We start from the raw sequence: 121,050 nt of genomic DNA, 5'->3' as shown, positions 1-121,050 counted from the left end.
GAACAGAATAATCATATATTATTGCTATGACAACATGGAATAGTACATTAGCAATCCAAATGACAATATTCTTCCTCCTGTTACACTGACATTGGTGAAAAAAAAATAATGCAGTTTTTAATATGTATTTTCAGAAGGGAAATATATGATCATATATTAAAACCCACTTTGAAGGCAGAAATCCTTGAAGACCATTTTCTTTACATCTTTAAGCAGCTAGTGAGTGAGTCTTGAACTCTGTGCATTAACGCTGAGGGGAAATGGTAATAACTGCTCTCCCTTTCACTCACTATGTGACCTACAGAAAATCATTTTAACCTCACTGCTTTCAGCATCAGCCCAAAGGGGAAGAAAGCTGAAGACTTCAGCTTTACCTGAGACCCTGAGGGCCTTGTTGTGTCCATTTTGATAGCAGGTGGCACACCTGGAGCAGCGAGTGACACCAGGGGATGTGCTGTGGTGCATCAGGTGACAGGGACAGAGCACTGGGGTTAAAGCATGAGGATCCTCCAGCACCATCCTGCAGCTTTGTACTGTGAAGGAACCCCACTTTGCTCTGACAGCAGCACCCGATCATATGCTGGTTAGGGTATGAAAAATAGATGCCAGACAATGAAAGCCAATTGCTTAGAGAGGGATTGGATGGGACTGGGATTGTAGAGGGGTAAGAAAGAACAACAGGTCATTATTTTAAACAGAAAACAAGTATCAGGCTATTAGGCATTCCCCAGCCTCTACTAACACAACAGCCTATCTCGAAGGGAACAAGTTCCCTTATCCTTACTGTTCCTACCTCATCTGAGTGTATGAATCCTGAGGGCACTGTGCAAGCCTGAAGTTATCCCTCAGTATTCACAGAGGAAAACACAAAACACTCCACATGTCTATAGCCATGTAGCCATCCTTGGCATAAGCCACACTCTACAGGAAAGCTTTAATATGGTGCCCAGGAATGTACTCATTCAGCTTCCCAGTAACAGCAAAAGGATACGTTTTTTTCTCCATTTTCAGTGTGCCTGGACAGTTTGCTCATGATGATTTCCTGACTGTGAAGTAGAAGGAGGATCTAAGTTGTTTTTAGGAGTTAGTTTGGGTTGGTCTTCCCTTTTCTGGCACATGGAATAAATATTAAAGCATGGCACCAAGGACCTCTATGGTGTGGTCAATGACATGCTCCAGATGAGGAGAAAATACAGACGAAAACCCTAGTATCAATAGCTTATGGCTTTAGTTGTTTTGCACTTCTGAAAAGACTGAAGCTGCTTACCATGAGACCAAGCCAAATTCATAGCCGGATGACAAGTGAAAAAGGATAAAACAGCAAACAAACTCATCCTGAAAAGTTTTCTGTACAGCTTTTTTGGGTTCAAAATGTTTGCAAAGAAAGTTCTGTTAGTTTAGAGCCGTGTTGGCCGAAATGGTTATATTTTCCAGGGAAGTCAGCCAGTTTTTAAAGGAGGCCAAATCTGTTTCCACATGGAAATTGGCTCATTTTTTGAGTATAGATGAATTCTGCATAAAAATATATTAAATTCCTTTCCCCGCCCCAAACTGTATACATTTTCACATATCCTGATGGGAGAAGCGCTGTTCCATCAGCAACAGAGAACTGCAATTCAAACAATTGCAGTATTATGTAATTAGAATGACAATCGTGTCAACATAGATGAGACAGGGAAAAAACTCTATAAAACAAAATGTACCCAATTCCAGTCAGCTCTTGGAAATGCCTTTTCAATCTATGCGCTCCTAGAAGCTGCACATGGGGTACAGATAGCTTCCAATTTTTGTTTTAAAAATAATGATCAAAGACTAATCAATAGAAAATAGAATTAAAAAACAAAAACAAAAAATAAAAACACAAACGTGACAGAACTATTAATTGGTAGATGATACATATTGACATTAATTAACAGGAGGTCAATTATACAGCTTTGACAGTTGTAATAGCTTTCATCCTGAGAGCATAGGGATAACAAAAAGGATTATGAAAGGACCAAAAAGGACCATTAAGCTCCACACCCTCTTCAAAAAGTGTTGTGGAAAAAAAAAAGAAAAAAAAAGAGAAATGTTTTTTAATACATAATGTACCGAAGAACCGAGATGTGTCAAAAAACACATGGCATGTACCGTTGCCTCTCTCTGAAGTGTCTGCCATTTGGAATACTGTAATTTAAATACTTTGCCTGTTTAGTCTATTTTGAATGGCTTCATTATAGAACCGGTGGGAAATTCTCCAATGAAACTGAAAAAAAAAAAATGTTTTGGAAATAATTTCAGATTCAAGATTGTTAGAATACCCCTTTTTAACCTTTCTGATGGAAGAAGAAAATGAAGCTCTACTTTCTAACACTGTTTCTTTCTGCAACTTGTGATTACTAAAATACACAGTAAGTACACAGAATATGTGTGAATATACATTCTGCAGCATGTATCCATCAGATATACGCAAATTAATTGAGATTCTTAGAAATAATAAAAGTAGAAGATTAAACCAGTGTGCTTTAAATGCTAGAGGAGGGATTCAAGTCAAAAAATATCAAAATCTTGGCAGTTTGCATGGGCTGGAAAGCCAAGCCTTGCCTTCCTGTAATCCTACACATCCCAGATCAGTGGTATCTTTAGTAAAGGACATCCTTGTGCTGTCCATAACTGATTGACAGAGGGGCTTTTACACCACAAGGATGTGTAACCATGGCTTTGTGACCAGTCTGGGTATCTGGAAGAAAGCTGTGCGCACATGTAGGAATCTTAGTTCAGTTGCCAGATCATCTCTTATAGTGAAAGGTCATCGTTTCATTCAGGTATTTGCTAAATATAGGAAATGCTCAGGAAGCTGAACGCTTTGATCTTGAAATACTTGTAAGCTTGGTGTGATGAAAGGATGAGGGAAACATTTAAAACGGATCGAGGGAAACAGATGTTTGGCTTCTTCCATCCACTACCACTAAATCAGTCACTGACCCAAACTTGTATTTAGCACAGGTGATTTTCCACAAAGCTAATCCTGCTTTCATTCAGGACATTCTTCTTCCATAAAAATCCATCTGCTTGCATAGCTTCAGAGATCAGGATAAATTGTAGCTCACCCAAATGGGTCTTGCAAGGGGATACCTGCACCAAATCTGAGAGCCACATGTTTCTTGGTGAGAAACAGTAGAGATCCTCTCAGCTTGGGCTTTCTGAGTAACCAGCTAATGAGAAAACTGATTTTTTTCTTGACTTTTCCTGCTCTTTTTAAAGCAAAGTTTAAAAAAAAAAACAAAAAACAAAAAAAACCCTAACCCTTCAGGCAAGCAAATATTTTCTTTCATTTCATAGGTACCCCCCCCAGTCATGGTTAAATACACCACAAAATCCATTTTCTACTGGATTCCTTTTTGTTTGTTTCCTGCCTGCTTCCTTCTGTATTTTTTTCCACTCACTTTAGCATCGTTTTCTTCTGGGTGGCCTGTGAGCTCATCCACTACAACACCCACAGCAAAGGACCACCAATCATTGCGTGCCTCAGCAGTTGCACCCACAGCCCCCTCACCAATGAGAACCCACAGCAAGGTGGCTTTTTCTAAAGGAGGGTGACAGCAGAAGGATTGGCTCATGAAGTTCCTGAGCAAAGGCAGGACTGGAAATTAAATCAACTAGGTCATAGAATCATAGAATCGTTTGAGTTAGAAGGGACCCTGAACAACCACCTTGTCCAACTCCCCTGCAATGAACAGGGACAGCTACAGCTCCATCAGGTGCTCAGAGCTCCATCCATCCTGATCTTGAGTGTCTCCAGGGACGTGTTAACATCTCTCTGGGTAACCTGTGCCTCACCACCCTTATCATAAGAAACTTTTTCCTTATATACAAGGCCTTCACTTTGAAACCTCACAGGGTGACCTCAGCCCTGAGTCAGGGCTCAGTGAAGCCTTCCTTGGTCAGCCCATGCTAAGTCCCATTTTCACAGCTTTCAGCAGCTTCATGTTTCTCAGTTTCTCAGCAGTTTTGCATCTGGCTGGTAAAGCCCAGCAAGCAGCAGAAGCAGATGTTTATGGACCAGTCAATAAGCACAGATAATTGCTTGAACCTCTTAACTCCGTGCAACTGTCCAGACAATTATCTGCTTATGTATTTACATCATTCTTATTAACATTATGTTTCATCAGCATCTTATCCTCTTCATTTTATCCTCTGAAAAGCCCTGCAAATGTCTACCATGACAGAACAATAAGTAATGCTTAAGTTAACATTTGATCCTCATTTTCTTATAAGTAAGTGCCAGGTTCTTCTGATCATCAGAATAGTTCTTATCTTGAAAATGCTGGGAAGTTTACAAGTTCAACAAAAGTAATTCTGCTGCTTAACAAAACTGTGATTGCAAAAGAACTCAAAACATTTATTCTGCCATGAGTGTAATTTAAGGCTATTTAGTTCTTGCTCAACCTTTTACAGACAAAATGTTGTTTCATCCCGTGCATCACATCAACCTTTACATTGCAAAATCTAATGAGGGATAAGCAGTCATGAACATTGAAGCTGCACTACAATACAGCAGTTTGACGAATGAATGAATGATTTTCATAGAGACAAACTTTTGTCATTTTTTTTTAGTCTTGTTTTTCATGAAGGTTGGTTTTAATACGTGTCAGCAAACATCTGAAAAAAGTAACTCTTTAAACCATGCAATTCACCTCTAAGTTTTTTAACCATATATCCTATGGTGACATATACTATGGCAAATTAAGCAGTAACAAAACAGAACCTTTCAGTTGGTGTTTCACTACACAGTTCGGAGTTAAACCCAGATCCTTTCTGTGGCAACTTAGAGAACTTCTTGTACATGAGGAATCAGTACAGAGTGTAAACTTCTGCAAGCTTGGTTTGTCCAAGCTTTGTCATGGTGAGAACCTTCAAGTGTGTTTCATTTCTATCCAATTCTGAGAGAAATGTTAGACTTAAGCCCCCCCACAGGTAAGAAAGCTCACATCCAACTCAGAGCTTTTCACAGCCCCCAGTTATCAAAAACATCAGAGGTCTATAAAATACTTACTTTTTAAATAAATGACAAAAAAAAAAACAAAAAATCCCAAGAGCATTATGATATATGACTGGAACCCAAATGCCTTCTTGGCTCCGGCTTTCCTTTAGGAAATTCTCTGTTATATGATCAGTGGCAAAATCAACTGAGATCTTTTCCTTTACCTTATAAATAATACGTGCTGTTCTGTTCCTGGCCTTATGGACTGAAATTGGTGGTGAAAGTTGTTTTGGGTAACAGGAGTGTAGGGCTGATGTATTGCTTCCATTTATTATTTGATCTCATTCTATTATGCATTTCCTTATGGCACACTCAATAGGCTGTAATCATGGGGAACAAGATAGAAAGGGTAGGGCAAGTATTTTATTTCCTGCCTTGGCTGCTGCATAATTTTCATTAGAGCTTATTTTGAATCGCAACTTTGAGTTAAGTATCAAACAAGAGGGATTATGGATACAGCATTCTGGGGTTAAACTTCCATGAGGTTTTTTTTGTGTGTGTTTGTAAGCAACAAGAGTTAATACACTGCATTTTTATAGCTGAAATATGTTGAGCTTTTGTTTAAAAAAATAAATAGGAAATGGTACAGTGGTGCTTTAAAAAAATTGTTTTTCCAGCTCCTTTGGTACAACAATTGTTTGATATAAACTTGCATGACACTGCGAGCTTCCTCTCTCTAATAGCCCAGGCGTTCTTTTTCCAGCAGGAGGAAAATGATCATGTCCAGGATGAGATCACATTGACTGCCCCATTGCAAGATGCCCCCCCATGGTGCCAAAGCAGGGCTGAAACACATGCGCAGTTGAGGGCTGATGGCAGAGACAGAGCCAGCAAAAGTGTGGGGACAAGCATTCCTGCTTCATTCCCAAGAAACACTGTTCCCACTGCAGAGAAGGACACCCCAAGACACAGACATCACACCTCTGGCCCTGGGGCTGGGCAAGGCAGAGGGCTACACACCCCAGCAATAGGTTCCCAGAGGCCAGAGGTAGGCTTTGATCAAGGTGTCTCTGCTGACTTTTGGGAATTAAGCCTGAGGAAGTGAAATAAAACTTTCAGTACAGCCGCATGGCTCTTGAAATAATAGAAACCACTTGAGAAGCTGCAGGTTAGGACAGGTCTGAAGATTTCAGAAGTTTTCAATGAAATCTTCAACTGCTTATTCAGGTACCTAGTTGAAGTGGAGATCTTGCCAGGCTGTTACTCACAAAAAGAGCTGAAAGGTCCCAGAAAAATTCTTGCCTAGAAAAGCAGGTTGCATAACCTCAGGCCACCTAACAACCTCACAGCTTCATCTAATGAGACTAGGGGGGTCTGTTACAAAGCCCCGGCTGCACCCTTTACATGCATAGCACCATAAAGTGTAGAACAGAATAATAGATCCAAATCCAAACAAGTCTCTCCAAGTACTGTGATCCAACAGTGCAAGTTCATGTGGAAACAGGTATCCTTCCCATCATGGGGACACTGGCAAGGACTTAGCCTCCAAGATCCTTTTCCCAACCTCAGACACTTAATGGCAACCCTGCAGCAGGTCCCTCAGGACCCAGAGTCACAGCCATGAGCTCCTTGGGACCAGTCCCCAGTTGGTCTCTGAAGGGTTCTGACGACGCAGGCCAAGGCTCCCTGCCTTCCTCCATGGATCTAGTAAATGTGTATGTTTGGTAGCCTTGCTAGGCAGGGGGGTTGGAACTACATGATCCTTGAGGTCCCTTCCAACCCGGGTCATTCTGTGTGATTCTGTGTATGGAGGCACACCAGTGCTTATCCTGACCCACAAATGTCCTACAACACCCTGATTTGCCTTCAGTTAGCCACCCCCTGGATTACTCTCTGTGGATGTTACCTAAGACATTTGAAATTCTGCACACTTTGTCTCAGACCTTTAGGTTCAGTAGCCCTCCATGGGCTTGTCAGAGCTGATGGGATGGCATAGATACTGCTAAAGTACCATGGCAAAACGTGCTGAAGCTCTTCCATGCCAGTGGTGCAGCAGTTAATTTAGATGGCGAGAAGCCCGCAGTGTCCTGTTCCTGTGTCCTGTCCAAGAGGCGATGACATTTTCTGATTGCAAACATGATCCTACGCACCTCAGAGTCAATTTTAGTCACAGACTAAATTGTATAAATCTGCTTTCATAGAAGATAAAATCTTCCTTTGTACTTTTTTTTTCCATTGCTCAATTAACTATTGTTTTGCTCAGCATGTTTTAATCATAAGTAAGTTCATTAATAGATGTGCTCTTTGGAGCCATGGGGGACTCGGTGATATGACGGCATTCATATTTTTGAATAACATCATTAATATCATTTACTCTAAAAGACATTCACAATGGCTGCCAGGCAATTATAAAACTTTGCTTCATGGTACTGAATGAGCTCATCCAACTAAAATGACTACAATGCATGTCTACATAATATTGCTGCTTGTTGCATCCTATTTATTTATGAGACTCATCAGCCGCTACTTGTTGTGGACATATTTGTCCTTCCACTGTAAAGTCACCATCTCATCTGGCTCCATCCACCTGGATCTCAGGAGAGCTGTCCTACAGAAGGGTCAATAAGGAACAAGAAGCTCCCTTAAGTTTGGAAGTTTTGGTGATGGTCTCCAGGGTGAGCTGGGGGTTGTTTTGCAGCTAATTCCTGGTCTGGTTGGAAAGCTTCCCACTGAGTTCAACAGGGATGGGGATGTTGTTGAACCCCACTGACATTCCTAACATCCTACTAAAACCAAGTCTCTGGGTGAACAGGCAATAGCTAGGAATGTGAAGATGCAGCATCTTCACTCCGTGAGAAGCCAGGCCATGTCTGTTAAAGATCCCATCTCTGTACATATATGAATACATATATTCATACTCTCCATTGAGCTTCATATATCCTTCCTTCCTGAAGTCAATATTCAGAGAATTTTAGTTTACTTTTTAATCATCTTACTTCCACATAAGTAAAAGAGTGACACAGCCCTTCTTTATGAAGCAGGCTGAGAACTACAGACAAAAGTTTCTATACAGAGGTGAGATACCTTGCTTTCTCCATGAGTGCTCTGGATAGCTGCTGCGTGCTTTGAGCAGAGCAGCAAAGTCTGTGGGCTTATTTTGTTTATTCCATCCATATTTGGATGGGAAGAGGCATAGGCAGGAGATGAAAATGTTTCATATAATAAAAGTGGGCTTGGATGAAGCTCAGTGGTGTATTACTGTTTCATTTTAGCACTCCTGAAATAGTAAGGCCTTGTCAGATTCAGTCCCAGGGAAGAACACCAGACAGATTTCAGTTTCAGCTTGTGCCATATAGTTACACTTGGCCATATTTGCTCACATTATGGCATATATGTGAGGAGGAAAAGGAGAAGAATTTCCCTGTTTCTAAGCTGCAAAACATCTTTCAACACCTCTGTTCCACACTGAAGCAGCAATATATCATCTCTGGACACAGTGCAAGGGCAATTACATGAGTACAGGTACTCTATCTGCAAACACGGCAACACAAAATGTGGATCCAGCTCAAATTTATGCAGGAGGAATTTTCTTCTTGAATTCCCACTTGTTTCTCAAGGGAGGGGAGAAGAGGGGAAGAGAAAGGGGAAGAGAAAAGGGAAGGGGGAGGGGAAGGGGAAAGCAGGAGATTTTCCTGGGAAAACCTCTGTGCTGCAAATGCCCCCTCTGTAAATAGGGAACATTTCCTTTCTCCCATACCAGGACTGTCCAAGCTAGTTAGCTGTTTGGGCTGGATTTCATCTGGCCGCAGCTCTGCAGATAAGTGCGCCCAGTGGGAGCTCTGACCTCAGCCAGGGCCTCCAGGCACAACAGCACGACCAAGCAGCAGCAGTGAGCTCACACCCTATGCTCCCAAACAGCTTTCCTAGAGGTAGCTACAGAGTGGTCAGAGTCAGGGATACTGCTGGACCAGCAAAAGGAGGATGAGATGGGGTTGCATCATGCCTCTTTCCTTGCACACTGCATGAAACACTATAGAAATAATCCCCCTGCTGTATCTCAGAGCAAACTGCTGAATGCAGACATATTGCAGAGAAAGTTGCCTCCTGGATCTTGGACAATATATCTGCTTTAAACATAAATTCTGTGCCATCACCCAAATCTTCCTGCCAAAGCATGGCTCGCTCCACATATCTGACTACTCTGTTCCCTCCATCTTTCTTCCTGCAGCCGTGGGAACAGGCTTCATCACTTGAGAAAAATGCCCCGCTCGTACCCCCCGCTGTTGCTTGAAGCCGACAAAAAAAATTAAAGTCTTTTGAGCAGAGAATCTTTGTCAGGACAAGAAATAATACTGACCTCAGTGAAGATGGCATGTGCCGCCAGAGAGGTGGTTCAGGCTGTGTTCCACAACCAGCTGTCTGCCGGACTACAATGCAGGGTAGAGTATATGGAATATAATTTCCCTCCCCATTTGCATTTAATACAATGGCTTTGGACCACACATTATTATTATTATTTAAAAAGGAGTCCAGGCACTTGTCTTTCACTAATGGCTTGTTACTCCTCAAGCACTGTCTCTTCAGTGCAGAATGACAGTGTGATTTGTGTCTCTCCCGAAGCTTCTATTTGCCTTCTTCCCTATCCTGCTTGAAATTCACTATTTTTAATAATAATAATACCTCTATGTAACAGGGCGAGGACTGGACTCATGTGGGTGGTCTCTTATAATGAAGATAAGGTATCTGGGAACAATATTTTAGTGTATTTTGTTTTTAATTGAGTTTTTCCAGTGTTTGGGATAATTATTCCTACCAATTAGCCCACTGGTATTGTTAGCTGGAGGCAACCAGTCCTCCTTCAGACCTCTGACAGAGGTTTACAGTATGCACAATGGTGCATAGTCCCATTTATGAGAAAAAAATTGCCCCTCTGCTCCCAAAACTATGGGAAAAGACTCCATTGTGAGACAAATATTTCCCATGGAAATTGTCCTGAGAAGCCTGACGAGGGTTCATGTTTCAGATAAAAGCAAGTGGTTGGGGATTCTAAAATGAGGCTTGGAATGAACACAGAATAGGGGAGGCAGAAGAAAACTAACCAGGCATCCGACAGCATTGGCCATATAGAGATGATAGGCGCCAAGCCTCCAAGACCAAGTCTACCCTGAACAATGAAGAAACAGATCAAATTTAGTGAGAGTAAATTCATCATTTGGAGTATACTTTAAGCCTTTCTTTGCAAACAGGATGGGTGTTAGATGTTTGGGTTTTGTTTATTACATCTGAATGGTGATGCAGCCACACAAGTGCTGGAGAGGTGGCCTTGGGCATGAGTATGCGGTGTGTTTGCCTTACATCAGCCTTGAGCAGGAAGGTTTCTAGCAGTGTGCAGCCGTTCTGTGGCACCATAATCTCTGCCTGGGCAAAATTCAGTGAATAGAAGCAAGGAACTTTTCAAGTCAAAGATGAATGAGGCCTTTACACAGCCTAAAATGCAAATAACTTGATGATGGTGGCCGTGTAAATATGAAATCTTACCTACATTTTAAAAAAAAATAAAATCTGCCCAGCTTTTTAAGAAAGTAGAACAGAAATTATGATTATAGATCAGGAATTTCTCAGTGAAATCCTTTCCACCAGAAAATGCTCATTCCTGTTTGCCACAGCAGATGAGCCTCAGTAAAAAAGGGTTCAGTGTTCAGGATGGAGCTTATGGGCTGCCCAAGGTGTTTCACCCTAGGACACCCTTGGTCTGCTGGAAACCTCTTGTTTTTAGACACATTTTTCCATTGCCATTCTATGAGAACCTAAAAAGCCCACTGCTGCATCTGTACAAAGTGGAGCTGCTTCTCTCCAGTGCAGCCCCAATGTGGGATGGAGCCAGCAGGGTGCTCAGTGGTGAACACTGCCAGATGGCATCCCAAAGGGACATTTTGCCAGCTTAGGATCTGTCACTAATCAAGCAACTGCAAACTAATAGTAACGTTTTACCAGTTTAGGATCATGGCCCCAGTCATGGAACTGCAGTCTAACAAAACTTACTGCAACATCTGCTGCTGATGGAGGAAATGTAGAGAGAACACTGACAGAAGCTTGTTGTGAAATCCAGTGATTGGGAAGATTTTTACAAACTTGAATGAAACACTAAATGCTCCTACACCGGAAAAGTAGGTACAGTACAGTGAAATGGGATTTTGAAGAGAAATCCTCCAGAGACAACTCATTTTATGAGCTTTTTTTAAAATATATATATATTTTTTCCCTTTTCATCCTCCCTTTTCCTCCCTTCCCAGCAAATCTTCTCTGTGCTGGGATGGTTTCTGAGTTGTTGGCAGCAATTTCAGAGCTTTAGCAAAGAAGCAGAGAATCTATTACTGAGATGAAAGTCCCAAACAACCTTTTTAGCATGTGCCAGAAGCCTTGGCAGCGAGGCCTGTACACAGTAAATACCTCCACACAGAGCTAGGAGGACTGAAACTTCAGCGAGGTCACTCACCTGATGGCTAGGGAGGTGAGGCACAGAGATTGCACTGATCTCCCTTAGGATTACACAGTTAATTCAAGATAATCAAGTTCTATTACGACTCCAGGTAAGAAAGGTTTTTACTTAGACCACACTGTAATAAATTGTCTTGTGTCTGTTCTAGCAGAGATTTAGTAACCTTGAAAGATGTAAAAAAGATTAAACCCCAACTACAAAATCTTGAAGCATTTCCTTAAGAAGAGAGGCCTGTCTCAAATTAGAAGGAAGCCCCACTGTGATTTTCCACAAGCTCCTACAGAGAGACTTAAAATAGTGAATCCAGCAGTAGCCAACAGGGACACCCTGGATCAATCCTAATGTACATCCATGCATGCAAGACATATTTTAACATATAAGCCAGCATCTGAAATCCATGCAGCTGTGGGATAATCTCCCTGCCAGGACAATTTCATCCTAAATCTTTATACTTAAAGACTTAAAACCTGAAGAATGAGTTTTGATAATATTTCCAAATCTCCAGTTTTGTTAGCTTTAGAATTATAGTTCCCTGTGCACTTACTATCAATTTAAAATGTCCTATTCCTATCTGAACCTTGCTAAATCCTTTGCTTCAAAGAGCCTTGGTTTCAACAGTCTATCTAGAATATGTCAGTAAAGGGAAGGAAAAGGAAAAAGCTTTGCAAGTGCCTTGGATATCAGAACCAGCTACAGGAGAATGTAACTCTGGGAAAGATAAAGAAGTATAACTTCAAAGGGTCAAAGAACAAATCATAGAATCATAGAATTAATTAAAATGAATGAAACAGTAGAAGAGAGGCCACCTCTCATCTCACTTAAGATAATCGGCAGAAGATTCCACCATGCAAAAGCAGGTTTCCATTGGTAAATATGTTAAACCAAAGCTGTTTAACACCATTTTTGCAACAGATGTTGCCTACATTTGCACACAGGAACTTCAGGAAATGCTTGAGGTGAATGCAAAAAGTCATGAACGTAGGTACCTGGAAACACTTTATAAAGTGCTGTAACTTTCCTGCATGCGATGGAGATCCAGTTGCACAAGACAAGGGTCTGTCTCATTCATTAAAGCTTTCAGATCTCCAGAAAAAGAGGTAAGTAGGTGTTTTGAGTTGGACTTTGTGGTTTATAATCCTAAGGAAACAGCAGCAGATGGAACAGCGCACGTGAAAATCCTCCAGATAACAACAGGTCATAGCTCAGAGACATTGCTATAATAACATTCAGTTCTATCAAGGATATCCTATAAATGGATCTTAATATTGCAAAGAAGGGCACTGCCAATGAGATACAGGAGCCCAGATTCTGCTGAAGATTTGAAATCAATCCTAAACATCTGGGTGCAGCAGAAGTTGGTCTAAAGTAGTTAAAATTTTATTTCAAGAAGTATTATGATATTTTTAGATTAAACTACATACAGTTATTCATTTCTATCTCTGCACAGAAAATTCTGGCAAAAATATGGAACAAGACTAAAGGAGACCACCATAAGCCAGGGCAGTGCCTCACTTGGCCCTAAGCTCATCAGTATCAGTGTCTTATGGGAAGAACATACAGCACATGCAGGGTAAAGTATTTCTATGATGTACCCTCCCAACCAGCAGTCATCCAGGGATTTACACAGATGAAGAACATTACATTTAATAACTGTTTATGGACTCTTCATCCTTGAAAATGCCTTTTTGAACCCATTTTTGGCCTTCATATCATCCCTAGCAAAGATTTCAACAATTCCACTGGGTGAAAAATTAGTGCTTTGGTATAATTTATTTTAAAACCTGACAGTTTGGCTGAGTGCCCTTGAGTTTTTGGGTTGTATTCACCTTCTCTTCACTGCTCAAGTTTTCTATGTCCTTTCTGTACTACCATCAGTCTTCTCCCTTCTAAGCTGAAAGATCACAGCTTATGCATGGAAGTTGTTCCATTCTTCTCCGTCCCCTTTGCCTTCCTTTTTCTTCTTTTTTTCCTGAACACAAGGGTGGCTAGGATTACACTCTGTATCCAAACTAGAAAGACACATAATTGTGTAAATATTCTCTCTCTTCCTGAGAAAAAAATGCCTTCTAAAACAAGATAATACAGGATTTGCTGAGATCTCTGTAAAGCCTCATTAATTTTACTGTTTCTTCTCATGTGCTCGCCACACTATACCAATTTTTCAAGAGCGTATCCTTAGATCCTATACACTTGTCTCTTTTTCTAATAAACTTCAAATCAAAGCCCTCACTTTAGCAGGCCCTCTTGCTTTTGCACTCGAGTTGTATAATTGTTCAGCCTAAATATCCTGCCTCAATGATGCCAGGCACTTTAAAATGAAAATACACAGAAACTTGGGACAGCTATACAACTTATTCCCGTTATTGTTGGCCTGCCATGCTGTTTGATACAGTTCTGTATTGCAGTGAACATCTGGTGTGCTTCTGAATAACTTAGTGCTTTGGAAGGTGCTTTGATTTTGGGCTTTGTAGCAGATACTGGAGCTGATTGTGACTTGAGATAAAGCTCCCAGGAAATCGGCATTCTGGAGTTACTACTGGAACAGGATTTGCCAGGAAAGATGTTATATGGAGGCACATTTTTCACAGCATTCCTTCCAATGCATTCTCAATGACAAAAGGTCATGTTGGCTCTGAGTTAGTCCATAGAATCATAGAATCATAGAATCATGAAGGTTGGAAACAACCTCCAAAATCATCTAGTCCAGGCATCCACCTACCACCAATATTTCACCTCTAACCATGTCCCTCAATGCCAGATCTTGAACAGCTCCAGGGACAGTGACTCAGAAGTTTCTCCTAATATTCAACCTCATATCCAGCCCATTTCATTCCTAATCTGCCTCATTTCTCCTCGTGTTGTGCCTTTGGGTTTCAGCATGTAAAGTCTCATGCTGTGACACACAGCCTTGCTGAATTATGGTGGGTGACATTCCCTTCTTCCCTTCCTGTATCCCACTGGGCTGCTCTGGGCAGATGACTACTTTGTAGTTGTGCTGGGAGCCACTGAAGAAGGACCCAACCACCTGTCTAAGAGATGCTCTGAAACAGGAAACACACACCCCAAGGTCCTTTGTTAGAGACTTTACAACTGATGCAAAGCTGTGAAGATGATTTTGCACAGTCAAAGGTCTGTAGTGTCAACTGTTTTCAACAAAATGGATGGATTGCATCTGTTCTGCTCCTCTTTATGTGCTCAGCCTCAGGGACTGTGGGGTGAATCCTAGGAGATCCCTTAGGCAACCTCACCATTCAGAATGATAATTAAGAATTAATTACTGGATATTTACTAACACATCAAGTTGCCATGTTCAACATAGTTGGCAAACAACCACCTTCAATTTATGCAGGATCAAACCTGCTTAATCCATTAATCCTCACAACATGTTGAAGCAGTCAGGTTTTATTGTCTTTATTCTGCAGAAGTGAAGAGCTTGTGAAACAAAGCTGGATGACTTTCTTCAGTCACAGAGAAGACTCGTCTTTTGGCTCTTCTTCCTGTTGCCAAAAATCCCACCTTTTCTAAAATAAAGGGCTTAGTTGGAAATGCACTTAAATCAATGGGAAGACAGGCTGCCTTTGCATCTGTCTGTGTTGAGGAAATGGGGATTTACACCACGGGCTGTGCTGGGATGCCTCTCTGCACCTCTCACATGACAGTCAGTTCTCACGCTCACACCCTTGTTTCATGTCTTTCAGGCAGATTCAACTCCCTCCAAATAACTCTTGGATTAAAAGTGCAAGCTCATGCTCATCCAGTGCTAAATGCTTGTTGTTCCTGCTGCAAGAGGAATGAAGAGTACTCAGCTCAATAAACTGCATAAATTTAGTACAATCCAAAATAGTATTATTCAAAAATAGGTTCAGAGTAATGAGAACCAGCATTTCTTGTAACTGTAATGGCATGTGTGCACTTCAGAACACCTTTCTTTATAACATCCAGACTGTAGAACTTTCTGTTTTGAAGAAAGCTTATATTTTCGGAAAACGAGAGATCAATAGAAGGCATTAAACATGGTTCATGGTAACAAGAAACCAATGAAAGTTTATGACCAATCAATCCATTTAATTCTGCCAAAGCAATAAACCATCGGTAGAGTTATAAATTGTTAAGCTGAGTTTGCAGTTTTAAAATGTCATCCAAAATCAATTGCTCCCCAATTAGACCATTAGTTGTCAACAACTTAGTTAAATAACAAGCCAGTGGTTCACATCTGCTTGGGAACAGAGTCAGGGTTCTGCTGTTTCCCTGGCTACTTGAGCTGAATACATGTCTGTTGGCATTAACATGAGTGTGGGTAGGAAAGCAAAACTATGCTGGAAATGAAATCAAGTTCTCCTCCCACTGCCCAAAGAACATAAATCTTCTAAGTTAATGGTGCCACAGAATAGGTCTGATTGATTTCAGTGGGGGTTGGGGTGCACAAGGAATGTGAGGTCAAGCCCCATGTACCACTGACCTCTCTGAGGTGGTGTGTGTTATTGCAGCCTCCACCAAAACTGCTTCCCAATGCCCATCTGACATCATTAGTGTCTATGTATATACAGTGCTGACAGCTCCTATAGACCCCCTGCTTTGCTTCATCTCTATGCAAGTAGCAATGGGAAGAGCTGTGCTGTTAAGAGGGCCTAGAAGGATGTGAAACCAGGGCTCCTGCCCTTAGCTTTTGGGGTCAGTGGACACCAAACATCAGAGTGGAAATGGCTCCTATGTGGGATCAGCTTCATCCTTTCCCTTTAATGGAGTGAAGTCAGAAACACCACATGGAAGTGGGAAGATGAGACTTATGAAGTAGGCTTTTGTGGTGATTATGAAGTTAGGCTGTGGTTGGACTCGATGATCTTAAGGTATTTTCCAACCTGAGTGATTCTAATTACAGAATCATAGAATCATTAAGGTCGCAGGAGACCATTAAGATCATTTAGTCCAACCATCAACTCATCACCACCACGCCCACTAAACCATGTCACTCAGTGTGACATCTATCCTTTCCTTGAAAACCTCCAGGGATGATGACTACACCAACTCTCTAGGTGGTGAGGTATAGCTAAACAGAAGAAAAATACAAAGAACAGAGTATTTGGGGGACATCAATCCTATGACACTGGGCCACCACCAAGCATGGCCCACACCAAAGAGGGCCCAATCTACTGGCCATCTTCCTGCAGTGTTAGTACCAATGCTACATCATTTTGTTGCGGCTTGCAACATACTTGGCAACCCACTGCAGTGTCCATTTTCACTGGCGGTGGAAAGACCAGAGGACAGACACTGCTATAACCTGATGTTAACCCATGTCATCTTGTTTCTTCCAGGGGAATCAATAGGAACTGGAGTTTTGACAGAAGGTAAACTTTTAAAATTAAAACTAATAAATACAATCACCAAGCCTAATGGAATTTATTTGCACGCCAGTTTTACATCCTACCTTTCCACTGCTTTTTCCTATGAAGCACATCCTGTCCTCCTGTATGCAGTTATTTATATTTCTTAATGCTGTCCTTTCCGGCAGGCTGTTCTACTTAGCATCCTCCTGAGAGAATAATTCCCAGCAGGACCTCTCTGCAGCAACACTGGTTTTAACCCTACTATTATAATGACCATAATTTAGTGCCATTGTGTTTCTCCTCCCTTCAATGTTAAACATTAACCTTGGGCCCGCCACGGACTGCTGAAGGCATCTGCTGCAATCGTATAGGAAATATTGGGCACTATTTGGATCCTCAGGAGATGAATGCACAGTTTGGTTTGTGCACTGCTGGTTCAGGAAGAGCAGAAAGCATCTCTGCAGAATTAGTTTTAAAACCAGCCTTTAAATTGGGCTTTCATAACTTCTGGTTGGCTCAATGAAGCACTAAATCTTTTTCACAGCCCTGAGATTCAGAAAGCACAGAGCTCTCCTTGATGATCAGCCTTGTTAGATCCAAGGACCCATTCTTTTGCAGCCCTTATTGTGTGGCAAGAAGAAAGAAAAAAAATGAGTTCTTGGAAGTGAAGACCCTCCTTCTGTTCATGTTTAAATAAAGAAAGGGTCACTGCCCTTGGAGGCTTGCCTCTTTCTTTTCCCTTTCATAGACCACATAAACAGTAAAGGAACACCAGCCCATAAGCTGAATACATCAGGTTGTGATCAGTACACCAAAGCTTTTACGACATGTGAAACTCATATATGCTGTCATGTGCACAGTGTGTCACGAGCACTTCAATTCTACATAGGATTCAATGAGTAGAATCTTGTCTTTCTGTGGTGCATAATCTCTGAACAGCACCACGTCTCTGGTATAAAATCTGAGAACGTTTCAAATATTTGTAAGATCTGAATGGAAGGCTGATGGTAGCATTAGTAGCACAGGTGGAGAAAGGACTAGGATTGCAGGTGGGAATTCTAAAGCACATGTCCTTTTCCTTTATTATTTCCTTTATTATCAGAGCTACCTCTCTCCCTTGTTCCTTCTCCCTTCATATTGCCTACAAAGTGCCACTCACCAAGTCAGCTGTGGCTTTCAGCATTCCTTTACTTTTTCAGTATTTTGAAAAATCACCATGCTTGGAAACAAGACAAATCCAACCTAGCTGTCCTCTGCTACTCCCTTGCACAGCTTGCAGCAGACCAGAAGCACCCCACAACAGGGTCCTTCATGTGGGTGCATCCAGCACTTGCTACGTGGGGATGCTCATCTCCAGATGCAGTTGGGCACATCTAAGGATCTAATGATGGTCCTGGTTGCAGACACATACATAGCACAGGGCAGCCCAGGACTCAAGCTGTTTACAGGCAGAGGAGACAAAACCTCATTGTTCTCTGATGCAAAGCGGGATGCCTAATGCTTATATTCACTCCGTGGTAAATTCAGGTGGGTTATCACCATATTGACCTCCAGGTAGGTACATACACAAACACACACACATATATATATTTCTTCTTTATTTCATTGCCTTTGCCATAGGGTGCTGAGGATGACTGCTCTACATAACCCCAGTTACACCCTTCTCTGTTCTCTGAAGACAGAGATATTATCTGCACTCCTGCACCCTGTCTTTCTTTGTACTCTGTGGAATATATTCAGTTTAAGCATGTTTAAACCCTTGCCTGTTGTTTTCTTCTTTAGTCTTGTGTCATACAAAACACAAAAGAATCACAAAGAAATCTTTTCTTCTTCTTCTTCTTCTTTTTTGTTGAAAAAAAAATTAAAGCCAAAAGTCATTAAATATGTCGGTCTTCTCTAGGTCATCTGTACCTCTCCTGTTCCTCATTAGGTAATGGGTTTATGCCCGCTGCTGTCTTTACTGTATTTATAGCACCTTTCTCCTTGTTTCCTAACACTCCTCAGTGGTTGTAATTCATTTAGCACAGCAACCTTTCTGCCCTACATGCTTATTTTATTCCTTGATCTCATCCTCAGTAATGTGACCTCATTCTCTTTTTTTAAATGATTCTTTTGGGACTCTCCTATCCTTATCCTACCCCCTAGCTATCCAAAGAGGGTAGAGGTGGCTCTTCTACCATGGGCTTTGTAGCCTGGCTCAAGCACTTACCACCCATGAATGCAGCTCTTTCTTTCTACCCATTCTAAACAAACGTTCCAAGATGTGGAATCTTGCTCAAACTGGGGCAGCAAAAGTCTTCATCAGTAACATAGCATCTACATCACCCACAGGTAGGGCTGTGCTCCAAATTTAGGCCATACCAGGATATGACAGATGAAACTCTCTCATCCACATCCTATGTATCTGACATGCTGTGACAGCAATGGGTGGGAAATTGTGGGCTCTTCCTTTCCCATTCCTCATTTCTACCAGCACCCATAGGAAGGCAAACAGGGCACTACAGAAACATCTCATCCCCCTGTTAGTGAGAGGAAGTCATGGCAATCTGCCCTCCATTTCGAAGTCTGTTGGTCACCTTAGAGTCAGTTAGAGCCTTATTTAGTCTTATTCCTTAGCAGAGATGAGCATTTGCATTTGCAGAACCACTGTGGCAAGTTTAAAAAGGAAGTGGTCTGTTCTCCCCGCTTCCTGCTGAACACAGGAACTGGCACCTCCCAAAACCACCTCTAGAAGGTCTACAGTGAATCAATGTGGCCTTGGTAAAATTAAAGCTCCTTTGGCAAAAACATCTGTCAGAAAAAGCAAAAGCAATTGCGTGGTAAGGATAACCTGAACAGAAGCACAGGGAGTGTTGAGTCTATCCCACCAGTCCCTGACAAAAAGAAGGTCATGCACATTTGAAGATGAAGATAACAAATGAATACAACAGGAGGTGGTCAGAGCCTTACCTGTTCCTTTCATGATGCACAACACTGCACCTCCTGCAAGAAAATCCATTTGTTCTCCTGTACCAGCAATGGGCGGAAATATCTGCGGAATGAAGGGGAGTCCAGTCCCAGTTCCTGTCACCCTACCCAAAACAAATCAGACAAAGAGCTGATCTCAACACCCGTCCAGTTATGACACCAAGAAACGTTAATCACCATCCCAATACGAGTAGGACATCAATGACTTCCTGTGTCCAGGTGAAAATAAGAGTGAATCTGCTAAAACCTGACTTGATCGCACCAGGTAACTTTTCTTATTGGCACTGGATTCCAAATAATTTACAACATTCTTGCAATTGCATTGGTACAGACTGTCTCCACTGGCTGAGCATTTTCTGTGTGTGCATTACCTAAGTCGCAGAATATGCCTCCCCAGAATCTTTCCTTTCTGAGATAACAAGGTCTTAGCATTATGAAGCTGTAGAAATGGAAAGCCGTTGTGATTTTGGAACCGACAGGCCAGGGTGTTTCATTTCAGTGTACCTGGAGGGCTGCATAGAATCATAGAACTACTTGAGTTGAAAGGAACCCTTGAAGGCCATTTAGTCCAACTCCCCTGCAATGAACAGGAACACCTACAGCTCAATCAGGTGCTCAGAGCCCCATCCAACCTGACCTGCTTTGTTTTCCAGGCCTGTCTCACCCCCCGTGGCCCCAGCTGAACCAGCAGGACACAGCAGCTTCATATCAGGCTGTGTGAATGCACACTAAAAGCAGCCCTAATTTGTGTTCTTCATGTTTATTTGAGTCACCAAAGATACACGTCAATCTAAATAGTAAATTTCATCATTGCATAGGGACTATAGGGCTCAGTTAATTCCCAAATGTGTCCTGGATAGAGCCCAAGATATCTAATACTGTGGGGAAAACACATATTGAATGTCAAATTAAAGCAACAGCAGCTCTGCTACAAACGGCAACTTCCTTCTGGAGGAGTCAAAGATGGCTGTACGTGCTGCTGCTTTTAAATGTACTTTCAGAGTATTAATAGAGCTGATTTGTTTAGAATAGTTCCTCTCACTCCAGTTCCTGCTTTAACTCATACCCAACTGCTAAGCAGTCTGTGGCTGTTCCTTGGGTAATGCACTCCCTCACAAATCCCAGCCATACACAGGTCCTCTCTCAGTATTTTCAGTTTAATGGTTGACAAATGTGTCTGTTTTGCTGACTGCTTAATGAGTCTTAGAGACTTTCCAGGCGTGCAAAAAGATGCTGCTTATTAGAGCTGCTTATACACTGTTGTATTTGCTTACAGGCTGGTGCAAGTCTAACATGTGCATCAGTATATTAGGTAAAAAAAAATAGAAACTTCAGTGGGAGTATTCCCATTTACACTTGACAAGAGTCAGAAACCAGCACATCAAACTGACAAGATATATACGTAAACAACTACTTCACTTGCGTGGTTATAGGGCAGCTATTGCTCTCTGGATTCACATTGTGAGCCTCCTCTAGAAACATCAAGGCTCCAATCCTGCCAACTTCAGATCTGCTTAATTTCACGCACTTGGGGTTTATTAATGGCTATACATAGAGACTTCTTGTTTTGGTGGCCATTCAAAGGGAATATATCTTTGTGGACTTGTACACCCATTTTGGGGTTGTATATATTTATTATTTAATTACTTATAGGGGAACAACACCAACAGCTACCACCAGCACATAAATATGGATATTATCACATGCCTTTCCACCTGCTCTTTGTCACTGGACCAGTGGTGGAAAGCGTGGATTGAGGGACAAGTGGGGATGCAATAGGGGAGCCCAGGGCAAGGATGCTTGAGGAAGGAGAGCAGCTGGAGGAGATGAGGGACAGTTGGGGATGGATGCATGGGTGGGAGTGGGGGCTGTAAAAATATAGTAGAATTTTGTCTATGGTGTGAGCAGGTTTTCACTGGCAAATCTACTGCCGCCTCTCTCTCCATTTCTTCACAAAGGGATGTGTGGGGTGCTGGGATTTGTATGAGCTGTGGGTACGTGGCCGTGCAAAGCACTTTGAGCAACAAAGAGCCAGATGCGGTGAGTTGTACCAGTCAGATGGGGTTTGGGGAAATAAAACACCCCAAAATAGATGGTCACTGGAATAGAAACAGAAAGAGAAATTGTACATTGACCCTGAGCTCATCTGACCGAGAAAAAGAATAAATCCCTCATTTTTCCAGCATAAAAACCTATGTCATTTTCTAGAGACTCAGAGGCCTTAGATCTCACTGCTTTGTCTTTCCTACTGCTAGTTGGGCATTCAACCTTAAGAAAACCATTAAGAATATGTTTTCCCAGGGTATCCCGGGCTTTTTACTATTCAATAGCAGGGGGAAAAAATGAATTAATATTATCCTGTTGGTTTCACAGACTGAGAGAGGACTGAAGGATTTTCCCTTATTAGAAAAGTCTTATTTTGCAAGTCTCGACTGTACTGATATTAAGCCACGTTTGCTGCAGAATGACCCCGTTAGAGTTTAGCGTGGGCTTGAAACCCACGAGCACGCCAGATGAAAACCGTCAGTCTGAAATGAGTGCATCAAGAGAGAAAAGCACTAATCTGAGGGTCTGACCCGATCTTCTTGGGCTGGCCACCGTGTGTGCGTGCTCTCCGCTTTACTCGCGGTGCCCTTGATTTCTCAGGCTGTTTTGAAAGACAAAAAGAAAGTTGGTAATCATACACCAACAGATGGTTCCTGGTTAGCTGCTCTTTATTTAGAGGGAAGCAACTGCGATTCATCAGCTTGTTGTTTTTTTTTTTTTATATAGCTACATGATGATGAACTTCCAACTCCAAATCTATTTCTAAGAAATACTGAGCAGCAAAAGATCTATTAATAACAAATGCTGGGCTGACTGGAGATTTATGTTTTCAACACACATATCCCATTGTTCATAATGTTCCTAAAGTTTTCCAGTTGATACCGTATTAAATATATTGCTTTCACGCCTATAATTAGAAATTAAATATTTCTTAATTTTCTTTAACTTCACCTTAATTGGAAATTGTTAGCAAGTGAGCTATTCTCTGTTTATTTTGATTCTAACAATTTTAGGGGTAATCACTGTTTTCATAGCACCCCACATATGTCAAAGTTAAGAATGCACTGAAAGTTAAGAATGTCCTGAATTGATGGTGGTTTGAACTGCAAATTTGGCCCGCTGCCTTGAAGATCTCTATGTACTGATACAGAAATCCTTGCTCAGCTCAGACCTGCAAGAAGAGCAGTTTTTCCAATATATTTTAATTAGAGGTAAAATTTAAAGAAAGCAAATAGATGCTTTTTGGGGGGCTTCATGTTTCATGTTTCATATTCATAACTCAGCAGACACCAGCACAGGCCAGCACCAGAATTTGTGAGTGGAAACAAGTGCCCAGATGGAGCACTGTCCAAGTTTTCTTTTAGAGATATGAAGGATGCTTTCACCGATACATATGTTTTCCAACAGCACAAACTCTGAATTGAAATCAGAGCTACTCACTGTTTCATGTAATGAAGTGTGTTGAAATAAAAAGAAAGGTTATTATCTTGATATTTTTAATAATTTATTTTAAAGAGAGCATTTGAGACCTGTAAAATAGGGGACTATCTCTATAATTAGTTACCTTATAATACAGTTGTCATGATTTATCTTAAAGAATTCCTCTGAATTCTGTGAGGAATAATACCAAAGAGCTCTAATAGTCAAATGCATTTCTTTTGTTCTAAAAAATCCCCATCCAAGCCTTCTCAAATATATAAATTCGGGCTTGAAGTTTAAAGTCAGTTCCTTACATATCTGTGAAATTCACTTACCTACAAACCAGACTCTAGCTGGAAGAATTGGGCCTCAGTTCAATACTATTTCCAGGTCTCTGAATTGTGCAAGTTTGAAATTGATTGGAAATGCTTCACCTTTTTCCCAGGTTATTACCACTACCAAATATCTTGAATTTCCTAAAAGGGAAAACAAGAGGAAGAGTCCATCTCTTACAGGTGTTTATGGACATACCACATTCCTGGTCTTCTCACCATGAGTCCTACCAGTTTCCTCTGAGGAACACTACGTTGCCAGTAGACAAGATCACTGATATGAATGACTCGCTGCTTTGCAAACTGTTGCCTTCTTCACTTTCCCCTTGTAAAAAGCTCTCTTTATTCTTTTTTTTTATATTTTTATTTTTTCCTTCTGTAAATCAGCAGACAGCTGGACATTTCTTCTGTTGTTGTGCTCCCAGTTCATCAGCCAGGATGTGAGCATGTTCAGGCGTTGCTGAAAGGCACCAGGATGATGCCATGTGTTAAGATGCCACAAGGAGACACAATGGCAGGTCCCTTAGACACATTCATCCAAAGGCCTGAACCAGTGATTCCAAAGATTCTTTCTGGGGACTTCCTCCCTTCAGGAGAGCTCAAGGTAGACCCTTTGGCTCACCCAGGGACAGAGTCCATTCCTGCACTGCTGCTGTGAAGTTAGGCCCACCCTCAGCACCTGGCTGAGGGTCACTGGGGACACCTCCATCTCCTGCCCTGGCTCTTTGGATGCCCAGCTGCTGCTGTGCCCATCCTCCTCCTGTCTTTGGCACTGACCTGAAACCCCCACAGGTCACACAGTGGGCAATGAGATTAGGAGTGGGATTTGTAAAGATGATGCTTTTTTAGACAGATTAACAAACCAGATGCTCAGCTGAGGATCAGGCCATCTGCTCAAGCCCTACCTGTACCCAACAGGTTATTGACAGCAGTGCAGCCAGGAGGGGGAGATGATCACAAAACCCAAACCCAGACACCCAGGTATGCAGAAAGACCTCTTGACACGGAGCACGTGAAAGAAAAAAGTGGGAGATGACACTCATGACTGATATAGCAAAAGGGAGACGATCCCAGCTGCACATATGCTGAAGGACTTCTTCCTTCTTTCAGCACATATAAAGGAGCCCGAGTGTCAGTAAAAAGCATGATTATAATAACTTTGAAACACTGTTGGAGTAGTGTGAACTGAGCCTCCCCTATAAATGAGAGTCAGGGCTGGTCTCCAAAGCCAGCTGTTCCTTTAGTGCAGTGATCTGTCTCCATGCTCACTGATAAGCAGTCTGTGCCCCGTGACTTATAATAAAAGGGAACGATGGTCCCCGAACAAACCCAGAGAAGAGGTATTGATTTGCAAATAGTTTAAAAGAATATTCAAGGGTCATGAGTTGACCCTTTTTCAGTGCTGACATTTTATATCAGGGAGGATCCTATTGAGATGGGAATTCATATTCTAGACATTGTTTTGTCTTGTTTCATAAATAAGTTGAATAGCTTAATTGATTGACACCCGCTGCACTTTCCCAGCTTCCTCAAGCTCAAAAGTACACTGCTGTTTTCTGCCATAAATAATATGAACTTTCAATCAGCTGCCAGACACAAAAAGGAACTGAAAATTCTTCATACAATAGCTGCAGTCTGGCATGTGAGGCACTGCAAGTTTAAAAAGGAGAGCAGTATTTGATATCACCAGGTATTCGTTTTCTTCTTCTGGCAGCAATAGCATTTTTCAACCCAAATGACCTAAAGCCTAAACAAGAAATACCTAGGGGCCCCTGTAGTGAAGAAGACCATTTTGTCTCAGCACTTGTGTGTGCCCAGAGTGTCTGGGGAGCTGATTTGCAATTCTGTGAATACAACACAGGGATGGACATACAGATCACCAAATCCATTCCAGAGGTGCTGGTGCAGCTTCCATCCTCTCTGCCCTCCTGGACTCTGCTCCCACTCCATCTCAACTCAAGTAATGGAATTTGTCCTCAGAATCCATACTCATTTCTCTCCAAATTTCAGTCCTATAAACTGAATTTCCAATCCATGCTAATTCATGGTAAACTGAGATCAAAATGTTCTCCTCTCAGGTTTATTTTTTTAATTACATGTATCTTTTTCTCCCTGAGTAATTATCCTCCATTATGGATTTTGTCTTCATTTCCTCTGCTCAGCCTCGGTTGCACAAAGGGAAATAAAAAAGCCTTTTTTAAGGCAACTAAATGATCATGTCAGCAATCCTGGTGACTTTTGCCAAGCTCATAGGAAAGCTAAAAGCTTCAGTTTTCAAAAACTTGGTGCAAAAGTGACTTCAAAAGTATCAAAGACTTCATCTTAAGGGAGAAGAACACAGATGTAAGACCTTACCTTCAGCTGTCTAACTTGGATGGAGTTGGCTTCTAACCTCCCTGTGCTTTAATTTCCTCAGCTGTAAAACAGGACAACACAGACCTCAAAGGGTAGTAATTAAGGTTTCTAAAGTGCTTCAAGATCTTCAAGTGAAAGATTCAGCTCTAAATGCAAAATTTTTTAGTCTGTCATTCTTTCCTTGCTACTTCTTAAGGGCTGCAAACCATGGAGACGTGGCAGAAAGCCAGACTAAAGCCAGCGGAATTCCTCCCTATTGATTACAGTGGAAATCTTCTGTGCAAGGAGTTTCAGATTGAGTAACTGTTATTGGTTGCTAAGACAGAGCAATAAAAACTGGGAGAGAAAGAATACCGGTGGAAACTATTGCAAAGCCAAATGCTAATGTTAGTATTTTTCTTCTTTGGAAGCAGCAGCAAAGAGTTAAGCCTGTTTTCCTTGCTTTCAGATGAAATGTCTCCAAGGACGACCACCATACGCATCCTCATCTGCAATTAATAAATGTTTGGAAGGACACTTTCCCACTCAACATATGAAATTATAGATGATCCCTTAATTCCCTAGACATTTGCAAGCCTTCTCTTGTCAGAATTGAATTTACTACAGCTGATTACCCTGAGAATGCACTGACCTTCTTAGCTCCTGCTGTGGTCTTTATTTTTTCCATGGCACATAATATGGGGACCAGAAACCAGGGACTTGGTAGTAGGGATTATGTGATACTAATGAGACAAAGCTTATTGTTGATGTTAACTGTTATTACCACTAAAAAAAAGTACACAGCTCCAGACAGATGGACTTCACTTTGTTACACCACGAGGGAGCGAATGAATGTTGACAGTAGCAGCATCTATTTAAAATCTGGATCACATCTGGTGCCTCTTCGAGGCAGACCATAACTGATCAATCAGAATTATGGCTCTTTGCTCTCCAGACGAGTTAGGAGAAATTCATTATCTGTTTTGAAGCCTGCTTCTCTTTCATCTATTAAAAATGAAATAAGATTCATTGTCATTGGATCCATTTAGCTACTGATAGGGAAAAAAAAGAAAAAAAGGATGGTAATTAAACTAACTAGTGGCTCCACATCTGAAGACATGATTAATACTTTGAAACACTGTGCATGTAGGTAGTTGGCCTGCACCAGCCTTCAGTTTCTTAGCTGACAAAATAAATAGCCTAGGATTGTATTTCAGTATCTGAAATTCACCCCCAAGTGAATTTCTTCAGGCTCTGTCAGAGGTTGATATCTGCCTTTCAGTCACATTTGGCCCTCGCACTGAGCACGGCACATGCAAGATGTCACCCTGTGGACAGCAATGTCCCCATGGGGCCTCCTACCCTGTGAATGTCCTGGTCATTCTGTGCAACCTCTCCTAGGCCAGCAGTTCTGAATGATGAAAATTGACACTGAAATGCTGAGAATTCTTCCATACACGTGAGGTCTGTTGAATTAGTACATTCAAAAAGATAGTGAGAGCCTTGGCTTACAAATGTCTAAAAGTACAACATAAAAAGATTTGGTCTGGACCACTTAAATTTCTTCATGCGATTTTTCTGATTACAGAGGGAGTTTTTTCTTGGTGCTGATGATTATGAAAGTCACATAATCATGAATTAACATCTGAAAATCTTGTTAATGATTCCTTCTTTACCGTGTGTTTTCGCTGAGGTTTGCCAAAGCACACCTCGGAGAGTGGCATTCAAAAGCCAGTGAAGTTTTATTTCTCTCATGCACACCATTTAGAAAAACATATACTGAAAAAATAAGGCATCATATAGTCATTACACTTGGAGTTGGTAAAAGAATAAAATAGTATTTAGGGGACAGTAAAACTCAGAGTTCAGGTTCCAAACTATTACTTGTTAAGAACAGCTTAAAATCCTCATCCATAATTGTGAAATACCTCTCAAAACTCATATTCAGTTTGCTATTTTTTATCTATTTGTGCTAATGAAACCCATAGGAAACACCTACATTCCTCTGTGGAGTGGAAGCAGTGACCATAAGCTTTCAACGGGGGATCAGGTGTGCAACAGAGACCAGCACTGTGGTTTCCTGTCCAAATACACATTAGTTTCTTCTGTAGCAGAGGCAGCTTAAAAGCAAATGTTTATGGATCACATCCAAATGGGTAAAGTGCAAAGGTAAATTATAATAGCTGCCCACCCCAAACTGTTCAACTACTCTTGAAATCAGGTGGGGCAGATTAAAAACCATCTACCCACCACGTACATGAGAATGTTGTGGAAACTTCACTCTGAATGACGTCAGTAGTGTTCTTCCAGCAGTACTAACTTATCTGGAACTGCTATGAGTTGTGGATGACAATTTTTTAATCAAGAAGTAAAGGTTAGTGGTGATGAAGGTGGAGATTCCCATACAAGTAAGTTAAAAACACAAAGTATTTCAAGACAGCTAGTAACTAGAAGCTGTATCAAGTACAAGCAAGCTATAAGGAAGGACTGAAGACTAAAAAGAAGTTGTTTGCATTAGGAACAATCTATATTGTTCCTATCTATATTATTAGCCCATCAACAATAAGAATATCAGAAGAGTCAAAAATAATGAAGAAATTGGAATTGTTCATCAGATATATTCATTCTTTGTCAGGCAAAAAAACACAGGAGTTATTCACATCACAAGGAATGCTTTTGACTCTAGTCATAATCAACCAATGTAAAACAGTCAGAGTAACGCTTTAATATCAGTACATCCAGATACCTTCCAGCAGGGTTGCTAAAAGAGCAGATTAGGAAGCTCTTCTGGAGGCTGATTTTAATAACTCAGAAAATACATATTTGGGGGCTTGGAAGAAGTGACACAAAATTCAGTATTATGCTCCTTGAAAAAAGCATTTCTTATCAAATTTTGAAGGATGGAGGATGTCTATGAAAGATAACCAGCTCTAATCAGTAAATTTGTGGTTGGTTTTGGTGATGCAGTAACAGTTTTTTATCAGTACTGTAGTGGGATAAAGCTGTGAAGCAAAGTGGTCCAGAGCAGCTGCAGAAACCCATAGTTGATATGAGATGCTCTTCTCCCCTCTATTTTTATGCACGCTTAGGTAATTAACCTCCAAAATTAAAAAATATAAAGTTTCTGTGAAAAAGTAGAAAAGAAGTAGCCAACCTCATCTAATCTTTACCCAAGTCAGGAACAGCCATAAAGCACGGGCTCTGTAAATCACTGAAATATCTTTTTTTCCCCCTCCTTTTGTTTTAATCTGTAATTTCTTTGCTGAAATAAAGGGCGTTGAAATCCTTGAGGTGAAGAGACAAATCCCTATTTTGCCCTGAACTTTCTGAAATACTCAGCACACACTTCCAAGCTCCAAACCACTAGTCCTGCTTTAAAACTGTCCCTGTTGGGTTGGGTGGGGTTGAACTCACAGATCAGGACATGGGAATGTAGAGAGGTATCCAAGTCCCCGCTGCAGTCACTGGAAACATAGTCAACACCATCAGTGAAATCTGACCTCCCCACTTTTAAGATGTGTCTCTTGACTCTTTTTAAAAAGGAAGGAAAATGAGAGCGTTCCCCCAAATGCTGCACGTGCTTTTCTAGCTCCAGACAGGAAATAGCATTGCATCTCAGCCAGGTTAGCAGGGGATACGGAGCATGACTTTTCTCCCCAGAAATCCATATTATAGCTATCTTTACCTTGAAGCATGGAACTAAGAAATGATCAGCAGGTTTGCTCAATCTAAGCCTTAACCTTTGGCGGAAATTCCCCCACCTCACAAACAGAGTAGGAAGCACATGCACAGCTTGAGAACCAAAGGCATAAAAGTACATTTTCATCAGATCTTAGAGGATCAAGATATGCTGCCAAGTGACTATTTATAGGTACTTGGTTGTTGCACATGCTTTGCAGTATTCCAGAATGCACTAAAAACAGACCCCAAATGGAAGCAATACCCTGCAGCACCACCTCCGATGACAGAAATACTTTCCAACCTGCCAATTTCACACCCAAACCAGTGCCTGTTAAATAAACACCATGAGGAGAAACAAAGAACCGGCCCTAGAGTTTTATCCACAGTTAAAGAAAACCTGCCAATTTCTCAGCAATCAGCTATTTCTGTTGGAGGTCCGTCAGACACTTTGTGGATGATATGTTTCTCAGCTGTTCTCATTTGGAACAAGGGTATAATGCAGGTGTATTGTAATTTTAAAAAGCAATTGGAGAACCTGAGATGTTGGCTGAACTAGGAGGAATCCCACGGTGGAACTCAGACTCAAGATTATCTAATTTGCACTCATAGTCTAAGCACATTTCCATCCCAGTTTGTGCTTGCTTGGATTTTAGCGCAAATTGCATATGGTTAGACAAGACAAGGAGATTTTTCAATGTGTTGACAGTCTTTTTCCTTTGCAAGCCATGCCCGTTGTCAGTTATGCACCTCATAATCTTCAGATCTTTACTCCTGACATTTTTTCTTCAAAGCCTTTTCTTTCACATTCCTTGGGTATCCCTCAGAGCCCTGCCCCATCCTCCCGCTTGAACGTCACTCACACACCTTCCCCACACGCCAAGCATTACACCGCTTGTTGACTTACTTAACATTACAGCCTTGCAAGATCCCAAGATGCTTGTCATCACAACGTTTAGTAACGTAAATACTCTCTGTAAGAAAAATGAAAGTTTTTGTAAATTATATTTTCTATTCCCTTTTCTATTGCACTCTTACTGACATTTTTCCCCAATAAAATTATTAAAACTGAAATTTTAGAATCATAGAATTACCCAGGTTGGAAAAGACCTTGAAGATCATCAAGTCCAACCGCAGCCTAACCATAGTACCCTAACTCTAAAACCCTCCACTAAATCATATCCCTGAGTACCACATCCAAATGGCTTTGGATCCAGGGATGTGTTAGCACTTTTATGACTTTCAAAAGAAGCTACCAAGCTGAAATGTATTAAAAAAATACACTGAGCTAGACAGAGAGTGCAAAAAGCCAGTCAAAAATGAGGGTCTTGGCAGGAGTCAAGGTTCCTCCAGATGAATTGTAGAAAACTGAGAACTTTTACAAAGCTAGACTGAAATATTCAGCAGCAAAATCATCCTCGCAAAGTAGAGCCCTTTCCCCAGGGTCCTCCTTGCAGCACTGTTTGCTGTCAGCTGAAGATGCTTCCTGCTCCATCCCAGCCCATCTGGGAGGTTGTTTGCTTTCTCCCAGCCAGCCAAGTCCACTTGCATTTCCATGCTGGCTGCCCAGGGCCATCCCCTTTTAGCCCATGTGCCCACTTGGCATGCCCCCAGCCCCTTCCCCCAGCCTATGTTTGCGTTACTACTGTCTACACATATACAGATTGCAGCCCGATCGCCACGTTGGCACTTCAAATGCTCAGCACCTGTTTTGAAGGTTAACAGATAGTGACAAGTATAATCACAGCCTCTGCTGAGTTTTAGCCTGCCAGCCAGTCAATTATTTTAGTATTTCTGGTAGTTTGTTTCTCCCCGCACACACATACCCCCTCACTCTGTAAGCCAGCTCTGCAGGCAGTTGCAACACACTCCATTTTGGGAAGATGCCACCTTTTCTTTCTCCCCTTCCTGGTGGTTGACAGCTTTCGATGCTGTATTTCACCATGCCAAAGCACTACACCCTGACACAGCTCCTAGGTTGATGCTCCTAGGATTTGTCCACCTGTTGTTGGTAGGTATCACCTCATGAAGAGAGGTTTCCCCTGAGGCACCAGCCTCACTTTTCACCTCCTTGGGCTCTGAGCTCTGTGGCCAAAAGGATTAACGAGACACACAACTCATGGTTGCACGTTGTAGGCTTGGAAATTTGAGCTCGGGTCACTGAAGGCAGGAGAGGGAGAGATGAGCCACAATGCCAGCTCACATACCCTCATCTACATGTGCCTGTGACCAGAAAATTCCTCCAAAGCCCAGTGTGAAGGGTTTTCATTTGTAAGAGGAAGTGCTTTGACAGAGGTCTTTGTCCCAGGCAACCTAGGCGAAAGTGTTGTGCAGGGAAGAAAACAGGGAAAAGCACGCTGTTTCACTTTCATTTTAGAACAGATAGGACAAACGCCCTCTCCCTTCCCTCCAAAGGTGTCAGCAGGACTATGGTTGCTTGAAGTCCATCTCTGTTACCAAACCTAATGACCCAAGCTAAGCAGCACTGACGCCAAATGACAGTCCTCTCTTCAGGGTGCACCGCACTGCAATTGATTACTGAGGTTAGAAAGCAAACATCAAACTTGGTGGACACAAACTCAATGGGCAGAGGCAAAAAACGCCAGGTCATTGCTCCATGAAGCAGACAGACAACTTTTTAAAAGATGATACATTATTTTTACCCCTCTTAAACTGGGGGGAAAAAAGAAGAAAAAAAAAAAAAGCAGCTGGAAATGATAAATTAAAGGGTCAACATGTCTGCTGCCCAAAATAAAGCAAATATAGTAGCACTGGAAAGAGCTGTTAGGAGATGACAGTCTTCAGTTCTTGTTGACAGTGACATCCATTGCTTACTTCCCATGCAGTGAGTATGCATCCTAAGGTCACACAAGAGCCAATTGAAGGCAGTACATTCCTGCAGATGAGTGGTAGGGTTTGATGTGAGAGGGACAAGCTTGGGAGTGATGCCAAGATGAGAACAGACAGAGAACAAGCCTAGATCCCACCTGCCCTGTCCATGGAGAGGGCTGGCAGAGACCAAAATGAAGGCGAAGGTAGGACTGGCTCCTGTGTATCACAGAGTGCCTTTGTACCATCTGAAGGTACTGGTTTAGCAGAAGGCAGATCAACCCAGCTGGTTTCAACTGTTACCTGGACCATGGAGTGTAAAGGCACAAATGCAGATGATTACAGTTCAGCCAGGGCAGCTCACACAGGTTCATCATCCACTTTGTGGTACAGAGTCTCCTCCATTGCTCTAGAGCACTGGTACATAAAAGCTGCTCTGGATGCTAAGAAATGACTTACCAAAACAGTTTACAGAACTAAAAATGTTATTTAAAGGGTGCTTGCTCAGGCTACACACCAGCAGTTCTCTGTTGGAGGCCAACAACCCTTCTGCGGCGGGAGACAGTGTGAGGTGTGCAGGTGGGTGCCAAGTTCTCATCAGCCATTTTGAGGCACAACACTGCTGCTAAATTTAAATGAAATCATTTTGCACGCTGTGCTCTTCCCAGTCACACCAAGCAACCTGAACCCCATCCACAACCCAGACTTATTTCTGTTCACCTGGTGACCACACATCCCTCCAGAATATCCCATGACTTCAAGGTCTCCTGGGGCACCCAGCCATCATTGCATGGGAAAGGCCAGAAAAATGCATGGAGGTTGCTAATGTGGCAAATCCAACATTCCCAGGAAGAGCTGGGATTTGCATGCTGTCTAATTATTGCATAACACAAGGTAATGTAACTCCTCCAGTACAGATAAAGGCCATGTTAACAACAAAGTTGTTCCCAAAGAGACCTAACTTCACAAGCACTTTTTAATTATTTTTTCTTTTCCTGAGAGAAAGCAAATGTTTTTCCCTTCTTGAGACAGGGAAGGAGGAAATAGCTGCTCTCAGCTCCAGTGTCCTCAACTATACAACAGATTGGTAAAGAGCAATGAAGCAGCCCATTGACCAAGCTTGTACTATTAAATTCAAACTAGTGATGCCACAAGAGCTTTCCCAGTATCATATAATCAAATGAAACCAAAATTTCCATTCCAACTGCACTAATGCTATTGGAATGATGAGTCGGGAAACACCAGGAAAGGTCATGCTGTAAAATAAGCACTTGGCGCTTAGTTTGCAGATGAGCTTGGGTTTCTACATGGCATGGATTGGGGGTTATTATTCATCTTGATATACTTTTTGTTGTTGTATTTTAGAAGCAGAGCTTTTAGAAGCCTAAGAAACAATATGTCTGCATAACGCCTGTAAAAAACACCAATAATTAAAATACTCTGCAGTATATTGTTAATCTGATATCAAAAATATCCCAAAAGAGAACAACACCATTAGCAAAAAATCATAGGATATGTCCTCAGAAAAAGGAAGCGACACAACACACCTATATTCCACAATGACATCCACAAAGTTTCCCATTTATCAAAGCCAAAATATTGTCATGAGCACGGCATGTCTGAATGAGATCCAAGATGGGTGGGTGAGTGGGAAAAAGCCAGATCCTTTTATTTCTTTTCCTCAAAAATTTATGAAAGGAAATAGTAATTTCATGTACAAAGGCTTTCTCTTTGGAAACATCTATTTTAAAAAGGGAAAAGGAGAAAACACCAACAGCCAATTCTAGCTACATATGATCTTGCCAAAGCAGTCTTTGTAATTATTACTCAAGAGAGATCTGGGCTGAGACTTGAGTTCCCCAGTGTTTATGTAATTAAATGCATAACAACATGAAAGAATTTGTTGTTTTTGCCACGGTCAGTTGTGGCCTGGGCTGAAAGCTGTGGCCAAACTATCAGCGTCAGGCCCTGTGACTTTGCTTTTCCATAAGTAATTCTGTATGGACTGCATGTGGTCTCCAAACAAAGGCATGGCTGATAGCACCCAGTGTCACTAAGCACAAGCCACCCCAAAAGCTCCTAGGCATGCATCTTGTACAGTTTGTTCCCACTGATGATTTCATCACAGGATTCATCAGTTTCAGCTGCTATGTAAAAACAGATACAGAAGAGATTAAATTTATTGACTTAACATGTTAATGCTGAATTCCTCTCTGTGAATCAGCAAAATAATATAAAGCAACTATACAAGACACTTGACCAAAGCCTTTAACCCCAAATAGTTTGGAAGAAGGCTCAGATTTCTGTTTCAATATCTGTTTTTACCATGGAGGATAAGTGATTTTTGTCATACAGACTTGGAGACATCTCTGTTTATGATAACTTGTCAATGGGAAAGAAGAGAGCCAAATAAATTAGTCTTTCAGTCCCTGTGTATGAAAATGGGGATGGACATCTGGGCTGTGGATTTTTAACCTAAATATCAGCTCAGCATCACGTACATTTAGGACTCTAGAAAATAAAACCATCTATATCACTTGTGCATAACAGAAAACAGTGGACAACAGGAAAAACCTCCTTCGAATTTCATTTGAAGGTCTTATTTGATCTACAAGCAAAGATCTACTCCCTGACACGTGGCTGAGTGGAGTTTCATGCTACTGAGTCATTCCTCATCATCAGCAAAGCTCCATCCAGACTTGGTCACCGGGGCTGAAAAAAAGCTGACCCCAGCATAGGAGGCAAAACAGGGAGACCATCTTCTATCTCAACTCATACCAACATAGCACTTCACATCTTGATCACCGTAGAGTATGATCACCGTAGAGTAACAGCATAGGAGAGCCCAGCCTTGTTCATCTTCCTTGGTTTTCAGCCATGACTCAGCAGTTGGCAGCACGAGGCACCCCTGCTCTCCCATCCCAAGGACATCACATATATGTTCACTTTAAATATAGGGAGGTGATCCACTCCTCTAGCACTGATGCTTAGCCAATTAGATTGGTCTGAGTGTCCTCAGCATTTAAGCAGATCACTGACAAAAATAGAAAATCAGAAGGACTTGGGAGCTATTTTGGTCTAGGCTTTGACTGTAAAAGGTATGGCTGATAATTGAGACCACTGGCTCCATTACAAATAAACACTCCATTTAGAGTAGACGGATGAATTGAATCAAATAGAAGAGCTTCTGTTTTTACATCTTGGTAAGTGTTTTGCTATGAGAAATACTCTTCACTGCTTTATCCCAATGTCCCTTACAAAGAAAGCAGTTATCCCCTACTGTCCCCAGATATCTCCTCTCTTTCATAGATATCCAACTACCACTGTACACAAATATTTTCAGATACTGTCTTTTGATTTGAAGCACCACTATCCATACATGAAAATGTAGCTCATATCTTACAGCAATATGAGAGGACTTCAGTTTCAAGTCGATAAGATTGCTGCACTAAACCATTCCTTGGAATGCAATATCCAGCTTCTGATCTCTGTGTGACCCAATATTTTCCTCCCACTATAGCATGTGAGAAATGTTAATGGTCTTTTTTTCCCAGCCAACACCTGTGAGAGGGAGGGAAGTATCATTATCTCAGTTCTATACAGGATCACCATTAGCAGAAACAAGCTAAGGTCAAGGTTATCTGAAACGTCTACAACCCAGCCAGAAATAGTTCTTCTGGGTCCTTCTGAGGGTTTGACCACACACTGAAAAAGGTAGGAAAGCTGGTCAAAATTGCTCTTGGAAGCCAAGCTTCCTGATAGTAGAAAAGCACATAATTCAGCAAAAAGCATCACAAATGCCAGTGGACGAAGGCTGAAACAAAGCACTGAAATAGACTGTATTTTTCATAACTGTCAGGATAACTAATTTTACCATCATCTCCCAAAGACAGAGTGGAATCTTCGTCACTGTCAGTACTTCAGTCAAGAGTGGATGCCTTTTTCAAGCTCATTTGGAAGATAAGAGCTTGATGTGAAATGATATCTTATGGTCTGAATTATGTAGGAGGTTAGAGTGAAAGATCATCATAATCCCTTCTAGCTTTAAAGTCTATGACAGATTAGTGTCTTTTATATGGATGGTTCTTGCTCTCAGCAGATGCTGAATTATTTCAGCATTTAAGTGTTTTGCTTCTGGTTCTGATAGGATTCACTGTTCCTACCATGCTGCCTTCCAGCTCTCTACCCTTCAACCTTCTCTGCTTTCAACGTCTTCGTTGGTAACCTGGTAAGGGTTGACACGAGCTTTGTTTTCCAGTCACCATTTTGTTCTAACAAACACTGAATCCAAAAATGGACTAACAATAAGACAGTGGCAGAATATCAGTTTACAACCCCTTCCTTAAGACAGGCGTGTCAACTGAACACATGGAGGAAATGCTTGAAAAGCACTTCCTGTGTTGTTTTGCTCACTTTGCTCCAGTATGCCAAGGGTATTCAAGAATACACGTCTTGGCAATTTTGAAACTATATCTGGAGTGCCAAGATATAGTAGATGATACCTCCTAACACATCACCTTGGACTATCCTTGAGGAGAATCTTACTACTAGAGTCCAGCCTGACTATAAAATTAAGGAATAATTCATGTTGAGCTATTATTCATATGGGAGCTATTAGTAATAGGTGAACGGTTGGACTGAATGATCTTTTAGGTCTTTTCCAACTTTGGTGATTCTATGATTCTATGTTGGAAGGGGCTTCTGGAGACCCCTACTCTAACCTCTGCTCAGAACAGAGGACTCAACTTCAAAGCAGTCTACTCCAGTTGTCAATATTGTCAAGGATGGAGAGTCAAGCCAACTAGGTGAAGAAGAGGAATAAGTAATGGAATCAAATTCTTCTTGGCAGTGGTGAAAAGTCAAATGAAGAACAGTAATGAAGGGTAGAAGAAGAGACTGCTAGATTGCACTCATATATAACATATATAATAAGCTTCTAGAAAGTCTCCTGAGAATTCATGCTGAATTTCTTCTGTTTAGTACCACAGTGATCTGGAAAAGGGATGAGCAATGAAATGATCAAGTGATCGGCTGCTGTAAGTTCTCCGGGATTTTCAGATCTAAGTCTGAATATGAGTAACTGTGACAGGACGCTGAGTGACCAGGCAATGAAACCACTGGTAAAATGCAGTGTCAATGAGCACAGGTTAATCTATGTGGGAGAAATCATATTAGCCATACATAGAAAGGAAAAGGACTGGAGTCATTGAGAGTAATCATCTGACAATTCCACCTCAGTTGCTTTGAAATTGACAGGAATAACCAGAGCAGGGCAAAGAAAACAAAAAGGAGAATGGAAATTTTAAACAGCCCTAGTCAGTTTTCTCAATAAGGAGATAGCAAAAGGCTTGAAAGGGCACCCAGCTGGCGAGTAACTGAATCAGCTCTTCAGCTTGAAAAAAAAAGCTAAGAGAGGGATGGGTCCCTGCTTGCCGTGGCTCCAGAAATATATTCTTCTATCTGTAGATTTAATTTCCTCCAGATCTGGCTGAGGTTCTTTGCAAAAAGCATGACTGTTCACAACTCATAGCAATGTACCCAGATGTCACCCATAACAAGTGAAGAGGAGAGGGCAATTAGTAGCCTAAGTTCGTTTAGGTATTTCATTCTGAAATGGTCAAATTACATACAAGTGACAAGATCTACCAGAAACCCACCATTTTAGTCTGCAAATGTAGACTGAGAAGAAAGCCAGAGACAGACCTCTGACTCACAGGTGTTCAAGTGTGATAAGAATAAACAAGAAATGGTTCAAAATGAGCTGCAACTTTCACACCCACCAGGCCCATAATGGGACAGTAACAACCATGTATTCTTTGAGCAGCATCAGGAACAGCAGGGATTCTGGTTTAATGCTGTTACTACTTGCTTATTAATAGTATCAGTGGGTGGAAACTCATTTCCAGTTTTCTATGGGAACAAATCATTCGAGAAGCCTCGAGTTTCTCCTAAAATATCAGCATCAGGAGGACGTGACAGGTTCAATAGATTGGAGAACAAATTCTGGGCCCCGAGAACAGCAGACAGCAAACTGTATTGCATGTGTCATGCTGGGTGTGGTGCACAAAATCTATCTCACCTGTTACTGTCCTCAGGTAATGAATCCAATGAGGTAAAAGCAGCCCACTTCTCTGACCTAGAAGAGATTCCTCCAGTCTTTGACCACACATGGCTGTAAAGAATAACTGAATCATTTAGGTTGGATAAGATCACTGAGGCAATCTACTCCAACCATCAACCCATCCCCACCATGGCCACTAACCACACCATTCAATGCCATATTTACGTGTGTCATGGTTTGAAACTTTCTTGAGAGACTTTCACACAAGCTGCTAAATGCACTATAAGAGTTACAATGTAGGACATGGAAAACCAGGATGTCAAAATGGCCTATTTAGTAGTTCCTACACATACTCAAGCTCAGCTTTCCAGACACCATATACAGACCATAGACCTTCGCCATAGAGGTCTTTGATGAGCATCATCTAAATGGATGGATCCTGGCATAATCAGTGTTTAAGTTACAAATTGGTACTTCTTAGCAGAAGTAGGTTGATTTTCAGAGTTCTAGAACACTGTTATTCACAATGATGAATCCAAGCAAGCTCTGCAATCATACTAAAAAACTTTCAGCTTTTGACTTTCAGTTGTACCTGATGGATTTCAAGAAACAAAACTCCATCACACAAAGCTTTGCAAACAGAGAGTGACAGGAAAATTGGCCAGCACCCAAACCCATCCTGACATGGGAAACTGGCACAGCTGTTTCTGAAAACACCTACAGTTCACCCATGCACAGAGCAGCTTTACAAGTCAGTCATTAACCACTTCACACCCACTGAGGAGCACACAGGCTATAATAACTTTGTGATGAGGCTCTTGAGCTGAGCTGAGTGCCTTGTAGGCATGTAACAAATCTAAATCCTCACGCACCTCTGTTAGGGTCATGGCGAGGTGTGGGAGGAAGGAGGTTTCCATACTGTTTTCACTGGTATTTTAGCTGCCAAGAAGGAATGAGGAATCTCTGCTGGTGCATCCCCACATGCCAAAGATAAGTTACAAGAAGTCAGCTGAGGCATTACAGTACCTGAAAATAGCCACTAGAAGCTGCATTGCACAGTAATGCTCGCTGGCAGCAGCTCACCGCATGATATGAGTCACAAAAGTTCCTTCTCTACCTGGAAAGGATTCAACTCCCCATGTTGCAGGAAGGTAACTTAAACAGGGAGACACTGATGGTATTGTGTCCAGGCTTGTCCTATTGAGGACAACCCAACAGACAGTCACAAAAGCAAAACTCATGGAGCTAAAAAGAAGTGGAGAAAAATGAGTCTCAGTAATCTGGGAATTCAGCAGAGACCTGACTCCTACTTCTTGCTCCAGCTGGGTGTCCTTATCACTAGGCCATGCCTCCTGTTAAATCTTGAAGTACAAGGAATGAGCTATGCAGAAGAGAACTAACTCTTTCATTCTGAAGAGATCTGCTCTGAGAGAGCAGCTTCCTGCCATGGAGCCCATCACCCTCCAGAGCAGGACAAGTCTCAATAACAGCAGGGACTATTTCCCAATCACCTTCAGGCACTTGAAGAAGCTACTAGCAGGCACAGGGGACTGCAGAAACAAAACAAAGCAACAACAACAAAGCAACAACCAGAGAGGACAATTGGAAAGCAATTGTCCCCTCCCTTCATTGCAGTGACATTACAGAAGGAAATCAAATAACAAGTGGTCACAGGGCTGAGATAACACCCTACACACTGTCTGATGCCCCAGTAAGGAAGGCTTCTTCCCCTCTTCTGAGCTGGAAAGTGTGGGGAAGAGAACACAACCCAGGCAAAGAGCCCAAGGTCCTTGTCACTTGTTAGCATCTCTAGGACCTCCCTTCCAGCATGCAGCCGTCTTCAAGCACAGCGGCTGCAGGCTGGGAGCAGGCCCAGTAGGTGGCATTTCCACAGCTGCAGTCAGGATGAGGCCATGACTGCCCCACTGAGGACTGCCACCCTCTTGAAGGACAGTTTTACTTCCATCTGGCAGCTGTCCGTGCAACAAATCAAGCAAGGCATTGTTAGCCTTAAGACAAAAGAGGAGGGGAAGAACAAAAGACAGAGCAGAACTGATTGGTGTCTTGTCATCCTCCCCATAGTGTTCTTTCCTGTTTATGAGAAGTTTGCTGAGGGCTACAAATGAATCTCAGGTCCAACCTCTTCTCCAGACAGCCTTGAGCACCAAGGGGAGGAAATGAATCTGGGTTTGGTAACACCAGGCCTGACTTTGCTTGCACATCCTGCCACAAACATCAAACATGCTGCTGAAGAATCACAGGAAGACACGAGCTCTGTCCCTTAGGAGCTCTGCTACAAGACTCTGAGTCTGGCAAGAGGGAGAGACTACATATTGACCAAAACATTCAGCCATGGTGTGTCTCCATTTTCTCCTCCAATGACCAAAAATGACCAGCTAAAATGTGCTCATTGCCATGCCCTGGAAATGATCTTCCAAGGTGTAAATGTGAACATACAACTTCCCCATGGCACAATAAGGAGAACATCTGTGAGCATTAGTGGTGTTCAGTTGACCAACAAGATAATGTTTTCCTCCTGGTTGCCCTACAAATGCAGGCTGTGGTCTGAAATCCCCTGTGTGGGCACCTGGTATGTGTTTGGTGCCATTTCAGCTGTAGCTGTGACCTATGCAGGCCGTAGTCCTCCAGTACCCTGCTCCATCTGTTAATGGACACCATGACTGACGGAACAGAAAGGAGAAAGCTCAGCTTTTTAGTTACTGACATTCCTCCAAGGTTGGCAGTAAGTGACCCACAGCAAACAGAGTGCACCACAAAGACAGTAAGGCAGGAGAGGGCTGGAGGATTTTGCAAGTCAGTGGTGATTTGTGCAGAGATGGCTCCAGGTTTGCACATAAGCCAAACACAAGTAGCCTTGTTGGACACATGCAGGATGTTATACAAGCTAAGATGAGGAAACGGAAGAGAAGGAATTGGGGGCTGCATACACAAAGGAACTTGCAAAGGGTAGGACCACATGCTAGCTTGCACCCCTGGTACAGGCTTGTCCCTCAGAAAGGGACAGTCACAGTTCTATCTCATGAAAGATGACTTTTCCCTTTGCTGCTTTTCAGGCTGTTTAAATTAATCTCTTCCCAGCCAGGGGAGTCCAGGGGCTGTTGCTGTGCAGGTTTCTCAAGATCATCCATGCTTGGGTCCCACTCTGGCGACTGCAGCAGCCTCCAGATCAGCCACGTGTGGAGTGCTCTTCATCCCAGTGTTAGGCTGTCAGCCACAGAAGGGCTGTTTTCCATAGCAAAGCTCATACACGTCCCCTAAGGGCAATCTGTACCAAAGGACATGCTTGAGCAGGGGTGACACGTCCCACACCGTCAGTGGCCTATACCCCTGCCAGTGCACTGCAGGTGGCCACAACAACTGCAGGCTGTCCTGAAATTGGAGCCTTTTTGACTTGTTAGATAACATAGATGGTCCATTAGTTTGGCAGGCCGACAGGCCCTGTTGCCAAAAAGCCCATCTTTACTCAAAAGGGACACTGTTAACGGTAACTCAAGAGGATGCAACAGAAGAAAATAAACAACAGTTGAGGCAGTTGGTGTAATTGGCCCACAGACAAAAATAAATGTGTGCCAGCTTGTGAATACGGCTGCTGAGCATGATTCAGTGCATAAATCATGTGGCATGGAGTACAGGGCAGGCAGGAATAATATTAAGTAAATGACAAAGGCCAGGCTGCCTCTTGGAGAATATTGCAGCCCCAGCCGCCTGGCTTTTCCCTTTTAGGCCTGTTTCACTCACATGTGTCTCCTGATGTCACCAATGTGTGGGTTTCCCAGCCAGCCATAATATATTTCAGCTCCTGGGTCACAAACACCAAAACCCCCCCAAAACCCAAGAAGAATTAAATAAAAAAAGAAAGAAAGAAAAGAAAATGTCCGCCGAAAATCCCAACCATTTCAAGTGCTCTTTGAGTGCCATACATGAATAACAAAGAGGCGCCTGCCATTTATTCCTTTGCGGATCACTTTTAAGATCAGCTTTTGTTCTGTGCTTTTTAGAGCAGCTCAAGTCCAATGGGCAAAAATTCCATTCCCAGGAGCACACAAGAAAGAACCCGGAGCCCTGGGCTGCACATTTCACCTTTACTATTTCATTCTATGCTACAAATGTTCAGCGTGGTCTTAAAACGCCGAGCCAGCGTCTGCCTTTGTGCAGTCAGCCCAACAGCTTGGAAACTGGGACTCTGCAAGGAGAAAAGTAGGATGAAGGCTATAGTTGATGTGAAAAAGGCAGACCTCAGCCAGGCCAGATGGGACCCTACTGAATATGAACATAACCCGTGCTTTGCAGATGCTGCCTCTGGACCTTATAAGCATCAGAGGAGAAAATCTCTCTCCTTTTCCTATCCTGACCTGGATACGCATAAAACAATTCAGACACCTACTCATTTCCCAGTTTAGCTGCAAACCATACACTCTCATCTCTGCTAAGCACCGACCTACCTTTGCAGGACAGCTCCAGTTCTTGCTCACACAAAGGTGGTTTCAAAGGCAGAGGAGCCCCAACGCTCTGATTCTCTCCCACCTTCACAAGGACGTTCTGACTCGATGCCAGCTCACACCCATCCTTCACAGAGAGCCAAGGGTCTCCTTCCTACAGAAAGAGCACAGAAACATCAACAAGCTGTCAGCAAGATCTGGTTTTCATGCCTCTTTTTTTTTTTTTTTTGCTCTGGAATGGGTGAGCTGTTTGTTTCCCTCACAAATCCTGATTTGTATCACTCTATGTTTGTCAAAAAACAGGCAGCTAAGTCACGTTGCGAAGCAGCGAGGTCACTATAAACTCTGCAGAAGATCTTATCGCCGCAGTCCTAAAACTTCCCCCATCATCTTTGCTTTGACTGCCTTGTTTTCCTGAGCCATATGGAATGATGCTCTCTCTGCTTCTCAGCAGAATCGACGTGAGAATTCTCAAGGGCTGTGTCTCAGATAAAAAAGACACCAGAGCTTACTCTAAGAGTTGGAATTTTTCCTTTCTTCCGATGACAGAAGAAATATTGGGGCCAGATTTTCAAGGATTAGTTCAAATCTCATTTAGGCACAGCAAATAAATGGCGCATTTTCCCCCCCAGAACTTAGAAGCAGAGTGCTGAGCTCTTTGAAAACATCAGGTCATGAAAGTCACAAGGGGAGACGCCAAAGGCAGAGTCCTCCTACCAAACCTTGCTCCAAACAACTTCCCCTGCATACAGCATTACTCCTTTGTGAAGAATCCAGTAGAGCCTGGCCAACATTACACTGTCATCTTGAGACAGCTGGAGGAGGTAGGGCCCTCTGACGATAGTGTTGTTGGGTATAGCTGGTGTATTTTAGCAAACACATTTCCAAGCTGTGATGGGATGCACAGATTCACTGAAACTAAGGCCAAGAAGATTCACAGTAGTCATCTACCATGATATCTCATAGCCAATTACAGACATCATTTCCTTGTTCAAATATGACAAACGCATCCACAGCATGAACATATCTCTTAGGCATAAGGCAGTTCAGTGTAAGGTTAACTAACTATTCATGAATTGTCTTTCTTTCCTATTTGAAACCATGCTGTTCATTCGAGAAAGCTGCTTGTGACCATGTGTGGTCATAATTCAATTCATCCCAAGACCTCCAACTGCCTTGTAAATACCAATTAATGATTCACATGCCGGAGACATGGATAAATATCAACTACCCTATTTAATGGACAGGTCAACTGTTGTATGATGAAGGTCAATTTCATTCAGAAACTGAAACCAAAAGGTCATACAGTCATTTTCTGTTTTAAGTGCTATGCCCCATTCCCTGTCTTGCATAATGCTACTTCATGTTATGCAACATTTTTTCCCCAGTATTTAGCATATTGCTATCTTAAGTTCTGCTGGCTTCTCTGACTGCTTATTCTGCAGCCATAGATAAGTACTCTGCTTCTTTATCAGAGATCTCCCTTACACACAGGCTCATGTTTTGAGGCCTCCAAAAGCTCACATTCCTACAGAACAGCATTAATACACAGGTACTAGTAGGGATCAAACCTCGAGACAGCATCACTTGGACAAGCTGTGAACCAGACACAGACTGCTAGTGATTGATCAGACACACCTGAAGACCCGCATCAAGCCTAGGTGGCTGGCATGACTGTTCAGGTAACAGCTGGCAAACCTAAGCCATCACTTGAGGTCCATTTTCAGTATTTGACACACAACATCCTCTTTTGTTTGGAGAAGCATCATTGATTTTTAACTCATATTATCCTGGGGCAGGGAGCGTGTTAAATCACACCTCACACAGTGTGAAAGAAACGGTGTGATCTCAGGACAGACTGTCACTGGAGTGTGACACAATGGCTGTGGCACATATCTCAGCTACAAGAGAATTTCTGCTCTTATTTTAGGGACTTTCTGCTGCTGCCACACGTAGTTCCAGATTTCTTATCTCCATGTTCATCTTCTGTTTGCTTTTCTCTTTTTGGCCAAACCTATGGTAGAGCTGTGCTTGGGATGACAACACTGACTTTAAAAGGCTGGGCAGATAGGCACCAGGAAATGCATTACTCTAATGGATAAAAATTAAATACCAAGATATTAAAATCAAGCATAACGTGCAGTTTTTTTTCTAGTGAGTTCTTTCCCTTCCTTTTTTTTTTCTCTTCTTTTGTGAAACAATGGAGCTTTTCTTGTCACAGCTACAACGTAGTAGTGGTGCTACAGGCCGTCCCTTGGCTCTCCTCACTCTGCTCCAATGTCCTGGGGAAAGGAAGCAGATTTGACAAGACTGAGACAAAACATATGACCCAGGAAGACCACCGCAGGAGCAGCCAGAAGCAAGTTTTGGCACCAGCACAGGGAAAGCAATGGTTGGCCACAATTCAACCATCCACCTGCTTGTCTTACTCCTTTTGGATATGGGACAGCCCTCACGTTGCCTATGTGTCCACAATGCACAAGCACAAGCTGGCCTTTCAAATAGCAAGACAAGATACCAAGCAATCTTTAAAAACACATAATCTTAGCATCTGTTGTGAAAGCACCATGTTCATGATAGCAATAACTGCATTTTGACCCCTATCTATCAGTCCAACAGCCATGCTGCTGCTTGTTGCTCAAACAATATTTTTAGGCAGCTTACCTGGAGCTTCAAACTGGTTCCCTTCCCTGTGTCTGTCTCAGGTCTCCTTTCTAACCCAGTGATGATGGAGGACTTGACCTAGGAAAAACCACACTTCAGTTTCACAGAGTCACAGAATCGCAGGGGTTGGAAGGAACCTCAAGAGATCATTGAGTCCAACATCCTTGCTAAAGCAGGTAGGTCGCACAGGTAGGCATCCATCCAGTATCTCCACAGAAGGAGACTCTACAACCTCTCTGGGCAACCTGTTTCAGTCACCCTTACTATAAAGAAGTTCTGCCTCCCTTTAGATATTTATAAATGTTTATCAGATCCCCTCTTGGTCTTCTTTTCCCCAGGCTGAACAAACCCAGGTTACTTGGTCTTTCCTCACATGGGAGATGCATCCAGGAACCACTTTGGATTAGAGGGGTAAAGAGTAAACCTCACTTTCTGAAGAATCAGAATATCCTGAGTTGGAAGGGACCCACAATGATCATTGAGTCCAACTCCCGGCTCCATACAGGACCACTCAAAATCCAAACCCTATGACAGAGATCACCATCCAAACACTTCTTGAACTTCGGCATGCTTGGTGCTGTGACCACTGCCCTTGGGAGCCTGTTCCAGGCCTGCCTCCAGGTCTGAAGTTAAAATGCATCTTCCAGGTTCTCAAAACTTCTTACTTTTAGGCAGGCTCTTTAACTTTCTTTCTCTTTTTGCAGCACAGAAGGGGAAATGCTGGCCTTGCTGATTGAGAACTTTGTTTCATGGAGTGAAAATCAACAGTACAGGGGCAGAATAGAAGCTTGAGAAAGAACCATGCTCAAACGAATGCCCTATTGTGAAATAAGTTTTTCTTTCAGTGACGAATCAACATAATAATCCATCTGTAACGTTAGATGCATCTGTCTGTATTACAGTGAGGGACCATCTGCCCATCTGCATATAAGTTCAAAACACTGCTGGGATGACGACGATGGTCTCTTAACGAAAGGCATTCAGCAATTAGTACTTAAGTAAAATAATACCCATGTGCTTCTGAGCCCTCATTTGTCCTTTTAACGCAACAAGTGTCGGTAACTTCTTGTTTGTTTGTTTTGATTCCAGCAATTTCTTTTGAGAGCAGGTGGGCAGGAGTAAGCAAGTTCCGATTGCTGTGACAGCAGGAAACAAGCAGAGCTGTTATTGACATATGTCCAGTGTGAGCCTGCATGGCTGCTAACTAAGGGGGTAAAACCGCTCATCACTTCCAAAATACCCACCTGCTCAGAGGCCATGCTGCAGCAAAGCCATTCACTGCGTGGCTCCATCTGTCCCACAAACAGGCTGTGGTTTTGCTGAGAGCTGAATCGTTTTGCCTCTGTTTACTTCCCTCTCTCTTCCTCTCTCTCCTCTCCCCCCTCTTCTAATTGGAGCTTGCTTGAAAGGTGCAGACACCCACAAAAACAATGCAGCACAATGGGGCCGTTAAGAGGCTTCAACTGAAATCCATGGCAAGCTCTGTTGCAGGCTCCATTAGTGACTTCAAGGCAAAGCCCTAATGGTTAGAGGTGGAGCAAGGGGCTCCAACGCTGACCCTGGGGTGGGAATTGAACATCAGAGCAAAGCATAAGCTGTGGAAACTGTGTGCATTGCATGGTACCCAGACAGCAATTAACAGGAAACACATCATCTTGGAGGAGGTCTTCCATTGCCATCCACAGCCCAGAACCATGCTGGGAGTCCTGTCATTGGAAAAATGGATATTCCTATCCCATGTGCAATAAAATGATGGCCAGGAGACTGGATTACTCCCAGACTGGGAAGTACAGACTGCTGCATGGAGGGTCATTATTGATTTCCTTCATCTAGTTGCTTAATTTCATTAGGAAAATACCAGATTTCACCTCTAATGAGACCCCCCATTTTACTATCAAAGGTGAGGGAAAAAAAGAAAGAACTAATTGAGAAGATGTGAAAGATGCATCCAGTTAAGTGTCTAGGATGGGAAGGAGATGGAGGAATACACTGCACACCTGCCAATACATCCCACCAGTTCTACTGCTGCCAAATGGGGTAAATTCCTTCACAGGTTACACAGCTCAAACTTGTCACAATGTCTTAAAGAACAGTTCTCTTTTCATTCACGTTTATCCATGATCTGCTGTTTTCTTTTGCCACTGGAAATCCATCTAGCAACCTGCCCATCCAATACCACTCCCTCCCCAACAAGCAGCTCACCACCACAAGTACAACTCCCATGAACCCACACCTCTTTTCTCTGTTCTCCACCTCTCCAAACCGCACAAATAAAGATCTGAGCTCCACAATTAATACACGTGCTCACAGTTCAAGGTCTACAAGATTTCAACACCCCAGCTCCAGGAACAGCTTCAGGAATGGTCTTCAACTGGATGCGTTGCCAGTCATACTCCTCCTACAAAAAACCTCGAGGAAAGGCTGTTTTTTGCCATTGGCTCCAAAGTGCCAAAGGACACCAGCAGCTGTCTGGGGAGGATAAGAAACTCAACGGGTGTCCCAGCAGTGTTAGGCAGGGAGCCAGCGAGCAGCAGCTCCAGGGCCCACAGGCACAGCCAAGGGATGAGCAGCGCTATCAAAGAGCTGCAGGTGCTGCTCTTACCCATCTTCCCTTACAGCACACCATGCTCCCTCCTGGCCCTTCATTTTATCATGGTCACTCCTGCTGCTGCCCTACCTCTCTCTCTGCACAGTCGAGGAAGCTATGGGAACAGGTGTGAAGACTTTGTAAGAAGTCTATGGGGCATCTCAAGGAGGTGGTGGAGTCACCATCCCCGGAGGCATTCAAGAAAAGAGTGGATGTCACACTGAACAGCATGGTCTAGAGTAGTCAGAGGCATAGGTCGATGGCTGGACTAGAAGATCCTATTGGCGCTTCCAACCTTAATGATTCTATGACTCTGTGAAAAGCCTTCAAATTGAATGCTCTGCCTCGATGGCCCTGAGCAGCTCATCAAGCAGCCTGGCTAACGAGCCAGCCCCAGTTACAAAGCCCAGCTCACTGCTTGGCTGGGGGCCCAGCTGCCCTGCTGTAGCCCCCCTCCTTGCATAAGCATCCATGGGGAGAGCAGGGCAGCCCAACAGCTGGCCAGTTACAAAATGGATTAAGAAACCTTTTGTCCCCAGGCTTGCTCCACTTGCATATTCAAGCTTTTCCTTAGCCCTGGTGCCTCCTTTGCTTGAGAGCCGTACTTCAGGCTCCAGTAATGCAATGTCAAAGCTGCAAAAGACTGGGTAGAAAAGCTGTATCAGGGAAGAACTTTTTTGAGTGAGAGGAGTTAACCTGAATGTGCAAAACTGAGGTTTGATGCCATGACGGCAACTGACTTCGGAATAGATGTAGGTCTGGATGCTGGAATACATGAAAACACAGCATCAGATAAATCAGTCCAGAAAAAACAATCATGTAAAGAGTGGCTCCTTTCCTATCTGAGAGGTGTCAGAGTCACTGCCACCGCTTTAATAGCTCCCACTGTGCAGTAAAGGCATGAGCCTGAAGGAGTTCAAGATCTAGGTAGGGCTGTGCATGCACAAACAAGTCTTGTATCCCCAGACCTTTCCTGCTTATGGATTAAAATCACATTATTTTCTCAAGTTTTTGGAAACTCTCCTTGGCAAATAGGATACAAAGACTCACAGCAGTTCCCAATAGCCCTAAGGTGAACTGATAGAAATGCTTTCCTTTAGAAGGAATATCACAGAATCACAGACATGTATGTTTCAGACAAAAATACATGCAGAGCAGGACAGCTTGCATTTGCTCCAGTTCTGACACCGTGCCATTAACTCTATGGTTTAAAAGATGATGTGTATTGAATTTCCTTTTTCCTATTGAAATTCATTTCTGAGATTTCCATGTTGTTTAACAACACTGCACCGCAATGTTGTTAAAAATGTATGCTAAAAGGAGATGAAAATTGTGAAGTCTGAATTAGCAAATAGCAGCTGCCTGCAGAATTATAGCTTGCTCTCATGCACTATTCAAGATTATCCATTTACGTAACCACGTACTCTGTCTTCCACAGGAATGCGCCTTGTTTAGTGAATGGAAAGAACCACCGGGAGGATGAAGCAAGGTCATGCAGCAAAATGGGGTCGTTGTGGAGACTGCAGTCTCAAGAGCTGCAGAAAAGCAAAAATGGGCATTGCTGGAGCTGTTAACCACGAGCCAGAGCTCTGCCACTTTGGGAAATCCATTTGGGCTGTGTCTTAGAATCCCCACCTGACATACAGCGGTAGCGAGTTGAATCAAGGTGAAGAGGAAAGGCAAAAGAAGGCAGCTAGGACAGCCAGGTGACACCTCAGCCCATCGCTGTTCTGGGGTTACTTTCTTCCTCCACGTTACTGCAAGAAGGAGCTCAGCCTCATCTGTATGGGACACAGGTGTTCATGGCCCGACAGAACGGCCCTCACTCTAAATTCCCATCTTCGCTCCCATCATATGGGCTTACACGAATCAGGGCACTGAGTTTCTTTGCCCAAACGGAGACATCGTGAAACATTTAATCGTATAGCTTGGGCTTTGTTTAAATAGTTTAAAAAGCAAAATGCTGCTTTAAGGAAAGTTTTCAGCTCATCTCCACAGAGTTCACGTGGTATTCCTACAGCTCAAATCAGTCTCAGTGCAGATCTCTAAGCTACTGTCAGTAGTAAAATTCCTATGTGAAAAGGCCAAGCTGGCAAGATAAGGGTTGATCTTCTGGCAAGGGGCAGCTCCAAATAGGATCTACATATTATAGGTTGACCATGCACTGGGAGCTCCCATTTCTGCTCCAGAGTACTTTCCTTACCACGTTACTCTCAGCCCCTCTTCCTCCTGTAGTTATTTACTTCCAACTTTTAGCCTTGCTTGGAAATACAAGTTGTACAGCTCCAAAGGAAGAAAGGATAGGAAAGGGCTGTGGGAAGCCAGCCAGCTTAATCATCTCACTTGGAAGAAAGGAAAACATAGCCATCGCTCCTGACAGATGCTCTTTACACATCTGTATTTGTGGAAGAGCAGACATCTCTTCACAGATCTGCCCCTTAATTCCCTACCTTATTTCTTATACTGGGTGCCATTTAAGCCCAGCCTACCGAAAGATTTCAAACTCCATTCTTTCAGCGCTCCCTCAAGTGCATTTTCCCATGTCTCAATACATCACTCACACAGTTCTCTACTGGACTCTGCACTAAGTGCAGCATCTCAAGTTGTGTACTCAATCCTGTGCTTCCCAGGAACACCTGCAGCTCGTGAGCCTTGTGAAATAAATCGCCGTTTGTGAACCTTAGCCTGAAGCTCATTTTTCTTCTACTAACAGGAGCAACTCCCAGCTCCCTTATCAGAAGGGCTGCTAACTACGTGGCCCAACGCCGAGCTTAACCCTGTCTAAATTTAGTGCCTTGCTGAAAAGGATCTTGTCTTCCCTCCTCCCCCAACCCCCCCCCAACCTCCTCCCTGTTGCAACCATTTCTACAAGTTGCCAAGACTATTTTAAATTCTAATGCTATCTTATCGTTCACATCTGTCCAACATCCTGTTGACTGCAAGTTTAACACGCGTACTACTTTGTTAGCCTGGCTGCTAATAAAAATGAGAGATAAGTGACCTAGAACAACTCTCACAGTGCCATGCAGCTCAGCCTTCTGTTCTGACATCGGCTGCAAGACGGAAGGAAACCACTCCCAGCTCAACACAGCCACTACCAAATACAATTCACCCTCTGAAAGCATGTTTCTCTTTTGCAAACTTGCCCCAAAACAGCCACCAGAGATTTTATTCTACGACCCAGAGTAACAGAAGTGACAAATTCATCACCCGTGAATTTCTTTTAGAGCACATCTGCAATATCTTGCGCGTGATGCAAGGCCAAAGCCTGTCCCAGCTGCAATAACCTCACACCAGTAATTCCTTTTACTCTGGGTTCCCATGTGGGATTACGTGAGAGTCTGTAGACAAAGTGCACGGATTCCTTTCAGCCGATTTCTTCATTCACTGTGTCACCGCACAGCTGTTCAACCACTCATTTTCCTGTCACCAACTAATAAGACTCTGAACTAGATAATTACTACTTCCTACTTTCACGAAGCTTGCTCTTCAGTATCTAAAACCACTCCTGTCTGTCTGCGTCTATGAAAGGGCTATTTAGAGTTTTAACAGCTGGCTGCCATGGGGCTGGAGTCCTGAGTTACCATAAGCAAACATCTGTACCGCAACTTGGGAAACCTCTTCCTACCCCAAGTATGTGGGTAGGAATGTGACTTTGTGTTGAGTCTAAACAATGCCTCTACAGAAGGAAACTGCAGAACCCTTTGAGACCTGAGAAGTAAATTTAAAATCACAGCCAGCTCATACTTCAGAGCTGGAATATTACCTGCTCTGTTCTTGCCTTTTCCCTATTGCTCATTAATAGTTGGTGTTCCATCTGAAGTTTTTTCTTGATAAAACACATTTACCTCTTTTTATTCACATCCTCTGAGGTATTTTCTTCTTTCACTTCTTCCAGAAGCTTGTCTTCCTTGGGGGAGGAAGAGTCAAATGAATTGCCACATTAGCCTTCTCATTCCATGCCATTATAGTTCTAATCAGAGTGCTTTCAAATAGGCAAGTTGCCCTTTAAGTGATCCCAGTTGTACTATTGGTCTCTGCTACAATTCTACATTAAAGCTGATTCAATTTTACTTACCTCTATTACTCAGTTAAAAAAGTACACAAAGAGAAATGTGGTTCTACAACTAGTAATTACAGTCCAGGAGGCAGCTTTGTTGTCCCATTATCCATGATGACTGATCGCCACGCTACAGAGCAATTCCCATGTAACCACAAGGAAAAATGGCTATAACTCACTTGATATTCCTTGAAACTTAATTTTTGGTGCAAAAATAGTGACTTTCAGTCACAGAAAATTATTTCCAATAGCTTGTGCATCTATGTGGAACCACCTGCAAGCTCTTTGCTACATAGGGGCAAATACAGAACGGTTTGGGTTGGAGGGGACCTTTAAAATCATCCAGTTTTAACCCCCCACCATGGGCATAGTTGCCAGCCACTAAAACATGTTGCCCAGGGCCCCATCCAACGAGGTTTTGAGCACCTGCAGGGATAGGGCACCTACAACCAACCTAGGCAGTCTGTGCCAGTGCCTCACCACTCTCTGAGTAAAAAATTCCTTCCTAACTTCAAACCTAAATCTCCCCTATTTAGTTCATAGCCATCCCCCCTTCTCCTGTCACTATGAGACAGTGTAAAAAGTCAGCCCCTCTCCTGTTGTTAAAGCTCCCCTCAAGAACTGGAAGGCTGCAATCACTTAGAGGCACGTAACACTTAGAGCTTTTTACTGGCTATCTCAAAGTACAAGTTTTGTATAGACAGTAAGCCATGCAAGCTAGTTCAGTAATTAAAAGCCAGTTCTTATGCCCAAAGGCTGACCCAAACCACAAGGCTGCAGCCCAAGTCATACCTTGTTCAGTCTTTTGTCATATGATTCAAGGTATTCACTCCTCACTTTAATCACATCCCATTAGGTGACTTGGAATGATACTGGATTATGGTTTTATAGCACAGGCTACCATACTAGTTGGTTCATTTAAGACTAACGTGACGCAATGAAACACCATAATCTGAGCCTCTCCAGTTCTATCCAATTCAAAATCTCTATTTTGAGATTATTTTTCCTTCTTGATCAGTCAAATCCCCATTCCAGCTGAACTAACAAAACAAGTACGTGTTGCAATAGTCTGCACTGAATAGACTATTATATTAGAGATTATAATGGTATAAGTAATCACTGAGACACTTCTGGGATCTAGCAGGAATTACTCCCCAGCTCCTTAGACTAATCTGACTTTCTTTTTAGATAACCACAAGTCTGCCCTCCACCCAACTCAGCACATAAATTCCATATTACAGAACATGACCCAGACTCTACTTTTTCCTCTGACAAAATTCAGGAGCAGACACGAGTGCAAAGCAAAATGTCATTTTATTTAATTCAAGGACTATTTTCCTTCTAGTATTGCTGAAGGGATCACCTCCTGGGGAACTGATCATTACAAAGTCCCTGTCTAAAAGTTCAAGTGCTCTTGTTGTACATTCTTTTGAACCACAGAAAACATAATGACCAAGTAGGTGGGCAGCTACTTGCAGTTTTATCCCACCTAAATTAGCACTGCTTCAGGCTAGAAAACAATTCAAGTAGTAAAATCATGGAAAACGTTAACCTTTAAGGTCACTACCATATTCTGATCAAAAAGTCCTGAATGTATGAAAAGAACATTTGTACATGTTATGAAGTTGGTTTTTGTTTGCTTCTTTTTTTTTTTATCCAGACACTGTCAGAGATGGCAGTTATGTATTTTGGACCAGTTGTCAACCAGGTATTTAAGAGTTCTATCCGAAGGTTTATTACCAATTTCATTATGCAATTCACTTTTCACATTAAGCTCTTTAAACAAAAGCAACATATACCCGCACCAGAATCACTGTAGACAGATTTAGTTTTACAGAATGCCCTTCTGAAAATTCATTTCAAAATAGAGATGCTTTTTCTCCAGAACTGTAAAAGCCATAAAAATGCAAAATATCTGTTAGGAAATTTTTATTTTTTTTTTTAATCAAAATTATTCCTTAATGTTCAAAATAACATTTAACCTCCTACTTTTTTGTTGTTGTTGTTATCGTCATCCACATACTGATCAATAGACTAAACAGGTAACAATGGTTCACATTTTTCCCCCACCTGAAACATTTCTTCTAACACAGGCCCAAGATAGGCAATACAGAGATTCAGGGACATGGATTATGCATGGCAAAGGTAATCCTCTATCATTTTAATTTAGAACAACTCTGATTCTAGCACACAGCTTTGAGACTCAGTTGTTTTCAATCTGCTCTAGGTCCAAGTCCCCACAGTCTAGAGGAAAGATGCCCTCTTCAGTGCTCTCACAATCACTTGTGTCCTCATCGCTTTCACATACTGCAGCTGCTTTCTTATAATCCCTTGTTTTGAAGCTACCTTGGCATGACCCGTGATGCCTTACTTCATCCAGCTGTTCTTTCATTGGACTGGAACCAGGGGTGATGATGTTCATAAGATCATTTGAGTCACATGGGGATGACACAATTGTCTTCATTTGCGTGTCATCATCATCGTCTTCATAATCAAGGGAGCAAAGACTTTTGGAATTTTTTAAAGTCTGTAATTGAAAAAAGAAAAAAAATACATGAATACATTAATGATGAATGTACAGGAGGAGCCGAATTTATTCCCATAAGTTTTTCAATGAGGTGAGGATACACACTCGAGTTTAGAGAAGCATATATCTAAAGTACTGCTGGAAACAACATGGGACACAAGGGGAAAGGAATAAGGGCATTTCTTTACTACTCAACCTGATTTTTTTGCCTATGTAGATTCCAGTTAGTAACAAAAATCCAGCAGGCTCCTTTTGTATGCAGAGAAGTCTAAACAAACCACTAGCTTAACTCAATAGGGAACTACAATCATCTAGGCTGATATATTCACCTTCTGGCAAACCCAGAGCACAGCAGCTAATAACATCAACATTTAGGTTACACAGTAGCACTGCAGCATAGTCAACAACTAATTTCTCCAAGTTCCTGAGCAGGTAGATAATAAGCTCTCCAGTCCCACAGGCGTCTGCAGCAAGACAACTGGCACACTTGGGTAACCTCAAAGCAGCAAGCAGCCAAGCTTCTGTTGGAAGTATCTTTCTCCAGAGCCAGCTTAGTTTGTCTTACTTTCGGTACCACTTAAAACACGAGCTCAGGAACTTCAGAGCTATTTAAATGAAAAGTATATCAAAAGGAGAGGGGTGCTAACCTTTATTCAAACAAAAAAGAAATCCTCGTACAGCTATAAGGGATCCTTGACTAAAACCCAAAGGCAGCATCTAACGACAGGGCCACATAGACAACGGAAGCTGGATTTTGATAAATGTGAAACTTAATCTCTCACTGCAGCCTCAACACATACACGGCAGAACAGTTTGGGTTGGAAGGGAGCTTTAACAACATCTAGTTCCAACTCCCTGCTATAGGCAGGCACACCTCCCTCTAGACCAGGTTGCTCACAGCCCCATCCAGCCTGGCCTTGAATGCCTCCATGGAGGACCCATCCACAATCTCTGTGGGCAACCTGTTCCAGCGTCTCACCACCCTCACTGAAAAGCATTTCTTCCTAATATCTAGTGTAAATCTACCCACTTGTAGTTTAAAAGCCATTTCCCCTTGCCCTGTCACTATATGCCCCTACAGAAGTCCCTCCCCTCAGCTTTTCTGTAGGCCCCTTCAGGTACCAGGAGGCAACTATATGGTTCCCCTGAAGCATTATTCTCTTTTCCAAGTTGAAGAGCTCAGCTCCCTCAGCCTGTCCTTGTAAGGGAGATGCTCCAGCCCCTCTGATCAGCTTCATCGCCCTCCTCTGGATCCACACCAACTGGATGCATTACTCCAATACTCATGAGAGCAGAGCAGAGAGGCAGAATCACCTCCCTCGACCTGCTGGTCACACTGCTCTTAATGCAATCCAAGTCACAGTTGACCTTCTGGGCTGCAAGCACACATTGCTGGCTCATGTTGAATCTTTCATCAACTGACACTCCCAAATCCTTCTCCTTAGGGCTGTCTTCAAGCCATTCTCTGCCCTACCTGTATCTGTTAACACAGTTTGCCTGGACAGAAACAATAATTCATTTAGGAGATAATTTACAATCCCAAGAATAGTATTTGAAGATTAACTTTTAGAAGAGAAGCCCGTGACCACCATTTTATCACAAGGAATTCACCGAGATCTTTGTTAGCCTTGGTTAAAACCCACATCCTATTTTACACGTAACCAGCTTCAACAAAATTGATAACGTTGCATAATCAAAAAGCTTTCTACTACCAAGTTCCTCTCCCCGGTGAAGAACAGTTTGGGTATAAAATACGTTCCTGTTTTCAGAACACATTTCCACATAGCTCACTTACAGCTTTACACAAGCACAAACGTTTGAGCTCCTTTTTATGACTAAGAGGTGTGAATTTCTCATTTACTTAAAAGCAAATCAGCAGATTTTGAAGCAGAAAGTGTTAGAGGGTATTTTAATAGCATCTCTTTGCCTCAAAAAAAAGAAGCGTATATTTCCTGTCGTATACCCCCACATAGAGGACACTATTTCCAGTCCTTTAAATCTTACTGTAGACATTGGGAAGGCAAGGGATCAAATGAAAGAAAGCTTTGAAAGATCTGCTTTCACTGTTTAGAAAGGAATTCCCGAGACCCCCTTCAATTTTCTTTTATTCAATTTACTGCTAGAAATTAATCCAACCGCACAGCTGTCTTTCTAGAAGGTTTGTATACATAAATGGAAAATTGCCTGTTAGCTGTACTGTGCTGAAACTACTTGAATAGGAACTTTTAGCTGGTTTCAACACAACAGCAAGCGCATTCAACTGGTTCTTTGTTCGCCCACTTGTCGCAACTGCACCGAACTAAAAATAGGTGGATTTATTATCTCGCAGCACAATCCCACTTCTTTCACAAAGCAAAAAAAGGTAAAAAATTGCAATGCATTCAGGCCCTCCAAACTGCAGCTTTCCATGTTCGGCGGGTACAGTACCACACCTTGCACGCACAATTGTACTCAGCAGGGAGCCAACAAGTACTCGCTCAATGGTCCTCATTCTATAAAGGATGCTGGACAACAAGACAAAAGAGTCTGCAGTTGGCAATGGATAGAACTCAATCAGCTAAAAGTATTCTTTTGTGTGATGGGGGGAAAAAAGAAAGGAAAAAAAAGAAACTCGGGTTCTAAAAGAAGTGAGGCGATAAAATGTCTGAATATTAAGGGAAAAAAAAACTTTGTACTGAAAACAATGGTGGGGAAGGAAATAAAAGAAATCTCTCTAGACCCTTGCCATACAAAGCAAGCACGAAAGCCCAGAGTAGCCTGAAAGGAAGCTAATGCCTGTAGTTCACTAAACCTCAAGTTCAGAAACTGATAATATATTGCTTTCCAAATATAAAGAGCAATAGAAAGGTTGGTTTTGTTTTAGTAACAAAACTAGAGCATTTGCTACAGTAGTCAAAAGAAAACTACATCATTTATATGCTCTGAAACCCAGCATGTAACTGGAGCAGCAGTTCTCATGCTTCTTCCCATGTCCCAGTTCGACCCATTTCCCCCCAGTTTACATGGAGCGGAGGATGCAGCTGGCTCCCGTAGGTACAGCTGCAGCAGCTGGCACCAGGCAGAACCTTGGAACCACCAGAAACCCTGAGGCCACCCTACTGCTTCTCAGGAACGGCCCCTGAAGCCCCAGACCCTGGGAGAAAGGCAGTTTATCAGACTGATGGGACTAGTGACATGGTTTGCTTTCTGGCCCATCCTGAGACTTCTTCCTACGGCTGCATAATGCAAGAGGTGCTGCACTAAGAGAGATACTGGCACGGAGGGTTTTTCTTGTTGAGGTCTCCAACATGGAAAGATGTTGGGTGACATCAGTTCTCATGCTGAGTCAATCCTTGAATTTCCTGGAATACCAGCAACCAATCCAAGTATAGAGCACAGCAGAGACAGCCTGAGCACAGCAACACAGCTTTTTCTGCTGCTTCTCCATATCCTGCCAACTGATGAAGATGGAGATGAAGCTAGATTGGCTGCATGCTCTGAGGGCTATGCTCATTCTTGCTCCATTTCCTGGACTTGCAGCTCCTACAAGTTGCATCAGATTGGCTCAAAAGCAAATGCCCTGATTGCTGGCAAATCAGTTTGAGTTTTAGCTCAGAAGCACCACATATAGCTTTGTGTGTCAGGTGTGTTAGCACCTCAGATATCTGCCTAGCCCCCCAAAAGGCAACAGTCCAGCCCCGGCAATAATGAAATCCAGCCATAATTCATTACATTGAAGAGATTCAGGAAGTTAAGATGGTAGACTTAAAGACCTGAAATTACAGAAACCATCATAAAACACTGGTCTTAAACACTCCATTTTACCCCATTGAAAAGTGCCTTCTAAATATCACACCCTTTCACTAATAGGTACAAACAGAGGAGCATCCCTCTGTAAATAAAAACCTGCATTTACAGTTTATGCAATTATTTGTATAGATAGTGCTCCAGTCATAAGCACACACAGTGCTGTAAGCCACTGAATTTCAGTAAGAAACATCACTGTTCTCACCCCTTCATCACCTTGCACACAAAATGAAGACCAGTAAGAGCAATGTTGTGGTGACTTAAGAAACAATAAACCCTACTGTAGAGTAAACCTCTTGTGGTCTGACCAGCTCTTCTGTCTTGGATGGCACTGAGCATTTTGTCAATGCTTTGTGAATCTTTGAGAACCAGAAATAAGCCAAGCACATGAAATTAGAGCTAAGTGACCCAAACCGCTCTATGATTCCAAGAAAAACAAAGGTGACAGGGCAAAATTTCTTCCCTGTGCAAATGAGAAATCAAAGTGTAGAAATGCATTGTGTTTTTGAATTAAAGCATCTAAAAAGCATTTCAAGTGAAGAAAACACTGCATATACTTCTAAGCAAAACACTGGAAATAAGTTAGATGTAATATTTTTCCCCTCATCAAGCCATAAAACCCAGTAGTTAAAAATATGTCTATTTTCGTATTCCACTGAAACAGAAGGAAGATTCCTGACATTCTCATGGGCTAAATCTAATCCTTGACTGGATTCAATCCGAGGACCAAACATACTGTTCAGCTTTTTGTAGCTCTGCAGTTACTCCTCATTTTCTTGAAGATCTGATGTGTATTTGTATATCCCATTTTGAATATTTGGAATGCTCAGGATCACGATGCCTATTTCACTGTCTATACACAGGAAGTAGGAAAAACAACACTCAATATGAACAGGGAAGAGCAAACCACCTCTATCATTTTTCCATGCAAGCCAACAACTGAAATAACCATTCTTTACATCAAAAAGACTTACAGCTGCAGGTTTCTGTACTCAAAAAGCCAGGGACCTAGTTAAGAATCAATACAAGCCGACACACAGCAACGTGGCTATGACTCGTAAATGAAAGTTGTTCAGTACTTTGTCTCTGCTGTATCTTCAAAGGTAATTTTAATTTTTTAGATGTAGGTGCCCAGGAAGAGAAAGAAACCGACATCAAGTCATTTCACATCAGATGCTAAACAGCATTGTGAAGTAACAGGCTTTCATCTTCCCCTAGCCAGACTGTTCTAGATTTACACATGCTGCTTTCTGGTATAGTCTACCATGAAAGCTGATCTATTTATTGGCCTAGATTTTTATGCTTATTCTAAATTGTGCCATGGAATCCTGTAAATTTTGTTTATGAGCTGTAAGAACTTGTGATTTAATTCAGCCTTTTTCATTTAGTGCCATTAGTTGGAAAAATATTCTGTTCCAATGAAATAGAAATACTTCCCTGAAATGCCAAGTTTGTCTAGTTATACTCACATCTACAAGGATACAGGGCTACTCATCACATGAAATATCTTGCCCAGACCACTGGAAAGGTCTACAAAATGGACAAAGTCAGGGAGGAGACAAGTGTGCTCAATTAATTTCCAACAGATTAGAATTAACTTCCAACAGGAGACATGGTTTAGGGGTTTCCTGTAGGTATGGTAAAGGGAGGATGGTTGGACTAGATGATCTTAAAGGTCCTTTCCAACCTTGTGATTCTATGATTAAAGAATAGTTTGAGTATGTCAGCTTAAGGGTGTTTCTCTGTACGTGATTTAAGCACACAAAGCACCGCTGCCATTTTACACTGTGTTTTTTATATAAAGTTTTGGGTCAAATAAGGACAGTTCAGTGAAGAGCTAACAGACTCTTACAGGAAACTCAGGCACAAGAGATCTGTAGTTGCCATAAGTCCAAGACCAGTCATCACTGATCAACATTTGTTACCTTTTTAAAGGCAAACTGGAATCTGACCGAGTTAACGCAATGCTTAAACACGGTCAAGAATACAATCCAATAGCATTACTAACACGTAGGAGGTGAACGTATACGGCAATTTTCCTCCCATATAAGACCCAGGGCAACGTTAAATTGCATTTTTTAAAGTTTACTGTATGGAATTTTAATTAAGACATTGGAATCTTTCGTTTTCCAAGTCTGTGGATTTGTGAACTGCAACCTTTTACCTCTGCTCTTTCAGTAAGTATAAATCACGCAGTCTTTTATTATGAGAATGTGGAATTATGTTCTACAAACAGGCATACCTATTTCACCTGCTTGTAATTAAGTAAGAGGGGCTGAAACTTTTTTAGTACCAGACCAGCAAGAATAAATACCTACAGATGCTACAAATTATTCCATTAACTAGCATAGAAGAGGCTCACACAGTAGGTTTAACTGTTCTAAACTGGCTGATAGTCAATTTGGTGTCAAGCAAAGCGGAACATGACGACATTTACTTTGTTCAACTGAATAAAGCAGCACTAGACTTTGGCTGGGGAGAAAGAAGATCAAGCCAAACACGACAGCTACTAGATACAGCAGCAGTGTTCATCTGAAACACACCAATGCTTTAGAACAGAGGTTGCCTCAAAGGATAAGCTCAAAGGGCAGCTAAAGCAGCCAGAACAGGGTTCTAGCTTGTCTTGCAGAGCAGAGCTGCACTCTGGGCTCTCTCGCAGCCTCAAAGCAACAGCTCTGTATGAAGGGAAAGGCCCACCTTTGCACTTCTTTACTTACTTTCCTGCTCCCTGCATTGTGGGATTGGGCCTCAACCGTGTTCAAGCTGCACAAGCTGGAGAGGCCACAGGTTGGTCAATTCACATCAAAGTGCTTTAACAAGGAACAGGGTGAGGAACAAACAGCTGCACTGTTTGTATTCATATGAGGATGAACACATCTGGTTTTGTAGTAGAGTGGCACAGAGGGAAACATAACCACGTGCTCCCTCCATCAGACACGATGCATGTTTTGCCAAGGCTTTTCCAACTTTCCTGATTCAAACCTTTATTTTTCCTTCCACTAAAGAAGCACAGAAACAATTTACAGTGCATATCACCATCTTCGTTATTAAAACCAGGTACAAAGGGATTCTTTCATATTATCAGTAATGTCTAATTCATACACAGATTTCACAGAGATGCATTTCATTTTCTGTAGTATAAGGAAACATCCATTTATATAGACATGCATCTACACATTCACTGTTGTACTAGTCAGATATCAACATTTTGAACAAGAATGCTGCTTAACAAAGAGAACGATTGCTTGCATTATGTTCTCATTCAAGATCCAAACAACAAAGGACTGCCCCTGGCAGCCAAAGCCTTCCAAATTAGTCCTCTGACAGAGGAATTAAGGCTTCATAGCATCAGCTCAGAAACAGCAAATAGTCTCAAAAAGACAACAACAGCAGTTTTACTGAACATCAGGAATTCTAACTAAATACATACCAATGAGAAGATCAAAAGCTGTTTTATGGAAGCACAACTACTCAATCACGCAGTGAAGTTGCCTTGACCATGCCAAAGCATTCTCAAGTAACCGGGTTTAAGCTGACATAGTACAACAGTGTAACACAGGACATGATTTGACTCTCCCAGCCTCAAACTATGACCATATTGGCTTCATTTCCTGCCCTTTATGTGTCATCTATTTTTACAGAGACCTTCCATCCTAAGCACACCAGCCAAGCTCTCATTCCTTCATGTCTTTGCTATGAGCTGCAAACAATTACTCTCACAATTGAATCACACATGCACTAATTTTGAGTACACCCATGCACCTCCTCTCCAAGTTCTGGTACATTCATTTTTCATCCTCAAGTCAAATATTTAAGTTGATACGATGGGTCAAATTTTAAGAAATTAGAGAAGTAAACTTGAAGCCCTAATTCTAAAGCTGCCCTCATTAGTTACTGACAGATGTCAGCCTCACCTATATTATTGGGTTATGCTGGCACTCCATCATAACCAGCATTTTAAGGGATTCTATAATTGGGCCATAAAGCTCATTTCTGCCAGGGAGGAAGAGGGAAACACAAGCTCAGCTTGGGAACAGTTCCCCACTCTTCCAATCAGTTTTCCACTACAGAAGTACCTGTCCTAAACAAAGCTTTAAGATCTCATTATGCAAGAGCACACAGGGATACACACGCAGACAAAACACAAGTACTGCCATTAGGAATCTTTTACTTAAGGCAAATCCACAATTTGACATTAAATTCTCATAGCAACATTAGGTAGACTCCTGCCACTAATTATTTCCAGACATGAGTTAAGTTGAATACAATGCATTTGTTTAGAAATAACACAATTAGCGCTGCCCATCTTCAATTCCTAACACATACTGTAATCTTCCTGCTTAGCATCTGACTTTGAACACTTCGAACATTTCTGAAACTACATGGCCCAAGAGCTGCTCTTAATATCAAGTCACAAGTCCTCTATAGATTTTTAATACTGAGTCTTTAACACAAGTCTACTTGCTTGATAAAGAGTACATACAACTTGGACGTTCACCAGATCACGTACCATGTTGGAAACCACAGCACTTCAGCAATGGATGCTCAAGGGGTATTTTTTGTTCACATTTTTACAAATGTTGAATCAGAAAACTATGAGTTCCTTCATCTTTCAGCTGTACAGAAAGCAACAAAGTTTGTTTTCAAGTACACAGTTGCAAACTCAAGAGCATGAAAGCAACTCATGCAGGTGAATCACCATTCAAAAACCATTCACCTAAAGCATTGTGGTTATGCTAAATCTGAGCTCAACATCTTGTTTGATTTCAGAAGCATATGTCATCATCATAAAGAAATGTATACCTCCAAGGATGTGGAAAGCTATATATATATATATATATATGCATGCATGTATGTATGTGTATGTATATGTATGTATGTATATATGTGTATGTATGTATAAATATATATAAAAGCTATATATAGTTACTGCTTTAAAGATATAAAGATAAAGATATACTGCTTTATCTGCAGCTAACACCATACAGTCATCTCTCAGGTCACTTAGATAATATCCAACTGTAGTTTATGGGAAGTTGGTTTAATGGTGTTAAAAGCATTTCCCCAGTTGCATATACTTGAAAAAGAGAATGTTAACAAGTAAGGATTTCCTATCCTAAAAATCCAATGGAAGAATTGACATCATTAATTGATAGAGATAAATCAGTTTGTTTTCACGTGCATGAGACGTCTGTTGGTCACACCTATGTTCTATTATATACCCATAGCAGGAACCAACCTTTTTAATGAGAGAGTAACAAAAGACAAAGTGACAGTTAAACTCAAGAATTTCCAAAGTGATTTTGAGAAACGTCTCAGGTCCAACAATGAGTTTTCAGACCACTTTCAGGGGATGATACACCATGTCAGAAAGTGACTGTCAAGAGCAAGGGAAGCCTTACAATCATGTTTCACAACAGCCAGCATTCAGTATATGAAACCCAAAGCCCAGTTTCGGAATGAAGGGAGTCGTTTCATTCTGCTATTACAGAGATGCACCACGTTACCACACAAAAAACAACCCTGAAAATTAAGAGGACCAATCCCTTCTATAATTGAGTTACGCTCAGGGTTCTCTAATAGATTAAGTTAAAAAACCTGAGAAAAGTGCTCTTACCTCTTTACCCCCTCTGCAACTCTTGACTGTGAGTACCCTATACACAACACTGAACTCAATATTGTATTGTATTCCAAACACCGCCACCAATAGTTTTTAGCATAATCCAATTTTATGACAAGCTAAATAGTAATTAAAAAAGAAAGTATCCACAGCTGGCCAAAACTTCGCCTGTGCGTTAATAAGATGGCCCCTTTGCTCATGATGTCAAATGCAGCTGGTCTGGTACTCATTAGCTCTTTCAACAATGGATGCTTACTTGCACATACAGGAACTTGCCAGAAAGGAAAAGTAAATCTGCAGCACATATTGACCTGCATCCTCTTATTCACACATGGCTTACAGTGGAGCACTGTAAACACGTAAAGCTAGCTGCAGGTCTGATAAACAGCAACAGCATGGAACAGCTCTGGGAACAGCCAGCTTATGTTTAAGACATTTCTTACAGGGTGCCATTTACAAAAGAAAAGGAGAAAACCTTCATCCCTAACGAGATTCCCTTCCCTTCACTAACCCCAAGGCTTATACTCACTGTTAGTACAGGGAACCTCCAGTACAAGGGCTCACTTCGTAAAGGGCCATTTCAGGTCTGGTTTTGCATTGTGACCCATTCTGCTGATGCAAAATGCCAGATGCTCCCTGAGCCCGCTACCTCCACAGCATTTCATTCACAGCTCCCAAAACCTCCCAGCATCCATTCAATGCAAGTACCCCCAACCCAGGCTGTCCTGTCACAGCACAAAGTGCTGGCTTGTCTTCAGCTCACTTGATGCTTGACTATCATATCCCAGCCCAGCCTACTCCTATCTCCTTTCCTTCTTCCCAAGCCTGCTGGAATTTGAACTTTAAATGGATGCCCTTCCATAGCAACAATAGATAAAAAAGGACCCTTTGATTGTTCATGCGTTTCAGAAAAGAAAGGAGGAGATTCATCCTGGCTGTGACCTAGCAGGAACTCATCAAGCACGGCTCCCCTTCCATTGCAATGGGATGCCTTTGGCTGTAGCTACTCATTCAAGCTCCCTGCGTCTATGTTTCCATTCAAAGAGGATGAATTCTCAGGTTTTCCCCCCCCGTTAAGAAATTAAATGTTGATCCTATGAATGAAGGGCAACACCACGCTTGGGAAGCTGCCAAAGGGTTCTGTAACACTCCACAGTTTGGAGTTAATTCAATACTTATTGATATCCAGCAGGATTTATAGCTGCATTATTTATAAAGGGGGAAAAAAAAGAAAAATCACTGAGCTATACTTAGACCCTGGCAATAAACTATTTTTAGCACCATCTGTTTTTCTAGTTTTCTCCCTTGTTTAGGCAGGAACTTACTTTTACCCAGTTCCCTCCTCCTCACCATTTAAAAGAATCCACAGAGCCCAGACCGAAGCACAAGGAATGACTGTGCTGAACATTTACTGTGCTCTGATCCTTCTAATCACGTTTTTGGAAGCGAAAGTTGCTGACTAAGGACAGTGTTGAGCTGATGCAACAATATATGCTTTGTAACAAAACAGCAGGTTTTTTTCTTCTTATATATAATGCAAGGGGCAACGCTTCTCCCACAAAGGAGGTTAGTATCAGGAAAAGAAAAAACCACCCAACCTGAACATTAACCACATTAAACCATCTGAAAAACACTCCCACTCCTGGCACTGCTTTTTCTGGGCAGTAGTTGCCAAGTTTCACCCTCATTAAACCCACAGATAGTTTATCACAGGAACATTCAGCCAGGCCCCTGTTAGAGAGGGAAGCATGAAGTGCAAGCAGCTGCTGCCAGCACCTTGCCTCTGCAAGATGAGGTGTTTGAGCTGCAGCTGCCACCCAGTCACAGGCTGCCCCAGACCTCAAATTAACTCTTCAAGCTCACATTCTGCTCTGAGAGTGGCACACAACAGCAGTGGCCTCTGCAGCACAACTAAATGGACTTAGTAGAGGGATTCCTGGCTCCCTGAATGCTGAGCAAGACTGTGGATCCCCACATACCAGTTGAGTTCTCAGAAACATTTGATAGCAGCAATACATTCATCTTCATGTCCCACATAAGTCTGCTTTTTAGTTAAAATAGTAACTAATATTTGAAAGTTTTACTATGATACCAGGCTAAGAACTTATTTTTACTCTGGAATAAGGCACAAAACTCATCTGAAATATAAGCTCATGTAGTTCTCACCCTTTGCAAAGGGCAGTAAAGGCTACAAAGGCTGGTTTACTAGGCTTGCACCATGAGTCAGGCACTCCTAGCAGGTGGAAGAGATATAGAAAAAGCAGAAGTCCCAGAACATAGTGATGCATGATGACAAACACACAGGCACTTTAACAAGGAGCTCTGAGGACTCTGAAACAGTCAATATTAAGATAACATTTCGGCACTGTTATGATGTGATAATCCCAAGGTGTGAAGGGTTGAACAACCTAACAGTACCATCCAACTAGCTGCACTTGGGGATGCCTCCTTCCAATCTACTACTTTATTTCAATGGAGAAAATGGAGCACAGCACTTCCAACATACACATAGTGCCTGGCAGATGGGAGGGCTGTGTGGGTTTACATCTCACCTGGCAGACACTGCTCAGTTTTGCCTACCCTCTTCCAGAAGGATCTGTCCCCTTCCAGGGGAAGAGCTTCACATCTGAACTGTTTGGACAGGACACATTTCAAAGGGCAGCCTGCTTCAACTGAGAGGAGTTCAGTAAAACCTGCTCAAATAAAAGAATCAAGGTCTGCAGTACTTTCAGCAGCCATATAAAACACGTGGACAAAAGCCAACTTATACAGTAACTGTCGCAGTAAAATTAGGAGCCATTGCCAAGTATGTTTCAGAATAAAAACTGAGCTCTCAACTTGTAGTTGAATTCCCCAAGGCAGTTGCATAACCTGCAAATGTTACAACACGAGAACAAATTAACACTGGTGATGTACCAGGAATGTAATCACAGAGGGTCTGGAAGTCTTCAAAATGCAGCTTGCTGCAAGCATCATACCAGAGCAACCAAATTTCACATGGGCAAGGACACTCACTTGTGTGCACTCAGTATCCACCTCTTATATAACCATGAGCTTCTACAGACTTGGAAGGTAGGATTTATCTTACTTCTCCTATGGAGTTTATACCCTATTTAGCTAGCACTTGTGTGCTTAATACAGTTATTCAGTAAGATATGACTAGAGGGACTCATGAATTAGAGTTTCAGAAAGCAAGTGGTAAAGAAGATAACAAAAAGATTGTTAAAAACTACCCATCCACCCCACCCTTACAAGCCAGATGGCCTATGGAAAGAAAAATCATCCGCCCTTAAAACCCAGTTATCAGAAAGAAAGGACTTTGTGATTAGCTCTCAAGTCCATACTTAGTTGAGACACGGCCCAAGGGCAGAAAAATGAATGGTGTCAAGTCAGAAAAGTCTATACAAGTTCCATTTTATGCCCTAGTCCACACAGGGACCTCTCCCTTTCTTTATCCTTAACCAAATATATGCCTTTTAGAGTTGCATAAAGAGATTTTTTCTGGTAGTTTTTGTTGTTGTTTTGTGGTTAAAAAAAAAACAACCTTAATTGAACTTGTTATCCCACTTATCTTTAGAACAATATTACTCCAGTCTTCACAGTGATCACCATTCAGCAACGTGCCTCCACGTCAAGGTCTCCAACAGCAGAGCACAAGGAAATGGTACAGAAGTTGCATAACGTGTTAAATTCATACATAATGCTCTTTAAGCAGCCACAAACCACTGTTCCTCAATGTGTTCATCCTAGCTATTTTCAAATCTAGCCTAAAAGGTCACTTAGATTAACTTGTTCAGTGTTAGCTCCTAATTTGCAATTCTTAACCTCAACAAAATGCCTCTACTAGGAAAATGGTATCCATGCAAACACAGAGTTTCCAGTAGTTTCTCTTGTCCTACAATTGATTTTTAAGAACATCCTTCTTTACATCCATTCCAAAAGCATCTGCAGACTCTTTGAACAAGTCTGTATTATGTTTCAGCCAAGCTGTATGTAGAACTCAAAGTCTTTAATCGTTGAGATTTAACAAGTTGATGCAAACTTCAAGTATTTACATACTTACAATAAAGATATATCCCCCTCCTCAAACAGAGAAGAGTATAACTCTTAATAGATCTAAATCTACCTTAAAGTTGATTAAATTTGGTTGTTGAATCAGGCTGCTCCTGGGCCAGACACAACCAAATCCTTGTTTCATGTCCAGGTATCCTCTTCACTAAACGAAGTCAGTTCCACCTGTAAAAGTGAATTCTTTCTGCTGGCCACATTTCTAGGGCAAGGACTCTGCCTGCAGAGCTCAAGCAAAAAGCAAATGTGAATTGAGAGCATCTTTTTACCCCTCCAGAGAGGAGGCAGAAATGCATTACTTTGGATTTCAAAGACAAATTTAATAGCTCCTCAAAGAATGGGAATTGGCTAAGCTTTCCAGTTTACTCCACTTAGTGTTATTAATTGATCCTTGACTATTTGGGCCTATGCTATCTGCAGTTAAAAATAGTTTGGGTTTATTAACAGACAGGAAGGAAAATTCTCACTTATTCAGTAATGAAGGACAGGAGGTGCGTCCTCACTCTAGGAGATGAAGCAGAAAGAATTCAGTTACTTAAATACTACACTCTGCCTTTCATATTTTTCAGCAGTAAGCATACATACTCTTTAGTTATGTATTTGAGGTGAAACTGGAAGTTAAACAGTCCACTGCAAAGTTGATTATTTCTGTATCATTTTAAATCCAATTAATCCATTCCTACTCACTTGACCTAATACACCCCACACGTACTAAGCATTAAATTTAACAGGCTTAAGATCAATTTACCAATCCAACTGTTGGCTTGCATGACCTGAAAACACATCCTCCTATGTCAACCACATGAGCTTTGCAAGGCTTAAGGCAACAAGGTTTTTTGCTCTGTGTCATGAAATTTTCAAAAGCCTTGAAAATTTAAACTTTAAGAGACTTCTGGTTCTATAGTCACGCATGCACAAGTTAGAGGAGCTAGCCTATTCAAGCAGTATTTGTCTTTTAAATGTTTAACTCATGAGCACCATACCCTGAACACTTACAGCAGTACACAAATCACTTCAAGATCTTGCAGCTCATATTTTGGATTCAGGTTAGTACTTTATAACAAAAGTATAGTTAAGTACATTCTCAAAAAAAGAAAAACAACCTGCTTTGGTGAGCTTCCATGCAAAAACCAACTCTACCTAAAAACTGAAAGGACAAAGAGGGGAAAAAAGATTTTAGAGACTCAGACAACATCAGGAATCTGATTGATTTCTCTGGATTGATTTTATCATCATGCAGTAATGAAGAACTACCAGCATGGCTCTGTGTTGACTACACTTCAAACACAGCTGATCTCTGCCACTCCAAGCAGACAACACAGCAGTTAGGAGTAACCTTGAAGCACTACAAAATAGGACATGACAGTTAAGCCACAAGGCACCTGTCATATGTTCTATAAGAACTTAAGATCTTTCTTACTAGTTATCATAACACTACTTCCTACCCCTTATTTTTAACCTAGTAATTACATCTAAACCTTATAACATACATCATTTAAAAAAAAGGACAAGTTTAACACTAACTAAAAATTTATTTGCCCAGCATTACTCAATTCAGAATTAACCTCCAACTAAACAACAGCAGACACCACAATATTCTTTTTCAACTACTGCAGAGATGGCAAAGTCCTCCTGTTACTTACTTTCAACCTGCCTTGGTGGATACTGATGAATGTAAAACAGAACTGAAAGATGAGATGCTTAAAATATAACTAAAACAAAAAGGCAGCTCTGTACAATATCAAGAGTGAAAAATACTTGCAACCTGCAAAAGCATTTCCCAGAAGGAAAGTACATTTGTAGGGCTTAACCTGCTTGACCTGTCTTAAAGGCTTATTGTTTTCACAGAACATGGAATGGTATTACACGGCTAAGCAATCAAATATGGATTTCTTGAGTTAATTAAAAGAAGAAAAAGAAAGAGAGAAAAGGGACTATGTCCCTACTATGGCCCTTCAGTGAAAGGCAAAACAATTCCTTTAGCCAGTTGGAAGTTACAACAGCAATTGAGTGCACTACCAGAACCACCTGCTTATTTACACTCTTCTGGGTCAGGACAAGATTGAAGCAGGCAAAGAAGAGAATTCCAAGCGCAATCCATAGCAGATACCACCCCATAGAATCATTAAAGTTAGAGAAGACCACTAAGACCATCTAGTCCAAGCCATTACCACCATGCTCACTAACAATGTCCTCTCATTACAGACAATTACTCTGGCATTCAGCTGAGGACATAGCGAGCCATGCCCCAGTATCAGCAGGAACCTGAGTACCTGCTGTAGTGAGACCTACCTCTCCCCACTGCCATTTATGCCAACATATGCAGCTGGTTGTTCTGCTACCCCAAATCCTATGCAGGAAGCATCATGCCCTTACGGAAATAAACTAAAAGCAAATCCTTTCAGCTGATAAAGCAAGTGATGGCAACTTGAAGGTGTTGCTTCCTCTCCCTTATGGCTAGGGAGAGGCAGGTTTCAGAGACAGCAGTTTCTCCATGCGACAGAGAGAACCCATATCTACATCAAAAAATAAAGATGAATAGCTTCTTTAGTTGATCCTTCAAAATTTTCTAACATTGTTTCCTTCCATGTCTTAGACAATTCAGACTTCCCAAGCTTAAAAGTCTAGAAATACTAACATCTAGTTATGACACTGCTCTGGTAAGAACAGATCAGTCCTACAAAGTCTTATTATAAATAAATTTGGGAGGTCAATAGTTGTAGAATTTTGAGAAGTGAAAGAATAATAGTTACACAAAACCAGCACCTTGCAGACACAATTATCTCTTCCAAGTTCTTCTAGACTTCACTACTTGTAGAGACTTAAAGTCATCCTAAATTATTCATACTCGTGCAAAAGAGCCAACATGGGGAAATGTGTTTAAAGCCTCAACACCTTAATATTTCTAATCAAAACAAATAGTAATTTTGGTGTGCAACAGTAAAAATATAATGAAATGTTTTCAATAGGGCTCCAGAATTTACTCAGCATTACAGCAGACACAAACTGCTGTAACCATGAATAACCCTTGTTGTTTGAAACCCATAAGACACTAAGACATGACCCTTTGTAAGTTTGACAGGAAAATGTAAATTACTGAGAATTTGAACTTCTAGAAGAGCTGATTAAAATGGTCAAATGGGAAAATGGTACTAGGAACTGAGCATTGCATTCACTGTTATTCTACGATAGTCATTATGCTTCAAAACCCACAGCCTTCCTCACTAGGTAACTGTGCTATAGAGACAAGCCTTGACTTATTTGTACACATACAAGGCCTTGCTACAGCTTGTCCACTTAAAATAGTGGGTTGTCAAACTGACAGTATGATTACGGAAAAACAATTTTAAAGACCAAGTTTCCTTTGGCAATACTGCAAAATCATTCATGTGAAAGAATGTTAATGCTGTTTTTAAGCTAAAACTAGAGGGTGTTGCCCTTTTACAAGAGAGACATTTAACAGCGCAGAGTTATCCTTTATCAAGTTGTCCTGTGTACCCTGCACTAATTAATCACAACACAACTTAACACAAGCTTAAATGCTGAACTCCATGATCCCTGTAGGTCTCTTCCAACTCAGGATACTCTGCAATTGAGTTCACTAGCATTCAAGCACATAGAAGCTATGGTGCAAGGTCAGAGGAAAACATCTGTCTAAAAAGTTGCACAAAGTAAAATACCCTTCCTCTGCTTCTGAAGTTTTGCACCACACCATTCCTGATACAAGCCAGGATGCCATTGGCCTTCTTGGCCACCTGGGCATAATGCTGGCTCGTATTCAGTCCACTGTCCACCAGCACACCAAGGTCATGCAGTACTATATTTCTTGAGCTACTTAATTGCATATTTAAGCTAGATAGGCAATGCCTGATCAAAGTATATTGCTGAAAGTCATACATACAGCACAGCAAACGTGTTCATGTGACAAAGCAATGAAACTCGTGGCATGCTCCCTAGCGCTGGGAACAGTGCAGAGAAGTTCTATCCATGACAACAGCTGCTCACCTAGAAAAACCCACACCACCTCCTGGTACCAAAACAACACAAGACCCAACTTCAACCCGTGTTATCCAAAGATAAGCTGCCGCTTTCACTCCAAATGAGTATCTATGACACACAAGAATCAGATTACTGGTTCAAAAACTAAGCAAACTGAAGACTTCAGCACCTTGGGAAGAGCATTCTGATCTAACTCTGTTTCTGGCCTCAGTCTGCTCAGATAGGAAGAAAATACTCAATGTCTAGGTAGGAAGCAACTAGCAACATCCAAAAGAACTTCAGTCTCTTACTCATCTTGACTTTCTTTGACATTGACTTGTGTGGGAATAGCAAATATAAATTAAAAAAAAAAATCTATATTTTGATTGAAAATATACACTAAGAAATTCATTAATTTGACTACCTGATCAGTAGGAAATTCGAAGCAATGCAAGTCTTGTAATATGTATAAACATCATATTGAAGTCAAGAAGTCTTTCCAAACATCAAAAGCTTCATAAAAACAGTGAGCTTTCTGCACAGCTCCAGCTAAAACCTAAGACCCACCTCAGCTTCTCTTAAGTGTGAGCTGATCTCACAGGAAGTTTCTTGGGTGGGGACATGAAAACGTTTTAAAATGTCTGTGAACAGTTGAATTATAAGTGTTAGTTCAGTTTTCTGTACATGCCTATTTCTGCTGCCCAAAGCACCAGAGCTAGAGCAGAAAACAGCTCCAGAGAATAGCCACTCTCCGGGCACAACTTCAGCCCCTTTGAGCCCAGATGATCACACACAACACTTAACACTGCAATGAACTGCAACTCTGCACATACTTTATACCCTTGTAGACATAAAGCATATTAATACGCTTTTCCATGAGGAAGATATGCAAAGCAGCTAAACAACCAGACTTTGGTCCAGGAGGCTCAGAACTGCATGACTAGTCTTGGAAAAGATGCCTTATCCCAAAAGGAAAAGGGTAATTCTTCATGACCACACTGACTTGGTGCTTGGCAAAAAAACCTTAAGATATAACTTGTAATAAAAATGTTCATAGCAACTAATAACTTGCCTACAGAAGATAAACTGACCATTGAACCCTAATTGCTCACTGTACAAAAGAAGACGACAAACGTTTAGAGCCTAGTAACTATTTAAACATTCTCCTTAGCATCTTTCCAGTGGACAAAAGCATTAGCACGTTTATCTGCTCAACTCTTATATCATCTACCTCAATGACCCCTATGAAAAAGGCTGCTATGATCACCTAGTCCAATCATCAACCCATCCCCATCATATCTATTAACCACATCCCTTAGTGCCACCAATCCAATTCTTGAACACTAAGGACAATGATTCCACCACCTCGCTGGGCAGCCTGTTCCAATGCATTACCCACCCTTGCTGAGAATAAATTCTTCCTAACATCCAACCTGAAGCTCCTCTGGTAAAACTTGAGGCCATTCCCTCTCATCCTCAAAACATATCTTTTTTTTTCCCCCATATGTGTATACACACACACACTATAGAAAGACTAAGAATTTCATAAAGAAGTGAGGCCTGATAATAACTCACAATGAAAGCGAATACACAAATGATGTATCTGAAGACTAGTTAAAAGATGAGAGATTGCCCAAAAGAGTACATCATGTTAGCACAGTTCCTGAGCTGAGCAGCACCAGCCACATAAGGGAAGGCTGGAATATTCAAGAACTGGATTGAAATGATCTCATGGGCACATTTATAGAAAAGCACAAGGTCACGCTATCAAACTGCATTATGAGGAATTCATCAGTTGGAAGGGTCAGAGCAGGACAAAATACAAGTGACTACAGTCTGCAACACAATCCAGCCTTAAAAGGAGACAGAACAAAGCAAAAGCAGACCAAGGCAGAAGAAAACAGCAGTGTTTCGAGAGCAGAATTTGAAGTAGGAGAGGCTCATGGGAAGGCTGCTGCAGAAGAGCCCATTTACTTACTCCAGTGGACAAAGGGGCAACATAACTCTTCTGCTATATATGCAAACAGATAAGGGATCAATTGGAACTCTAGAGAATACGTTCATGTAACAGCAAGTGGTACAGAAAGTGCTATAACAACATGACTAAGTTTAAGGGATTTCTTTCCCCATCTGTTTTCAAAGAGTCGGCCACACTGGGATTGAACAATGAAATCCAAAGTCAGTTAAAGCCCACCATTAGCTGCCACTCACGTGCTGTCCTTAAAGAAAAATAGAAGGCATCAGCTTCTGCTTTATATGTGCCTCCTGCAATGCACTGAAGCCTAAAAAGTTGAAGCAACATATTTTTCTTTCAGCAACATAATTTGAGTAAGTTTGGCTATAAAGCAGCTCTTACTTTTATGGAGATTTTGCTGTTGCTACAGTATGCAAGTTTAACCCAGGAAGTTGCAGAACAGAAACTGTGGTGAGGGGAGAAAGAGTTACACAAGAACAACCTTATCACAGATTTCAAAATACATTTCAATTGATCACAAAACTGTTTTGAACACAAATTGGCCAGCGAAGGGTGAAAGCAGGCTACTACACAATAAAATATTCTGAGCGCTGCAGTTTAAATACAGTAAAATAAAAAGGAAGCAATATTCAAACAGCCTTTGTTGCAGACTAGCACCTCTAGGCAAGTATTATTTAAAGGGGAAAAAAAGATAAATGGAAACTTAAAAAGGAACCTGTCCAAAAGTTCTCAGAAGCTAAGCTTCAAGTGTCTGGAATTGAACAAAAAGAATAACAACTTAAATAGCTAGGAGTTTGTATGTTTTGTTGACAAATTAGCTTGCTGAAGAACAAGTGCACACTAAAACTAGAAAAAAAAACATGGGAGGGTGAAGCAAAGGTGTGTAACTGAATTCCTTCATTGGGAAAAAAAATTGCACCTATTGACATTCATTAACACTTGCTGGACATATACTGAGACCAAAACAGCAGACATGAGCACAGTGAGGCAGTGGGTGGTGCATTTCAGCAGTAGTAACAACAGCCACGTGAAAGATGAGCTACATTGCAGATGACCATGCACAACTGCCACAGCATGAAACGAAGAGCATCTTGACCAGCTCATACATGCTAATCAGATAACGACTGCTGAAAAATCATGTTTTGTTGCTGAGAACATGCTCTATCAAATAATGTTACTGCATTCTTTGTTGCCACTCCCATGGAAATAAATAGAAGGCATTACTTTCAGAGCAACCTACATACACACACTGCTTAGAAGGAGCAATAACAACAAAAAACACTGCAGGTACAAGTCACAAAACAACATTAACCCCTTCTACACATCAACCTCTACTTTAACACAAAAGGAATTACTAGAACTCATAGCTTGCTAACAGTTCCAACAGGGTTTGTTCTGACAGATCAGAGACTACAAATATGACTCTTTGCTAAAACAGCATTTCAACACCCTGCCATTCCTCTTCATTTCCTTTTCTCTGTCACCCTCAGTTTTAGTTTCCACGCATGGACTTCAAGGATGGTTATTCCTGCTGCACAAAAGATAACACTATTAAGATGTGTTACAAACTATTTTCATCACTGAATTGCGCTTGAGCCTTACTCTGAATGAATATAGATCAAATGATCCCCATGGAATGCATGATATGGGATCTGTTCTGTAATAAGGGAAAGGTTCAACAATGGAAGAAAAAACAACATGAAGATGAAGTAGTAGCTGCAAGTAGTAGCGTTTGCAATATCAAAGCAAAAAAAGTATCTTTTTAATAAACAAAGGAGAAATTCATAGCACATCCCAAGCCTGTCACTCGTTATGTTCTACAGACAATGAATCCATTTCCTGCTTAAGTCACAATTCCTGCTACTCTCTCTAGTTACAGTGTGGTGCTATGACGTGGGCAGAAAAATACCTCAAATTGCCCTTACTAGTTGGAGTAGATAAGGCAGTTTGTTGGATTTTGCTCAGCATGACTGACAACTGCTTTCATCACTGCTTAAGATAAGAGTCTGAACTGAAGTTACTTCACAAGTGTGCAAGGAATTCAAGGCAGATGACATAGCGCATATCGACACTCGCACCTGGAGAAGAAATACTACTCGTGTTTTGAAAGACATCTGAAACCAAAGGCTGCATCAAGAACATCAGTTTCACAAATAGCACGGACTTAAGTAGATGGATGTAAGTAGATTACAACTTAAAACAGTAACGTTAGAGATGGAGAAACCACATCATCCTGGAAAACATTTTTGCTCAAAAATGTAAGTACACAAACAACTGGTTCAATAAGAGATGAAAAATTATGTTGGACTTCTAATTTTATTATTTAATTGAAAAACAAGCGTAAGGAAGGAACACAATTGTCCAAAAATGTCTAGAAAAGTTCAAGCACATGCACTACTTTAAAATGACTAGGCAGAAGAACTGGCAAGAAAATGCAGAAAATGCTCTGCTATGATCAGAAAAAAACCACACCTGTTAACTAACTTTATGACACATACAGCTCTAATCTGGAGAACAGCTATCAGTTCTGTTTCACTGTAGAGAACTGAAAGCTGTTCTTGACAGCAAAAAAAGTGAAAGACTGAAAAACTTAAGTCTAATATTGCTCAATATATTGCTCTAATGTTTCTAACTAAGTTAAGAACTTGGTTAAGCAGCAATTCCAGCCTTAAGTAAAGGAGCTTTTTCTCATAATGAAAGAGAAAAACAATATGGATTATCCATGTTATGATGCTTCTAAAACGAAGCCTTGGAAGCACTGCATCCCTGCACTTCTCATGTATTTTTGTATCTAGGTCATTATTCTGCTTCACGGCTGGGAAAATCATGCATTATCACTGCATTATCACTGAAGGTATTGGGACAGCATCTCCTTGTTCTGCCCAGAGGCTACCATTGATACCAATGCTTGCTCCTGCAAGTCTGCGACTACGCAACAAGACTTGGATGAACCCTAAGGGTTCTCTTTGGAGATGTTTCCTGCTCTAGACTGTAGAAATGAATACCGTGCATTTGGAATGGCCTTCCTTCTAAGGAGGTCTGTTCCTTGGAAGGATACTGAAATTAACAGCTTCAATGACAAAATATCACCAGTAGCAAAAAGACACCAAGGAGTTCTTCCTCATTTTATACAGCTCTACATGAACAGCATGAGATGCTTTAGAACAGTACAGACTCAGAAGACCACTTATGTCTAAGCGCTGAGAGCAAGACTCTCCTATTTAAGCAGAGAGAAAAGGCACCGATTGTGTGCTGCAGGCTACTCAAAATAAGGCCAATGCTGCCAATTGAAGACCTCCAGCTTGCTGATGCAATTCTTTGTAATACTTTTAAATTAAGCAAAAGCTAATTCTCTCAAAAGTAATTAGGTGACCCTAACTCTACTTCAGCTTCAAAACAATCCTTAATATAAAGGATATTTTTCCTGCTCATCTAAATCAAATATGAAACGTGTGCTATATGGACAACAATAGGGTAGTTTAGACAAGTTTATCATTTTATAATATAATAATTATATAATAATAGCAATTTTTGCTACATTGTTAAACTTTAACCTCCTCTGTCTGAGAATAGCTTCAAGTTATTCTTTCAAGGTGAAAACACCCAACAGAACATGCAATGTGATAAGCAATTCCCATTGCTTTTCTATCAGTATATTAAAAGGTGACATTTAAGACATCATTTTAGATCGAATGGTGTATCAGGTGGTAAGAAGGTGTGTTCAACCATTCCATAAATGGCAAAATCCCTATCAGATGGTGAAGCTTAACACGAGTGAGAGGTTACTTACTTCTATTATTTAGCAATGTCACAAATCCATTATTGCCTCCTCATATGGAGGCAACTTCCCCGGGACTCTTCTGAGAGCTGGCAGCCCAAAAATGATTCACTTACTTTGAAACAAAATGTTTTTAGCAAAATATAGCGCCTGTTTCATGCAGACACTGAAATCACTATTGTATTTTCAAAAGGAAAACAAGGAAAAGGAATTCGGCTCCCTTCCTTTGTGTCATCCTCATACAAAACTCAAACCACAGGGGTGGCAAAGGGAAGGGAGCGAGGAAGAAAAACAAATACTGAAGTGGTTTCTATAACTAAAAAAACTCTTCATTTCAATGCAGACTGGATGGCTGTCTAACAGCAACATATGAAGTGACCACAAGGATGCACACCTTCAGAGAATATGACATATCACCAATGTCTGCTTAAGAAAGACTCTGAAAGAAACTACTGTTTCACCAACACCATCGCTATTAGAAATACAGCAACAAACATGCATAAAGAAAGCATCCCAAAGAGTTTTTATGGCCTCAGTGAAGTACTATCAAACATTTTACGTAGCATCCAAAACCTCCATGGCTGTTTGTCCACCAATAGAACGAATCCGAACATGCAGCAAAAGGCTTCAGATGAAAGCTGCTTTTTAGCTGTGAGCAAATCAACTTGCACAACAGCATTTGCTTAAGAACACCACTGAAATACCAACAGAAGAACTGGAAGGTTTGGAGAACCTAAACTAAGAATTACACAACAGTGGATGTGAAAGGAACAAAGTGTTTTACAGTTGACATCTTCATTTAAGCAACAGGACTGATCAACAGAACTAATGCTAATGATAAGGGAGGAGCTAAATTTCAGAGAATGGAAAAACGGTTCTACTGTACAGAACTTGACTGTTTTCCAAGCGAGTTCACAATATGAATTGCAGGGGATGAAAATTAATCTCACCCATAGCTGAAGCCCAAAGAGCATTGGAAAGGAAAGCTGACAAGAACTACAGTTTCACTACCTTTTGTTCTTGAAAAAGGATGAGCTTTCATATAACTGTCAGAAAGTTACAGAAATTGATAAAGACACACTGAGACGTTTTTACTTTGTGAAAGCAGTCACTTCGAAGGTAAAGAAATGCTCAAAGTCTCAAAATCCAGATGTGCTTCATAGTGCAATCGGGTGGACTTGACATACTGTCAAGCAGTGAGGATCCAATCTCAACATCTCAGTCTACCCTTGAACAAGGTCCCCTCTATCATGCTTAAGCAATAACCGCATGCTTCCACTAGCACTGCTCTAACAGGAAACCCTTACATCGGCTGCTACATTTATTGCAAGCATAAAGGTTCATGAAAACTGTTCAAAAGGAAAGTTAATTGTACAGGACAGAGCACTGCAGTCACTTCCACAGCATCTTTCCCCCTGTTTTGAGCTGAGCTACATAACTTACATGCAGTTGGATAAAGTCCTCAAGCTTGACATGAGGATTTCACTATGCAAGTCAGTTTCGTAGCTCCGCAAGATGCTAAAAGGTGTCATCATTATAAGGCTTATGAAAACCATTATAAGCCTTACGAAATTCATTGTCAAGATGAGTTATAACTTCACTTATCACTCTCATGGCCATGTTTGAGAATGGTTTCTACAGTGTTTTCCTTCCCCCTGAAAGGAATGATGTAATATAGCTTGCTTCATTTCAGGAACCTAAACTCCTTTCTCACTTCCACAAGAACTCAGCACAGCACAGTGAAGACCTAAAAATCACGCTTAAGCCAACAACCCTGCAGCTGCAGTAAAGCTCCCAGCATTTACTCCTCTCCTTCCAAGTTGGTCACAGCACAAAGGACTCAATGAGACTGTGCTACATAAGTTTAGGTGCTTTTGGTACAAGACTAATTTGCATTTCACCTGGTACAGTGCTTCAATGTAACGATTAGATTGTTGTGTTAGTTACTAAGCATATAACCAGACAAAACAAAACTCCATTGTTTTTAAGTGCTTCACTTAAAAGCCATCTGAAATGGGGCTGGGGAATCTTGTGTTATTCCTAACTTGACTATAAAATAACTTGATTACGGAGAACTTACAGCAGTATTCAAATACCAGAGTCATAAGAACTACATATAATTATAGATAAGCTGTTTCATTAATGTGTTAATAAAGTCACTCTAGAAATGGAAAACAGAGACCTTTCCTACAGTACTTACATGCAACATGTAGTTCACTTACATTGGATTAGAAGGATGAAAGAAAGACACACAACTATGCCCAAAATGACAAAACCCAAACTCACCCCTGAGCAAAGGATTGCCAGATAGTAACAAGGCCCAGTGGAACGCTTTCCTAACAATGTAAATAAGCTGCCTTTAAACTTCAGTGAGTTCCTCAGCTGAAGAGCGTGCATTTGTGGCTTTTAAAAACAGTTCAGTACCTCCCTCAAGTCCCATTGCTTAAACCATAGTTCCTGCTCGAGCGATAGATGCAGCAAGAGACATGCCCTAAATGTCACACATCACTACTAAAGAAGTTTAGAAGAACATTAACAAGTATATTTAAGCTACACGAATTCAACCTCAGGAATTAATTAATTCCACTGCTCTCAGATCCAGCCTTAGGAGTTTAAGCCCACTTATTAGTTACACCCTCAGTGCAAGCAACAGAAACTCAGGCTTTGTTATCCTGATGCAATACAGGTTAAGGAATGATTTTGCAGCTTTAAGGTTTGAAGACAGCAGAATTTGGGTGGTTGGTTTGTTGTGTTTTCTTAGGTGTTGCCTTTTGTTTGTTTGTTTTTTGCTTTTTACATAACTTCAACACAAAGCACCATCTGTGTAACACTTCACAAAGAAGAGTAAACAAAAAAAGACTGCAAATGTTCAAAATAAATATCTTGTGTAAAGTGATGATCAACCTATTTTCCTAGAGTGCTTTGAACAGCTTTAAATTATTAAGAGGCAGCTACTAGTGAAATAAATAAGTCTGTTTTTGACTAGAAACAGAGGACTACCTGGATATTACCCCATGTCCTCAGAAGACTCCAAGGACTCCCAATCTTTGACTGTGATTTCCTATTGCACAAACTATAGCTCTCATGAGAGCATACTCATACCTGACATTATCACAGAACAGAAAGGGATAAATGGACATTGACTCCTACTCCCTAGATGCCATATTTAGTGTCTGCTATCCCGCCTCCTGCAGAAGTTGCTTTCAAATAGAGACAAAAGGAGCTCTCATGTTTTTTGTTAGCCAGAGGACCAGGCAACTTAATATTATTTCCATAAAAGATTATTTGTTATCACGACAGTAGGCGAGAGATCCAAAAATACACGCCATTATCTAAAATGAGTCAGATACATTTCAGGGCTTATGTAAAACTGCATTTGCTTCCCACAAAATAGCCTTTATTTGCTATGGAAATCACATCCCTAGAGGCACTTAAAATGCTACAGTGGACAGAATACCAGAAAAAGATACTGCAAGAAGTTACCATGCATCAACAGGGGATTATAAATGATGATTTAAGACATCTTTCCTCACCCATAATTTCCACATCTGCTTTCTACAGATTGATAGTAAGCCAAACATAAACACTCACCCACACAGACTCCAATTTAACTACTGTACATTACTTTCCATTTAATTTGAAAGCATGGGAGGCATAATCAAAATAGATTCATACTGCTCAACTTCAAAGGAGCCAAAGCAGCCTAGAATCCAACTCAAAATATTCAAAGTTTACCAGACATCTGTTATCCAGAGACAGATGCAAAGATTTCAATGAAGCTCTACTGTTTTACCAGTGGGATTGGTGCTATGACCATCGCTGATATTGCCTCAAGAAGGTTTTGTGTTTGTTTTTAGGAACCTGGAAGAACAGTTCCAACCTTTTGCATCCCTGTTCCTCTCCAAAGAGGTCTTCTCCATTTTAGTAATTCTCTAGCTTCCAAGCAATAAATTACATAGCTCACCAACCTCTAGCAGACTGAGGTTGGCTTGCATTTCATCATTCAAAACCCTGCAGGAATAGCAGTAGCCTTGTTTCTACTCTACTGAAACTTAGAAAACCTACAAGTATCTTATTGCATCTATTCCCATTCAGACCTTGGTCCTCCAAGTCATCAGGTTGCCCATAAGAACAAACACTTCAGAATTCTGAAAGCAATTTTGATCCCTTGAACTTAAGTGAATATCGTACATTCAAACAGTAAAATCACATTTTCCTTGATGTCCACTGCTGAGTATTTCTTTTCAGTTATAAATTAAGCTTACACATAGAATCACACAATGTGGATTTAACCTGATTTACTTAGCTGGACAATTTTAACAACTCACTTCTTTCTTTCTAAATAGGACTACTGACCTCTAAGCTTTAATTTCTTTATGCCTTTCGGAAAGTGACAGCTGTTTCCTTCTCTCAAATGCAAAGTTAAAGACACCTCTAGGAATGAGTTCCAAGTTTTCAAATGACAATCAATTGCATCCTTAGTTCAACTGTTTCATCCACAGCTGTTTTCAGGTCTTTAAAGATGCATTCCATACAGCACACCCATTTAGTATGGCCAGCAGTGTGCAGAGTGCTGTCAGCAGGAAGTACAAGTGAGACCTATATTCTGACCACAAGCACTGCATTACACACTCTTACAAGAACACTGCAAGAGCTTACACAAGGGCTGCACCATATTACACATCTTCCCTAAATCACGCTGCATGGATGCAGCAAACCAGGCAGAGAACAGCCACTGCTGACTTAGCTGTACCTACAAGTAGAAATTACACCTACCCCAAATAATTTCTGTTCCCATTTTGACAGGATGCTATAAGAGATGAACTTTATGCAAGCAATTCAAACTATTTAAAGCAACTCAGTTGCTATTTTACAAACACAATCTGAATGAACTTAGGTTAAGCCAATACTTAACCTACTTGAGCTGATGCAGGTTTGACTTAGTGGATAACCTGCTAGCTGTTACTATAGCACACTATTCATGAATAAGACACTGTATTTTCTACGTGTATTCTTGAACTCTACTTGTAGCTCCTCATGCAGCTTGAGAACACAGATTATGCTACAACAATATGAATTGAATGAGACCATTGTAAACATGCCAACAGCGCATACCTGAAAATTTTCTAGACAACAAAAAATAAAAGGATTAAAGAGAAAGCTTCATATCTTCCTTTTTTAATTCGTCGAAGGGTCAGAACATAGATAATTTATTGACCTGCTCATTTACTGACCATTAAGATGGCATTAAATTGCAATGGAAAACAAAACTAACACCTGGAAGTACTCAGTACCAACCAAAAGTACCTAAAGCAGAATTACAAGGATAAGTAAAATATTTAGTACCACACTTCACTCACGTACTTATTTGCAATGACTTTACAACAGCCCACAAGAAGTTCAAGTAGGTGGATACAATGGTTCCACAATAGATATTAAGAATTAAGGAAAAGCAGGGGTTACCTCCTATAGTCTACATTCGGCCTGATACATGTCATCCTTCTTAAAAATAGGTATCGTCTCCTCATCACTCCCCTTCAAGGAAAGTTATCCACCCCAGCCATTCACCCATACTACACCCACAGTTTTAAGTTGATATAGAAATCACTATCAACCAGTCCTTCTGCTCAGCCTCATATTTCTGCTATTCAAGTGATACTAGTCTTGTTACTTTGGCTAAAGTTGACACATCTTTATGACTCCTTTACTGCCTTCTGTGAGCCCTCCTTGCTTTGTACATCCACAAAGCCACTACATCACTATAGTATCAAGTGTGAATAACCATAAAATAGAAACAGTTCAACCTTTAAGAATAAGAATTTACCCAAGAGTTTTACAGATTCAAAATCATATATTCCAATGAAAAGAAAGGAAAACATCAAGTCCTGTCTATTCTAATCTTTCCTGACCTCCCAAAACAATACGGTTCCCTGTACAAGGAGCTGTGGAAGGGCAATGAAAAGGTATGGAAGCAGTATAGCTAAAATCAGTCTCCGAGCAGAACTTCCCTACTGCTACTAAAAGGAAGCACATAATTTCTTAAAAGTGAGAGTATAAATGTCTTTGTACTCCTAGCTTGCAGGGCCTGGATTAATTCATGCAATAAGGAGTGGTCTAAGTGTCATATCTTTTAAGAACAAAGCTTGCTTCCAAATAACTCTAGACCGTAGAGGACTTAAACCATCTTAACTCATGTTTGCCAGTAGCTGTTATTTCAACACAGTTACATAAACGTAGCTGCAAATTGAGTCTGAAGATGTTACTAGAAAACTTACTTAGAAAACCAAAACAGCAACATTTTACCATAAACAAACACATTGCAACTTCAACCTTTACTGTTTAAGAGGTATCCAGCGCTAATGAATCAGATGCCATGTAATTGCTGGAATGACTCCTTAATGCAAAACAGCTGGTTTGGTTCAAGTAACTATTAAGGCAAACTGAAGACCACTTCAGACAACACATTAGAAAGGTTTCAAGCACAATATACCAACTTCTTTTTGTAACTTCATGCCTATAAGTTAAGAAAAGAAGCGTAGAGGAATGCTGAACAACAAAAAGGCTTCAAATTACAGTGCGCTGTTTGATCTGCAATAGAATAAAACATCGCTATCACAAGAAGACTTGTTTATACACACAAAAAAAAGTCTTGACTGTTCTTTATTTGTCACACCTCTTTCTGTTATTGCTAAAAGGATCAACTGATGCACACCTACGTGAAGTTGAATGTTTGAAAAGAGCTTAACAGTTTCCTGGGGATGGAAGATTTCCTCAGAAAAGTTTCTACTTTCCAGCTGCAGCTACCAATCCAAGTACCTCCAGCTTAACTTATTCTACATGACAAGAAACTGTTAGCTGCACAAAAGTGAGGTTCCAAAGTAGCTCCTATTTGCCTTGCCCAGACATCTGGAAATACCAGGGTGATCAGATTCCTGTTGGATAAAGAACCAAAAGGAGCCAGTACCTCATGTAGGCAATTGTGAACAAATTCTGAACAGGAACAGAGTGCAGAACTATTCTACAATCATACAACAGCTACAGCACAGAACTGAATGAACCCCAAGTCATTTAGAGTCCTTAGGACTGACAACAGTTATCTCATTTTGTTATCATTTGCGACAGTCTTCCCCACTTGTTTTTACAGCTGTCTTCATGTTCTAGCAAGCCTGAAATTGCACACGGCTTTTATTTCCAGCTTTAAATCTAGAAGACCATTCCAGAAGTTGGCACCAAGGACTGCACAACACCATTCAAGAGCCTGTCTGCTCCTAATTTAATCTACTTCTCCATACATGAAGTACTCATTTTACTGAGGGTTTTTTCCCCCTATGAGAAATTAAGACATCACAGTCTTTTCTAACGAAGCATAGAAAAAAAACAACCAGAGGAGATAGTGAAGTACAAAGGCAATTGGAAGAAACTGACTAGGAACATAATGAGAAGTTCCTGATAGTAAGAGCTGCCTGATTTTATTCTTTTATTTAAAAGCACAGAACTGAATGTTAAAGAGGCAATACTAGAAAGGAAATTATAGACAAGTACAGGAACTTGTGATGGGTGATCAAACACAGATCAATAATCTATGAACTGTATTTAGACACATTTTCTATCACTTATGTTTTGAAACTCAGTAGGGACTGAAGCATCATTAACACAGTCTCTTTGCCAGTTATTCAAGACCTAACCCTTGCTTCAGATTAAAGCAAATAAATCATTTTGCTTATATCCAACCTAAACCTACCCTCTTTTAAGCTTGAAACCGTTCCCCCCTCCATCCTATCACCACAGACCCTGATAAAGAGCTCGTACCCTTCTTTTCTGTAGCTCCCCTTTAGATACTGAAAGGCCAATACTAGGTCACCTCAGAGCTCTTTGTTCTCCAGCCTGAACAGCCCCAGCTCTCTGTCTGTCCCTATAGGAGAGGTGTGCCATCCCTTGGATCATTCTGTGTCTGAACATTAGTCCTATACACTCTCCAATTCAGTAGCAAACCTAAATAGTTAAAAAGCCCTTCCTATAGACACGAGCTCCATTCATGCCTTTTCCAGATGATGCAGTATCACATGGATTGTTTCAGAAGTATAACATACGGACAAATGAAAGGACCTCTAGAGCTTGAAGAATTCAAGCAGCTAACCTAGCCTTGAGAAGAGCTACTTCTAAATTTCATAGCCAGTTTAAATGAAGAAATCTGTATTAGACCACACACGCAACTGAAAAGCAAACCCCCACCAGTGTTCCTCAAGAGAACAGCAACCCAATTTCAGCAGTGATTAACACAGCTAACTAGGGCTTATTTGTTTCTTTAAGAAAGAAACATGCATCCTAAACAAAACTTGAAACATTGTCTAGTTGTACCTAGAGCTGGTTACCAAACTGATCAATGAGAAAGTCAATCTCTGTGGCTTGCCATCTGGTTACCTACAGCTTTATCAAGTCGTATTTCTAAGAGAGAACATCCTTTAAGCTATTAAGTAAACTGTCTCACAAAGGTAGAAGGACCAATGCTGTCTTACAGGCTTTCAGCTAAGCAAAGTGGAAGCAAACTTGCTAGCCCAGTGAACATTCCACAGCACATAGTTCAATATTTTACTGGTATTTTCCCCATAATAAGTTTAAGAACTCCGCTGAACTGGGGAAGTTAGTATAGATCAGTACTAAAAACAACTGCAAATTAGTTTGATTTACCAAGAAATAACCTGTCTGCAATTGTTCCCTTCACACACACAAACTGAGGAAAGTAAAATCTCACCCGTGTCATTTTAAAAAAGTCTAAAGATGGCCTGTTCCATCGTACATCCTCCTCCCGTCTGCGCTTTAGCCGGCTTTTCTTCTCATTCAGAACACAAGGCTGAGAGCGGCACCTCAACAAGCCCTGACGTCGGCTGAGCTCAGGTGTGGAGGTGGGAGTGCTGTTGGCTGAAGGCAAAAGATTCCCGGTCTCGGTGATGTGCTCCTGGGAGAGGGAGAGGCGGCGCCTTGGGTTAAAGTCACAGGGCCCTCCGGAATTCCAGCGGGTACTGGAGCTCGTGCTTCCCTCACTGCTGTCCACAAACCCGCTGCTGGCAGAGGAAGGTCTCGGTACTGGTGATGTGTTGAAGCTGGTGACGGTGAAGACATTATTGAGGGACAGTATGTTTTGTGGCAGGCTGATGCTTGTGCTTCTCTGCAAGGTCGCGCTTCCATGACTGTTGCAGCGTTGCAAGGTCGCGCTGCCACCGCTGTTGCATCGTCTCTTTGACACGGGAGTCCAAACCTTTGAATTGCCAGGTTTCCAGGGTGAGCGACAGCGAGCCAGCTCGTCTGGCTCCGAGAGGGACCTGCAGTGGCGTTTTGTGGGTGGTGCCAAAGGCTGACCAGAGTTTTCATTGAGGTTTAACTCACTGATCCATCCTGACACCATGGATGTGCTGGAGGGTTCCTGCTGCCACTGCAAAGCGCCATTGCTGGCAGGGCCGGTGCTGAAGGGGCACACTGGGAAAGGGTAGGCAGAATTCCTGGCATCAGTCTGAATTGGACAACCCCCATTTAAAGCTTTCCAAGGACTGTCTTCTAGAAAAAAATAGAAAGATAGAGGTGATAGATGGGAAGGAAAAGGGTACTTGCTCTATGTCTGGTTTAATGTAAAGCCGTGACTCAACACAGGCTCAGAAGAGAGCCACAAATACCCAGCTCTTCATCAACATTTAAAAATATAATTACAAGGCAGATAGCCCCAGAACTATGAAGACCAAGTATTTCAGGGAGCACTTCAGGCATTCCAGTACACATGTGAGTACCTAGTTAAGTCTTTTCACTGTGTATTGATGGATTAGAGCTCTGTTTCTTCCTAATGAGCAGCAATAACAGATTCATTATCTGCTTTTCTAGTGCACACCACACAACAGAAACTAAAACCTGCAGCAATGAACCAAAAGTATAAAAGTAGATTAACAACCGTTGTGAAACCCTACCAAGGATTTCTATGTTATTTTTGTTTAAAAGAACAGGATCATCTGTTCATAGACTGCTGTCACTCATTTGGCTGTAATACTTTCCCATTAAGAACACCTCACTATAGGAAAGTTTCAAAGAGATGGGTGTTCGCGTTCCATGCTGTGAATAGCTTTAATTTAAATTAGAAACAGCATAAAGTTATTTTAGACTGCACAGCATTTCCCTTTTTTTGCTCATATTCAAAGTATCAGAAAAAAGAACCTTAATTCAATGCATTAAAAATAAAGTGAGGATGCCTTCAGAACCTCCTGCAAGTTTTCCTGTGAATACAGACATAACGCATAGTGCACAACTTCTCATCTGAAGTGGCAATGCTGGGTTAAAAGAAGTCTGCCGGCAAAGCCTCTCGCTCTTTTGTGAAGCATTTCTTTGAGAACATTCTGCACATTTTACAGCTGTTCCTCCACATTATACAATGAAGTGTAAGAAGAACTACAGCAGACTTTGGATTTGCAAATTGAAAAGCAGTAAAACTGTTGGCCAGTTAGCAGTGCTTCATGCTTGGTTAGAAAATTTGCTAATTTAAACCAATTAGCCAAAGAAGCTTCACTTATCCTGGACTTAAAGAACTGTTTAAAATATCAAGGGTTTTTTTTTCCCCCCCCCTCTAGACCTCTTTTAAGAGCCTAGAATACAGCCTAAATATTAAATACCTGTGTTTTATTGCAGTTAATTGTCCAAAAAGTTCTTTAGAATCAACAGATAAAAGTTTTTCAGAGTTGCTTTAAAAATTACCAATCGAAATACTTGTACATGTTCCATGCCCAAACTATGTCATGGATTATCCTGTTTATTTGGATCTTATTTAAAGAACACCCTATTGTCTCAAAATCATTTAACTGTGCAGACAGCTGGCCTATTCAAACAACATGTTTTATTAGAATTCCTCTGTCCTTCCTCCTCCATTCTTTCAGATGGGTACAACCACATACTGTGCTTTGCCTTAAGCACGTAAGCTCTTCAAGGCAGAGACCATCCATAATTCAATGCAAGTAAAATAGCCAGCACAATGGGATCCAGATACTGTTTGAAACTCCTTGCATCTATTGTAGGACTAATTTTTAGCTTGGACTGGCTCGATTTAAAATAAAAATCCTTAGGAAACCTACTTCTAGGATGGCAGATGATTTAAAGTCTGCTGTGAAAAAAAGTCAAAAGTTGCACATGTGCTTTAATAATTCACATGCTACCAAAAAACGTTATTTTGAGATAAACTACTTCCCTTTGGAACCTCCTACTAACCAAGCACCACGCTTTAACACTGAGCAAGTAAGAATTGCTCATGCTTTAAGACAACGGAACACAAAGTCCCAAATCCATCCCTTAATAAAGCAGCACAACGCTTCCATATCAGTAAGCACTGCTTTGATTTTTGTTAATAAAGTTCACTCTTAACAGGATCAAGGGAATATTGATTAGGGGTGGAGATAAAGCACTCAAAGCACCAGACATCAGCTTATGGTTTGCATCCCACTGGATTTCTTATGTGGCAAAGCCTGCAAGAAGGTGTGTAAAGAGGTCAGAGATTTCCTCTAGTAGAGGAGATGTTTAGTATGAAAACCAGCATTGCTGAGCTTCTGTAAACCGCTGCAGATAACAAAAAAGTGTTACCAGGGCTTTTACTATGCAAAGCAGATCACACGTACAAAACTAACAACCAGCTATTCCCAGTATTGTTCACAGACCAGCTTAAACCAGCAGGCTCGGCAACTGCATGCTCCATCCCCCTCACCTTATTTACAAAAGAAAGGCTGCTTGCTATACCAATTACCTCAGTAAAACACAGCTAAGGCTTCTGAAGAACTTACCGTTGATTTCGAAAGAGAACAAGCTGCCACTTTTGTTCAACTTCTCAGATGAGTACTGAAACCAATCAGAAAAACAGTTTTAACTGTGTGAAAGAACCAGCACACACACCCCAAGGAAAACACATGCAATTTTCAGTTTCCCTCTATGCGCCCCTAACAACCTCCTTAAAAGGAATGGGTTTTGCTGGGTACCTTGAAGAAATTCCTGAACAGCAGATATTTCCTGAATGAAAACTCTGAAGTTTAACTACTGGCAATATTTTGTGATACATTTTTAGGTATCAAACTGCTGCAACGTTTGCAAACTGCAGAATTAAGAATGATCATTCACTTAATGAAAAAGCTTTGATTCGATTCTCATTTCAGTGGTGACTGATTTACGATCTCACAGCTATGACTCCATGTTCAGTCTTAAGGCTAAATAGCAAAATACCTTAAATGAAGGAGGAATATCTTTAAATAAATTAAACGTACAAACTTTAAAGGTCTCCACTAGGAACCTCATATCCAAGACAGGCTTTACTCTTATTTTACATGCTCTTAAATATCAGCACAGCAAAATGTTTCCTTATTTCTTAATGTCTAAGAGTCATTAAAAAGTATATCCTTTCCAAAATGCATCTTTTGCATAGTTTTTGAATTCATACAGTTTACTGGCAATAGTCTATTAGTCTGAAACAATGTAAGACCATACTGAAAGCAAAGTTTGCATGTAAAGGCCTTCAGAATTTAAGTTTTGCCAGTAGCACCTGTGCAGTAATACAGGCATATCTATATGTAGGGCAGTTCCCGTTTCCTTAGTGAATTTCACCTAGGAAGAAATATCTCTACAAAAGCATTGTTAGAGCCCAGGTTTCTCAGGCACAGAGGATGTTGAACAGTAAGCAAGTACTTGTAAATAAAATGGCTTCAGGCACCCAGCAGATCCAAAGGGCCATTCTTTATTCCTCTACATCAACAACTCAGGATGGAGAGGAAAACTCTTGAAACTCTTCTTTGGGTGCAGCCAAAGACAACTGTGTATCATACAAAGACTTCCTTTCCAGACAAGTTTTTAAACATCATTGGTCTGCAAAGCTTTTGTTTCTTGCTTTATAGCAATAAAACTGAGTATCACTGATGCACTTCAATCCTTTAATATGACATATAAACACTAAGCTATGGTACTATTCTCTCGGCAACTTTGTTTTGAAGGTAGGGAATGGATAAACTACTGAAAGGACAGACCACAATCAAATTATTAACCTTACTTCATATCAAGGTCAGCATATGAGAGAAGCCATTTGCATCACCTTTCTCTTTGCATCTATGGATGCATTTATAGCTTCCTATTTAAAGAATACTTTAAACAGCAGAAGTTTGAAACTCCATCCAGTTTGCAACTGATGAGTCCTTCTCAGAAGACTCAAACTTGAGAATAAGAGCTACCACTCTCTCTTGCTTGCCTGTCATAATTGCAGTTGTCAGTTATATCAAACACACTAATAAAGCTAGTATCATTTACTAAACAGCTTCTAAGATAACACACAACACAAGAGTACACTGAGATAACAGTAATGGCTGTGTTTTATCCATCTCTGAAGGACAAAAAACTTAAGACTTCAACAAGGTTATTCAAACTCCTCCCTCTCCAGTTTTCCCCAAATTGAAAACGGCATCAATCTATTCAACTACCAATTGACAACTAAGGGAAACATATATAATTTCAATGTGGCACTTGATCCAGTAAAGCTAGTTCATCTCAAGCCACGTGGAAAAGGACAATGATTATTAGAGTTGTTTAAGAGACTACATGCACAGGCTAAGATCTTGGATATGTAGAAGGATGAGAACCTTGAGGACAATCCCATGTGAGCATCATCAGGTTGCTATTTAGTTTTTGCAAACACTTGACCAAATGCATCTTTCACAGGGTGCTCTGCATGAACATCTGTTTCATTTGCTGCAATCTAACCACCTTAAAAAGCCACCTCCTCCAAATAAAAACCACTCTACTGCATCTTTGACAGTTGAAAAAAGCATTTTTGAAAGGGACTTGAAGAAACTGGACTACGTATACGTAGATCATCTGTACTACAGGGAATGGCTGCAGTGTTCTTAACAGCCAGCACTTCCATTCTTAGAGCTATTTCTGAGCAGCTTCTCAGGAAGTCAGTGCTCCGTTCTGTGAGATAAGCTACATTACAGCTACAATTCGTTCTCTGAAATGATGATTTTTACAGAATCCTGCTAAGTCACAAAAAGTGTCAATTCTTTGGAGACTGAAACCAAAGAGCCCCATTAAGTGTGACATCTGAGACTCAATGCAAGAGAAAGGAAAAAGTGCATCATTTTCAGCATAAGCTTGATGCAGTGAAATAGTGGGGTGAAGAACCTCTCTCACATGTACTTGGGCTTTCTGTAATGAAACTAAAAGTACATGGAAGCTTTACCTGTTAGTGTATTTTTTATGATGTCTGTAAGTTCAAACTTGAGGAGGACCTGTAAAGCTGTAAATTGTTTATTGCAGTTAGGATCCTTTTTATCTATAGAGAACATGGCAGATGTCCCACTAGGCTTACTGTAACAAAGCCCTGAGCCAGTTTATCAGCTCTCCTGTACTGGCTACATACATTGCTTTCCTCCAGTCAGCCCCTTTCATAGGAAGACCTACCTGAAGCTTCCTGAACAAAGAGTCTTTTTATTTATTTTTTTTATGGTTTCACTGGAAAAAGATAAGCAGAGTTTACAAAGCAATGGGGAAGTCTGCTAAGTTCCGTGTGAAGGACGCTTCCCTTAAACAAGGTCAAGTTATTCAATCAGGTCCTTTACCTGATAGACTCCAGAGCTCAAGCATGTCCACCTTCCAACTATTGTTTTTTGAACAAATGCTTAAAAAAGCAACAAGAAAACACAGATTTTACTCTAACAGGCATATTTCTTAATCCTCACAATCTTAAAATTAACTTGTCACTTTAATGCATTTTCTCCAGTTCCCAAGTACATTTGGAACTCCTCCAATTATTTGGCTTTCTTCCCAAACCACAGGAAAGCCAGAGTTTACTATTCAAGTCCTAATTTAACCACCACCATGTAAGTGTGACGTCCATAGTTTGAATAAGTGCACAAATCAGACTTTCATTTCTACCAAACACCTAATTATGACTAGCCAGAAAACAGAATGGAAAAGTGTTTCATCTGTTATCAGCAAATGAAGAAGTGATCAAGTCAAGACCCATTTTAGACTTGGCCCTCGAGTCTTCCTACCAGTGGCTTTTCATCCGAAGCCAAGATGTTCTCAGTGATATTTGAAAAGTCATGGGAGAAAGCTTAAGTCCCCAGTGACCAGAAAAAGGTAACATAGCACCCTCATTAAGGAGGGTAGAAAGGGTGACCCAAGGAACTACTGACCAAGCCTCATCACAGTACCAGGGAAGAACATAAAGCAGTTCCTCCTGGCAGATATTGCTAAGGCATATGGAAGAAAGAGGAATGCTATGCGATAACTAGCACAGCCTCACCAAGGGCAGACCCTGCATGACCAACCTTGTAGTTTTATGCTGGTGTAACTGCATCAGTGAACAAGAGAAGAGCCATTGATGTCATCTACTTGGACTTCAGTACAGTCTCTGACACAGTCCCCCCATAATATCCTTCACTCCAAATTGTGTAAACATGGATCTGAAGGGTGGATTGTTTGATGGACAATGAGATTGTTGTGAGATCATACCCACTGAGGGGTGGTCAATGGTTCAACATCAGAATGAAGACCAGTGATAAGTGGTGTCTCTCAGGGGTCAGTACTGACTGTGGTGCTTTTTAACATCTTCTTCAGTGACAATGACAGCAAGATCAAGTGCACCCTCAGCAAGTTCGCAAATGACACCAAGTGGTGTCACGCAATTGACATGTCCAAGGGATAAGATGCTTTTCAGAGAGACTTAGGCTCGAGCAGCAGGCCCACTTGTCTTGAACCTGGATTGCCACAACCCCCACTAAGCTGGAAGAATATAAGGATCGACCACAGCCTTGCCAAAAACGGTTTGGGGCGTACTAGTGGATGGCAAGCTGGACATGAGAAAACAATGTGCCCCTGAAGCTCAGAAAGCCAACCCTGCCTTGGGTTGCATCAAAAGAATAGTGGCCAGCAGGTCAAATGGAAGAGATCCAACCCCTCTACTCTGATCCAGGGATACCTCAGAACACTGCTTGCAGAACATCTCACTGCTGAGACAGCCAACCAACTCTTCTACTGTTCTACTTTGAGTTACAATGGTCACCAAGATAAAAATTCGGGATAACCTAACACCCCAATCACAAATCCCTTCCTGCTTGAACAGAAGGAAAAACAACCATCTTTGTTTCGATCTCCACAAAGGCAGGTGCAGCACAAGACTGTGGGACATAACTGAGGACAGACTGATCAAATGTGTTACAGTAGCCTAGAAAATCGCTATGTTGGTTAACAGAGTAGCAAGAGAAGCTACAGATGATACACTACAACATACTTCAGCAAAAGCAAAGAAATTTGGCTTTGTACAGGTTACACAAATGAAGAAGTGTATTATATCCTATATATGTTATACTCATAAAGAATGGTAGCCATGAGGTAAATGGCTTTCAAAGCACTATTTATTTTTTTTTTTTTTCCTTTTATAGCCCTAACCAGGTCATCAAACATTGCTTTGTTTAGGAAAACTTAAACAGGACAAGCATCTGGAACAGTTTCTCCACTCCCATGTTCATGATTAAAGAAGCCTGAGGTCTTCTGAGGGTATTTAAAGGTCTTTGAGACCATTGGAAGCTAAGTGCTTGAAGGAATCCTAGCAGGCTTCCAAAGTTCAAGTCTAGGCTTAGCTTCAGGGTCATTTCAAGTCAGCATAAAACAGCTAGGGAAGAGAGGAAATGTTGGTTTATCTACTTATGCCAAGACATGCAGTTATGCAGATGCACCATGAGCAGGATCATAAAACTGATAAGACAACATTAATCCAGGCAAGAGAGGTTAGCTGTGATCCTGTCAGCTCATGAGATGATTCACTGCATGGTGCCACAAACTTGTGCCAGCATATGTGAAGGAAAGTGCAGGCAAGACTATTTAAGAACTGTTTCTTCTATTAACAGACCTCAGAACCCATTTTCCTTCAAGGAACCAACTACTTGATGGTTCAAAAGGGGGAGGAAGGAAGGAGATTCATGCACTGACAAGACATCATTTGTCATTTTCACTCCAGTAATTCTTCCCCTTGTTTTACTTTAAAGACTGATAAGAAAAAGAATAAGAAAACAACAGAAGAATGGTGGAATCACAGTGTGAAAGCACTCCTGCATAAAGTCCACACAGTGTAAAAGTAGCAGTACATCCTCCTCTGCTCAAACAAGTCCCTGGTCCAAAAGTGAACATCATTAAATGGAGGTCTCAATTCCTAAAGTTCTATAAATTTCAGAGGCTCAAACTATTAATTACAAGCTGCCCACTACATTTCAGAAGCACTACTGCTAACTGCAGGTCATCATTTACCCACCTCTAAGCCTACAGTTTAACTACAAGTGACACAAAATTGCCAGATTACGATGAAAGCAGATTCTCCTACAAAATGCCTATCCCAAGTGCTTCAGCATGCTAGCTGAAATAAATGCAAGCTAAGTATTTCTATTTTGAGATATCCTGTTTCCCATATTTTACATACGCCTTTCAAGAACTGGACATATTTCAGGTGGGGATTCAAAACTATGCAAATTATTAGAAGACCTCTAAAGGGAGCTGCTCAAGTTTTAAAGATAAATATGAATAGTGCATACTACTAGATATCTTTTTTAATCAGGTTTCATGCACCCACAAAACATCTGATTTCTTAGCAACATGGAGGAGTAAATCAATTCACATGTAAGAATTAAAGGTATTTATGCACAAGCTCCACTGTCTGGGACTGACCAGGTCTGTACTTGTAAAGTAAATAAGGAAGCTGTTCAGTTACAGAAGTACAGGTTACAACACAGGAAGAAGTCTTACTGCTAAAAGTAACTGAACATGCCTCAGGTTCAATGTTTGCATTATTTAATATTTAAGTAACCAAAGCAGAGTTTAACAGTACTTTGACTTACAGTCATTAATCTCCCCTCCCACTCCTGTTCCATTAGTACCCTAGAGTTTTATCTGTAGAACTGCAATTAAAGACAATGAAACAAAGCTGCTGCAGTGCCACACTGCTGTGCATTATAAGCATAGTATGGTATCAGGTGGGCACCAAAGATTAACAAGAGACTACCATGAAACACCTTTACTTAAACTCTCTGGAGTTGAGTGAATCTAATCTCACAAATCAGATGTGAAGAGAATAGATTCCTCAGCCTGAATATCATGCCTGAATTGCCCACAGGCAATAAACAGAAACAAACACTAAATATTACAGAACTTTTCCAAGTGCACCAACCACCTGACACACTAATAAAGCAAGGATCTACTGATGTAGATCAATAAGCCAATGGCCAGGAATCTTACTTTCAGTTCAGCTGTGTTCAGTATATGGTTATCTTCTTTCTCTCATGCTGACAGCTACCAACTGATATTTATAACTAAACAGCATTGTCTTATATCTAGCACAAACAAAGCAAAGAAAGTTTCAGATTCCGGTATTTCAGTTTTTGTTGGGGGAAAAAAGGAATATTAAGAAGCATAGATAATTTTTCTGTTATTAGTATATAGGCTTTCAGGTATTTAAATGAAAATGGAAGGTTAAAAGATAATTGCAATAAGAAACCATCTCCTTAAGTCAACCACACAAAATTCACATTGCTTTTCCCCTTAGACCCTCAATCCACGTGACAAACAGTCTGGCTGATCTACACTCTCGAAAGTAGTTTTTAAGTTGCCTTTGACTACACTGTATTTCATATTTACACCATTTTGATATATCCTTACCAGATTAATATTGTACGTTTTACACGTCAGATCATCCAAGCTCTGGTTCTGCAGCTTTTCTGTTATTAGTGTTACCATTGTAGATGTTCCTTTTCTGCTGCTCACACAGAAGTGTTGGAGGCTCTTAGGTGCCTTGTTTCAATAATCACAAGCCATTTCTGTTTTGGTTTAAAGTCTTGAGATTTATGCTTCCATCTTACTGCCAGGGTTTATTTCCAAACGCTGTCAGTGTTTCATGTCTGCTTTTCTGTAAAACTGAGACAGAAAAAGGAAGAAGTCAGAAACATTATTGCGTACATCATCATCAGTATTGTCATAACAGGACTTGTTTGGACCAGGAAGACATGAGCATGTCTTGTATTTAAACTACTACACTGAAAATGCAGCTAGGTGCACTACAACAGCCTATGAAACAGGCAGGTACATGCCACACTGCTGTACGTTCAGCAACAGTTACACCTTTGTTTCATCACTAAAGGTTTCTTGAAGAATGGAACAGTGGGTAGCTCCAGTGCTCTAACCACTTTTCAAACCTTCAGCTACTTTTAATGCATTCCTGTGGTTTTTGTTGCGTTTTTGAAGACTACATAATTGCTGTCTGTCAGCAAACATCAGATCTTAACCTGGTAAGCAGAAGATAACCATACATGTAAAAACATCACTGACAAAAGCTTAGATGTTTATATTCCATGAGCAATCATTTGTATCAAGAGCAGAAGATTTGCTCTCTGCCTCCTCTCCTAAACGTAGAGTCATAGGATCTCTAGCTCTCTTGCCTTAGCACCAGTATAACCTTTAAATGCTGCAGTTCATTGCTGTCTTTCCAACACACTATATTCGCTGGTTGTTCTACCACAGCAAGTGACCTCTGAAAGAAAAAAGGCTTGAGGAAAGAATGCAGCCCATTTTCACATCATTTTGTTTTCATTTGCTAGAAGTGGCAGAAATCACTGAAAATTTGTTTGTGCAAAGTACTCCATCCTTTCCACAATGTTCCTTATCAGCTGTTGAAGTAACCAATAGCAGCAAGAGAGAAGTCCCTTGAGTCCATGACCCAAGTTAAACCCACTTAAAACTTCAAGGTATTAATTGTCTTGTGCAATTACCTTTGAAACCTGGTACCAATTTGTTAGCTCAAATATGATTTCATATGCTGGCCATGCACTATGTCACCTCCACAGACACCTATTTTGCCAGTCCCCTAATTAGGCTGAGAGCTGTCGAAAATCCCAACTTCTGACCATCCCTTCATCCCTATCCTCCTATCTTGTTTTATTTGCAACAAAGCAATGCTTACATCAATACATAAAGCTACCCAGGTATCTGGATATGTGTAGACACTTCACTGAATGTGCCCAATCTCCCAGGAAAACACCCAAAGATTTTAACTATTTACCATTTTTTGTTCTGAAATTACACCGAGTCAAATATCAGAAGCATTGAAATTGATAGGCTCACTGGTAAAAGTTACATAGACCCTTTTCAAGGCAGGCATCTGCCATGGAAAGAATTATTCATGAAATAGCAAGCAAGTTTAAGGGCAAATGTGAACTAAGTATTATTTGAAGTATTATTACTAAGTATTCTTTTTACTAAGTATTATTTGAAGCTCGAGTGCATTGTCATGCAAAGGGATATCTGCCTCCCTTCTAGCCCTGGTAAAAGTTGGAACTCAATCTAAAAAACCAAAACACAAGTAAAACCAGAACGGATGGCCTAAGTTATCCATATACCGGCTAAATATATCATGCAAACAAAGGACCTAGTAACCAGCACAAAGACTTCCAGATTATTTTGAGGATTAAGATCTCTGCAGCTAAGAAGTTACTATTAAGAAACAGCTGAAAAGTTCAGCAGGTGCTTAATTACTAAGCTTTAGGCTTTTGAGGGTTTTTTTTCCCCCCAGAAATAGAAGCAAATCCAATAAACTTATGGAAAAGAAGAGGAGCAAGGTTCTGATCTGTAACCAGTTTGCTATATAATGTATTTGCATTTTGCTTAGTCTCCTCATCTTCAAATGCTTCACTGGTGCTCTCCCCCACCAGCAAATTCAGTTTCTCAGAACCAAGCATGAAGAATATGAGTTTAAGTTCAAACCAGAAGGATGCTTTGGAAGGGAATTCCCTCATCCTCTTACCTCACATCACAGACCTACCTCACCCAGAAGTAATCCACTCTGACAACCTGCCAAGCAGATTCTCCTGTAATTAGGAATTAGATTCCCCCCCCCACACACACACACCCTGTTCCAAAGCAAGGTCTGAAGATGCGTAGCTCCTCTTTTCCAACCCATACTCCTATCCTACTCAAATCCAGCAGCACAAAGCCAGCTGAAATTAGCCCTGCAGCCTCAGCAGCTTCACTCAATCATAGAAGTCCCAGCTGCCGTGAGCTGAGCTACTCATGTTCTACGAGGAATTATTTCCCTCATCTTTGCTAGTTCACATTGGCCATTAGAAAATGAGATGTTTCTAAGGGTCACTCCAGCTCCTCTGGGCAGTTGTCATTTTAAGACTTCACTAATATGTCTACAGTACAGAACTTTCAAGCTTTACAAGATCTTGGCTCTCAATGCCTCCAAAAAGGAAGTTCCATGGGCTACAAAAACTCCTCAAGGTATTTTCACTTCTTTTGGTAGTTAATCTCCTTATGTACTTCTTGCTAATATGTTCGTGCTAGAGCTGTTATAAGGCAAGTGACTTTCTTTTCCAATCACCCTGCACTCTCATCAAGCTGAATGCCCCTCTTACTGCTTGGTGCTTCAAACTAATTGGATTTTCAGTCATAGGAACCCTTCGGCCATCCTTGCTGGGATGGATCCTGCTGCATTTGCATTGATTCAGCAGCCTAACTGCAGGGCTCTTTGTGCCATTAAGTTCTTCCTACCACTGCAACCACAAGCCCTACACAAGCCACAAGCATATCCCAAAGATACACAGCTCTGCTGTCACGAAGACTCCATACTCTGTCTGAACTTGCCTTGCTCAGCTGCTGAGATCTCCAAACCTGAAGAGAACAATAGCTCTTGGAAATCCAAACTTGGTAAGGTCCTAAAAGATTAGGGCCATCTTTCCCTTAGCACACCATCTTTTATGAAGCCTGATTAGGTCGAAGCTAGAAAGCTGAGGCATCCAAGATAAACACGCATAACAAAAGATGTTATACATCTTTGTGCTGGGAGAGGCTTAATCTTGCTAGGATCTCCTTAAACTCGGAGGTGGGGGGTAAAGCAGCTATTTTTATTGCTGAAAGATGGACTAGTGAAAAAGAATAACATAAATGGGATACAAAAAAATATCTCCAACTAACTCCAAACGCAACAGCAAGCCAAAGCTAACATTCCTCACTGATTGAGACTGTGATGGATATCAGTCTCTCCATCATTTCCAAATTCACATTTCTGTTGTACGACAAATACCCCACAATTTGAGTATAGGTTTGTTATTCTTCTTCTGCAGTACTAAAGAGGTTTTATTACTGCATTTGTATAGTAATATGAAGAGTCTTATTCCTTAAAAATTTTAGCCGCGAGTAGTAAAGCCTTATAACAGCTCTGGCCAAAACTAAGGGTGGAGAGAGAAGTGCTCATGTCACAAATTCTGCATCTTCTCAGTGATGTCACTCGGGTCTTTTTTGGGAAGACTACTAAAAATACGGCTCCTCCTCCCCAGTCAGAGGATGCCAGAGGCTCATCTCATCCGACAACCTGCTTTCAAAGTGATGAAAAGTCTTGATGAAGAATCTAAAGCCAATTCAGAAATCTCTTCTTGGCTCCTAGAGAGCGAGGCAGCCAGATTCATTTCCAACACACTCCTACTGCTCTGCATCCTGCAGGACACAATGTTCCAGCAACAGCTCTCTTGCTGGGAAAATTCACATTTGTTTGAAACACTTCTATTCCTCCTCTGTCCCTGAAGTTCCATCTTGGATAAAGAAGAAGAGATGACAAGATTTTAGATTATTTGCCCATAATACTAATGTAGGTGTTTCTGATGATTGCAATTCCACAGGTCTACCTATGGGACTAATACTCAAAGTTGTTCTCTTTTTTTTTCCCTTCATACTATTTCTTACTCTTTGCCCAGCTCACTACACGGAGCCCTTATTACCAACAATCCCATAAAGACATACTTAGCCAGCTCCCAGCAGAAGAAAAGGATTAGCTAGAGTCAAAATTCCAATTCGGATAAGTAGGTCCTTTAAAATATTATCTCTGCTTCAGCAAGCCAAAGCAGCTAATCACCCCAGCAGTACTAACTCCAGATCTAGATGATTTTACTACTGGACCTCAGATAAAAAATGCTGTGATTTTTGCCTCCTGGCACCTCCTGCAGCAACCAGGAAGCGTTTCCAAATTGAAACACCGTGCAAAGCCAATAAAGTTCTAACAAAGCATTGTCCGTCCCATCCCAACTTTGCTTTGCTTCAAGCACAAATACGAGTTTCCTTTTCAACTTCTAAACTAATCCTTTATGACATCTGAAAGAAACTACATCATATCTAGTTTCTCACAATGCTCAAGTCCAGCTTCCAAATGGAAACAGAACATTCTGCTTATAAAACACGCTATTTACCACAGTGCTAAGAAGTTCACAGGGAGGCTAAGCATTCCTTGTAACATAAGACTATTATTACCAACTTTTAGCCCAGAAAGGTTATCAACAGTTTGCATTTTAAGAAAATTATCTGGATTTTCAGTGCTTTTTAGCACTAATTTGCAGGGCAGTTCTTTTGAGGCATTCCAAAATTCCACATCAGGCCTAAATTGAAGCTTTAATTATGAAGTTTTCTGCCACTACAGAATTATTCATCGGTGTTTCACAGGTCAGGTATCAGACAGTCCCATGTGTTATACCATGGGAGCCCTCTCCTTGCACTTCACCAGTCACTTGTTGCACTGTTTTCCAATGTTCTCTGCATGTAGAAAAACGTTCTGTATTAGAACAACCAAGTTTCTAATCCAAACAGGGTGAAAAAAATATGGTTAATAACCACAGCTTCACAGCTAACAAATCCTGTTTAAACAGTGGTTCTTCCCCCTGAAGAGACACAACACAAAAGGCAAGGCTCAACAAAACCCTCCCATACATGCTGAAACTCAAAATGAAGCCAGAGAAACTATTTCCAACATCTGCAATTGAGAGCTTTAAAGACTGGGAAGGTATTTCTTGAGCTACAGACTCTCTCGCAGCTTTCTCCATACAATTCTTTCATAAGCCAGTTTTTATTAGAAGAAAGCCTCAACATTATGAGGCGTTCTAACCTGGATTATGGTTGCCACAACTCCAGCAGAAAACTGCAAGAAAAAGAGACAAGAAAAAATGCTGGAAGGCATCTTTTATATTAACTGATGGACACTAGAATCAGGTTTCTCAGATATTCCACTGATTCAGGAAGTATAAGCAATATAAAGAGCTCAAAACAGTCCACAGAAGAACATACCTCACCTACCGTGCAAACAGGGCTATATTTTACCACTCTAAGACTGAGGAGAAAATAAAAAATAGGATTTGGGTTGTTATTGCCTCCAGCAATAGAAGAGCACAAATAGAAGGTCCACATGCCTCAAACGCAGGGAAATGGCAATGTAGCCCTGAATTTCCTTACGTTTTGACCTTACAGCATCACCATTCCAGCACCATCTGGTCAATGAGACAGCTCTGACCAAATATAAGCTGCTAACAAAGTCAGCATCCTATACATTCCTTCATACTCTAACCCCTACGCTTCAGATGCAGAAGCTCCTGCAAGAAAGGAGCAAAGCCTGAACCATCAAATACAGCCTTTGGACTGTTCCTTAAAATGCAACATGTTTTGGCAAATCCTCTGAACTCAAAGGGAACAAGAAGTACTCAGTTTTCTGATTGAAAAAACAGACCTTGTTCAAAGCCTCCCATGTGAGATGGAGAAATCTGCAAGCAGAAGAACCAGAATTAAGCTAAAAAGAATATCCTGGCTGAAGTCGTCAGTTTCCAGTTTGCAGAATTCACAGCCAGATGATGTGCTGGAAAGAGCTTTAAAGGTGATACTTCAGCATAGAGGTTTGCCTTCAAATGCAGAATCCACCCAGCTCAGCTGAAAAACACATACAGAACAAAGGCCTGTTTTCATAAAATCTGAATCCAGAAATACATTTCTTGAAACAATGGCAGCAGAGGTGGAATAAGCTCATGAGACTTCCTTCAGGTCACACCTAAATAGGTAATGTATCACCACAGAAATTTAAAGGGAAGAGCTCAACCCACTGCCAAAGGTTAAAGCTTTTATTATTGCCAGCTTGCATCAACGTGAAGTCTCAACCCATCTTTCAGACCCGAGGAAAAGTTAACATTCACATCACACACAGGCGATCCTGCATCTTCTGAAGTATCTTTGTCAGGCAGGAGAACAGATGATCCGCATCTTGTGTCTCATCCTATATGAAGATACTCTTGTTTTTAGTGTTCCTTCCAAAAATAATCCACCACTATATATATCACAGGCAAGGATTTCATTAATTTTGCCTAAGGATATAAATATCTACTACATTCAGAGTTGCTATCAGCATTGGTCTATAACCAGTCATCTCCCTGCAGTGTGGGAGCCTGACTTTTTTCCTCCTCAGCATGACCACAGAAATGCTCTTGTACTGAGTTGAGGAACACAAGTCTGTTCTACTGAGGCTTTAACACACATACTCCATGCTTTAGCTATAATCATAAACAAAGCGTGCCAACAGTCATTATTTCAAGACTGTCCTAGCTCAAACTTGGTTCTCTGGCCCATTTAAGTAGTTCAGACCAAAATCTAATGGGCAATCATCACTTACGAGTATTACTTCTACTTGTAGTCTATGGCATCACTGACAGATTGAAGACTTAATTTCCCTCTCCATAGACTATTTAGAAAATATTCCATTTAAAAACCAATGGACTGCTATTTTTCTATCTAGTCAGATACAAAATTCACACTCACTGCAAAGTAATTTATAAAGGGAATATTTGCTTATGGAGAAACCTGTGCACCACCAACCTAAAACTAAAGCAAATGATTCACTTTATACAAGACTCACAACATATTACTTTAAGGCTGTGAAATGTACAAAGATAAACTGGCTCTACCACTGGAATATTTGCCTCACTCCAATTAGAGAAAAGGCAGGGGAAAAAACAATGATAAGCAATAGCATCATCTACTTTCCCTTAGTGATCATACTGAATATGAGAAGTCACACAGACACATGCTTTAAAAATAGGCCTGAAAAACACATAGCACTGACCCCTAACTTGTATGTGCAGCAAACACTGTCACTATCACACACCCTGACCCCTGTGAAAGGCCAAATCCAGTAGCAGTGCTGTTGTGTTGCCAAACCCTATGGGCTTGGTGTTAAGGGATTACACAAATCCCCCTCACCCCCCATATACACCTATTAAGCCTCCTCCTATTTGCCTTCAGGTTCATTCTGCACAGTTTCAAACACCTGACTGGCTCATTTAGAACAAAAAGCCCCACTACTAAGTTTGTTTTTATGATCCCAAGTGCGTTTGTGCTGTAGGTTTCAAGCCAGGTGAAACCCATTTGTGTTGAGATGCTGCTTCGTGACATTTCAGAGACCTAACAAGCTGCATAATCTGCACACAGGGAAGTCTCTCAAACATAAGCCTTTCTATAAGCATGGATGTTAAAAACAAGGAACCTATGGCAGATCAAATATTTTTTCAATAAGTAGTACAGCTGGTGCATTAAAGACACTGCTAAATTTAGAACTCAAGAGCTTAGCAGTGTTCTGTAAATATCCATGCATCTCGGTGCCTGTAATAACACCAAGTACACTCCCCCAGCCTTACTGCCCTAATTCTCCATATTAAGAGCAGCGTTTCCCTCAGGACACACGGAGCTGCACCCAATTTAGGAAAGTTTCAATCTGTCTGAAAAGTGTAACTCTCCAGAAGACCATTTTGTAATTGTATCAAGTGAGCAAGCAAGTATGCCCTTATTTTAGCACTGCATTGTTTGGGTTATTTCTATATAAAACCCAAAAGCTTCAGGAAGCAAAGTAAGTTACAGGCAGAGCTATGCAACAAAGTCCTCTTCAGGCTTGCAAACAACTGTCCAAGCTTGCTGCTATATCATCTGTCTTGAGCACAGAAGGGCTTTGAGCAGATACAAGATACTGTATGGAACAGACAAATCAAGTACCCATAGCAATGGGAAGAAATAGAGGACAGCAGCACATACACCGATATCATGTGGACTTCCAATGTTCAACTCAGGCACTGCTTGATGTGTCATCAGGGGCATCCTTCTAACCAGGCTTATATTCAGCTACTTCAATAAATCCCTTTGAACTATGCAGCTTAGACTCTCCTAGTTCACTAAATCATTCCAGAAGCAAGGCCTTTCTAGTCTAAGCATTCAGCCTTCAACTATGCACTGAACAGCTTAATCAGGAAATGCTCTATTAAAGAACTCAAGGCACAGACTAAATGAGGACAAACTCCCCCAAAATTACATTGTTTTTTAGGTCTTCGGTTCAAAAGATAATCTCAGCATTTTCAATGTGCATTACCACAACTCTATCAGATGTTTAATGAATGAGTCTCTAATTCTACAAGAAAGGCCTGTGGAGAGATTCATTTGCCAAAGTGGATTATTGAAGTCCCCAGGACTCCAAGCCGTATTTACTCTCACCCAGTATAGGGCTCATTGCCCTAATACAAAACCATGCTCCTGGATGGGAAACAAGTGGGCACAAGGCGCCAACCAGCACACAAGTATCATGGATTGTGTCACTTAGTACAGTGCAGTTTTACCTGTGTCCCAAGAATACCAGACAAGTGAAAGTTGGGATAGATAAAATCTTCTGGTTTAAGTCTTTACTGATTTAAAGGCTGAGGCTTTAAATGGTGGCAGGTAAATTGCTTGACTAGGAAGTCAAGCATATACATATGAAGACAAAAAGAGCAAGAGTGCAACAGGATCACCAGTGTTTAGACAAGAAATCAGTGTCCTCCCCTCTTAGGCAATGATGCTTACTGTATTCTGACAAGATCAGCTCCTGGTAACCAAGTTGAAGGACAAAACAGTAAAGATTTTAATCAGATACAGTCAACAGCAAGAGAGATGCAAGCTTGTCCTTTCAGCTCTTCACTTGAAAACTCTCAGCCTTCCAAGCGAAAGATTTCAAGTGAAATCTTTCAATAGCGATAATAGCGTGCTTTATCTAAACACACTTCAAAATAAGGCTCTGAGATTACATCTGAGATTCTGGCATCTTCACTCTACCAAAGGTTAAGCACGCTGTAGTCTGTAAAGAGCAGTAATATGTTTCCTGCTCAAGTTCTGAAACACCAAACCACTGCATTCAAGGGTAGTCAGCGGCTGAGCACCTGAACCCAAAGAGAACATCAGTGATAAACAAGCTTCTCGACAGCTGCAGTCTGCTCCACAGGTGCAAAAAGCATTTGCTTCAGTTGGGTTCGGTTTAACAGCTCACCTAGTTCAGAACTCAAACTGGTTTTATGTTATTTGATCCCACTCGAGCGAGAAATGGGGAGCAGGGAAAGGAAGGCCCCAGCCCCCCTCTGCCTTCCTTCCCTCACTAGTTCTGCTCTTAGGGCAGCCAAGATCAGAGTCATATATTATTTTCAATTAAGTTTATTTGAAATGCTGCTTTGAAGCTTCTCAATTAATCCAATTTATTTAATACAGTCTTATTCAATAAAGACTTTGACAAACAAGGTGCATTAAATTTAATCTCACTTTCAATCCAAGAGCAACTGAACTACTACATACATCTTACTATGACAGAAAAGTGACATTTAATCAATTTCTAGGTCTGGACACCTACCTGCACAACCCACCATAGGGAACCTGCTTAAGCAGGGAGTTGGACTTGATCTTTTGAGGTCCCTTCCAACCCTTGAGATTCTGTAATACACATTTCATCACCCACGCTCTTTTAACACCTCAGTTCCAAGAGATGCTGCCTTACATTTGGCAACACACTGGAGGTCAGAAGTAACACCATTGGAGCACTCTCAGCTAGGATTTTACAGACCAACATTAAATGCTTCTAGAAAAGGATGATCAGATCTTTTAAAGCCTTCTTTGAATTTAAGACTGCAGCACGATTGCCAAGAATAGATGCCTGTCTCCTTGGAGCACACAATGGGTAGAAATGGTTACAAGAAATTATTACACTTTGTAGCCAACAGCATTAAAACAGTGCTTGACTGCATCCAGGTGAGTTTCCCTTTGACATAAAAAAAAGAGTCAGATTCATGTTACCGGTGCTCCAAATCTCAGTTTTAAACACTAAAAGGTAATGAGGAGGTGAGCAGCAAGCAATCATGCTCACTTTGGCACCCCAGCACAGGGCTTAGGGACAGGAGAGGAGCCACTGAGGTCACACAGTCAAGTTCAATGACTTCTGATGATGGCAAGCAAAGGCTCTACAGTGAGAGCAGCCCCTGTTGGATAACCATACCCAGAGAGTAGATCTCAGTGGCACACAGGAGAACACACCAGCAGGAATCCAGTTCAATTCACTGATTGCACTGTCAGTAACAAATGATGGAACAAACAGCAGAAATGTAGAAAGAACTGCAAAACAAAACTCTGTACAACTTTGACACACTGGAAATCTGTTTTGAATGATATCAGATACAATTCAGCTATGAAAGTCGTGCTTGGGCAGCACTAAGCAAGCAAACAGCAAGGTGAGAGCCTGGACAGAAAGCTGCTGGCTGCAATGGAGCAAGAAGCTGGTCCTGAAACAAGGGTTAAGCACCTGGAGATGCATAAACATGAACACACATGAAAACAACAACCCAATCAGCACAGGAAAGTCTCAGCTAGAATGAAAAGTTAGGCTTCAAGTACCACACTTGAATACCTATGCAAGCTATCTTAAGGGTAATACAAAACAAAAAGGACAATTAGAGCTGAAAACATGACCTCCCGTGAAGATACAGATGCACTGCCTTTATATAGTCCAAAATCATCACAAGGCTGGGTGAGAGGGGAAAGGAAGATGTGGAGAGACAAAACACAAGAAAACAGGAAGAGGACAAAGAAAACAGTTCAATATTACTACAGGGATAAGAATAGACGTCCCTTGTGCCCATGGGATTAGACAGTCAGCTTGCACTGCAAAAAGGAACATGTCCAGCTCTGTATTCAAAATGAGTTTTAATGCCAAGGACAAGCAAAATGCTGAACTGGGGGAAAAGCAGAGCTGGTCCAACTTTTTATGAATCACATTAGGTGCACAACACGGCTGTCTATAAGGCTTACAACCAGCCCACATCCTTTTCAACTATTTTGGGGGCCATCTCAATTTGAAGCTACCCCTCTTACTCTGAATGAGCTAGAAGTCAGTCCTCTCAACTTGCAGAAAACAGGTTAATGTTTGCATGTCCAAATGCCTTTGGGGTACGGCAACAGAAAACTCATACCTGCCCCATACTTTGCTCACGCAGAAATAAATCAAGTCCAATATCTCGCAGCAATATGAGAATTTCAGCAGCATTGCTGTATGCTGTCGGTATCCTTCTGCTCTGACCAACAAATTCCAGAATCATATATTCCTTCTGACAGCAGTGCTCTAGAGATGTAATGGCTTTCACTGTGGTGTCACAGAGCATCCTCACAACAGTACACACACACACCTCTTACTGTAGCCAAGCCTAAGGCTGTAGCTTCAACTTCCTGTGCATAGAAAATGCTGTAGACGAATCATATACTCCAAAATATGGAACGTATGGAGCCAAAGCAGAAAGCATTAGCTACAGCTAGTCAGAGGAAGTCTGTGCCCAAAATAAGTCCCGTGAACATTGAAAATGCAAACTTTGAAGTCATTAAACAGGGGAAAAAAAATGAACTAAGAGCTTAAGCACAAATAAGACACCTAAGAATCACATAATCATAGTGGTTGGAAGGGACAAGAGATCATCGAGTCCAACCCCCCTGCCAAAGCAGGTTCCCTACACTACGTCACACAGGTAGGCATCCAGGTTAAGTCTTGAATATCTCCAGAGGAGGAAACTCCACAACCCCTCTGGGCAGCCTGTTCCAGTGCTCCATCACCCTCACTGTAAAGAAGTTCTTGTACACATTCATGCAGAACTTCCTATGCTCCAGTTTCTGTCCGTTTCCCCTTGTCCTGTCTCCAAACACTGCTGAAAAGACACCAGCCTCACCACTTTGCCCCTCACACCTCAGATATTTATAGATCTGGATCAGGTCCCCTCTCAGTCTTCTTTTCTCAAGGCTAAACAGACCCAGTTCACTTACCCTTCATAGGGGAGATGCTCCAGGCCCTTCACCATCTTTGTGGCTCTCTGCTGGGCTCTTTCCAAGAGATCCCCGTCTTTTTTATACCGGGAGCCCAGAACTGGACACAATATTCCAGATGAGGCCTCACCAGGGCAGAGTAGAGGAGCAGGATCACAACCCTTGTCCTGCTGGCCACACTCTTTTTAATGTACCCCAAAATATCACTGGCCTTTTTGGCCATGAGGGCACACTGCTTGCTTATGGCCAACCTGTCATCCACCAGGACACCCAGGTCAAGAAGCACACATCAGGTAAAATACAATGTATTTTTCCCCCTCTGTAATAGTTCTGGTAGTATAAATGGCTCACTGGATACAAATCTGATCTATAGGTCAACATTCTGAACAGATTTACAAACAAACAAACAAAAAACTAAACAGTAAGTGCAACAAGCAGCCTGTCTCACCTCCAGAGTACCATGATTTCTTATTCAAACACTGACATGAACAATCCTGGTCAGTATGCAGTGTTAATGGACACATTAAGTGAACACACACCTACCTACGCTCAAGTGCAATACCATGTCCAGAGAGGTGAGCAGCCATGGGCTTCATGCCCATGTTTCAGTGACAATAGTATTCTCTCCTAACCAGGAGCTCTGCTGTTCTTATCTCACCCTTCCGGGCCCTTACAGCAATCCACAGCACTTCTCTTAAGCCCAAGTTACCCACACACCCCAAATTCATCAACTTGGTTTTATTTCTAACTGTATTCTAAAAAACCAAAGATGAGGTTCTAGGTACTCACTCCTTTCTCCTTTTCACTAGAATATATACCATGTTTAGCCAGTTCACTGATCAGCTACTTACCAGATGCTGTTCTCATCACTCCTCTCTCCTCCTCCTCACTAAATACCATGAAATAAATGATGCTATGAAGCACAGCAGCAGTCTTAGGGCGTGCTTACGCAGCTCTGTGCTCCATTCCAAGCAGGACAGAACAAGTAATTATTAGCCACTGCTATTAACACTGTGATAGACAAGCTAAAAAAGATTTCTGTTCCAGAGCCACTTGGCCAAGCACATTTCCACTATTCCATGTTTGAGTCACGTTCTACAGCACAGCAGACTCCAAACACACCAGCTTTTTTCACATCCTGCATGTGATTTTGAGTCTGGAAGTTCATAAAGCAACAGGGTTTGATAGATCCCATTGACGTGCAATTTGGTTTTTTTTTTTCTTCCTTCAAGTTTTCACCCCTCTAAAATCAGAAGAGGTCAACTAACCCTCAAAGGAAGACATCTGTCAGTGGGAAAGTAGAGGGAGTTAAAGGAAGCAGTAACTTTAAGACAAGAATTTGCCCTATGAACAAGCTTTGACAAGCAGAATAGAGAACTCAAGTATCCACTAGGAATTGCATGAAGTGCAAAACAGGAAGACTGCAAAATGTAAAGCTACAAACAAGATAACAAGACATAATATAGGTGCAGAGTAGTGAAGGAAGAACGTAGTATCATTTACCTCAACACAAACTGCACAGAGTTAAACACACCATAATAATATGAGCTGCCCAATTAGGCTGAAAAGCACATTTACCATACAAATTTCAAAAACCTCCCAAACCCCTCAGAGGCATTAAAGCTGTTCGCAATGTTATTTGAGATGCAAATTAGAGACCTAAAGTTAATATAGCACCAACAGAAGCTCCTATTACTCCTGTTCTTGGCTCAAGGAAAGGTGACAGTAGAACACAGAATGACCCGGGTTGGAAGGGACCTCAAGGATCATTTAGTTCCAACCCTCCTGCCTGGCAGGGCCACCAAACATACACCTTTACTAGATCAGGTTGCCCAGGGCCCCGTCCAACCTGGCCTTGAACACCTCCAAGGACGGGGCATCCACAACCTCCCTGGGCAGCCTGTTCCAGGGCCTAACCACTCTCCTAGTGAAGAACACGAGCCACAGCCCTGTCCTGTGAGGTCCCATTAAGACAGTAAAGGTTCTTGTTTGTTTTTAATAAGTTAACTCACTTTGGTACTAATATAGAAATTATAACTATAATCTTCCATAAACCCATAAGTTTTAAATGCACTAAGAAGCAGCAGCAAGGTAACTGCCTGGGCTGACAAGGAGAAACGGGTTTCCTGAAGGAAAGAGGAACTCGTGTCCTATCTTCCCAAACCACAGACCTCAGCACAAAAGTAAAGGTGCAGACACTGCTGCTGCAGTCATTCCACCAACCCTTTCCTGTACCAGCTGGGTTCCAATTTTAAAGCTCAGCAAAAGCTGCTTTCTTCCATCTCAGATGCCTTTCCTGCAACGACACACGTTTCTGATTGTAGTGAGACAGTTCTGCAAACACTTCTAATGACAGCAACGGCCAAAACACAGTTTGGCTTCACACCCTTAGCTCTATCTGTATCCACACGCATCGAAGGGCAATCACCATCTCTGGCACTGGGTGAGGGTGTTTCTGTGCTCCCAAAGCTCTGGGCCTGCAACCTGACTTACCATGGCAAGTGTGCATCCCTACCCTTAACTACTAGAGGCTCATTTTCACAGGTCTTCAGTTGCCACACCAAATTCAAAGCAGCGATGCTAACATTAGATAATCAGAACCCTTGCTCTTATGGCTAACACCACTAAGCATTACACAGGTGATGGCCTGCATTTCAATAACACAAATACAAGCAGTGCAAAGCTAGCTGTATCATTCTGGTTTTGCAATTCAGTAAGTTGTCTTTATATAATATAGAATACAGAAAGTTTCTTTATTTCTAAAGTGTGATCTTCAGCTGCTTTCATGAAAGAAATGCTGCTGTCAGGAAACCAAGAGCCATAACCCAGATAACGTATTTAGCAACAGCCCTGCCTGCTGCCTCACCCCAAGCTTGCAATTCACACAAACACAGCCTTCACAAGTTCTTTCTGCCCACTACAAAACACTGACAGTTGTGACTTCCTCGCCAGCTCGTTGATGACATTCACTGCATGAACTGATTGTCTCGAGAAAGAGAAAAAAAGCAGATTAATATTAGAGAGCAGACAATCCTCTTCATATTAGGCTCTGCACTCAACGTAGTCCATGAACAACAGATGACAAGTATAATAGTTTAAAAATAGCCTAAATTTACTTTATAGGAATAAAAACTCCAAGCAAACAAAGTCCCCTTCTAAAAGAACATAACTTGTTTGCTTGAAGGAAACTCAGTGCTGCCAAAAGGCAAAATTGCTGTGTATATTATCACCTCCCAACTATGCAAAAAGAAATGTAAACAACAATATAAGTACTAATACTTTCCATTGAAGGTTTAACGAGATTTCTCGCTGCTGTTTAAAGCAAAAAACAAAAAGGACAAAATGCTCCAAACAAAACATCATCCAAAAAAATGTGGGAGCAAAAAAAAGAATCGTGTTTGGAAAGTTTTAAGTACACATGTTTCTAAAGGGAATAATCTATCAAACCACAGGAGGTGACTAGAACTGCCATCATCACCGCTAGCACAAAGGAATGCAGATTGGGGGAGGCAATAGAGGAAGGGGGAGAAAGGAGAGAGAAGGGAAAAGGGGTCGGTACTAAAACAAGGCAGCCACAATAATGGTTACCAGACTCTCAAGGAATTCTTATAGGAAAGAATCAGCCCCACACGCCATTTGAAAGTAAAACAATCAATGCAATAAATTAATCTGGAAGTTCAACTTTCCTATTCTCAGCACAGTTTATTGCCATAAATGCAGGTTTACGCCATGCTCTGAGCTTCTAAAGACCATAACACAACATTGCAAATAAAGGTATTTCTTTCAGTCTCCTCGTTCTCCCCAATCACAGCACCCTGCACTCAACAGCGTTCAAGAGGAAATACAGAAACTTGCTATGCCCAATCTAAGGCGTTTCTTCACAACCACTTAACTTGAAAAGTTTCAAGTTAAGAGACAATAGCATTGAGTTACACGCTGGCAGATACAGGCTGAGAGAGGACAGGCAGATGGCCACCACCAGCACAAGGTGGCCTGGAGGAGTATCATTAGGGAAGGATCTTGTAGATCATTTTCAGTTTATATCTAATAGCCAGTATGTGCTATTATATTCCACACGCCAAAGAGCCTTAAAACGAGGGGTGAGTAAAAATAACTGATATTAACACAGAATTTCCCATAATAAATGAGTAGCAAACAATTTAAGTGAGCAGCTCCACGTTAACCACATGGAAACCACCTTGTGTTAAGCTGATCTGGATGTATGCTTTGGTTCCCTAAAATACACACTATTTTCTGCCTCAGAATGTGTGTCTCCCAGGCATCCCACTGTAAAGATACATTCAACTATAAAGATACAAGCTCTTATATCATGCCCAGTGCACCTCCAATAAAACCAGATCTCAAGTCACATGCTCTGTTAGGAAAGTTTCTGCCATTCAGCAGACGCTGTGCTCCACGTTCCCTAAGCCTGACCCGAAGCAATCAGCACATTCACAATTAAAACCTACCCAGAAATATTTCAGCTCACCGCAGCGTGCAGAAACCTTCTGCTTCTTGCCAAAAATGGCCTGGATGGAAAACGTTTCCTAGCAGTTAGGATATGAATCGGAGGCAGCGTAACCATAAGGGCTGTAATCAACGTTCTCAAGAGCTAATTTTAATGTAAGCACAGCAAAGCAGAACAGAGCTCTGCCCCAGGCCTGGAGCTCAGGACTGAGAGCAACCTATTACCCCCTAAGTAACAGTGCTGCTATAAAGCAAGGGGATTTTCTCAGTGCTTATAGAGGACGTAGGCCTTAACTAAAGAGAAAACCACTCAACTTTCAGCTGTCTGCTAAGAGAGGAGTGACGCAATGCTTAACCCAGAGGGCCACCTCCTGCTGCCAGCCCCACAAACCCTTCCAGCCACCTCAAAATCCCCACGATTCCTCTTATGGAATCCTACATAGAGGCTGCAGGAAAACATTTGGCGAAGCAAAGAACCAGAACAAAGCCTTGATTAAAGCTGGCACAGCACAAAGAGCCCGTTTAGTTGCGGGTTTGACGCTTCAGCCCCGTTAAGCTGAGGCCGTCATTCAGAACCGAGCTGCTGGGGGATGGAAGCGATACCAGCACAAAGGCCTGGAGAGCTACTAAATAACTAAGATCCCGAATGCCAATATAATATATTTTTGTGAGGCAGTTTTCTTTAGAAAACAAGATTATCGTCATTACATATGGTTTTTTTTCCTCCTGCTGCCATCCCGACTCTCCCTATAACAACAGCGGAAAATGGAGCCAGGCTCAGCCCCAACCCCACACGTCCTCACAGGGAAAGGCAGCCCCGGGTGCCCTTCCCACACATACACACACATGAAGGGGCCTCACCACCCACCCTGCTCCCACCCGCCGTCTGTTACCCGCTACCCGGCCCCGCGGCCTCCCCTGCCCGCCCCGAACCCGCAGCCGCTACCTGCGCCCGCACGGGCCGCCTCCCCTCCGCGTATGGACCAGGCTCCTCAATGGCAATTGAACAAAACACAGCTGGCTCCGCCCCCTCCCTGCTCCCACGCGCTCCTATTGGTCAAAGCACCCTCCCGCCGACCTCTCACCCGCTCTGCTATTGGCCCGCCATGAGCTCTAGCCCCGCCCACAAGAGGCGGAAGGCGGGGCTGTGCACCGTAGGGCCGTACAGCTGTGGGGTGGCGGCAGACTACATTTCCCAGAAGGCGTTGCGGCTGCCTTCTCTGATTGGCTGCCCCGGGGAGCGTAGGGAGGTGCGTTGTGCAGAGCGATAACTACGCAATTAGCGGAGGGGGGATGACGTCATCACGTTCCCGGATGGGACCGCAAGGAGGGCGCTGTTACGCTGGTGGCGTAACTTACGGCACCGTGCGCCTTGCCTTGAGCGTACGCATGCGTAGCGGCGTCTGTGAGGGGATTACCTCAGGGTGGGCGGGAGGCGGTTGAGGCTGCCTGAGCTGCTCTAGGCGGCGGTGGCACAGAGACTGGGTTAAATGGGAGTCCCTGTGGGCTGGAGCAGGGCTATTCAGCTTCCTCCAACCCACCACAGCGGTTTTCCCTCATCAGGTCCGGCTATTTTCTTTGCCTTCCCCTCAGCTCTCGGCCTCTCATGCAGCGTAATGGTGGGGCTGCACTGCCCTCTGCCTGCTCCCCTCATAGCTCAGGGATCACCTCAGGTGCGGCTCCCCTGGGGTCCAGCCTGGCTGGGGCCATCTTCTGTTGCATCTCTTTAAAATGGAGGCCAGAAAAAAATAGCATAAAAACAATTAAAACATAAAAAATGATAATAAAGCTGCTTGTTATTCTGCAAGAAATATTCCTATGGGAGTTTTACAGCGATGAGTCAATCGCAGCGAGGAAGTGGGATGTGTTTGGACAGCAATTACACCATACGCTTGTCAGGGCAGAGGCTGTTTTATGTGGGTGCATAATCCCTACCGTTCTGAGAAACCAAACCCTGATTTACTCTTGCCTACAGGCCTAACATCGCTGGCTTACGGGTGTTATTTTATTAACGGTGACTACTAACGAGCTCTTGGCATCCCTCTTACAAGCATCTGTTATTTCAGCCTTCTGCAACCTGTCCTTTAGATTTTCAATGCCTTTCCTGTGATACAGAAGGTTGTTTTCAGTTGACTTTACCCCATCATAATGATCACGTTGCTCTTGTCACCTTCTTATTTCACAGTCATAGCATCATTTGAGTCGGAAGGGATCCATAAAGGCCACCTAGTCCAACTCCCCTGCAATGAACAGGGATAACTACAGCCCCATCAGGTGCTCAGAGCTCCTCCAGCCTGACCTTGGGTGTCCATAGAGATGGGCACCCACCACCTCTCTGGGCAACCCATGTCCAATTTTAACTCTAAGAGACCAATACCTTAAAACTAATCCCACTTCAAACAGCATTGCCAGGTTGTGCCCCTTGCTGTTCGTTATTCACAAGTGAATATTTAAATCGGTGTGCTAGTTCTCTGGAAGATCAACACCTACCTCTCTTTAGAAAGATCTTTCAAGAGATTAAAGGTTCGCAGAGAAAGGCACAGCTTTTCTCCCATAGCTCAGTCCTGGCTCTCGAAATACTTTCTGCTTGTGCTCATTTTGCTCCTGGCCTTGTTGTGAATTCTAGTGCATGGGAAATTGTAGCTCATCTGCTTTCGCGATCCTATCCGTACCTTTGGCAGAGATTTGGCTCCATTCTGTAATCAGTTTTGTACACAGAATTCACCATGGAAAACAAATTATCCTCCAAGCATTTCATTGCTAAATCCTCATCCAGACTTAGAATTAACAATTTAGTTTTTTCTTTAAAAAATAAAATAAAGTCATAACAATTTTATCTTACACAACCATTAAATCTAAGTATTCCACTGTCGTTTAACAGCTGAGGTGAAAGATTTTGATGTAAAATTGGTTTTTCCTTGCCTACAAGTTTAACCATTTTCATAGCTGCCCTTACTTAGGGCACTGTGCTTTCCCACAGCCTCCTGTGCTATTTCTGCTGTGAGTAGAATTAAGAACCAGAGGGATCTTTCGCTTCTGAAACCCAACTGCTTCTTGATTACAACAGTTCACTTACAGCCAATCCTGTGGCCATGGGGGAGGCATGTGAAAGGGGCTACAGCTGCTTTCCCCTCGCAGTCAGCTGGAGACTTTCAACTCGGATCAAAACCACACAGTAATTAAATTACCTTATGGACTCTTCAGTATTCTATCCCATCTTCTGTAATGCTTTGCTGTAATTCATCCCCTGATTTATTTATTTGTTAGTCACCTTCCATTCTTTTCTCCAGCTTTATCAGCTGTCTTTTCCACTGTGGCAAAGCTGATATTCCATTCTTTTGGGGTGGAGCTGCTTTCAACTCTTAATTGTAAAGCAGGTGGGAAGTTGAGCCCTATAAACTGGTGATGTTACAGAGGTGCTAATTACTCTGATCAGTTGGTTGCATCCCCAAACTTACTTCATGGGCTATTTACATACAACTGCAAGGGTCTACAAAACTAGTGAGCTAGTAAGGAAAACAGGAGTGAATGACCTTATCTGTAACAAGGCAGGTGGGAGCTTTAATCTACGTTATTCAATATGAAACCATTCTTTTATACTCAAGAGTAAAGCTCTGTCAAAGATCCAAGTTATAGTTCAGGTCTTGTTAAATACATACCTACGTTCCCCTCTTGATAGTGACTGTCTGGCACTTTAGATACCTAATCACAAACATGTTACCACATGTTACAGTGGTCAGTGTCTGTTCAATCAACTGTGTGTCTCCGGGAAGTGCCATCTGTTTCTGACACAACAGTGAGAAGTGAATGTAGACACGCTTCTTAATTTAAGAAAATAAAACACTTAAAGCGGTAGTGACACAAAAATATCTTTACAATAAATAAAGTATAGACCAAAATAGATGCAATGAGACAATCAGAATGACCCTTGGGAGAAAGTTTTCACCCGGGGAAACAGATGCGTGGTGTGATTGCTCAAGATATCATCCTGGGGGTTACTTTATGAAGTGCTAAAGTAAGCATATAGAAGTCTTCAGCATATATATAGATAATAGCTTGAGTTTGGGCCTTTGTGACTTCTATATATGAATAGTAGTAGCGTATACGTATAGGAATAGCAGCTCCTCTTTTACCCCATCTCCTGGGTCCATCTAGCTCGTAGGACCTGTTATTCAGGAACGAAAGGGAGTGTTTTTCCTTTCTTAGTCAGAATGCAGTGTGTAGGCATGTGTGGCCCATTGACTTTGCCTCTCAGGCAAAGAAGTAAGTTGGGATATTGATATAAAGACTCGGGTAAATTTACCTCAAGTCGCGATATTTCTCCTCCTTTACTAATCACTGTTAGTTATTCATCTGTTTCTATGTAAAACGGAAAAGGAACCTCTGTCTTAGAATATAAAATTTATGAAGGCCCCCCAAAAACATTCCAGATCTAATAAAATCCTTCACTGATCCTGTTTCTATCAGGGTCACATTCCCGTTGACCTCAGGAGCAAGCAGGCAATGTGGATTCCATTTCTCAGCCCATCACACAAGGGAGTGAAGAAGAAAAGACTTGTCTGACTCCAGAGTCTGATATGGAACAGGTACAGGAGACCAGGAGACAGAGCATGCGGTTCTGAGGTGTCCTGTGTGTTTAAAGAGGGTGTTTGAGCGTGGCCGAGTTTCATCAAAGTTGCTTTTTGTACTTCTCTATTCTCTTTATTTATCAGTTTCACAGCTGAGCGTACAGATTCTGGGCACAAGAGGAAGTTCATTCGCTAATTGCATGTATCAGTTGGTGGTTTTCATGTTAACCTTGCTCAGACAGCTCAAACAGATCAGTTTTCTGTGTAAGAACCTTGCTTATGTTCATGGGTTCATTATAAGTGAGATAAAGCAGTAAGGATGCTAAACAAATAAGCTGGAACTGAGAAGCAAAGGAGTGTTCAGCATCAAAACTGGAAACAAGCAGAGAGCTGACATCCTGGGACACTGGAATCGAGGGTCTCTTATACCACTACAAGTTGTCTAGACATTAAGTTCTTTGTGAACTCTTATAAGGATTTTTTAAATGCTGAGTTAATCGTGACCAGATCAGGTTTTATTGGATTTCATGGCAGGGTGACTCCATCCTATGCCCCCTGTACACAGCTGACTTCTACACCCAGCCTTTCACCTCTATTACTTGCTATTGCAGCTACACAGTTGCCTTCCTTTTCATAAACTGAGCCACCTGGCCAGCATATACACTGTTTTCCAGGGTCTGAATTAGCCATAGAAAGGGCAAATCAAGCTCCAAGAACCGAGCCAATATAGCATTGTTCTGCTTTTCCACTGCAGTCTCCTAGGAATGGTCCCACTCATGAGAACTCAGAATTGCTAAGAGTTCAGCCAAAGCATCTTCTGCCTACTCGAGTTTCTAAGTCCCTCCTACATGAATTTCCAAATGCCTCGTTCTTTTTGCACTTCCTTCATAGACCTTCCAAGACTGTACACTTGTTTGCTTTACAAAGTATCATATTCACCTCCTGAACCTCTTCTCAACCCAAAACTTTCCCCCAACTCATCTCTCCTTGAGCAAAGCCAGGAGCAGCTAAAATGTTACACGTACCCTGGTGCATCTCTGAGAGCTCCTATTGCCCTCTGTTACCCATCAGTTTGGTTGTGGCTGGGTTTGGAAATCTATTGCATACTCCAGTGATTTCCAATATGATGCATAAAAAACGCCAATTGCCAGCACATAAATGTGATTAATGAGCACTGTTAGTTAAAGCACACTCGGTGCAACGTATCATGCAACATGTTTCACCATACAGAATTTCTATAGGAGCCTTTTCCTCATTTTTAATGAGTGAATTTGGTTTTGGTGGTTTTATTGCTGTTCTGTTTAGTTTCAAAGCAGATAGTAGTAAACCCAGTTCCAGGACTTAACTCTTTTTTGTTATAATTTATCCAAGAAATCTAAGGCAGCAAGTAACAAAGTCACTGCCCTTAGAAACACTCTGGATGACCACTTTCTTAGTGTAAGAATTATTTATACCTGCATAGATATGGTTTTCCTCTTTCCGACCTCACAATCTGCTGAGGAGCAGTGGAAGATGTAAAGAGGTAGGTGACATTGTGACAGGCCTTAATACCTTTTACCTGACGCCTTCCAAATATGAAACCTTATCTCTATCTCATTCTTAAATCTATTGTGGTTAAATAAAGAAGGAACTGTTTTAATCACCAAATTGAACTAGGGATTTAGGGATACATTTTCATATGCATTTAGCATAGAGCAGAGAGATATATCCCTAAGATTTGAAACGTGGATTCTTCACATGAATTTTGTGCATGCTAATCATCAGGTATATGGGTTTTCTTCTACACTGTGTATTTCTAGCTAATTTCCCTTGCAGATGACAATTCAAATGAGACGTTTCTACTCGTGCTCCCAGAGCTGCCTCCTGTACTCAAACTGAAATTGTAGCCTGTCTCTGAGAAATCCCATCCCCTATTAATACATAACTGACAGATGGAGCTCATTGTGACTCAAACAGAACTTTTCGTTTTCTCTCCTTTTCTACTCGACTAACACAACCATCCATATCCATTCAGAATGGTTCTACATCTCCCAGTGTCCTTTGGCCACACCAACTTTCTGCTTCCAACTGTCTGTTGTCTTTGTTTTTCCTGTGTCCATCTTCCATTCAAAGCCCTTTGTAGCCCATTCCACCTCTGTCTATCTTTTACTAAAGCGAAGGCAGCTTTTACCCCTCTGGCCCCCCAGACACAGCGCCATGCGATCACCTCATGTGACCTCTGCTCGCCTCAGATCTTTATATTTTAGCAAATAGGCCCATATATTAAACCTAAAGGTTTCAATTAAACTGAAGTATTTTAATTCTCGGGAGACTAACCTGTGTTTCACAAGCGGAAAACAAGAGTGATCGCTTTTGCCTGAGGCTTTTACGATGGTCTGAATGATTCAGAAGGTCAGCCAGGCCGATGACTGTAGAGAAAGGGCAGGGAAAAAGAAAAGACAAATGAACCTTCATGTCCCCGCTCCTCCAACTGGGAGGGGAATCTCATCCTGACCCACAATGAACCCTGTGCAGGGGAGCAACAGACATCCATCAGTCCTGTTGGAAGAGGGGTTTCCCCATCACTTCAAAGCACCCACTTAAACCGTTCTGCGTTTCAAGCTGTGAGCCATCTAAGGATGCTTCTGAAGAAGGGAGGAGATAATATTTGAGCTAATAAGTAGGCCTGTTTTAATGAAACCTGGTGTCTTTTGGATGTGTTTCAAGGCCGACTGACTAAGATGCAAGTCCTGACTGAATCTTTTTCTGCAGCTGGGATTGGTGTAAAGCCTCACGAGCTTTTTTCCTATGTTCTCTGTGTCTAATGCTGTGGGAGCCGATTAAGTAGGTTTATCTTCAGTGGGAACACTTGTAGGGTGTCTTCTGTTCAGTTGGCTACTTCCATAAATTGTCTACAACCTTAATCCTGTTTGAGGCCTCTCCGTCTTTACCAAATTCAGATGAAGTTGTCAAACTGGTTTTAAAAGTATTGCTGTGAATTATAGATATGCACGGACAGACACAGACGGCACACACTGGTGTCTATGCATTGGTAAAAGGAAACTGGGGAGCAATTATTTCTCTCTCTTCTCTG

General features: G+C 41.5%; 1 protein-coding gene across 4 annotated transcripts; it reads right to left on the bottom strand.

Annotated features, from left to right (window-relative positions):
- Positions 1-54,216: 54,216 nt before the first annotated feature.
- On the bottom strand, positions 54,217-114,473 carry FAM53A (family with sequence similarity 53 member A). 4 transcript variants are annotated; one of them, XM_015862827.2, is made up of 5 exons: positions 114,356-114,473; positions 96,664-96,918; positions 89,763-89,817; positions 86,711-87,510; positions 54,217-54,753 (listed from the first exon to the last, which is right to left on the bottom strand). In XM_015862827.2, exons 2-5 carry the CDS (start codon positions 96,739-96,741, stop codon positions 54,430-54,432), a joined length of 1,257 nt encoding a protein of 418 aa, XP_015718313.1. In that variant the 5' UTR covers positions 96,742-96,918; positions 114,356-114,473; the 3' UTR covers positions 54,217-54,429. The 4 variants fall into 4 exon arrangements, with proteins under 4 accessions (XP_015718313.1, XP_015718316.1, XP_015718314.1 ...); XM_015862830.2 differs by having other exon boundaries at positions 86,711-87,507; XM_015862828.2 differs by lacking the exon at positions 114,356-114,473 and adding an exon at positions 108,105-108,226.
- Positions 114,474-121,050: the final 6,577 nt, after the last annotated feature.

Source organism: Coturnix japonica, chromosome 4 (genome assembly GCF_001577835.2).
Source record: "Coturnix japonica isolate 7356 chromosome 4, Coturnix japonica 2.1, whole genome shotgun sequence".
Classification (NCBI taxonomy): Eukaryota; Metazoa; Chordata; class Aves; order Galliformes; family Phasianidae; genus Coturnix; species Coturnix japonica.
Note: the sequence above shows the minus strand (reverse complement) of the source record. Positions and strands in the feature narration are given on the sequence as shown.

What these genes read in the sequence shown, in the direction of transcription:
- FAM53A (XM_015862827.2), bottom strand. Translation starts at nt 96,741, where the DNA reads ATGGTAACACTAATAACAGAAAAGCTGCAGAACCAGAGCTTGGATGAT. An exon ending in AAACGTACAATATTAATCTG is followed by an intron (nt 89,818 to 96,663) that starts GTAAGGATATAT and finishes GATTGGTTTCAG; the next exon opens with TACTCATCTGAGAAGTTGAA. An exon ending in ACTTTTTTAAAATGACACGG is followed by an intron (nt 54,754 to 86,710) that starts GTGAGATTTTAC and finishes TTTCAATTACAG; the next exon opens with ACTTTAAAAAATTCCAAAAG.